General features: G+C 39.7%; 1 protein-coding gene across 13 annotated transcripts; it reads left to right on the forward strand.

Annotated features, from left to right (window-relative positions):
* The first annotated feature begins 16725 nt into the window (after window positions 1-16725).
* On the forward strand, window positions 16726-88313 carry ACTN2 (actinin alpha 2). 13 transcript variants are annotated; one of them, XM_074164658.1, is made up of 22 exons: window positions 16726-17156; window positions 41915-42029; window positions 43268-43387; window positions 51003-51089; window positions 52170-52257; window positions 54295-54373; window positions 57799-57880; window positions 60042-60127; window positions 62834-62926; window positions 63952-64182; window positions 65346-65493; window positions 67025-67175; window positions 72834-72942; window positions 73797-73937; window positions 74331-74513; window positions 75660-75794; window positions 76279-76458; window positions 76817-76963; window positions 83282-83359; window positions 84482-84547; window positions 85438-85596; window positions 86964-88313. In XM_074164658.1, exons 1-22 carry the CDS (start codon window positions 17022-17024, stop codon window positions 87120-87122), a joined length of 2772 nt encoding a protein of 923 aa, XP_074020759.1. In that variant the 5' UTR covers window positions 16726-17021; the 3' UTR covers window positions 87123-88313. The 13 variants fall into 13 exon arrangements, with proteins under 13 accessions (XP_074020759.1, XP_074020672.1, XP_074020679.1 ...); XM_074164571.1 differs by lacking the exon at window positions 54295-54373 and adding an exon at window positions 56038-56116; XM_074164578.1 differs by lacking the exon at window positions 84482-84547.
* The last annotated feature ends 16227 nt before the right edge of the window (window positions 88314-104540 follow it).

Below are 104540 nucleotides of genomic sequence, written 5' to 3' on the forward strand. Positions count from 1 at the left end.
CGGGCGCGGGGGTGCTGGGGCGCGAGGCCTCTCCCGCGAGGGCGGGCGGCCGTTGCGGGTGGTTTCCCGCACCTGTGGGGGTGCTTCTGAGCTCAGTGTCCGTGTGGAGGCCTCGTGCAGGTGTGGGCCGGCCGGGCGGCCTACGTTGGTGAAGCAGCCGGTCCAGGCGACCGGTTGAGGTGCGAAGGCCCACGGCACCGCTGGGTGGGTGGGAGGAGGAGGAGGCTCAGTGAGGTGCCTGTGGCAAGGCGAGGGTGGGTGAGGATCCACTAAACGGCGTCAGCCTGTCTTAACAGTAAGGGCGCACACAGCTGGAGTTGTTCCACCTCAGGATTTTTCCATATCTGATGATATCAGATGATCATACCATCACCATGAGTGATGCGAGGGGAAGTGCAGGACTCCTATGAGCAAAAGGTCTTGAAAGCTACTGTTGTGTGTATGGGCTAGATCCCAATTGCAGAACCACAGAGCTACACAGATCGGAAGAGTCCTCTGGAAGTCATCTGATCTAGCCCCAGAGTGGGGCCAGCTTAGACCAAATTGTTCAAAGTTTTGTCAAGTTGAATTTGGAGTATCATCAAGGATGAACGTTCCACAGCTTTACTGACCCTCTTCTCATCCAAGGTTTGATTACCTTCAGGTTAAAAAGAAATTCCTAATATTAAAAACCATGATGTCTCCCACCACTTGCATTCAAGTGTGCACCTGGAAGTCAGTGCACAAAGCCAGAAAGGGTACATAGCTTGTGACAAGCCAGGAGAAACCTGGGGAAAAAAAAAAAAAGCAGAAATAAAACTAATTTCAGTTGGTGTCAGTGAGTGGACAAAATGATGCCAACTATAACAATTCCAGCACCAGATCTGTAAAATTATTTCTATATATTTTTGAGAAGCTGTATAGCTATGGCAGAAATAACAAATTTGTTTACATAGTAAAGCTGTCTTACTTGGCAATCATTTAGCATACAGTAGAAATGCAAAAAGCTGATAAAAATTTAGGGTTGCAGAGAGCAGCGAATTGTATAACTGCTTAATTTTATCAGTTAGGAGTATCCACTGATTGCAAAAAGACTGTTTTTGTACGAAGTTAAACCTTGTAGGAGCGGGAGCAGAGAGGGGAAATGAAGCTGGATGTCTGACTTATATTTGCTGGTGCCTTGTCAGAGAGCATGTTTTAACTATATATGGTGTTACCTCTGACATGGTATTGTCTGGATATAATGACAGCAGTTGCTGAGCTGCTAAGGGTTGCTACTGCTGCAGTTATAACAGTGTTAAGGTGTTTGGAGGATGTTACTGATTTAATGGGTTTGCTATTATTTTTCTGACTGTTCTAACACTGAGATTCTGATTATCTAGCAAATGAGCTGACTAGGAGTGGTGCAAACCAAGAGGTCAATTTATTGAACTTTTCACATTCCCCATGGCTTCTGTACAGCTTTTTCCTTTATGAAGCTTTCATGTGACCTTATTTTTAGCATAGTTTGAACCCACATAAATATGCATGTTTCCATATGTAAAAATACTAAACATCAAAATATGTGGATTTTGCAAGGGACAAAAAGTTGTTTCTAAAAAAGAAAACTAGTCATTTTTTAGCAATGTTTTTCATTATTTTAATACTCTACCCAGAAAGGTAAACTAGAAGTTGTAAATGCTGAAATGTGTTCAGGTTTTTCAATACTCCTGTCTCACTCTATTCTTTCCCTTGGAGAGCTGCAAGACAGAGTTTTTATACCTTTGTGCTTCCTGCTCCATCCTTGTTTGGTTTCAGAGTAAAGCTGGGATTCCCTTTGGAGGTTAATTGAAGGAACAGGGACACCTTCTGCAGAGGGAAAAATATTTATTCTTGATGTAATCCTAAAAAAGTGTTTCCTGGGAAAAATATAAAAGCAGAAAGTCTATTAGGAAATATGCTCAGTTAGCTTTGTAATTCCCCAGTGGTGAAGCTGAATATCACAGAGGTTTGCTCCTTGCTGGACTACAAAGAGATGCTTTTCTAAACTTAAATCCTGGCTTGTTTCAACCAGTCCCTTTAGCTTCTCAATGCCTGCATCATCATGTAGCTAGTCTGTATGGGTGGGATTCTCGTAGTCATACTACACCTGAGATCACCTCGCCTGATGGCTACTATTAAACTGCATTTGACAGATTAGATTGTCTGTTAAAAAATCTTGACGTCTTAGAATATAAATTGTCATATGCTAATTTTTATTTGGAAAAAAGGTGATCTGTTTCAGGTGTTTTCTGTAAGCCTGTTCATTCAGAAGCATTGGTGTGTTTGGAAAGATTTGATTGAGAAATGCTGTTAAACTTCTAATGTTCTTTATGTCTGGGTAAATTTATGCTACCGCTGGAGCAAATATAATTGATATCTTTATATAGATAAAGATCAAGTCTTTATATTCCTCTCCTTCCAACTCACCTCACTGGCTGTGTATATAGAGAGCTATACCTACCATTTGGTTTTGTGTGTAGGCAACAGATAGGGATGAATTTCATTTAAAGAGGAAAAGGGAATCACTTCTGATAAAAAAAAAATTGAGTGTTTGGTAGCATTCAATTGTAATATATCAAAATGAAGGTAAGGAATTAAGTCCTGCCTATGCGATTCACTGTTTACATACAAAGTTAGACAGTGTTTGTATTAAGTACTCTTAAGTACTCTCAAAAGCTTATTCATTAATTTGCTAAAATGATGCGTCCTTCTTGCACCACCTCCAGTAATCTAGTGAGCCACCATGATTTTGGATTGCTAAAACAGTTCTGAAGGAGATGAGAGAGGCACCTTCTGTGCGCTTCTCCATCGATTGCTAGTAATCTTGGTGTGTTCCCTGACATTTCCCCATGCCATTTCTAATAGGGAATGTGACAGTGCCTGACATCTAAAATATGATCTGATTGCTGCTTAATGAAGTAATAATAAAAACTTTCTAGGATATGAAAGGAGACTGTAACTTCCTTAGAGTGTATCAAATTCTCTTAACTTTTTAAGAAAAGTAGGTGTTAACAGATATGTGTGTTTAATGTGGGTATATATATGCCAACTGACCTGTAAACTGATCTGTGTTGTGGAGCAGTGGCTTGAACATCTTGAAAGCCAAGGTAATCTTATTGTCAAGGGATATATTTTGTTTTGCTATTGGTTGTAGGAGGCGTGCAAAAGTTTTGTAGTTTTGGAGGCTATGCAGTTAAATGTGCTACTCTGAGCTAATGTGTCCTTTGTTCTTAATTGGTGTGCACATCTGCTCCCTATTGGAAGTTTGTAATTTATAAGACCATATCTGAATTTATAGTTATTGTAATTATCAGGAAGAACAGTGCTTTATTGTGTACTTTTATATTGTATTTTTTTCTGTTTTCAGTTCTTACTGCTCACTGTGACAATGCAGCAGTCACCTTTCACCTTTGGGCATTGTAAAGATGAAACTACCCTTCTGCAGTGTATACGTTGATAAGGCCTCAAGGCCATTACTCCTTGGGCTAAGCTTTTGTTAGAAGCAAGGAGATTGGAGCCATTGTGTCATGTAGCAAAGCAAATATGTAAAATGAGAGAGTTAAGATTTTTTTTCCCCATCTACCCTTTCTCCCTTAAGCGCTTGATCTTTTTATGCTTACATCAGTGAAACTCAGGAGTAATTCTGATGAGGTCAGTGAAGTTGTATGAGTGTGCAGCTGATGTAACTGGAGGCAGAAACAATCAAGTATAATTTGATGGTGGTTGAGGTTACAGAGAATTGCAGTTCTCATAGCTGGAACAGGACTGAAGGGAGAATAATTCTTCAGTTGAACTGCAGGGCTGGAAGAAGCTTCCTTGCTAGGCAGCGTATCAAGCACATCATCAACTTACTGACCACTGTGGCAGGCAGTATCATGTTTCCCTGGCTTTTCTTGGAAAATCTATTGCAGCTTCCCCCAGCCGTAAATTCTCATGTGTATCTGCATTCCAGATCTAATAATAAATAGAAACCTTCTGGATGGGGTGGTGGGAAGCTATTTTGGGGATTTTACTGTATTAAAGGGTTTCTGATATGGAACTATAAACGGAGGGCTTTTGAATAAAAACTGTTGTAAAGGAAGCTTTTGAATATTTATTCTAGATAAGGAGAAATAAACCCCAAATAAACAAACTAGCTTCAGCTAGTCACATGCAGAGAGAGCATCAGCTTGAAAAGGTTAGGTCATAGTCATCTTTGTAACTCCATTTGTATTCACTTGGGGTGCTTTTTGTCCCAAAAGCATCAAGGAGAGTAAGGAAGACAAATGGAGATGGTGAAAAATGGAAGAAAAAAGCAGTCCTTTCAGTGCTGAACTACTTGATGAATTGTGATTTTTTTTTTTTGTTTATTGTGTAAAAGGTCAACTAGAAACTTGGATTTTAACAACTGCACAATTGTTGCAGTGAAAAGTAGGACAATGCCTCTCGTGGTTGCTGTGATTGCGATAGTCTTTTTTGTCATGACTTGATATTTATTATGGTGGGAGATATGACACTGTGTGTATATGTTAGCTGTTTATTATTGTGAAAAGATACCTGTGCCAGAAAGAGTAGGTGTCATAGATCTGCTGTGTGATAGTTGTGAGTCACATTGTTTAATACGTTGGGAGAACTTGGTAGTCAGAGTGTAGCAATGTGGCCATTAGAGACTTGGTTGTAATAAGCAATAAGGAGAGTGCTGTGTACTAGACATGTCTCATCTTTCATAGCAGGGCTATAAACAGTAAAAGAGGCAATAAACTGAAGGATGGGGAGAAGGAAAAAGTGATCAATAAGGAACATGTTTAAAACGGCATACTTTTCTTACTGCAGTGTACTGTCTTACTGTTGCCTCCCTCAATCGCCTGTTATTCAAGCAACTGACAGGCATTGGAATAGCAGTAGGTCTCATATGGTACAACTACCCATTCCTGACCTGCAGCTGTTCAAATCTCTATTTGCTTGTCAGTGAGCCGTTTGCTGGTTTTTTTTTTAAATGCTGAGATGAATCACAGCTCTTTCCCTGAAAGAGAAATAGTGTCATTCCTATATGGATGCACTAGGTAGAAATTTCAGCCTTTTCCCAGGCTGGTCATTGAAGCCAGTGCTGCTTTCATTTCTTCATTTGCACCAGTCATTGCCAGTCCACAGGCTTTTTCCATACCTGGTGAATATGTGGTTTGAACTAGAACGAGCTCACAACTTTATATGATAATGCCTGAGAAGAGTATGGTCTACATTCAGTAGCAGAGAGAAGAATATATACCTGCTATTTATTTATCTGCTTTCTAAAGTTTATTTTACATGTTTTTGTGTGGAAATGAGTTATGCGTTCATGTAGTGCCTAGTACAGTGGCAGTGTGAACACTGGGACCAACTGAACATTTTTTAACCTATGTATACATGCATATGTATATGAGAGAGGTATTAAGACTATAATATTTTAAAAATATCAGAAAATCAGAGAGTGCATTTCTGTGATACTGAATTATACAAAGTATCTGTAATCACAAAATTCCCCCAAACTTTTCTCTGCGTTACAGTGCCGTTTTAAAAAATGTTTGGCTTTTGTATTTACTTTCATTGTGCGTTGGAAACTGTTCATGCTGTTACGTATCTTGGGAATGCTTGGGGAAGAAAACCTGTTATTAGAAGAAATAGTGCGTTTGATTTAGATGGTGAGGGCACGCAAATGAGTTTTAGTGATAAGCCTAGATCTCTAGATTTGCTGATTTACTAGAGGTTCCACGTTTTCAGAGTTAAAGTAGTGGCCCTGCTGTCTTGAGATGATGTAAAGGCTCTGGGCTGCCTTTCATAAAATAGTCCTGACAACTGGAAACGTTCTTGAATAATGGCTAATAACTCTTACTGACAAAAGTATATGTCAATGTTTTCTTCAATGCATTTCTTACTCTCTGACATTCTGCATATTTTGTGTATGCCAGTGACTAGAGACTCCTCTGCGGAGAAACTACTTGAGAGAGACTTATAGGCCCAGTGACATCACAGGCAACTCCTTGGGCACACTGGGAGGAGAGTGCTAATTTGTAGGCAGCCAGACAGGCGCTTAGTGCAGTCAGTAGGAAGGCAGCCTGGTCTCTTGAACGTGTAGTGAAGGAGAGCGTGTGGCGCTAAGAATCAGGTGATTCTGCCACCGATGCTGATACACCTCTTTTAAATAAGCCTGGTGGCCAGTTCTTGCTGTGATGCTCTCAAATACTATACAGGGGAGGTTACACTTCAAAATCTTTCTCACTTTACTTGTGGTAGGATCCCTTTTGGTTTGCAATACCTGCTGATTAATAACAGTATGGTGATGTATGTGCCTGGTTTTAGTCTGTAGAGGGGGAACAAAACATTTTAAACAACTTATGACTCAGTTAATCTTAGTATGTGCCTAGTCTGTCTGTGTCACTGTAACACGTTTAAAGACTCTTGTGTTGACTGCAACAGACAGACTGAGATGCAAAACATGATGTTCTTGAGCAGAAGCTGTAGTGGTGACGTAACTGTTAAGCCACACTGGAAACCTTTAGTGCTTTCCTTTACATTTTGTATGAACTGTCTTCCAATTCAGAACTCATTTATGATTACTTAATTTATAAAGTATTTATAATTGGTTGTAGAGCAGATATCTTAAAAGAACATCAAGATCGCAAGTCAATTAATGGTGGACTATACCAGAGTTAAGTTTTCCAAGCAGTTTTACTTGAGCTGCTTTGTATGTATCACAATGCAGACTTAATTGCAAAGTCACAAACTACTTTTTCTCCAGAAATCCTGCTTTGTTCAGTAAGCAGTGCTCTACAGCATTATGATTTCTCTTTTTTATTCAATGGAGGTCTGTTGTGCTCAGTTGAAGCATGTTCCCAAATACATAATTTATGATTTTCATCTCTGGTCATTGCAGTATTTGTACTTGTTTTCAAGTATTCAAAATCTATTGGGTTTTTGATTTTCACATACTTCCTTGTACTTCACAGCATTAGTATTATTCCTGGTCTACAGAAGGAAAACTGAGGCACATGCTCCAAACTGTCCATAGTTTGATTTCCCCATCCAGGGGGTAGTTTCAGGTTAACGAATGCTGGTACTATGGAATTTGTCTTTTCCCTGAAGTGCTTTACAGAGTACAATTACGTACTGCCTTTTTGCCCACTGAGCAGGCTTGGTGGTTTGAACCTTTAGGCACAGCAGAATCCTATATTTGTCTGGTATTTCTGTCATGCATTGTTTTAAATATTCTCTCCTGCAATGCAAAGTGCAGTCTGTGACCCTCCTGACTTCCACCACTGGTACTTTAACAGTGACAAATCAGGTCCTACAAATTTAGGGCCTGATTGGCCTAATTTTCCATAGATCATCTGTGTGCTAAGGTTACCTGTGAAAGAGATGTAAGGGGGATTGCTAAGACATGGGGAACAAATGAAAAAGTGACTTGGTGTTCTAGAACTGCATTTGGTACTGAATAGTCTCCCGTAGAGAAGGCCAAGATATATTTGAATCCACCTATTTGAACTGCAAAATAAGCTTTCTGCTGAATGCTTTTATCATGGGAAAAGAGGCCAGGGGAAGATGTGTTCAGAGACTATCTCAACTGAAAAATGAGTTCCAGAGTTTGCTATAAATACATGTGGATCCTTACAGCCTATTATAAGGGTAGGTTCACCTTTGTCCTAGTTGTTGACTCCACCTCCAGTAACTATTGTCCATGTGAACTGGAAAAATACCTAGAACAGCATCTGGCCTGAAAAAAACCCACCCACCCACCCAACCAACCAAAAGAACCCTTGTGAATTTGGTTATGAAATTCTGGAAGATTACAGCTATTCCATATTTAACTATGGGACACAACAGAGGTCTAAACTGCACATTAGCACAACTCCACTGCATTTATCCTATAGACAAATTGGTTTCAAAGTGAAGAAATGTGCAAATACTCTCCTCTTCTCCTTTGCTTGTGCTAAACTGGACTTAAGCAGGGAGGGAGGTGAGCCAATTAAGAAACAAAGGACTTGTCCACATTCAGAGGGACTGAGAATATACAAGAGCCTTCACCATGAGTAGGTTGTTGCTGGTAGATCTCAAGAGCAACCAGTCTTGTACTGGAAAGTATGTTTTGTAAAACTGATACCCATTGCTCCCGAGATGAGAATACAGCTGAAGTTAGTGAGAGAGATCATAGTTGGACAGGGAACAACTGCTTTCAGAACAGGAATTGGAAAATTCAGGCCTTTCTGCTTTCATGTCAGGCATGGCAGGAACATTGCTCATTTTCTCAGTGCTGATTCTTAATACAGCTGAGTGTCAGAGTAAAGCTTTGTTGGACAAGATGTAAGGACAACAGTTCTGGAAAAGGAGAACTTGCACTGTACATGTTGCAAAAAGAACATGTTATCCCTGTTTGGCAGTAATTCAGGTTGCACCTAATGCTGCCTTGTATAGAGGGATGAATTTGCCCCTTTTACTAATCTTCGTATCACTCCTGTGGAATGAATAATAAGTAGCTAATATTCGTTTTTGCAGTCTCGCAATTTGTTCAACCTGGTTGCCTTCTTGACTGTGTAACTTCAATTTCATTGATGTTAGTGGAATTACATTGGTGTATCTGGCAAGAGAAATGAAGGCACTGAGACTGCAACTTGTCTAAGATAGTTCAGTCAATCTGTACAAATGCTGAGTTTAGAACACAGCAGTGTCTGGTATCCAGTGCCCATATCCTGTGCCCGTAATCTCTGCCTCATACCTCAGTGATTTAAAACCTGCCAGGTCTCATCTGTGCCCCTTAGATAATTACTGTCTGGAAACTCTGACTTAGTTGATGATGTTTGTTTCTAGATAAATAAAAGTATGTTGCCTATGCATTCCTTATCTTACACACACATCTCTGTTCTCTTCTCTCAGTGTACCAAAACTATTGCTGAATAATGTGCTTTTTTAGACAAATAGTCTCAGGTTAAATCAGTTATGGGTCACAGGCTGGCTCACTAAGGGAGTTTTTTAAACTGGTTATATTCATGAAGTACAAATTGTGTAGTCAGTTGCAGGCTTTCACATTGCCCTAGCCCCACAGTTTCTTCCTTGCTTCATATCTTTGAGTGATAAGGCTAAGCCAACATAAAACAGGAACACAGCCAGGATTCTGAAAACACATGATGGTGTGAAGGTTTCTTCAGAAGGGTTGTAATCGGCCATGCTATACCCCTAGGCCTGCCTCTTGCATTCTCATCACTAAACCATTTTTAAAATCCTGGATCTGTCTCATCATTTTTTCCGATCTTATGCCAGCACTATTTGTAGTTTCCCCACCTGTTACTGTGTGTATTACGTTGTAGCTGTCTGCATATTGCTCTACAACTTTAGTGTGCTAGCAGACTGACTGCAGTGTTGTATATAAATTACCATATGCATTTCCCAGTTTTTCCTTTGATTTTACATTTCTAATCTGTGCAAAGCTTCTGATATTGTTTAGTTCATGATCTAATCTGTCTTTGTGAGTTGCATCTACCCAGACAAGAGCTATTAAACAAAAAAGGCACCCTCAAGAGGGTATCTCAAGGGATAAGGGATTTCAGGTTATCATGGTTTCTTCTGAAATATTTAATAGAAACATGTCAGAATGTGAGGTCTGAGGGCTCTCCTCATTCACGAAAGGTATGATCTTGCGTAGTGCTGCCATCACTACCAGGTTTGCCCTCTGCTACATTGCATCTTTCAGCACTCACATTGCAGTTTGTGACTGATTATGTATCACAGTACTGCCTGATGATACTGTGGTGGAGACCAGATGTTGAATGTTTCCTACTAATATCTGCCTTGAAGCCTCTCTGAGAACCAGGACCACCTGGTGTGCAGGCTACAAGGCTGCAAGCGTGGCCCTGCAATCATATATAAGGGACCCTGAATGCCTGAGCAAGCTTGACATACGAGAATAATGCTAGACATTTTTGGATGCAGGTTATGCACAGACCGGAGAGACAAACGTGGAGGTTAAGGGTGTATTGTAGGTAAAGCTGTAATCATAATTGTTCTGTAGGCTCCTCAGGCCTTTTGGGAAGAAAAAGCCTCTGCTCCAGAGAATTTGTATTTTAGGTGGACATTAAGGACCAAAGGAAGCATTGCTGACACTATTTTAGAGACTGGAGAGTGCAGCACAAGCAGCTTGTTTCTCTTTCTCTCAGGGAGAGTAGTCTAATGGGCCAACATGTAGCTTTTGGGGAAAATTTTATCTGAATTGACTTGCTGAAGGTCACATAGGGCATCTTAAGCTGGTATAGATCACCACATGTCTCAGCCCCGTGATTTTCCTTCTGCACAAAGGGTTGGCAAAAGCCAGTGATCTCAGTGCAGTCAACATTTTCTCCATACTCCTGAAGCCCAAGCTATGCTTTGGTAGTATTTGTCTGTCCTATAAATGTTTCTTGCTACACTTCATCCATGGCTGAATTTCAGGGGCAGAGTAAGTCGTCTCTATAAATAGCTGATGAAGCACTTCAGGATCTTCTGACAATGTCAGTTGTTACTACGAAGCCAGCAATGCATTTTTTCAGCTCTTTCTCCATTTTTATTTCCAAACCTGCCATTTGAAATAGTATACTTAAAAAAAACAATTATAATATATAATTAGCTTCTGTATAGTTAATACCATCACACATGAGTAGCATGGGGATTTTCAGAGTCAAAGTTTGTGCCTCTTGGTGCTACATGTGGGAGAGCTAATATGCTTGGTGTCCACAGTGCTTTTCCTTAGCTCAGAGAAAATCAGAATTTTGGTTCCCAGTTGTGTGCTTTTCTGCTGGCTTTCTGCCTTCCTTCTGTATGTTTTCATTTTGGGAATATGAAATGAGTTTAACGTTTACTCATATTATCTTTATGTATTTAATTTAATTCAGAGAATCATAGAATCATCTAGGTTGGAAGGGACCTTCAAGATCATCTAGTCCAACCATCAACCTAACTCTGACAAAAAAACCATCACTAAACCATGTCCCCCAGCACCATGTCAACCCGTCTTTTGAACACCTCCAGGGATGGTGCCTCAACCACTTCCCTGGGCAGCCCATTCCAGTGCTTAATAACCCTTTGAGTGTAAAAATTCTTCCTAATATCCAATCTGAACCTCCCCTGGTGCAACTTGAGGCCGTTTCCTCTAGTCCTGTCACCTGTGACTTGGGAGAAGAGACCGACCCCTGCCTCTCTACAACCTCCTTTGAGGTAGTTGTAGAGAGTGATAAGATCCCCCCTCAGCCTCCTTTTGTCTAGGCTGAACAACCCCAGCTCCCTCAGCCTTTCCTCATAAGACTTGTTCTCCAGACCCCTCACCAGCTTCGTTGCCCTTCTCTGGACCTGCTCCAGCACGTCAACATCTTTTTTGTGGTAAAGGGCCCAAAACTGGACACAGTACTCGAGGTGGGACCTCACCAGTGCCGAGTACAGGGGGACGATCACCTCTCGAGTCCTACTCACCACGCTGTTCCTGATACAGGCCAGGATGCCGTTGGCCTTCTTGGCCACCTGGGCACACTGCTGGCTCATGTTCAGCCGACAGTCGACCAACACCCCCAGGTCTTTTTCTGCCAGGCAGCTCTCCAGCCACTCTTCCCCAAGCCTGTAGCGCTGCCTGGGGTTGTTGTGACCCAAGGACAGGACCTGGCACTTGGCCTTATTGACCCTCATCCCATTGGTCTCAGCCCATTGATCCAGCCTGTCCAGATCCCTCTGCAAAGCCTTTCTACCCTCCAGCAGGTCGACACTCCCACCCAACTTGGTGTCATCTGCGAACTTACTGAGGGCGCACTCGATCCCCTCATCCAGATCATTGATAAAGATGTTAAAGAGAACCGGCCCCAGTACTGAGCCCTGTGGGACACCACTTGTGACCGGCCGCCAACTGGATTTAACTCCATTCACCACCACTCTCTGGGCCCGGCATTCCAGCCAGTTTTTTACCCAGTGGAGAGTACTCCCATCCAAGCCATGGGCAGCCAGTTTCTCCAGGAGGATACTGTGGGAGACTGTATCAAAGGCCTTGCTAAAGTCCAGGTAAACAACATCCACAGTTCAACAATTCCTTGTTTTTTTTCTGAACTTACAAAATAGCGTGTTTCTTACATTGAAGAAGGTCGGTTGTGTTTATTGTATTGGGACAAAAAAAAAAAGCAGGTTATTTCTCCTGAACTCTAATAAAAAATAAATACATTTTATAGCACACACCACTTTCTGCTTATCTTTGTTCAAGAAATTTATGCATAATATTTAACAGTATCCAACATTTTGGCCCAATCTATATTATCAATGTCTTCTTTAAATAATTCAAATTTTTGTTGTTTAAACTTTATACTAGTGGATAACACCTCCAAGGAAGCATAAATTTTAAGTGACAGTTATGACATGCTTTGAAAATAAAAGGGCTTTTTGATCCCTCTTTTAAGATTCTGTTAACAGTTTACACAGGAGAACAATCACTTTGGATTTATTTTCTTTTATCTTTCATTGACTTCTTTCTTGAGAAACCGTCCCTTTTTCACAAAGAAACAGGCTGTGCCTATGGAAAGACAATTGCTTAAAGACTCACTGAGTTATTGAGCTCTCATATGGTTCTTTATCTTCCTGTGGCCTTTCTGAGACATTTTTGGCAGATGTGAACTATTGTATTCCTACAGAGAAATGTTACAGCTGAAAATTGATGGTGATCATTTTCACATCAGTTGATTGTTTCACAGGCGATTATTAAGTAGAGAAATCTGGGTAATTTCTTATTCTAAGTCTCACTAAGTTCAAATAGAAGAATGACCTGGGGAAACATTGTTGCTGTGTTCAGCATTTTTGAAGTTTTATTAAAAAGTTGGGGTTTTATTCTCATTCTAAGATTTTGTGAGAGAGAAGAATAAGAAGCAGGTTGAAGGGATTGAAAGTCTGATGAACAGTGAAAATACAGAGGAGTGGGTTCTTGAGATAATAATAGGACAGCTTTTGGGGAGCAAATGGTTGTTAAATATATACTTCAGGAAACAATTTCCGTTTCATTAAAAAATAGTAAAGGTTGACACAGAAGGTGAAAACTGTGCTTCCTTTAGTTTAAAGAGTCCTTTGATTATCAAGGAGCTTAATGCAAAGCGTGGCAGGAGGCTTTTGCTTCAGTGGTATTAGATTCAAAGTTCTTTCATAAGTTGGAACTGTGATAAGAAATACTGAGTGAGTTCACCTACAGACTTGCTTCTCCTGTTAGGAAAGTTCTGGCCTTCTTGGTGCTCCTTATGCATGGGAAGCGATATCTTCTTGCCACAGTGTTCTTCTGGGGTAAGGCACTCTACTGGGTAGGCCCTTACTAACATCTACGTTAGCATGAACTACAACAGCAGACCTTTTAACAAATAAAATATAAAAATAGTTGACAGTTCAGCTCTGCCATCTCCATTTCTGATCTCCCTCTGCCACCTTATTTCTTCTAATCTGTTTGGCAATCATGAGTATTCTTTTTGTCTTACCACATTGTAAGCAATCTTTGTAATTTCTACCTCAAATATACCTGCTGGCTCTCAGGTATCTTGCTGTGTCGGCTTAAAATTCCGTATCTGTATGGTTCACTGTGTTTCTTCCTCTTTCTCTACTTGAGAGTTTTGTCCTTTCTTTCCTGCTCAGCTTATTTCTGCTTTGGTTTTATTTTCTTTCTCCTTAGGCACACATAGTTTATAGCTGTGCAACTGCCAGCTTTAGAGGGGATAGTCCTAACCTACCTCTAATGTGGGAATAAACCGATTAAAGCACACTCTGCTTTATTCATACTGCTCAGCTGGGCACAGCTTTCCTTTTCTCTAGATGAGCTGGAAGAGGCAGCTCCCTTTCCACTTCAAGTTTGGCATCAGAGTTCCATTTTGGCTCTCTTTCCACTACGGACCTCCATTCATATGCTTCTTGTTACCCTCCACACAGTTCATTTATAAAATTAAATTAAAGTAGTAAACAAAATACCAGATACTCCACCTAAAGCTCCATCTATAAATATCTCCCATGCCTACTCATGCTGTCTGATTAAGGGGCAGTAAGCAGTTATTTAGGGAACGTAAAACAGGTCAGATTCCATCAGGATATGCAGGTTTTTTAAAAAGGGGATATTCTGTTTAGCATCCTGTTTCGTAAGTAAAAAGCCCAACTCTCTTAAAATGCGCACTGACAAAGTTCAGGCCCCCCTATTTTGACATTTTCAGAATTAAAAAATTAGATTTTTCATTCTGAAATATTTTTTTCATCCAAAATGACTTAACATAACCTACACAAATTGGATTTTGAAATACTTGCCTCTTACAGAAAAATGTGGGTTTGTTCCTATTTGGAATTAACTTGAATTTTTTTGATTTCTCAGACTAGCTGAGAGATACTATAGTTGTAGCTGTCGGTTCCTTGGAACAATGATGACATTTTTGGTTTATTTGTTTTGTTATGAAAGTACTAAGTTTACCTATGTACCAAGTAAACATGAAAAAATGATCAGTACCTTTGCAGCAGTGGCTAGCAAAGCAGTAGCTGCTCAGCAAATCCAGTTATTTTATAAAAAAAATTAATAACCTTCTTTCAGAATTCTAGAAAATCTGGGTAGATTTCCCTTTGATTTCCAGAAATCTAGGCACGGATCTGACCCCAGCCCTAATCCACAGTGTGTGTGATTGGATATTCTTTGTCATCATAATGGCTTAGTTTTTATTTCATGATGCAGGCACCTTGGGCCATGTTATAGCATGATGGCCAACAAATAAAATGTGGCTTTTAATGAGTACCTCCCTGTATGAAGCCATCAGTTCCCATAAGGATCACCTGTAGTGTGCAGTGGGGAGTGGTATGGTACCATCTGACTTCATCCTCATAGATCCCCAGAGGAAAGGCATGAAGCTGGTTGCAACGGCTCACCTCTCATGAGGGAGTGCATAAAAGGTCGTGGGTCTTGTCAGCGCAGGAAAGCTCTTTGCCCAGGAGACAGCCCTGGTTCATAGCATTACAGCTTTACATATGTACTTCTGGGACTTTTCTGACTTCCTCCTGCTTTTCTTCTAGAAACACAACCTCCTGTGCTCTGTATGGTGAATAAAAAGAATGGTTTTGCTGACTTCAAAGGCTTCAATAGTCATTGGGTGATTGAAATTGGACATGTATGACAAACCACACATAACTACCCAGCTATAAAAATAAACCACACAAATTACACCAACATACACATAATGTGTACATACATGAAATATTTTGTTTTGTAATTGCTATTTAATGTTGTCTAAGAGTATCCTAAGAGAATGCTTATCTGCACTTGAGTAAAAAAATCTAGGCACTGCATTCATCAACATTTACTTCATGATATATGTTGTAGCAACCTTGAGAATATTTGCATTGAGCAGGTGAAAAGCATGTAGTTCTGATTTTGCTGCTTAGATTTGGAATTTGTTTTTTAGACTGTTTATCTTAGAATATGTACACCAATCTTTGGAAGTTCAGCTTGCTTCAACTGCATGGAACATGTTGCAATCCTCTTCTGAATTCCAATTTGTAACCTTAGTGCTGCATTTATGAAGTTTTTTTGAGCTGATGGGTAGGTATTAGCCGTGCATGTATGCATGTTCCTCTAAATTGCGTAGACTTATGGGATTTCTATTTGCCTTTCTTTCTTATGGGATTCTATTTGCCTTCTGGCGACTTGGCAGAAAGCAGAGCTTTAGTTAGCACTACAAAGTGGAGGACATGTGCTGACCAGCTGTTAATTATTCTTGTTATTCACTCGCATTGGCTTAGAGACCTGTGGTTGCCTTTACTGAGCATAGTTCTCCCTTATATCTGACTTTGGCTTTTATGGCTTCCAAAAGCTAGGCTTTAGTGAGCATTTTCTTTTTGTAAGTAAGGTTTGAAATGTATCCAGCGTAGACACTGCTAGAGAGGATGACCTTGGCTGATGATAGGTGCAGTCGTTAATGACAGGCTAGATGAAGAACATAGTAAACTTGCCAATTCCCAGAAGAAACATTGTCGCCAGGGCAACTGAAATGATATGACAGGGGAGATATGAGACAAGCTTGCCAGGCTGCTTGATCTCAGTGCTGTCTTTTCAGATTTTACCCTGTGGAAAGCACAGGCAAACGCTTCCTGTCACACATTTATAGTTATTGGTTCCACAGACCTTTGTATGTGCTTCTTGGTATCTGCTTTTGGGATGTACTGAGCGTGTTGCCTGGATGAAAAAGAGACATGTTGCTTTTCTAAGTTGTGCTTCCATACTTTCTGGTTTAACTCCAGACCTGATTTCCACTGGAAATTGTTTCATGTCTTGGGTGTCCTTGTCTGCGCTGCCTCTTGTGATCCATAATCTGAAAAGGAAAGTGGGAAGTGACTCAAGGGTCCACACAGACCTCAGACTAATGATAAACAATGTCAAACTACATTAGCGAATCATAGGCGGGTCTTGAGAAGTAGAAATATATGTCAGTAGAAAAACCTAACAGACAGATATTTTACCTAACTGGAGAGAGAGGGAAAGAAACAGACGAGTAGACAGTAACTTTTGGCCAGAGCGCTCATGGGAGGTGCGTTCCCCTGGTCAGCCATCCCCTCTCGCAGGCCGGCTCGTTGCCCTGTACAGAAGCTCTTACCGGCCCCGGCCCCGGCCCCGGCCCGCCCGAGGGCGCCTCCCCGCCGGGAGCGGGGCTGGAGCCGCCGCCGCGCCACGTGACAGCCCGGCGGGGATAATAAGGCGCAGCAATGAGCCGCGCCGGGCTTCTCCGGAGGGTCAGCCGCAGGGACCTACAGCAGCAGAGAGAGAAAGGGAAGGAGGGCAGGAGAGAGAGGGAAGGAAGGTCACCACAGGGCAGCACCTACCTGACAGTTTCAGCCTCTGCTCTCTGCAAGAGTCATCAATATTCACTCCCTGTCACCTTGGAAAAAGAAAAAAAAAAAGGAAAGAAAAAAGGGCACTGCTATATACAACAAACCAGCAAGTAAACTAAGCTTAAATATATATATTTAAACATAGTAGAAGCCACAGCAGCTGAAGCTGATCCCCAGGTAGTATGAATAGCATGAACCAGATAGAAACAAACATGCAGTACACCTACAACTATGAAGAAGATGAGTACATGACCCAAGAAGAAGAATGGGACAGGGACCTGCTCCTGGACCCAGCATGGGAGAAACAGCAAAGGAAGGTCTGGAAATAAAGCAATGTGTGTCTGTATATGTGCTTCTGTGTTGAATGATGTCCTCTCATATTGCTGTGCTGCATCTGGAATTGTCAGGGCTGTGCAGTAAGAGGTTCTAATTTTGTAAAAGAATATATTTTACATTGTATAACGCATGTATATATTAGCTATGCCGTATTTTGAGGATAAAGCATTCACTTTTTGCATTCTTAAGTGCAACCTATGTAAGGTGAAGCTAATTTATGAGACCCAGGAGTTTCTTTTTATATAGCACTAGAAATATTCTGTCAGTACCTCTAGATTTATATATTAGTATTTCAGTAATTTTTAACTTCACTTCCTGGGTCTTCCTTTTGGAAAGCAGACTCTGAATGTGTGTGCCTGATTGTTTTTCAGAAACAGTAAATTGCAGTTATAAACAGGGAAATGAATCAAAATTGGTGTGCAAAGAGTTTGAAATATTTCTGAGAGCAGACTGAGAAATCGCTTTTGAAATTGTGATCTTGTGAGTCAGCTCTTATTAGAATTTACTCTTAATTATGAGTGAACAATCTGACAAGGAAAATATTGTCTAGAACTATATCCAGGATAGATTTGGAAAACCGTGTTTCATGATTAAGTTCCCACATGCCAGTTCACTGTCTAGGAAAAAACAGGTTTGTAAACTTCTGGGAATATACCATTGTAGAGGAAATGCGTCTTGCCTTTTAGATGTAAGAAAACTATTATGCCAGCGAGTACTGCCCATGCTCTTTTTCTGAACATAGGCAGAGATTATAATCCCATCAGCAGTCTTGTGGATGGTTTGGTGCTTTAGTAATATTTGCAATGTCTACGTTCAGAACACTTGAGTGCTTAGCATATGAAAAAGAGAGAGATGAAATATTGTAAAGGATTTTTTACTTCCTAATGTAAAAGGTGATGTTGAAGTCACAGCTGACAGATCTGGGATTAAAAGGTTATCTGCTGGTTACAAGAATGAAAAAAAAAGAGGTGGGGGGAAGAGAAATGGTGCTCTAGACAGTAAGGTTGAATATGCTTTTTGCTATAGGTGAGCAGCTGACTTCAAAAACTTAAATAAAAATTGCCAATTTATATCTGATGACAGAGTCTGGCCCACTGTTATAGTCACAGCTTCTATAAAAGCTATACAATAAAGGTATAGCTATAAAAGTGAGAGCTATTAGAATCATTGGGGCCAATGGGTTTGCTTTTCCATTAAAATTGGTAGAGCCAATATTTTCCTCTCAGTTTTCACTTATAGCCTTCCTCCCTCTGTAAGTTTTAGCTGGTTTTATTAATTTTCCAACATTCACAGTGGTTCGGTTCCTGCTGTATGAGTATAGTGGGAGAAGTTCTGGGCTAGGTTGAAGTTCACTTTTCTTGACTTACCAGCTGCTGCAGCTCCTAACCAATTATTAAGCTGTACTCATCAACACTGACATTTGTTTTAATTTGACGATCTTTAGATGGTGAACTATTCTTTTACGTTTTATGAGAATGGAAATTATCTTAGTGCTTTAGTGATTTGAAACTGCTCAGCTGTAACAGGTCATGGTTACATCTGATTAAGATTCAATTGTCCAGCATTTTAGAGAATGCTGTTTTCAAAATAAAGAAATAATGGGCAGGTTACTAGATAGTCAGTACTCTAATGCAGTTTTCCTACAATACAAATAAAAAAAAAAAAAGACAATTTGGATTCTGCAGGCTTTCTTATGCTTACAGTAGGTCTCTTGACTTTTACAGAAGAGCAGGGAGTAGTTAGTATAAGACCCCATAGCAAATTTTTTGTTTCCATTCCTCTAAACAGACACTGCTTCAGCAGGAAGTCAGGTTTGCACATTTATAAATTAAAGCAGACTCTGCTTTACTTCCATAGAGTAGAGAGATTGTGGCTTTGCTACTCTGTGTTGCCAGTTCCCGGGTCTTAGTTTTAATATTAAAGTGAGACCACATTTAAATAAAATTTTAGGAGAGGGGATCTTCATTCCTTGTCTTGGAAAGGAGTCTGAATTTATTGTTGCATGAAAAATAGGTACTCTTATGCAAAAGAGCCCAATAAACTTTACAAAATTTCAAGGCTTCTATCTTTTTCTAATTGGTGCTAAGACAGTTGCAGAAAGTGTTTTCTGTATTTCCTTATTTATTAGGAGAAGATTGCAGATACACGGGCACAGATCTTTGTTCTAACTGGTAATATAATATTGAAAAGTGATCTCGGTGGAGCCCTGGCAGTTGGCAGCATATATTTTCTATTAGGCAGCCTTGGAACAAACCAAAAATAAATGCCATTGTTTCTATTGTGGGCTGCCCTCTCCAGACTTGCCATTTCAGTGATATGCCTGGTATGAGATCTGTCAACAGATGCTGGTAACACATGATGACGTCCATAGGATTACAATGGATGTGACGCCTAATTATAACCATGGTTCATAGAGTATTATGGTCTGCTGTAATCCGGGCTCCTTGCAGATGTCAGAATAAATATGAAGTACACTATAGGACAGGAAGCTGAGTTGCAGCTTAGTTCTGTCTCTCTGAATGTGAATAACAATTTAAATGCTTTAGTTGGGGTAAAATTTAGCCTCTGTCAAACCAAGAAATCAAGAAAATACGACAGTTTGACCATTTGCTGCATTAGACGCTACTGCTAAAAACTTAAACAGGATCATACGGTTGGAAATTTCAGGCAGCATCTTTAGAGAAAGACTAAGTAACAAAAAAAATTTGTATTTTGGATGGCCATGCTGTCTTCAGTAGGAACTAATTACAGAACTACAGCCTTCATGTCTTTGAACATGTAGGTGGAAACCATAGGAAACTTCTGAAATCTGCTCCTTGATCCAGTACACTTCCACCGGCCATGGGCACTTAAGCAGCAGTTGAGAGATCTGTGAATATGGCCCCTTGTTTGTTCACTACATGGAAGTGGAAAAGTATTGGAAATCAAAAAGTCTGACCAGAGAAGCTGGGATTCTTGTCTTCACTCTGCTCTGTAACCTTAGGCAAGGTCAGCTCACCTCAGACCTTGTTTTTCCCACTAGTGAAAAGAGGACAGCAGTGATATTTGTAACAACTGATAGAAGTGGTTGGTTCTATGGTATGTCAGACTAGTGATTAGCTGTCTTTCAGTCCCTACCCTGCTGAACTGGAGTGGGAGTAAAAATCATACTAGCTTATAGTGGAAGACCTAAAACCTGATTTCTCTTATCTCCATGATAAATTTATTTCTTAAGTTTCCAAAAAACAGTTCAACGAGCTCCACAAACCTTTTAGTTTTCACTAGCTTGTATCTCAATATAACTAAAAGGAACATAGGAAAATGCAGTGTCCCTTAGCTTAGGAAACTGAGCACAACAGTATCACTCAAAATGCAAATGTATTCTTTGCAAGGTGTTTGAACTGCCAACACTACTTGGTGAGCTGTGTGTTAAATGGTGCTTTTTCTTATTTGTAACTTTTGCTATACATACTTTATTATAGGAGTATGCTCTTTTAAACTTTGACATGAAATGTGGCTTGTTAGGTTTTCAAGGAAGTCTTAAGCCTTCAGGATAAAGATCTGAAGGTTGTGAAATTGATGTGATCCCTTCTTCAGGATGGTTGTATTGTAAAGCACTAAATTGGCTCCACGTATTTCATGTGTGTCTTCTCCAGTCATTCAGACTTGTCTCTGACACTTGCACTAACACATGTAAGGAAAGAACTGGAAACATACTCCTTGCCTTATTGCTGTTACTGTAGATGAATGATCTTATTCTAGCTTGCTGTTATGGCCCTGATACCACCACCTCCTTAATGCAGAAAGATTTTAATGTAGGTGTCAACGGAATTTCTGACCATTCTGATGTTTTTTTTTACAGTGGTATAGAATAAACAAAAAGACTCAGAATATTTATTTACCTTGATATTACACTCTTTGTGAATGCAAATCTTGATGACGCTGAATGCTGTGCATGAGAGAGGACTCTGGAAAAGGTTCTTTAGGAAAGAAGCTGTGTCTTTCAGTCTTCAGCAGTACATACCAGATTACATTTCAGTGTGACCTGTAAGGATTTATCTGCATTACCTCCTTTGGCTGGTAATAAAACTTCTGTTGTCCTTGCAAATACAAATAATGCATTTGGAAGACACATGTATGGCAAATTATTTGGAAGAAGCTACAAGGACTATGAATGATGGACAATATCCTTTTTCTAGTGTTGCTGCAACTTCATTAAGTTCAGCAGATTTGAGAGGTTCATTGCAGCCTGAAAGAGAAATTGACCTTATGTTCAGTCTGACTTCAGCGTCTATAAATAGAGTTACAGTCAGTGTCCTGGATTCACTCTGAAGTTAGTGTGGTCTTCTATGGATGGAATCTAAATTGATTTCTTATCAGAAACCTCTTCCTGGACGAAGTCTACTGCTGAGTGAGAAGACGGATGAAATAGTGGAAGGAAACAGCTTCATTCTTCAACACGGAAGAGAAGGAGAGAAATAACCAAGCATGAATGAATGAAAAACAAATGTAAGGCAGAAAAATGTTGGCGGGAGAGGCTGGATGCCACCTGGAAAATTCAGTACTGTAGAACCACTCTTCATGGGTTTACATTCATCTTTTAAAGGTTTTTAAGGAGGTCATACTTTTTACCCATGTGGAATACCAGTGGGATTGTTGAGAAGGCCCAGAGATTCCCCTCTGCAAGTGAGCAACATGAACAGGGTCTGGAAGAGAACCAGCAGTAAATGTAGGAGGTGTGAGGGAGGCAAAAGGTATACTCCTTTCTAAGACAGTATCAGCCTTCTCATACTTATTCCTAGTACTTACCTGTTAGCAGTTGGGTATTTCTTATAAGATGGGGGTCCTGGGTTCAGTAGCTTTAAGGACTAATTTCAGAAGGGGATTTAATTTGTTAGGAGGAAAATCCTCTGGAGTTGAAAGCAGAATGATAGTCAGTGGAAAAATCATGTGCTGTACTGAATCCTACAGTGCAATTCTCTGCCTCCCTTACCTTTTATTCACAGAATCAGGATGACATAGGTGGCTTGAGAATTCTGTAGGTTGAAATGTAGTATTTTCTTTTACTACTAATAGTTAGAAAAGCAAACAATTTCACCTTTTTAGACTTATTTTTCTAGTATTCAGCCAGTACCGTGACTGTCTTCTACAGAAGAACAATGTCTTGCCAAATGATATATGCCACTAGAGATGCGAAGTGTGCCTTATGGTAACATGAAATTTCAGCACTCCAAGGCCAAATCCTTCTTTGCCAGGTACATCAAGAATTTTCTTTTCAAACAGTGGATGCCAAAACCTCTAGTATTAAGAACATACACTTAAAACATCTCTTGTCTATTTTTAAATTCTGGGTGCTCTTTGACCTTCACAGTCATAGATGGCCCTATATAGCATCTGACTCAGAACTTGGTAGTCAATGGATGGACTTCATTTTTTGCTGCCACAGCATGTCTTGATTTCTCAGCATATACTGTAACTATCCTAAGTATTAGACACTGATGCAACAGAAAGACATGGAGTTGCAGTTTATGTAGTCCTATGAAGAGTTGCCAGAAGAGGGTAGAGGGACCCTGTATAGAAATATGGGAGGTGTTTATGGCTTGTTCTGTAGGATTGGCCTCTTAGAGATTAGTGCTTGTTAAAATAGTAACATGTTAAATTCCTCTTGCTGATGTTACTTGCGTGGAATGGTGCTTGAGAAGAGCGTGCCGAAAGGATAGTGGAATGATCATATTTTGTCAGTGTGCTTCATATTCTGTCTTAGAAGCTGTGTCCAGCTGAAGAGGGCCCTAAATACCGTGGTGCTGGTGTATGAAGGAAAATTCAAAGAAAGCTATTATGAAATTCACTTAACTAGAAATATTTACGGAGGTAGTTTTTTCAAATGGGAAGGTTTTCTTTACCAATAGTAAGTGCAAAAAATCAATATATTAGTCAGTATTATATTTTCTATTTAAACTCAAATGGGCCTCTTAATGTTGACCCATTCCATGCTCTCTATGTTAGTGTTGTCAAATGGGTAATTCCTATAGTCCCAATTCAGCTGTTATTTGCCACTCACCCCCAAATATCTGCCAGCAACAGAACTGTATGGTTATGAAAAGAAATTATAAGAAACATTTTATAATGGGAAGCAAAGGCTACCTCCTGCCTGCACTCACAGATACACACCACAGCCTCCCCTGAAATTTGTGTAGTAAAATGTCTGCAGATACACTGATCCAATTAGTAAGACAATAAGGATTGGAAGAAAGTATGGATCTAAGTGGGTTTTCATAAGCTGTAACCAAGGTGCTTAAGAGCTAGAGAAAAGCTGTATGTTAAGTAGTGGACTTGTCTGTAATCTCCTGGGGGGGTGGGTGCGGAGGTCTGCATCTTGCCGTGGGTCCGTGTTTGGGTCATTGGAGAGCTGAAGAGAGAGGCATAGGAAGAGTTTGCTTGGAAGAGCACTGAGGGTCTTCAGCCCTGAGACTGCAGTAAATACGGAATCCACGCACATACAATTTGTAGCCCCGTGCAAGCAAAAGCAAGGTTCAGATATATTCTGTAAACTAATGAATCCCAGTAAGAAAATATCATGATTACGTCACTAATTTCTAAAACAAACTAAGACAGCTCTGCAAGCTGAATTTTGACTGCTTTTTGCCAAGGGGGTAACAGTTCAAAATCTTCCACTAAAGCTCTTCCATCCTCTTACAAGTAAGACAAAAGGGGTTTCACCATTATGATGGAAAAATTGGATACCAAATGTCTAGCATAAATTTAATTGTTGTTGCATAAATTGTGATCCATTTAATGATGTTTAGTTTTGATAGCAATTTCTGTATTGCACTGTACAGTTCTACTGAATTCATTTCATTGAGACTAAGCATTAGGATTTTCTTTAGTTGTGACTGTTCAATACTGTATAGATATTGGTAGTGTTTTAGAAGTTATACTGCAGAGCCTGCTTACAGAAGAACACATTGGATTCATATCTGGAATGCAGGTGGACATGATGCAGGAAGAAGCATGTCAGTGAAATAGAATTAGATGGGATTCTGTGCTGCTTGACTTTGTCCCAAGTCAAAAGACATCCCTCCTGTGTGTTACTTTATATCTTTACAAGCAAACAAATATAAAAGTGCTTACACAGTTGGCAAAGTTGAGTGGTTTTGGAAGGCTTTACTGCCAAGCATAATTTCTTCTGAGCCCTAATTGTTGGGATAAGCAATGTGTAACTGATGTGCTATTCCTCTACTGTGAGCAGTGAAAAGTTGCTGACCCTGAGTAAATATGTCTTCTATGGCTATGCATTCTTTACTCTCAGCTGATACCAGAAGGAGAACATATTCACATCAAGCACTCCATTTCCTCCTAAATTAAATTTTATTCCTCATAGTTTGGGGTGATTTTCAAGTCTTCATTGTTTGAAGACCATCATTTCATGAAACCTGTGTGACATTTGTTCTTATAAAATCATTGGATTTGTTGGTTTTAAATATGCCTTATGTTGAGAGACTTGCTGCATAAAACTGATTATAACTATACAGGTGCTATACAATGCTCTTTTTCTACCTGATAAAATTTGGCATGTATTTAAAGATAGAAGTTACCTCTTTCAACATCATTTAACCAGCAAACACAATGTTATGATCACCTTCTGTGACTGTTTCTGTACATATTCTGCAATAGTTCTTCCTGCTGGTAGTACGAGTAGCTTTTCAATACAGATCAAGATAGCATGGTCCTAGTAATCCTCAAACTACTAATGTGAAAGGATTACAGGGCAGGTGTTACTGCTCTGCAGGAACAGAGCATCTACAGGGTAGAAGACTTTGAAATGCAATGTTCTCCTTTTAGCAAGCTGTCCCACTTGAAATGGTGGCTTGTAGAAATACAATTCATTCTTTAGAAGGCCTGTCCAGAAGGAAGCAGAAACTGACAGTTGTCTGGCTAATGTTTAGTTAGTTTCTATATTTGGACCTTAAATTTCCATATGTGCACACAAGTGAGAAAATTAGTCTTGAATTTATGTGCTGAGTGCAAGAATAGGCACTGCTGCTCTTGTCTGGTCACAGTTTTCCCTGCTTTTGAGTTATAAGGACATACCACTTTGTCCAAGTCTTCATCTCCAAAATTGTGCTTATAATACCTATATGCTGGCTTTACAGATAAAGGTGCTAAGTGTTTACTGTACTTGGTATGAGTAAGATTTTCCATTTACTTCAAATGCCTCCTCCCAACTGCTCTTAACTGTCAGAATCCCTTCAACTTGAAATCTGATGCTTGTTCTTACTTCTCCTCAAAAACCTGTAAGCAAAATCAGTCCAGCCATCCATTACTTTGATAACTAGCAGAACCTAATTTAGAACAGATGGCTTTTACTTGGAACTGCCCCCTAGAAAAGCCTTGCTCACCCCCACTACCATAGCAGGAGTCTGCAGAAAGTGACTACCCTAGTCTAAAATTAGCACTTGTGATTATTGCTTAAGCATGTAAGGAAACGCTCATATTTTTTATAGGTGTTGAACACCCAGGCATTTCCACTGACGTCAGGAGGAACTTCTGTCTGTTTTGCACCTCTGAAAATTAGCCTGCTATTTTGGCAGTCACAGGCTTGACCATCTAGCATTAAGTGATATTTTTTTTTAACTCTGTTTTATGTTTAATCTGGGCACCAGTGTAGCTTTTCACTGCTGCAAGACTTAAGACATCACACTCTTTAATATGAAGAAAGCTGCTACCCAGCTGCACTAAATACAAACAAACAAACAAACAAAAACCCTACATAAATCATTGTATAGCTCTGGGATATTTTTTCACCTAGAGGAGTTTCTTTAGGCTATGGAAAACCCTCTAGTCCAAGTTCATCTCCAGCTGTGCTCTGGAGTATAGTTACACCATGCGTTTTCTTTGGCAGAGCAGCTGGACCACCTTTGAATCTACTCCTATCCGTAGACTTCCAGTCCTCTTCATTTGCTGGTACAATGATCTTCTGCTATATACCAGATCATTGAATAAATTCGAAGCAACCCTCCCTGTTCTTACCACTTCTTAATCCCAAGTCATTTCAGTGATGTAGATTGCAGTGCATCCACGCAAGCCGCTCTGTACATGTACATGTTATGTGCAATACACTTATCATCCATCTGGCATTAATATTAAAAGATAAACAAAACACTGTACATGAGGCTGAAGTTTGTTTGCTTTCTTTTTGTCTATGGCCTTCGCTTCCATGACAGCACTGGTCCCAGCATGGCTCCTGTTAAGAATGGATGTGTGATAAATGAAGAACTGTGTGTTTAATTGACAAAGCAATTTACTTATCACAAACACTCTACTGTCCAAACCACAGGTGTTTATACTTTCAGCAGTTACAGCCATCATTGTTTGTTATTTACCCATCTATTCTTAGCTAAGTGCTTGAGACCAGGTTACTTAGTTAAATTTCATATTCATATATAATTGAGCCATTCAAAGATCTCAAGTAGTGTTTTGCTTTTTATTCTGTTTTTAAGAAAATTCAGTAATTCAGGAACTTGAGCCTCACTAAAAATTATTTAGGAACTCTGTAATTTTTCTGAAAGTCTGCTGGCTTACAGGATATTTTAATATTATAGAAAATGTTACTCTATAGCTACTGCCTCAAAAAGAAACATTAGACCTTTAAAAAATCAACCCAATATGTTTGAGTAGTATTTTTAACAGCAGAACTTACCAAATTCTTTAAAAAATAGATTCTTGAAACAAGGATGAAATCAAAATTGATTTTTTCTTAATCATCAGTTGCAATAGTAAATAAATAACATGGATGGTTTATATGCTTTGTGTACTGATAACTATTGCATTGAGTAACCTGGTGTATATGCCACAGAGAAGCTTTTTGTTGCATAATTGGGAATGAATGCATGAGGTTTTCCTTTCTCTATAAGAATCTCAACTTAGACCTTAGGTTAGATTACAAGTGAAACTAGATTTGGTGGTCTTCAAATGCACTACATAAAAGAGTGCAAAGATGACATTTACTGTGTAAATATCTTGGGGTCTGACTATTGACATACATTTCTCGTCATTTATTGGTGTCAGGGACTTAAATATTTGTGTGTGGAATTGAAAAAACTTTCAAAATCTGTTTCAGCTTCATCAGTCAGAAGATATGCTTTTCTGATTATGGAAGTGTTTTAAAGAATGTTGATAAATTGGATAGGAACATACTTTTATCCCACTGTGATTGATTGTATTGACCAATTTATAATGGATTTACTTACTCACCTGGCAATGTAGTATGTAATTATTGGATAAAGATAGCACGGTGAAGAAAATCAACAGAGAAAGCAAGGGAAAGACATGTGGAAATCCAGTCAACTAAATCCTGGATTAGCCTACTTTAATTAATCCTTCTATTTCCAGAGGACATACCTTTAGTTTCTTCCATACTATAATGTGTGAATGTTTCTTTCATCTCAGCTTAAATGTGTATCTGCTGAAACAAAAACGTCAGCCAGCACTATCTGTGATAGTTCAGGAGCTCTCAGGAAACCAGGAGGAGCACTGTAGGGCACAGCTGGTGGAAGAAGGACCCGAGACTGGAAAGGAGAATAGGAGATATGATCTCTTTATAAGAAGATTCATTTGATAGAGTAGTAATAATGCATGTTCTTTGTTTAATTAAAACTTGAGAGAAAGCCCGAGACAGGATAAAGCACATAGACTTTAAAGCACACCTGCAGATTTTTCCCTTACAGATCCGCCACAGTATTCAAGACCCTGTTTGAATTACCTATACTTCATTTTTAACTCTCTAAAATACAACAAATATAAGGCAAATATAACAGAGATTGTGCATTTGTGCCATAATAGTGAAGAATTGGCTAGTTGGAAAAGAATATAGAGGGAGAGGAAAACCAGAAAAATGGCTCGTATCAAACCTTTTGTCATTGCTGAAACAGTTCCCTTCAAACCTGTTGGCATTTTACTGTGAATCCTCTTCTGAAGATGCCTACTTTGTTGTTACTCTTGTGAAGTAGAAATGCTGAGCGTGGAAGGTGGTGCTCCAGAATTAACTCCTTCTGAGCCACGTAGAAATGAGTGAATTTCTTTTGACCCGGTAACAGTTCAACTTTTCATGGGATATTTTGGTCCCATGACATAATAAATAACCTTTTTCTGTCCTTGGGTTTCCTAGTTTTTTAGTAGTTAGATCCAAAAATTGCACGTTAAATACAGCTCTCTGTCTAATTAATGCTTACAGTGAGACCTCCCAAATATCGCTTTGCTCAAAAGTGATCCAGAAAGCACCAAAATGCTAATAGCTCACTGTTCCATTAATTGAGCATGCCTTCAAAAGTATCAGGAGTTGTCTTCATTTTGGTCACCCAAAATCTGTATCTAGAAACTTATGGAGAACACGAGAGAGTGTGTGAGGGAGAGATGTTTGGGAACGTGCATCAGTACATTGGAGTTTCTAACAGAACTTACACACTTCATGCTCTGCAAGCTCTCTGCTTAGGTCCCTAGTGTCCTGCCTGATTGGCTGGGGAGTGGTATCTTTTGGACAGCACTTCAGGACATATGAAAATATATTTCTATGTAAATGCAAAAATGCAGTCTTTATTGCATGGGTGATAGAGTCCATTAAAGCTTTTCTAAAAATGCGTGCAACAGTTCTTTGCTGCATTCAACTTTGTGCAGTGTAGTGGCAAATCTGTTTTAATGCTCTGACAACTGGGTGTGAATGTGTTGTACAGTTTTGTGGGGTAAAGTGATCAGGAATGCTGTGTAAGATATTAGTTGCTATAGCCACACTATTTCAGGTTGCAAGGCCAGAATGACTTGTTTTTATAGTGTGAATTCAAGCTCTGCAAAGTGCAGTGTATTGGAATGGAGAATATTTGGTTAGTATGCTCTAAAGTTAAGTTAACCTATTAGAGGAAAATACTGTTGTGCCGTGCAAATAGTTGGCAGTCCTCAGAGGTTCACTTTGGATGCTGTACACTCCCAGCCACACTGTGTGGGAGTACTGTGTCTCTATCAAAAAGGCACAGGCCCACATCCTTGTGGGTGATGCTTCTCTATTTCTGCAGATTTCAGTAGGAGACATTTTGAAGGGCAGAATTTGGCAGTGTTGCATGTAAAAAAAAAAAAAAAATGTACAATGATCTGTTGATTGTTATATTATTAAATGCTAGGAACAATATGGCCTATTGAAGGAGATCAGCATGTCCATAAACTTTTCCTTGGAGGGAAATACAAAATCAACATCTGAAAATAAAAAAAAAACCAAAAGCCATTGACCAAAGATAGATTACTCAAAGCTTTGCATTTGTATTGTTCCATTAGTCCCTTTTTGTTTGTTTTTGTTTTTAAAGCTTTGCTTCCATTTAAGAACTGCTTGATTCACAGATACCTTTTTCACCAATATTTGTTTTTTGAGGCTTGTGAAAGAAGAGTTCTTTCGTTACAGCATTTTAAATTTGCAAAATGTACATGAGACTGTAAAATATTGCACAATCACTCCATTTTAGAGGTGAACCAGCAGCCTGCTAATTCTGCATTTAGAACTCTTAGTCCATGGGGCATATCTACATCCCACCTGTACTGTGGGGTAAAGATTTTGGACGGATATGGAAAGAGGTTTTACTACTTAGAAGAAGTTGTACAAAAAGCCACGAAGATGATCAGAGGGATGGAGCACCTCTCCTATGAAGACAGACTGAGAGAGCTGGGGTTGTTCAGCCTGGAGAAGAGAAGGCTCTGGGAAGACCTCATAGCAGCCTTCCAATATCTGAAGGGAGCCTACAGGAGAGCCGGAGAGGGACTCTGTCAGGAAGTGTAGTGACAGGACAAGGGGTAACAGTTTTAAATTGGAAGAGGGGAGATTTAGATTAGATACCAGAAAGAAATTCTCCTACTGTGAGGGTGGTGAAGCACTGGAACAGGTTGCCCAGGGAAGTTGTGGATGCCCCATCCCTGGAAGTGTTTAAGGCCAGGGTGGATGGGGCTTTGAGCAACCTGCTGTAGTGGGAGGTGTCCCTGCCCATGGCAGGGCGGTTGGAACTAGATGGCCTTTCAGGTCCCTTCCAACTCTAACCATTCTATGATTCTATGAAAAAGCTGTGGAAGAGCAAAGACTCAAATGTTGAGTCTTAACTCACTGTCTTTTCATTCTCATTAGAGAAAGAAATTTAATATGGGGGCTATTATAACTTGGAAATTGGTAGTAATTTGAGAACTTTATGTTTACTTCACAGATTATACCATTTATTTATCATTCTGTAGTGCTAATCTTGTACCTTGAGCATTTTAATGCATTGAATAATGGTATGTAATCCAAAAAATTAAGAGGTATTAATTCTGTTATGACAAAGTATTTGTTATTGACGTAGGAGGGAATATGAGGAAGTAAGATCATTGCAAACAGCAAGGCATTGCTTCCCATTATTCCATCAAGCTAGAATGAATTGTCCAGGGCTGGAGTAAGAGCCGGACATTGCCATTTGGAAAAGGGGTTCTCAAAGAGTATTGTCTGTATGTTGTTTGTGACCGTCTTTTTTCAAGGATTCATGCACATGATGTGAATGAACAAACTATACTGCAAAAAGTCATTCACATCCAAGAGAAAGCTGACTTGCAAAACCCTGACCTTTGTCGCCGCTTAACCATGGGGTGACAATAATAATTAAGTCTCAGTATTGCAAAGCCTTCTGAGTGGAATATTCTAATAGCTTCTACACCCCAACTCATGATTAAAGATAACCTTGTACTGAAGATGGAGTTTGAATTTATTGGTTGGGAATGCCTGGCTGGGGGGAACCTTTCACTTTTAGGTCAGTGTTTTGAACCCAGGCCAGGTGAATAAGTGACAAGGTTGCTAACACATGCAGGCTGTTTGGCAATGTCTATGAGGTGAGTTATACTCTCAGTTTAGCTCTCAGGGGGACAGGTGCCCCCATCACTTAAACCACCAGAAATGGCAGCTTCATTGGAGGTGCCCAAACCTGACCTTATTAGTGAGAGGTAGGGACAGTGACTTTTCATCCTAGAGGTGAAAGCTAAAGCAATTTCTGTATGTGAAAATGCTTTCTCAGGTTGCATCTGTGGGGTTATTCACAGTCATTGCTATTCTGAACAGTCCCTGAGCTACTTCTTTCTCCATACCCCAGTGGCTGGCACATTTCAAAATTCACTAAGAGTTAAAGGAGAGAAGGATAACTAGCATGCAACTAGATTTACAGTAGTAGGTAACTGGTTTATGCTAAACAGCTAGCTTTGATTTTTAAATGTAGAATTAACTTTGGATGACTGAGAACAGATGCTGAAGATGTTGGTAATTGTTATGTGTTGTTTTCCATCTGTTCACAGTAGTTTCTGGTTTTGATTAATTTTCAAATTCTTTATTTAGAAGATATTTATAGTTTTGTCAACTTGCTAATCTTTCTTGGTACTGTTTCTTTATTGGGCTTTTTTTCAGGGTAGTGTTTGAGCACCTCAAAAGCAATAGTGAATTTTCATCCACAGTAGTGCTGCGGGATATGGAGGGTTTATTATTCTCATTATCCTTGAATACAGATGTGGGACACTTAAAAGTACTCAGCTATGGCTAACATCTGCTCCCATTGTTGTTAAAGGCTTATAGTCCCATATGAGCAATCACGGATCATAAAATGCTCAGCATTTAGGTCAATAAAAACATTTTTTAAATTCCCATCTTATATGACTTAAAAGCTGTCAAAAAGTTGGGGAGAAAACACAAGCATCAGAATCTTTTCTCCAGGATCATAATACAAACCTTGGGAAATGTATGTATCCATAGAACAGATCATTGAATCCACTTTCATGTTAATTTGATTTATGTTTAACTTTCCTTGAACGCTCTTCTGCCTATTGACTTTGAATCTTCTTTCTCTCTATCCTGTTACATTTCTTCAGCTTTGTTTCTTTATTATTCTCTGTCTTCAGGCTTCTAGTTTCTTTTTCTCCAATATCCCTGACAAATCTCCTCCAATATTATATTTCGTCTTGCTAAGGGAAATTAGGGGGTCATATGAAAGTAGGAGAGGGGAATGAGGATCACCACAAAAAACCTCACCCTGACAGAATCAAAATTTACAGCTATCTGATGCATGCCAAGTGCTTGGATTCCTAGAAGGGAGTTGTTTTCTGTTGAATGACTTCTTATTTGGTATCTTTGGATAACATATATATATAATACACATAGCTAAGTTTTAGGGCTTCTCAGCCACAGAATCTAGAAGGAAAAAGAGTCTGCTTGCCTATTATCCCTTTTCAAGGCTGCATTGTAGATGTCAAATAGGATGGGAATATTCCATTAACATCATAGACAGTATGACTGGGAGAATCTGGGAAAGCATTTCGTCCATTCCCCTACTTTCGGTCAGAAGCAAATATGCTCATGCTGTTCTCAGTGCATTTATCCAACTTGTTCTTGATGCTGTCCAAGAAGAAGGATTTCACATTTACTCAGCCAATGTCTTCCAGTGCTTCACTGCTTCTAGAGATAAAAATTAATCTAAGTCTTCCTTGTTGTTATTTAAGCTCATGAGTATCTTAAGCTCTATCTTAAATAAACACAGCTGATTTATTCTCTTCTCTGTTGTGACTGCCTAAATGGTTGAGACAAGTATTACTCTTTTCAAACTTCTCATGACTGAACCCTTCCAATGGTTCTATATTTTTCATAGATTAAATTTTCTAGAATTTTATTCTTTTCATGGCTGTTTCGTGGATTCTCTCCAAGTGGTCCATAGTCCTCTTGAATTTTGTGCCCAAAAGAGGGGACAATACTACATCTAATCCCTTTCCAGCACAGGGGAGATTGGAAGAAATACTTCAGATATTGATACACTGTTCTTCTGCTTAGACATTCCAGTATTGTATTCACCTTTTATAACAGCACAACATTTTTTAATTTGGTTGGGTTGTGATCCACTGTTATTCCCAGATCCTCTTCTTCAGTGCTGCTGCCCTGCCAGTAATTCTCCATCCTGTGTTTTTGCAGTTATTTATTACTGGAGGAGGCCAGCACTTCAGACTTCTTGCTAATCTGCATCCAGTTTTCTTCAAGTCATCTCCCTGATTTGTCAAGATTAGTTTGAATTGTAGCTGTCATGAAACATGCTTACAGACCCATCATTTTGCTGTCATATTCGAATGTTATAAGCATATGCTCTATTCTGTCATCTAACTGAGTAGTAAAATGTGTTATAGGAAATAGTTTAGGGCAGATTCCTACAGAAGTGCACTTAATAAGCCCTTCTGCTTAATAGTGAGCCATTACTCACCATTAGTAGGAATCAACTCTCTGACTTGCTAAACACTCCCCCCCCCCCCCCCCCCCCGGTTATGTGTTCAGTTTTCTTAAATAAATGGCTCTCTGCTGTTGCAACCAGCTTAGGTATGTGACATAAAAGAGATCTGCTTCTGTAGAGTCCTGGTGGGGGCATCTTTAAAATACTCTAGTTCAACTAGTGGAACTAGGACAAATGGCTAGAGTTGAGGTAGGCAAAATCATGAGGGGAGGACATGCAAGTACGTAAGTGCAAGCTTAGAAAGGTAGCACAACATAAGTATTTGCTTGCTTGTCCTTGGAAGTTTAATTTTTAAAATATGATTGGATTCTGCAAAAGTTGATGCTACTTGCATAGCAAAATTTCCCACTTCTGTGTAAATAAAATATGCCAAACCTTTTATCACCTATAAGACTATATTTCTCCCTTTATTATTAAGTTTACCACATTTAAATTTACACAGACCATTCTGGTCTGCTTAGTGATAGGAATGTGTTAAAAAACATTCAGAACTAAAAGAACATACCAGAAGTAGACAGTAAGTTTCTTTTCTTACAGTTCCTTTGTCTTTCTAATTCCTTCACCTTAATAAATTGAGTAGGTTGCAGTTATATTGTAAAGATAAGAATGGGTAAAGATGTCTTGCAGTGTTTATAATGCAAGGTAAAACCATGCCCATGCTTTTAGTAAAGATTTTCATTGGATTCTTGCTTCTTTTATTTCTGCATTATTTTTCTGAGCAGGGTTCTCTAATTTGAGTGATTCTTGAAATTTCAAAAATGAAAAGTAGATTTAGACCAGAATTTTCCTACAGACCCTGAACACTTTTTAGTTTCAAATGGGATTTTAAACATTGCGTGTGCTCCTACTTCTAAAATATCAATGTTTCTGATTGAAAATACATTTAAAATAGGCAGAATTGTTTTAAACTGATAAAAATACACAAGCAGGCAACCTTACGGCACTGCATGTATTCTGAGAAGTCACACATTTGGATCACACAGATGCCTGTTGCTGTAAAACTTTAATAACTGGGTGTCATCAACAGTGCTGAAAAAGGAAGGAGCTTCCTTCATGGAGTAGAGCTGTTGTAGCATTATACCAATGATCCATCAAAGTCCTGGGTTGTCTGAAGACTTATCTAAATTTTCATGCTTCAGAATGACTGATGCTTCTTTCTCACATGTAAAGATGGGCTTATGGGCATGGAAACTTCTCTGTCTTTCCCAGCTGTCTCAGGTGATCCAGTAAACACATTATCTGCCTGCTCCTAATAAACCTTGCAATATCTTAACTGTTTTAGCCCCTCCAAAGACCTTGTGAAACCTCTTATCTTCCTTCTTTTCCTTCCTGTTCTTCCCTTCAGAAAAAAAAGGCTGAGGTGAGGATAGTGCATGCAGTTACCCATACTGAATTTTCCATACATCTTGCTGCCTCCTAAGTTTTCTTCCATTTTAGACCAATTGGACAACATAACCTTTCTCTGTTCGCCTCCTCTGAAAGAAAGAGCTAATGTCACGCACTTTGTAACAAAAGGCTCAGTAATCTTCCTGATATTTCTCATAGTTCAGCCTTGCCAAATTACTCTTGAAGGGATATTTACATGCTCTGGGGTGGTTTTTTTTGTTAATAGTGAGCACTGTAAAACACGTGCGATCATTCAGTGCTGGAAGAGGGGGTTACATGTTTTACAGGAAACCCTAGACTCGCATAGGATTAGGCCACCTGCTTTGTAAGGACTGAGGTCTCCCCTTGCTCTTCAATGCAAGCAAAATGCAGAATGCTAGCAAGACGTGATGTCCTGTGTGATGAATGTATCCCTTTGACAACATCTCCTGTGAATGACACAGTTAAGGAACTGGGGTGAAGTTCCCTTAGTTACTAGAGCAAATCTGCTGACAGTGCAGAGTATGCTAGTGTGTCATCTCTGACACCTTCTGTTCAGCTATATGGATGGATGTGCTGGAGCAGGGAGAGCTTTCCACAGCTTTGGATATGGGGATCTAGTGATGGAGCTCCTACTAACTTCCTTTGTGAGACTGTTCTATGCTATCCTTTCTGTTGTTCCCAGGAATTTGGCTTTGACATATTATCTATGATTTGAGGGTTTCCTTTTAATGACCTTTTGGAACACACTAAACGTTTCCCTCTACCTTAGCCTTCATGGCATCCTCACTATGCTTTCACTGAGCTTCATTTGACTTGTTGCTGTGCTCTGGTGTGTTCAGTGTTAAAATCCCACTTTGCCTACCAGGTGTTTTGTCATGATTGAGTTGTATTGGTGAACCACCTCTCCTGTTACAGTTACTCTAGTTATTTTACTAACATGTACCAATGCATTTAGGCTTCCACTGCAAGGGGAAACAAGAGCAAGGGAACAGTTCACAGAATCACAGAATCTTTTTGGTTGGAAGGGACCTTTGAGATCATTGAGTCCAACCACAAAAAAAAACCCCAAAAAAACCCAACAAAACCAAACCAAAACCCACACAAAACAAACACCCACAACCACACACCACACCCACCCACATACAGACACAAACCAACAGTCTCAGGCACTAGAGCATGCCCTGAAGTGCCATGTCTACACGTTTCTTAAATACCTCCAGGGATGGTGACTCCACCACCTCCCTGGGCAGGCTGTTCCAGTGCCTGACCACTCTCTCAGTAAAGTAATTCTTCCTAATGTCTGATCTAAACCTCCCCTGCCACAACTTTAGACCAGCTAAGAGTAATTCAAACCAACGAGTAAGGTGGAAGATTTTTATGTATTTTCAATTCATAAAAATATACTCATGCACCTAATATACTAAAAATATAGCTGACTTAGAAGTTCCAAGAACATCTAAAAAGACGCCAGGTGTAGTTATTGGTTCACATCAAGTTAGTTTTAAAGGCTGTGCAATTTTCTGCTGTTTAACCTTCATGGCCCTTCTTTTGGGAGCAGAATCAAATAGTTAAGAGAACGAGGGCCAACGCAGACTGTATCTCAAGCCCAGAGAAAAGCCCTGATCGCGCAGTCATTAGAACACTGTGTGGACCCAGGAGCTAGGAGATCATGTTGCAGGTTCACAACTTATATTTTAAAACATGGATAACAGACAGATGGGCAATTCTTCAAGGGGAAACCTCAGTCTGGCCTAGTGGGAATGTTCTGGCAGAGCTCTTTCTGTAACACCCTTGCCATGCGCTCAGAGCCCAGTAATGTTCTGTATAACTACAGAATGAATCACTGCATCCTATTTAGCCTAGGAGTAATGAAGACCCTCAGCTAGCACAAGTAGAGAGGAAAAATACTTTAGAAGAAGGGCTATAAAGCGGAGTTATAAGAAACAACTCTATGAAAGTGAGATGATTAGGGATAAAACATATGTTTATAAACAAATGTGTCGAATGTTTATATTTGAAGTTAATTTTCTTCAGGTGTGTTCTCCTGCTCCGGGTATTAGAATTTAAGGTCCACTGAAAATGACTTGTGCTTCTGCCTTACTTAACAGACATGGGAAATATTACATTTTCTGTAAATGCAATATTTTTCATAACTTACAGGTTAAAATCTGATTTTGTCTACTTTTTCTTATGTAAATGTTACAGAGAGGCTAGAAACTCAAAAAACAAATGACTCGTAGGCCAGCAGCGTTTCTGGTAGGGGTACAGACAAGCAGACACATACCTTTTAAAATAAATATTATTTTTTAAAACTTGTAAATGTTATAGGAGACAGAAAATTAATTTAAGTTGGAGAGAGCAAAAGGCAGTGTTAACTTTGTTATGAAAAATATATACTAAATAGGATACCAGTCTCCAGTCCGTTATTGGGCTGGATCCACTTCTCAATTTCAATTCTGAGTGCAAATAAATAAATCCTCCTGAACTTGTGAAGTGTATCCCCTGTACATGTCCCCATGCAAGTTATGCTGCTGTTTTGGTGATGTACATTTTGGACTCACTGTCAGTTGCAAACTAGAAATTTACCCTCTATCTTCAGCAGGTAGAACAAGTTGTCTTGTGACCTACCGGTGGGTAACAGTATTGGAGAGGGAAGTAACTGGTGCTTTCTCAATTCTCTTTATCCCTATTATTAAGTGCACATATGAAACTTGTTACTATAGCATCTTGTTTTCTGGCTTTGAAGCACTATCAAAAGTAAGATGTCATTACATTCACATAAAGAGGACGTGGGCTTTCTCGGGAGTGTAGGACAACTCAGCTTTCAAGAGATACCACTTTTTCCATCAAAGTATGTCCTTCACATGTAAAAATATTTTCACAGAGTGGGCATATCCTATTATTTTTTGGCATTACCTGCAGTTGATTGGTAATTGATTAGGGATATGTCCTTTTCCTGCCCCTTTGTGGCAATTCTACTTGTCAAGGGCTTGTAAAATTAAGTGGCCTGAGTAAATTACCAGGTAAGGTCTTTTTTTCTTGGGTATGCATTTTGCCATCACAGATCTATGAATCCAAATTAAGGAGAATATGCTATTGGCAGTCTTCACAATGAGGCTAAGAGGGCATAGAACATAAACTGCGTTTCCTTTTCTGGAGTTAGCTTTTCCAAAATAGACCTGTGACAGTAGACAATTAATAGTGCATTATGAGAACATTTACCTGTGGGACTGCATGTTGTTTGGCTTCCTGCCCTGCATCCCCTCTTCTGTGGTCTCTCATCTAAGAATGAGTTGTAGTAACAACTTTGCAAAAGGAGAGATGTTTGTTTATTAATTTTTAAAATTTGTAAAGCCACCTATGGTAAATAAATTCTAAAAAGAAATGTCTAGCTTTCTAGACACATAACTTGTATCCCTCCTGGTATTCAACTTGGTGCCTTCAGTCCTGCCTTGTTTCTCTGGGCAATCTGATACTCTGAAATGTACTGTACAGCTCAGCAGAAAAAGGAATTTGCTTTGTCTAAGTCATTTAATAGCTTTTAAATCCCAGTGGATTACAAATTTGCAGGGTACTTTATGCTGGCTGTATTTTGATCTCCAGGACTTAAACATGCTTTGAATTGTTTCTTAATAACTATGAATAGAACTGTTAGTTAAAGCCAAAGCAGTGAGAACAAGTGTTATCACAATAAGAACAGAAGGATGGGGGTTAAATAAAATGTGGATCGTGGAAACTTAACATTTGCAGGTTAATTTTTGCAGTAGTTTTAATGCAGTCGCTTACGGATTGCATCACTGAAAGATAGTAAACACTTCATTAAGTAACATTCCTATAATGGTGTTTAGTCCTAGGGAAAGTAAGTCACTTCAGAAGGCACCAGGCTATGAAGCCACATGCCGAGAGTCTGCTGTAATGTACTGCAGCCACACTTTCCATGAGGCACAAGACAACTGTCATAAGGGGATAGCACGATTTCATGACGTGGTGCGCTGGTAAAACAGAAAGCTCTGAGAAACTGTAGTTCAGATAAAAGATCTAAATTTCTTATTCTAGGTACAGAAGATAATCTAAACTGTCTAGATACAGACAGTCTAAATAAAGAATCTGTGCACAGTAGAGTGCTTCAGCAGAACTTGTTATCTTGTGAATGGGGGCTTCATAGGTAATTTCAACTTTATCCTTCAGAATACTACAGTCAATGACAAACCCTAATAATATTGGAAAGAATCTTAAATAACCTACAGATATAAAAAGGCACCCCAAAACCAGTGACTGTCATCAAACTATTTATTGAAAACAGCTTGACTCAGCAGTAGGAGCATCTTTTCCTTGTTTATATCACAGCAACATTGGCTACTTAGTGTCTTCATATAGTGAACATGATCGAGAAGAGAGTTTGTCTCTCAGCAAACTCAGTCCTGTAAAAGCATCTGTTTTCAAGAGAAACTATATAAATTACTTGAAAATTTTGGGATCTTTGAACAAAACTTTTACTTTTGTCTATGTGCAGCATCCAGTAAGTTGAATCAGCTGTTGAAGAGGCGAAGTAGAGGACCACAGTGAGATTAGAGGTGGACAAAATTCTAATTTGCTTTTGTATTTATATATGCATATATGAGCTAAGAAGTGCCAGGTTCCATTTTCTCTTAAGAAACTGCGTGAGAAGTAGCTTTCTTCACAGCAGGAATCAGATTAGTCTTTCAAGACTGCTTAACTGGTGCAGTTGTTGCCATTAAACTCTTCATTAAATGAAAAATGGGGAAAACTCATTTACTTGAGTGGTACAAGGTCAGAATGTTCACTGTAAAGTGTCTAAAAGAAGAGGTGGAAATGGCTGAGGTTCTTTTTTCCAAATTCCTCTTTGAGTTTAGCGTGCTGTGCTTGGAACAATTCTATGAACTGCAATAGCATCTGCAGCTAAGCACGTCCATCACAAGCTCAATTCATGAAAGGCTTATTCATTTACTGGTTCAGCTTTCCAATATTTATTGCCAAATTGCCATGCAAGGTTCATGTGCATTTACCCTTGAGTGCTCTCAGCTGTTTTTTCTATATTACTTTAATATTGTTCCTTCCAAGAATGCTTGTTGCAGTTTTTGGTGTTTGCAAATGGCTTAATGTGGTGCTAAGCCTTTTTAGATACACATCACTAGAACAAGATATTGCTTGAGGCAGACAAATTAGTCTTATAAAATAGATCCTAACCCTATAATAATCCAAACAAAATACCATCCTAAGACTCCATCATGTGGAGCCCTGAGGGTAGAGGTGCCTAGTATCTCTGTTGTGAATCTTGATGCACTCTGGTTTCATGTCTCCCATGAGCTCAGTAAAGCTAGTTACCTTAAAATGAGGGAAGTTGTACCTTCCTGAATGACTGCTTTTCAAGCTAACGTCCCTTTATTAAAATAGATGCATTTGCAGAGACGCTTCAGCTGCAGCCATACTTACCTCTACCTGCACACAGAATGACTTTCTTATGCCTCTGCCTGCAACTCATCCTCTGCATGTCAACAGGACCCCTGCCCAGAAACCACTTCCAGTACTGTCTTCTCTCCTCCTTCCTCTGGGTATCTAGAATTAGGGATTTCACTGCACAGCTCCCCCATATGCGTAGCGCTTCTTGCTTCTTCCTTTCAATTGGAGAGAAGCTGATAAAACTAAAGTTTAGCAAGCTGGCCCTTGTCACTGTAGGAGCACTGAGAAAAGAGCCCAGCAAGCTGCTCATAAATTCTTCACATAAATGGACTCAAACCCAACAACAATCAAAATGTTATTCTTTAAGAGAAAGTTCCATTTTTAAGAACAGACCATTTTTGAAAATTCAAATTCAAATTCATTTAAGATATGAAATCTGTCTAGAATTTACAAGATTCAGTTCCAGGGAAGGTTTTTGCCTTCATCTACTGGCCTTTCTTATTCTGTTTCTGAGAGATCAGAAATTAAATAATCTTAAAAAACAGGCAAGAAAAAAAGAAGGCCAAAGGAAATTTCATATTGACAATGGGGATTTAGGATATATTTTATTTTTTAAACTATATACATTAAATGTTTTTAAAACTATGGTAATTTGAAATTTGTAATTTGAAAATTATTGAAATTTGAAATTTGAAATTCTGTGCTTGAATTATTGTAAACTTTCAAAAACCATCCAATTGTCCATGTTTTCAAAAAGCATGCTGTTTCTCACTGTAGTTACAAGTAGGAGCAGCTGCAATTTTGCTGGTATCCTTGCTGTATAAAGTCTCTGTTCAGTTTACTTCATCCTGAAGAGTATTCTCATAACTTTTTGCCTCTGAGAAATGCTTGTTACTTCTCTCTGGCATAGATAATCTATATAAGAACTGTTTATTGTAACATGAATTCAAGTAGTAGAAATTCTTGCTTCTGTGTTTGCTATTGCCTACAATTTACTATCACGCAGCTTCCTTTATACCATATAGATTCATAGATTGGTCCAGGCCGGAAGGGACCTCCAAAGGTCATCTAGTCCGACCTCCCCGCAGTCAGCAGGGACACCCCCAACTAGACCAGGTTGCCCAGGGCCTCGTCGAGCTTCACCTTGAATATCTCAAGGGAAGGGGCCTCAACCACCTCCCTGGGCAACCTGTTCCAGTGTTCCACCACCCTCATGGTAAAGAACTTTTTCCTAATATCCAATCTAAATCTCCCCTTAAAAACTGGGGAGTTAAAACTCCCCTAAAAACTTATCAATCTTTCCTTTGAGGAAGAATGTGTAACAGGTTAAGTGCCAACATAAAATTTTGTGCTCATAAAATGGTAAGCGTAATAATCACTATTTGACAAATTTTGCCTTTATGTGTAGATCTTTTTTTGGGATGCATTTACAAGCAGAATCTAGCACAATTTTGCTTCTAATCAAGCAGTTCTTTGCATCTTCATGAACATCTGGGGTAAGAATTTTGAACTCAGCGACATGTATAAAATGAATGGAAGTTGGACATCCAAATTTCTAAGGCAGTAGTGAAAATCTCAGATGCAGTGTTTACTCAGATGGTGTAGCAGTTGTTCTGGAAAATGCCGTGTTGATAAATATGTATTTTTAATTACTATTACAGACGTTTACAGCCTGGTGCAATTCCCACCTCAGGAAAGCAGGCACGCAAATTGAGAACATTGAAGAGGACTTCAGAAATGGCCTTAAACTGATGCTCCTCTTGGAAGTTATCTCAGGTTGGCTAAAATGAATTTTGCTATGTGTTTACAGCATGCTAACTGAAACATTCTTAAAAGAACAAAAATTGTTAATTCAGAGCAATGAACACAAACTTCAAGTAGGCTGAAAAGTGAGAGAAGAAACACTCTGTAAAACATAAGGGAGGAAAAAGCCCTCTGTTTTTACCTTGTGCTTGTGTTCCAGAATATCACAGGGTATCAAGGTATCACTGACATCACAGTGTTGTTGGACAAACCACAAACATTGAGGACCCGATCTTACCCCCAAACAATTAAAAAGCCTTTACTCTTTGATGACAAATTCATTTTATTCCACTTCTAGTATAAAAGTTTTGCTTTGCTTTTAAGAACTCTATTGGATGTAACAATGCTTTCAAAAGTGAGTGTAAAACTAGATCAATATTTAGTCACAAGTAAAAAGTCTCATTTTTCAGAAGGGTGGAGCATCCAAGAACTACTTTTGACTAACTGATGTAAACTCACGATGTCACTCATTTGATGTGTTATTCAGAGAGGCAGTCCCCAAGGTACACTCAGAATGCCCCTGAAGAGCTCAAGTTACAGACACACAACAAAGATGAAAAAGGGCAAGAAGATTTTTAAGATATCTTTATGGAAAAGACAGTTTATGTTTTTGCTGGAGATTTCAGTGGGGAAATAAGATCTTCAAATGATCACTGTTCATGAAATGGAGAGTCACATTTTCAGAAATTATTCTTCTTTGTGATCCTTTGAAAAGAGAAGTTCATTCAAACACATCAGCCTATGCTCTGAAATTAGCTGCTCTACTGTACTGGATGAGGTTGTTAAAAGCCATTGTTCTTGGTCAGATGTGGAAGGATGCCATGGCTAATCTGCCACATAGAATCCAGCCTCTCTTTACAATCAGGCAGGTGAGAGTGATGAGATCTGAGAACATCCTGCCTTCTTAATATTCAGCTACTCTAATGCAGACAGTAGGAAGGAACCAGAAGTTGAGGATCAGGAAGCACTCACATATCTTTAGGGCAAAGATAAAAACTTTATTCTGATTTTACTAGTATATCAGATAGATCTAAGTCAGATTTGAATTTTCAGGGTTTTGTTCAAAGCCATTTTACATTCTTTCAGAAAAATACCTGTTAAAATAACTTTTAGACAGCGTTCAGGGCACGTTCACTCTTGATTTCTAATCAGTTGTATGTCTGTAGCCAGGTGTATATAACAATAAACACATGAAATTTGTTATTTTGCAGGGGAAAGACTACCGAAACCAGACAGAGGGAAGATGCGCTTCCATAAAATTGCTAATGTCAACAAGGCTCTGGATTATATTGCCAGCAAAGGAGTGAAACTTGTGTCAATCGGTGCAGAAGGTATGTGACAGAGCTTGACAATGCATTTAACTTACTTCCTAAGCATTCATATTGCAAAGAATCACAGAATCACACAATCACAGAATCTTAGTGGTTGGAAGGGACCTTTGAGATCATCGAGTCCAACCACATTAAAAAAAACAAACAAACAACAAAAAAAACCACAACACACAAAAACAAACAAACAAGCAAACAAAACAAAACAAAAAAACCAACAACAACAACAAAAAAAACCACACACACAAAAAAAAAAGCACCCACCAACTAAACCCCACACCCACAACCTCACACACAACACCCCACCACAAACCAACAATCCCGGGCACGAGAGCATGCCCTGAAGAGCCATGTCTACACGTTTCTTAAATACCTCCAGGGATGGTGACTCCACCACCTCCCTGGGCAGGCTGTTCCAGTGCTTGACCAGTCTTTCAGTAAAGTAATTCTTCCTAATATCTAATCTAAACCTCCCGTGACGCAACTTTACACCATTTCCTCTGGTCCTGTCGTTATTCCCTTGGGAGAAGAGGCCAACACCCTCCTCTCTACAGTTTCCTTTCAGGTAGTTGTAGAGGGCAATGAGGTCCCCCCTCAGCCTCCTCTTCTCCAAACTAAACATGCCCAGTTCCCTCAGCCTCTCCTCATATGACTTGTTCTCCAGACCCCTCACCAGCTTGGTGGCTCTCCTCTGGACACGCTCCAGCACTTCAATGTCTTTCCTGTAGTGAGGGGCCCAAAACTGAACACAGCACTCGAGGTGAGGCCTCACCAGTGCCGAGTACAGAGGCACAATGACTTCCCTGCTCCTGCTGGCCACGCTATTCCTGATACAAGCCAGGATGCTATTGGCCTTCTTGGCCACCTGGGCACACTGCTGGCTCATGTTAAGCTGGCTGTCCACTAACACTCCCAGGTCCTTTTCTGCCGGGCAGCTTTCCAGCCACTCAGCCCCAAGCTGAAGTCTGATGGAGACCCTTGACCAAACTGTGCAGGCTTTTCTCTATATATGGGTGCCTCGAAATTCTCTTAATATTGATTGCTGACCTATATCTCTGAAAGGATGAGAGGTGGAAATCTGTGGACACCTGGAGAAGGGTAGGGCTATAAATGAGCTCTAAGATTAGTTTATCTCTAAGGTAAAATTGAATTGTCTGTCATTCAGTGTGTGTTCAGATAATGATTTCTTCTTTCAGAGCATTATGTTTTTCCTATACATTAGTAAAAATAAGGAACTCCTTTAGAAACCAGGTTGGATTCTAGGGTGTGCTTTATCCAATCTGGGATCTTTTTTTATCTTTAGGAGATATTATTCAGACAAGACAAAGGCTGACATCACTACCAGGTGACTGGGACCTACTCCCATTTTATTATGAGACTGACTGGATGCCAGCTGTGTTTCTAAAATTCAGATGCAGAGTCAAGGGAGTAATCAAAAGAAATTATGGTAGCTGGGGAGAGACTGAACATATGAAGAAAGTTGGGTGGGATGTTATTACTAAATTTACTTTATTATTGTTCTGTTGTTCAGGTAGTTAAATAAAAGCATGCAGTTGGCTAGCTAAATGCTGATAGATGTAAACTCTGAGCAAAAGAAGGCAGGCTCTCACTGCAAGTGAACCTGTGCCTCCTATGAGATCTAATTAATTGCTTAAAAAGGACAAAGATCTCTCTAGAACTAGCTGCTCCATAGACATATTTGCATAATTTACCATACAAAGGAGTGATGTGGCTAGCATGACATCCAACTACTTTCAATTTCATTGCACATTAATGATGTGCTGTCAATTCTGGGGGCAGTCTCTAACATGTCCTTAGACCAAAACTCTGGCTGTAACTGCAGTATCATGGTGAGAGAGGAGCACTAGCTATATTCTATTCACATTGCTAGGCCTTTTTAGATTGATTTATGAGCCTTCTCTTCCTGTTTTCTGATTTCTCCAAGCTTATATATATCCTTATTCTGGCTTCCAGACCTTGATCTCAGGGAGCTTACTGTAATTGTGGCTGGAGCAGGAAGATTCATTAGGTGGAATAAGGGCTGTAGAAGTAATGGAGAGATCTATCAGCATTCATTGATTCTACAACAGTTTGACCTAGCCTGCTTGATTCCTCAAGTATCATTCACCAAATGTTTGGTGAATGACCTTTGGTTTCTAGGTCTAGAAGTACAGAATACCAAGAAACGGGTGTTCTCTGGGTAGAGCATTTGTTTGAACTCACCCTTTGTTCATTCAAGACTGAACTGGGTGGGCCGAGTCCAAATCCATACCATCTATCTATCTTTAGGTGCCTAACAGAGACCTTTATTGAGGCACATATCACCAGTGGGGAGAAACAGGCAATTCCCAAAGGCACTTCAGATCTCAGAAGAGCTCTACTGCATTTCAGAGGTGCCTGGCTCCCTACGCCAGTTTTACAGGCAGTCAGAGGCAGCTGGGCCCTTTGCTCAATTAAATGAAGTGGGATGGAAAAATATGCCACTACCCTAAACCTCTGCAGTTGTTATTCTGAGACTGACATGGCATTAAATGGACAGCAGAGGGTACTGAAGAGGCAATTTATCTGTGGAAATGAAAATTAAGAATATGGAAGCCTGTTTGATAGCTGGTGCAGAAATACTGAGAGTGCGGAGCAAATGAATGGTAGTTTCTGTCATGTCACGCTGGGACTCTGAGGCTTCCTGACTGCAAACAAGAGTGTAACAGAAGCAGTATCTTGTGGGACAGTGCTTGTTCTCTCTGATGACACTTTTTGTACACAGTTTGCACAGTGTACTAATGTTTTCACACCTAGGTTCTTCAAGCAAGGCTGGAGTGTTTAAACTGAGATACGTCAGCTCATATCTGCTCCTGAAAGGAGCAGGGCAGCCTTCTGCACTCCCATCTCCTTCATTTTGCGCTGCTTACTGCTACTCACTGCTACCAGGGTGCTCAGACTGGGGAGCAGAGCTGGAGCACCTTATCTATCACCTGAAGGCAAAGCATCTGGGATAGCTCAGATCAGTTACTAAAACCATTTAAGCTAACCCTGCTTTTCTCCTTGGCAGCAACTGGCATGAGCTGGGATGCTCTGTAGTAATAGGTAATTCCCTCTGGGAAGGAGGCAGGAACAAGAGGCCTCTTCCAGCTTCTCAGCCAGTTGCTGCAAGGTGATGTCTGTCCGCGCACTCAATACTTCTTCCTGCATGTAATGGCAGGCCATAGTTAGTAAGCCAGGAGATTAACATGATGTTCTTGACTACGCCACATGCTTTTATTGCCTGTTTCTGGAATTCTTAATCTGTAAAATGGAGGGATTAGAAGTAAAAATTCATTCATTAGCATTGGAAAAAAAACATTTTAAATTCTTGGATTGAAGCATGGGAGAAAAATCCACTGCTACTGTCACATCTTAGATGCAGAGAGGAACCTGTCATTGTAAGACATTGCACTATGTCAAGTATGGCTACAAACACACATTAGATTACATCCATGTGGGCGGGAGCAGATAGATTCGTGTGCCTTCCACTCCTACTCTAAGCAGGCTGAACACAAAGCCAGCTCTGGCCCAGACATGCTTAGTGCCCTGTTAAGTTTACCACATCCCCTCTACTAAATTTGTTATCTAAGGCACGGTGCCGTGCTGATGCAGCAATGCAGTATCACATCTGACTGGGTATAGTTTCACAGTGTGGGACCTCTGGCACCAGTATGTGTTTAGAGAGTCCCCGTGCCCTGTTGTTCTGCATACTTGCTCCCACACTTCACAGCCCTACCCTATCACTTGGGCTGACAACTGTTTCTGTAGCTATGCTGGAGACTGGATCAGCAATCTGATCTGGTTTTAAAACACACTTTACCTCTTTTTTCTCTTTTGCCGCATTTTTCAGCATTGTTGACTGGGCAGTCATTATAGTATGAAGATGGAATGAATGCCAGCTGGGAGGCAGAGCACAGGCTCCTTAAGCTTTTATTGTTGTCAAAGTCCTTAAACCCTTAACTCAGTGCCTCTATGTGTGAGCATGGGGCATATGTGCCTGTCTGCACCCATCTGTTTTGGCATTCTCTGAGTTACACGGATGCTTGGAATACTTTTTAATTTCCAAAACATTAAACTTTTATATCTAAATCTGCTGAGGATCATGTTTTATTATCTGACATGCTGAGTGGTGAAAAGCATGTAGGCCCAAGGGGACCAACTGGCATTTTAAATGGGGCCTCAAAGTAAAGATTAAACTGCGATTCCTGTGGGTCATCAGTACAAAATTCAATTTAGTATTTTTAAGGGGCCAGGGATATTCTTTAAAGCCATTGACTGCTGTTCTGAGGCTGACTTCCTTGGGCTGTCTGTGTAGTGGAAAGAGAGAGGTGATCACCTTTAGCTGTGATGCTGAGCAGAAGCCAAATTTAGCTACTCTGATCTGTCCTGTGAAAAAATTTTTCTATCCATTAGTGATGAAATGAGACTGGAGAGTCAAGAAGCTAACGCAAAAGCTGTGAAAGTAGTCCTTATGAGCCATTCACAGACCAGGAGTTAGTTTTCCCTTGTTTTAAAAAAGTGCAATAACTCCATTCGCAAGGTAATTGCATCCTGAATGAAATGAACTGAGATATGTAGAGCCACAAAAGATAAGTATCCTGTTAATAGGAAACACTTCTGTATTGCTTTTCTGGGGAGCAGGAGAAATATTAAAGACCAAATGATCTGTGAATCTGCTACAAGAAGGTTAAAATAAAAAAAGTTAATAAATAAAGCCAAAGCAGAAACCTTTGAAAATTTGCCACGCTGCTTTGCTTAGCTTTTTCCCTAGGCAGTTTTTGTTTCCCCTTCCATTTCCCTTCTGTCCTTTCCTGTCCTGATAGGTTGGCAAGACCTTTTTCCCCAGAAAGCTGTAGCTTTGCATATGTGAGGGGGTAGGAACTATCTTCCTCCCAGGACAAACAGGCAGTGTGAATTAAATAATGAAGTCTTCTGTTGACCTGTAAAGAAAAATGATAGGAATGAATAATTTTTTCATCACTGGCACTTTTCAACATTTAACAACTTTGTTTTCCATCTGTTTAGATATTTTTTCCTTGTCTTTTATACATGACTTTTTTGTGTTTTATGCTAGCCGTAGATAATGAGAAACCAAAGCTGGCAAATCGCTTGAAAATTCTCCTGAGGCACAACATAGAAAATTCCCTCTCTTGCACTTTCATTCTGTCTGTGTGTACATACAGATATGTAAATCAAAACAACGATGCAGTGATTATGCAAATACATGATTTGATTGCCTGACAATCAGCAATGCCTCCTGAGTATTTAAATTCATTTATTTTACATTTGAAGAAATTCTTCTTTATTGTATATACGTATCGGACATCTGATCAAAATACAATGAAATACTTGACCAAGGAAGAGGGAGGAGAGAGAAGTAGCTACATACTCTAATTGCCATTTGGTCTTTTTTGGCTGAAGGAGTTTATTTCTGAGATTTGAAGAGGCTTGAGGTCTTTCAAGGCCAATAAGATAGTAATAAGGCACAGAAGACAGGCAAAGTGAGGTAAGAATTCTGGAAAATTAGTGTAGAACCCAAAGGGGAAAGTGGAAAAATAGCCATTCATATATAAGCTTGGATTATCACACTAACAAAGTAAATATAGATGAGTGATGGGTGCCATATCTCCTACTACATTTGTTAATTCCATAGGTTCAAATGACAGCTTGTGCCACATACTACTGCAATTTAACATGTACCTCAAGTCTCGGAGCTAGCAGCTGCTTTGTTCTGTAAAAGTTGCTCCTGGATTCAGGCAACTTTTACGTAGTAGATCGACTGCATTTTCTGCTGGCACCTCTACTGGCATTTGACATTAAATTGAGGAAATTCCTCCTGCTTCTTCCCCAGAACACCAGTGGGCCCACTGGCAGCCACAGCTGCTCCGCTTTTTGAGGAAGGATGGAGGTGACTTTCAAGTAGGAGAGCAGCTGGTGCTTTCCCTGCTCCACTGCTCTCTTAGTGTGAGGTGACTGGAAATGCAGTCTGCAGTTCCCCTCTCTCATTGTCCCACCTCCTCCCTGTCCTGTGCTGGACCCTCCTTACAGTCTCACTATGTTCTTCTGAGTCTCTCACCATACTTTTCAGATTGGTTTGACATTATTATCACCACACTTAAGTGGTCTGGCAGTACATGTTTTGGAGTTGAGAAATTTAAGCGGTACCACTGTTCATATTACAGTGTAGGAGCACTGGATTCTGACTTGGTTTGTGGAAGGGGCTCCTGTGTCTGTGTAAGAAGGGTTGGAGAAAGCATCTTCCTAGTGCTCTGTGTTGTAGATAGACTCAAGCGGTCTTGAAACAAATTGAAACCTCAGCAGTAATATTAAAGATACATAAATGTGCATAAGCATCAGAGCTGTAAGACATTACAACCTCAAAGCCATATTTCTGAACTGTTTGGCAGGAAGCTATGTAGCAGTCTCAGGAGGTACTGTGTCTCTTGAGCTGTTGTTCATAACTAGTCTGTGCTGGCACTATAAAATTCTCAAAAATGTCTAAATAGTATAAGGGGATTTCTGAGTACCATTTTATTAAAAAATAATATTGTTAATGTCCTGTAGTTTCTTAAAATTTGGGGTAAGACCATGTTCTTTTCAGTTCCTTTGTATTTGAAAACAAGAAGGCTGATACTGTTCAAACTTTAAAGAAGTATTTCCCTTCAGGCGCTCTCTAAAAAAAAGTCATCCTAAAAGGTAAAGATCTCAGACGGTTACAACTGCCTGGAGAGAAGCCTTTTAGCATGAAAGGGCTGAAGTGACCTTAACTTCAGTAATCTTCAGTCCTACTGCCAGGGTAGCACAAGCATGAGTTTGTTGAAAAATGAACCCAGGTTCATTTGATGAATCCAGATGATATAATGAATTTATTAAATACAGTATATTATTTATAGAAATATATTCTATATAAATTCCACAACTATATTTTTCTTATTATTTTAGTATTTCTTTTCTTTTTCTTTTTTATTGTTTTATAATTATATTCTATAATATATTGATATTTGTTCTATTAATATATGTAAAACTGTGATCACTTTTGAGCCTCTCACTGCAAGACAGACATTGAAGTTCTGGAGCATGTCCAGAGAAGGACAACAAAGCTGGTGAGGGGTCTGGAGCACAAGACTAATGAAGAGCAGCTGAGGGAACCTTGGTTGTGTAGCTTGGAGAAAAGGAGGCTGAGGGGAGACCTTACCGCTCTCTACGACTACCTGAAAGGAGGTTGTAGGAAGGTGGACATTGGTCTCTTCTCCCAAATAACGAGTGATAGGACAAGAGGAAATGGCCTCAACTTGCACCAAGGGACGTGTAGATTGGTTATTAGGAAAAATTTCTTCACCAAAAGCGTTATCAAACACTTGAAAAGGCTGCCCAGGGAAGTGGGAATCACCATCCCTGGAGGTATTTACAAGACAGGTAGATGTGGTGCTGAGGGACATGATTTAGTGGTGGTTTTGGCAGTGTTGGGTTAATGATTGGACTTGATGATCTTAAAGGTCCCTTCCAACCTAGATGATTCTATGATTCTATATGATTAAAATAAGAGAAAATAGAAAACACATTCTAAATATTACTACTATCTCTTTTTTCACCTCAGAAATTGTTGACGGCAATGTGAAAATGACTCTGGGTATGATCTGGACTATCATCCTTCGCTTTGCTATTCAGGATATTTCAGTGGAAGGTAACATGCAGCTATGTTAAATAATTAGGAAATTTGTTTAAAGATATTTTAATATGAATTATGAACAAGTGAGATGCATGTTTTAAAAATGAATTATTTTTTCACAGAATATGATACTGCAAGTTCCCTACCTGGTGACAAAATCAATTTCTGGAGGGCAAAAGTAATTACTCTGCTTATCCTAAGAGAGACCTCGACCCAGCTTTCTAAATGCAGAAGTTCTGGGCATGCTTCTCAGTTGTAGAGATAGAAACATGCCTGTGTTTCTGAGCTTCAGTGGCCTGAAACTATGCTATACCCTATTGGTCGTCCTATTTCCAAAATACTTTTTTAGTCCTGTCCATTTCTCACATTCTTTGCAAATATTTTCTGATTATATCCCTCTTCTTTCTATCACTTTTTTTTCCCCCTAATGCTTCAGAATTTTTTTTTCTTAACTTTCACTTGGCTTCTTAACTGGCTCCAAAAAGTGTGTTGTAGTTACAATGCTCTTTAAATCAAGTCTATGCTGTGAAAAGTCTAGAATTCTAGAAACTAATCTCAATTTTCAACAAAAGTAGAGTCAATTCAAGGTCTGCATACTGTCCTGCCTGTAATTTGTGGCACATTAAATGTGGACCTAACGGTCTATTTGATCTTTTCCATCCTTTACTAATGCATTCAGATGCCCACAGGATTCAGATAATGAAGGTATTTCTTCAGCACTTATACCTCCCCATAAGCAGATGGCCTGAGACAAGAAGCATACTTCATGTAGGCACCAACACAATCTTTTATGTCTAGTTCTATTATATCTGTATTGGGTATTTTTCTCCAAATATAAATTCTGCTGTCCAACCAATATAATTTCTTAAACTCCTGATATCCCAGAATTATTGTGCCTGCTGAGACTCTAGGCTGAGTTGTTCCAGTTGAGCTGACTTCCGTGTCCTAATGGAGCCCCGTTAGTCCATTTGTATAAGTATCTTTGAGGATTAAATGTTGGCTTATGCCAACCACTTTCAAGTGGCTGACCACATTTAAGATGACAATAAATTAATTACTTGAGCACTTTTTTTATTCCCCTGATGTCTTTTACAGAGACCTCTGCCAAAGAAGGGCTGCTGCTGTGGTGTCAAAGGAAAACTGCTCCTTACAGAAATGTGAACATTCAGAACTTCCATCTTAGGTAAACTGCCATTATTTCAAGGGGTAGAAGCAGTCTAAAATATTTTAGGTCAAATTTTCCCCACAGTTGTGTAGGTATATATTTGACAGGAGAATTTCACTCTTCACCATTAACTAGACTTTTTTCAAATTCTCATGCCCTATCTCCAGAGTCCTATTTTGGTTAGCCTTTGGCATTATTTACCATGGCATCCACAGTTACTATTTAAAAGCAAAAAAAAATCCCTACTACTTACAGAATGACCATATTACATTATTAGAGGTTCTTGGTATGTAGGAATACCTGAATACCACAGCATAGTGACTTGACAAATGACTGCTTTCAAATGAGAGCCACTGTAGGTATGGACTGTTCTTGGCAAAAATACCAATGTGTTGAGCATGCAAATATCTCATGGTGAATCAGTCTTTCTTATTTTGTGACATAACTATAAATAAGCAGCCAAAAATGCACTCAGTACACAACAGCAGCACTTCAAAAACATGGCTGTTTTCAGAATCAGAATCATTACCTAAGTTGGAAAATTTAGTGAAGCTCCAGCGTTGGTTCTGTGTTTTCATTAAGGGCTAGAAAGGGAGTTCCAGGCCATATGCAGGCTGCCTGGCTTGGGGATTTCACCGGGCTAGTTCCTGTAGCTCTGCCGGTGACCCACTTCATTAAGCTATTTGACTTGCCATTTGCACTGTTTAACTGTGTGTTCTTGCCTTCCGTGAAACCCTTTATAGTACTTATAACAAGAGTATTCTGGTGTTTTGAATTAATTCTTAATATGCACGTGTAGTGACAGAGAAGATACAGTTCACACATGTATCTACATTTGTTTGATTTACAGTCCCTGTATTGCCTTTCGGAGATCTGAAATGTGTTATGTGTTATTTTCCTTGAATATATAGAGGTATATTTCAGTAGAGCTTTATATGAATGTAAATTACATGATCAGAATCTTAGTGTTTATAGATGCTGGTCTGATACCTGGTATGGGGAAAACATCTTGAATGGAAGTACCTTGATTCATGTCTAGGTTGATCGGCTCTTACAGAACTACTTCACAATGGGCTGTCCAGATCATTTTAGTCTATACCTTTTGGAAAAAAGCTTTTTGTTAGTTTTCATTTTTATTCAGTTTTACCTTCTGGATGATTTTATATTATACAATATATGTATATTCTGATTTATTGTATTACGTTTTTGTTAGGGATGGTGCTGTTATTTGAAGGACCTATCCAGAGAGCTCAGTGTAAGGGATTCTAACATTTTTAACATGTTTAGTATCATACAGTTACTGCACAGGATAAGACCTCAAACCCACAGTCCCAGTGATTGCATAAAGTGTTTACATAAAGCATCTTTCAGAATAATTGCTGCTGGCTGAAAGGAATCTCTCATAATCTTTCCAAATGGATGTTATTTGTAGCTCCGGTCATTGCCTATTCTTGCCTTGAAAGGTAGTGTCACACTGAAAGGATGTCACATTGAAGTTTCAGAGCTCAGATCAAAGCTGCCATATGTGTGAAGTGTTTTAAATAAACTAAGCTGTTTTATGACTTCATACATCTATGAGCACAACATGATTGTGCCATTAAAATTGACTGAAATAACTGACAGAAAAATCCAGTTGCTTCAGCAAATTCAAGTAATTGCAGGTTTGCTCTCCTTTCATTTTTTCGCAAACATTGTAAATGTAATAGGAGATTATGTACTTTCATTGATGAATGTGTACTCTGAGCTATCCAGGAACACTGCACAAATTAAGCAATTGAAATCAGGGACTGTTGGGACTGTTGCACATAACGTACACTGCCTAGAAAGTATTATGGAGTCCTTAAGTGTTTATGGACTGCAGAGTAAGATACGTACTACAGGAAAAAGAGTACAGTAACAGAAAAGCTCAGAGGGATGAGAATTGACAGAACATAAGTGTCAGGATTTGACAGGAGAGTTCCTGCTTGATTTTAAGCCTTGAGCAAGGATCAAACTGTAAAATGCCGTGAATTTATTAACTATTTTTTTTTCCATTCTATTTTTTCTGTTGTAAAGCTGGAAAGATGGCCTTGGATTATGTGCACTTATCCACAGACACCGACCTGATCTTATTGACTACTCCAAGCTAAATAAGGTCATCAGTCTGGGTGGTACAGCATGCTGTCCTGCAGTGATTTGGCTCACTTCTGGTTTGCTTAGCATGTTTTTTAAAACACAAGTTGAGGAGTGCATACTAATTCTGACTGGCTTTCTAAGCTCCCTCCAAAAGAATGAGTCACATGGAGGAAAGGACCTCATGACTGTCCTGTGTCCCTCTTTCCTTTCTATTGCAATGAATTCAGCATTGAATTGCTGAATCTGGTCCTCAGCTGCTAGGCAGTTGATGAAGTCTTTTACACTGCCTGATATGGATGTTAAATCAAATACATTGGAATTCTCCATTCACCACTGATAGTATTATACAGTCCATCTTCTTTTGTATCTGGTGTAAATGACTGTACGCTGCAGAGCAGTAAACAATGAAATGCTGATTAATCCTAAGATTCCTGAGAACAAACACTACCCTTGGTAATCAGGAGTATGCAATAAGTTACTAGTCTTACATAGAAAATATTCACCACTTCTTAGATTATACTTCTACCTATACTTTCAGACAAGTGGTAACAAAACTGATATCCTAATTTCCTTAGGCAGTACCTCAGGGGGATTACAAAACTACTTTATTACAATGTGCTACTTCTGGCAAAATGCACATATTCTAAAAGATACCAGCCACTTTGATTTGAGAGGGAGGAAGGAGGAGCAAGTAATAATGTCAGAATTTCTGGGTACCATTACTGAAGAATAAAACCTAGAAAGAAAGTGGAATATTGTCTTTTCATATTAGCTCTCAATACATACGTACCATTTTCTGCTCTCTGGGATGAATGTATCTTGAGGTCTCACATAAACACCAGTAAAGCAGAAAACTTAATCACGGTTTTAATTCGATGAATGCAACTTTTCATTGATGAGGGAGACTGATAAATCGTAGGCTATATTTTCCATTCCATGCCCTTCCATTACAAATTGATTTTACTAGTGGAATGGACTGTTATCAGAAAGCTTTTGATGAGGGAAAAGATGAATGAATGAGATTAAATTATTTGAAAACCTTAGTCTGCTTTATATATATGATAAATTCTTGCTGGGGTCCCCAAGGAGTGCAGTGATGAAAATTAAATGAACTTTTTCCTAAACACATAAGACTTAAATTTAGCAGTTGTTAAGACACCTGCAGATCTGAACCCAAGGGTAAAATATTAGCCATCAACACCAGCTTGTTCTCTAATTCTCTTTACAATCATTATATGGATAAACAGGTTCGTGGAATGACTAAACTACCTGCCTCTGCGTATGTGTGCTCAAGCATGGCACAAACAGAAGTTAGTTTGATTGAGTTTGTGCTTTGAAAAAGTGGTAGACAGTACTAAAAAACTCCGCAGTATAACTATCCTATATATGAGTGCTGAGAAAAGGGAATAGAACATAAGCAGACCTGCTTCAACATTAATATTTTCCTCTTAGAGGTTCCCAAAATAAGAACAGGTCAGGTTTCAAACTGAGGCTGAGCTGCGGCACGTAAAGCACATGCAGAAAAATCCTAAAATAGATCTGGCTTTTCTGACTTGGCTGTGTTTGATTGACTGCTCATTTTGGCTACATTAACAGCTGTCTTGGTGTCTTGTTTCTTGGTTTCTTATCTCCTGCATGCTGTCCTTTCCTTTTCTCACCAATGTGTTTTGTGTGAACTTGTAGCTGGAAAGATGGCCTTGCTTTCAACGCCCTTATCCATAGACACAGGCCTGATCTTCTTGACTATGACAAGTTAGATGAGGTATTTCTTTAGCTGTAGCAGAGATCTTTAGTTACTGTGGCTTGTAGTTTTGTTTAAAAAGATGGGTGATGGAGATCTCTTACAACTCTTCAGAAGTTGCTGTGATTTTAAACAAATCTGTTACCAGTGGAGCATAATTTACTCAGGGACTTAGTACCAAGCACACAAATAGGAGGTGCTCATCACTCATCCATCTGCAAAGTGTTTTAACCTAGTCAATAGGTCTCACTTAGATTTACTGTATTTTTGTCCCATTTAATTTCAGTAAGTTTTTGTATACACAGTTAGTAAATGTTGTATTATATATGGTGTCTTGTCTAATAGCAAAAATAAGGTCATGGGTTTTAAATATTGTCTACATTTTAAGTTCCTCTTAATGTCAACGATACACAAAACTGCTAAATGATGATAGAGTGAGAACTTATGATTAGAGACTTTGTATTCTAGTATAACCAAATTTTTAGGTTTCACAATGTAAACTCTTCTTTATAACACATTTTATTGAACATGCAATGCTTGTAGAAAGATGTGTCATGGGCTTTACTTCTGATGAGGGCATATGTATGTGCATGAGGAACAGACTTCTGTGAAACTTAAATAATTGCTGTGATTCTATAGCAAATAATCTTACTCATTTCAAAGTTACAAAAGAAGCATGCCTGAGACTAGATCCCTTTATAGGAAGTGTTTGTATTCAAATGGAAGCCCTGGAAATTCCCTACAGAAAACCTATTAACATTTTTTCAGTGCGCTCCAGCATCTTTAACTTTGCTCTTCCGTGTCCTGTTTCCCCACCCTCTCTTTGTAGACATTGGCATTGTTCAGAGTGGCTATGATCATTTAGCAGTTTGTGAATACATGAAAATATTACTAGCATTAATGGCATGAACTGCAATTCATGGGGTTTTCACTTCATGGGGTGTTTTCACTTCAAGGTGATACAGGAAGGCTGCCTTAAGAGGAGCCCTCATCTGACATGCTCTTCAGTTGTCAGCAATATCTGTCTGTAGTGCAAGACATGAAATGTGTGCTGCTTATCTGAACTGTGCTCACTGCTTCCTTTCTCTTTCCTTCAAAAACCAAAATCAAAATCTCAAAAACAGAGGAAGCCCTTGAATGTCCACAGCTCTAAAATTCCATTTATAGAGGTGTTACAGATTTCTCTGTCCAAGTCAAAACTGGGAAGTTTTGCTTTTCTGGAGTAGTGTTCTTCTCTCTGTGCTTGCTTCTTCTCATGCATGCACCTGACCAACCAAGAATTCAGTAGAATTTTTATCACTATAATATAAGGTATAGTAGGTATAAAATATGTAGGATTAACTTTTTGATGAACTGTCCAGTATAACCTACTGGACCAATGGCCTTGACTGTATGTGTTACTGCTGTACTTCATTCAGAATTAGGAGTGTACACTGTGTATGTTATCTGTGTTCCCCTCCAGAATATAATTGCAGCAGAGTCCTAGTGGTAGCTAGGTCCTAGCTTATGAATGTTTTCTTTTGAAAGTATAGCAATAGATAGACCAAAAGTTGATATACCTATACTCTGGTTTTCAAAGAACAATAGTTGTGACTGCAGTTTACAGTTTGGAAAAACAGAGTAAGCTTTTATGTACTTCCTGTAGTCTTGCTTCAAGAAAAAACTTCTATCTTTGACTAGTTGTGTTTTCTTCTTTAATGCAGGATGACCCCATAGGAAATATCAACCTTGCCATGGAAATTGCTGAAAAGCATTTGGATATCCCTAAGATGTTGGATGCAGAAGGTGAGAATTACAGATCACTGAAGTTTGTGTTACTCACAAGCAGGAGACAGGAAAACTTCTTTTGTTTTGTACCTAGCAAATGTTCAACATTCCTTCCCCATGAATCATAATGGAGCGACCTGCTTTGTCTTCAAACGTTTTTCTTCTTATTCCCCATGTATTGGATAATTTCACTCACTTTTTGCTTTATTCCTTATTGTATTTTTTGTATCTATTATAGTACTTTGGACCCTAACCTCAGCACACGGCCCTGCTGTGATAACTGAGGTAAAATGCAGGATCAAAAGATAATCCTTGCCTTTAAGAAGTTAAAATCTAAATCTAATAAAGAAAACACAACTGTTAGCAGCTTAAAGCAGATTCACTTTTTAAATATTTAAGTGAGAGGGCCAGAAATAGAAATAGAAGTACAAAACTTTCAAAATACTCTAACAACATGCCTTCTGTGAAGAACAGCTAGGTTAAGGGAAGCATTTTTTTGGGCTTATTTAAATTGTTAACCTTGTGTAGCGATAGTTTTAACAAATATTTTCATGTTTGGTTTCTCCAATAAAAGTTGACAGAGTTTGTTGACAAACAACAAAGAAATATTTGTTAAAGTTTTGTGAATTTCTTCAAGATAACCAAACTTCTGTACTCCAGGCAAAAAATAGTACCAAAATACTGGAATTTGCCTACACTAGTTCAAAGCATTCTTCTCCAAGCATGCAGACTCTGCTCTGGTGGCTTGTCAGTACAGCAGTGATAACACGGGAATTATCCAAAGCAGTCAAACTCACTGTGTCTGCTCCTCTTGAAGTCTCTAGTAGGAAAGTTAGGCCAATAGAGGATGATTTGGAAAATCCAGGTTGTAACATCTTCATGGAAGAGGTTTCTTCATTTCACTTTCATGCTTCAAAACAAATTGTTTTCATTTTTTTGAATTGCAATTCCCCTTTCAAGCACCACTTAATTATTTTGCTCTGAAATACTGTGAAAGGAATAAGCAGAAGTGCTACCTCCTTACCATTGAACACCTCCTACTATCATTCTCCTTTCCTCATTTTTTTCTTTTCAGATACAATGTAAGAAACCTTTTTTTTTGACCTCCAGATTTTCTGCACATTCTAGCCCTTATCTTCCCATTTGTCTTCTTGGTGGAGGAGGCAGGGAAATGAAATCATGTTGCTTCTAACACCCTCAAAGTATTCACTATCACTTTTCACTCTCTTTACTTCCTCTGTGCTCTCAGTAGAAACTTTGCAAAGTTCTATTCACAACTATGTGAAGTAGATGCAAAATCAGTAAATACATTGGTCCTCAACTTAGAAATCTCATTGTTAATATTAGAAAATTTCACCTCGTTCGTGTGTCTTTTCACACCAGTATTTTCCCACTCCTTACACTGGCAGGAAACCTTGCAGCTTGTACTAGCATTATTCATCACTCAGCCATAAATGGTGTAAAACCACTTTTTTCTGCCTTTCTCTGTTAAGCATTGAAAAGGTCCATTTTTACCAATGTATGTATACCTTGATTGCACCCTTTCTATACTTTTACTCTTTCCTGCCATAATAGGGACAAAGCTATCAGCCAGCCAAGTCAAACTCTTCTGTGATTTATGCTATTAACTAAAAAGACAGGCTGAGGCAGGAATGGCAAAACTATTACTCCCCAAGCTTTTCTTAGAACAAAATGTATTTCTGGACTGCACATTTCTACAGGTTTCCAATACATGTCAATACCCTGTCAGTCACGGGCACCCTGTGCTAATATGCACTCTACTCACTCCTATTTTGTGACTGTCAGTGGCTGTGTTTAATTCTGGAATAATTCTAGTGATTTAGATGAAGTTACTTTGGAGTGACAGTGAAGCTGAACCCAGTAGATCTGCCAGCCATGCCATCTGCTTGGAAGTTTCCACAAACCAGAAGGTAGCAATACCCTTCTGGTACAGTCTCAGCCTTCAGATGTTTTGCCGTTTCAGGGAGAGTTATATCTTTTCCATTTACTGATTCCTAAAGCTTAGGTAGCTTTGCATTGATGTCAGTAAACAGATGCAAGCTGAATAATGCTGTATTTATTTTGAATCCTTATAGCACTGAGGTGGCATCATTAGCATAATCTGATGGAAGTACCTTGTGAGAATTTCTGAGAAATAAACGCTATTTTCTCCACACAGATGTAGTAAACAGTGCCAGACCTGATGAAAGAGCCATTATGACTTATGTTTCCTGTTACTACCATGCATTTGCTGGTGCTCAGAAGGTGAGGTTGTAGAAGATGGATCAGATCTCATCCTTCACCTTCTGTCTTGTTTCTTTCAGCAGTTTTTCCTCTTCTGATCTTTTCCTCACTAGTTACTAGGACAACATCTTAGAGCTGAGCTCATTTCCTGTTGCCTGATTTTCTTTGTGAGCCACTGTCTTGGTAGAGACAGTAGTAGTCTATCCATTTGTTCCATAGAAGCAAACCTTCCTGTCTCATCTTTCTGTATATTTGCTAATAATATCCAGTAGTTTTTTGACAGCTGGTTACTGAATGGGATAGAGGACAATATTCCTTTTAATTGAACTTGTGTTCATTCATTTGAAGCACCTTTAAAAATGCAAGCTGAAAATAAGCCCATAGTGGAAAAAAAACATTTCAATAGCAGAATGCCATCTTTTTTCTCCCTGCTGGATATTATTCCTGCTACAGATGTCAAAACTGTCAAAAGCAGATGCTCAGAAAATAAACCCGTCTCTTATGCTTTCAGGATTGTTTTTAAAGTGTTAAATGCTTAATGGTAAGTACAAACAGCAACATAAAGTGTTGCTACTATGAAAAATAGACATAAAAACGTACGCGGGCATCTCAGAAGAGCTCTGGAATCATGTCCTAATGAAAAAAAGGAAAATTTTAAAAAGCAAGGCGGTTCAGAGTTGGACATACTTCAGGTATTAGTTTATAAAGAATACTGATATATACTGTTAAGGTTATAACTAATCCACATGCAACTTCCAGAGAACATCTCCCCACATCAAAATATAGTCTGTCTTTCCTGTGTCTTAGTCAAAAAACCCCCACATTCTAAGTCACCAGACATATGCGTGGCAGTTCTTAAACAGATAGTCCTGGTAAAATTAAGGTCACTCCTCCTGTGACAATACTGCAGGATCAAGTTTATTTAAAAAAATCCACCTCTTGTAAGAGCTTATGTTGAATTTCTAGTGTACATTGTATTCTGTCAGCACTCATCAATCTAACGCTAAATTCATTACAACTTTGTAGAGTTTCTAGAGTACAGAGCTATGGACAAGAAAACAATCAAAATGACACTATGTTGTGCTTTTATTTACCATCCTATTTTCTACTCCTCGATTCTTTTTTTGTTTTGTTTTGTTTTCATTTCTCCCCCCACCTTGTAGATATTGTGAACACTCCCAAACCCGATGAGAGAGCTATCATGACATATGTGTCCTGCTTCTACCATGCTTTTGCTGGAGCAGAGCAGGTATTAATCAACTGTCCCTTCAGGTTGCTGTGTTCTTGATTGTCTCACATTTACACTAGTTTATTAAAAAGACCCTAATTTAGTACTTTGTGGTTTTAATTAACAATTGCAAGTATTACATGAGCACTAATACTTGTTTTTAACCAACACTTGAATCTGTTTTAGTTGAATGTTGTGTAGCAAGTTGAACTTCTTTAATTCCAATGGACATTCCTGTTTCTAATTTTGAGTCTTTATTTGGTGATTTATAAGGACTATTTCAGGAAAACTGTATGTGAGGATACTGTGAAATGCAGTTGTTGTTTGCTGCTACATCAACATCTTAGGCGTCTTCTGCATAAAAGAATGTTTGACTTTTGGAGATTGAGACTATTCTAGACTTACTCATGCTGATTAGTACCTTAGGGCTAGATTTTCAAAGATGCCTAAAGATGCAAAATGGCACAGAAGACATCCAACACAGTATTTGTGCCTGGTTCCCACATAATTATTTGTGGATTAAAGTACTAGTTTAAAAGCCGGAACATCTTCATCAGATCTGTCATACAGGATGGGATTCTTTCTTACAAATGTGGCATTTCCCACTGTTCTGCTTCATACATTTCTAGCTTACAAATGGGCATAACCCAGTTTATGTGAAAAAAATAATAATAAAGAAACCTTGAAGTAGTTGATTTTTTTCCTTCATCCTCAGGACTTAATTTCCCTTCCTGTCTGGTAGGCCCCCTACACCTTATCAGACCACAGCTATGCTGTTCACCCTCTTGCTTCTGGGTATGAAGGCTTTGCTATTCATGCAAAAGGGGGATTCCAAATACTCTGTAACATAGGAGTCTACACAGACATTTATTTGGTTAGATATACTTCAGACTCACATTTGTATGAAAGTATAGATCTGTGATGTCAAACTACTGATGTAAATTTTAAATATGGCAGAACTACACAGTGCCATCACAAATAAATTTGGCAGGAGGTATGAAAAGATTTGCTGTCAGTGATTGAGCTGCATATATTCTCAAGGGTATATGTACATATGATGTGCAGATATAGAGTGGTCTGGGACTCCTGAATCACATGCAGTGTCTTTCCAGTGTGACTAACAAATCTAATACTTTTCTGGTGTGATTTAAAAAAAAATAACCTTATAGGATAACTTTAAGAATGGCCTAAGTTATCTTTGAAAATAAAAGATTTATTAGACAACTATAATGGCAGTGTGAAATTCTCCCTTGTATAATAAGGTTTCATTGTACAACAAGGTAACTTCTGTGCTGATCTGTGCCTTATTCAGGCTGTTGGAATCTGTGACTACAGAAGGAGGGTAAATATATATTTAAGTAACCTAGGAACACAAATTAACAACTATAAAACAGTGTGATTTTTATTTGCAGCAGCCACATTCTTTCTCTTTCTCCAAGCCTGTACCTTTCTCAGAATGTGTTTATGAATATGTCCTGTTTATTTGCTGTGTTTTACAGGCAGAGACTGCAGCTAACCGGATCTGTAAGGTGCTTGCTGTGAATCAGGAAAATGAGAGGTTGATGGAAGAGTATGAGAGACTAGCAAGTGAGGTAAAGGCAGCTGCATCTGTAATGTGGTGACAATTTTGCTCATGAAATACTGAAAGTTGAGAGATTCATGCAAGACAGCAAAGTGAAGGCACTATGAGGGTAAATCTCACAGCAGTAGGGTACAAATCTCAGTTACCCAAGATGTTAAGGTTCAGATGACTCCTTGGCCACAGATATCCCGTGTGACCTCCAGCAGGTCACTCAGCCTCATTAATGTGCCAAAAAGGGTGTTTTGAGGACTGTCGTCAGTTTAGCCCAAGACCAAGCTTGCTGTCTCTGTAATCTCCGAAGATAGCCATTCTTGACCACATGTGGTACATACAGGATCCTGTCACTCCAAGAAAGCCTGTTGGCTCTGTGTACTGCAAGTACACCTGGACAGGGTCTCTCAGGGTGTTCACAGTGCACCTATGAACACAAGGCAGCAAATGAATGAAGAAGGGAGCACATTGTGCTCCTCCTGTCCTTTCTTGGTCAATGGCAAATTTGTTGAGTCAGGACATCAACTACAGGTGTGTAGTGCACAAATGAGAGCTCCCTTGTCTTTAGTGAGTCACCTGCAAAAACGTACTGAGATCATACATTCAAAGGGAATAGTGCTACATTGGCACTAATGGACTTCTGAGTGAAGATTTTTATATGACCTAAGTTACTTGGCTGGTGTCTGTCCTGATCCCACAAATATGATTACTTAAGACATCAAGACCATTATTTTTGAAAGTGGCAAGTGATTTGGAGTAACTCAGGCTTTGAGTAATTAGCTAGAGACACCTTACATGTGTGTTCATCTTTCCGAGAATCAGGGTATTTCTAGAAATACCTAGAGTATCTGGGCAAATTAGATGAAAAATTATTCTTCAGCTTTGAAAATCTTGTGTTTACTTGCCATTAAGGCACTGATAAAAACTGAAGTAAATTATATTAAAATGGAGCCAACTTGATTAGGATTTGTGCATTCCATATGATCTCTTTTTTTGGTTGCTTTTCCATTGCTTTTATTTCAATTGTTTGTGTTGGTTTGAAAGCTTTTAGAATGGATTCGCCGGACAATTCCTTGGCTGGAAAACAGGACCCCAGAAAAAACAATGCAGGCTATGCAGAAGAAATTAGAGGATTTCCGGGACTACCGCCGCAAACACAAACCTCCCAAAGTCCAAGAGAAATGTCAACTGGAGATCAATTTCAACACCCTGCAGACAAAACTGAGAATCAGCAATCGGCCAGCTTTCATGCCATCAGAGGGAAAAATGGTTTCAGTAAGTAAAGGAGGCATCAGTATTCTGTTCTCCTTTTTATCAATGTGCTCACAAAAATTTCAACATGAGAGATGGAAGTGCCATTTTAAGTCATCCTCAGAAACGTCAGTTTGTGGCACTATTATATCAATATCAAACCACTCTTTTTACACATTCCCTTTTATTCTAGAATCTTGCTTTCTCTTAAGCATGCTTCTGCCTCTTTGAAGGCTTTCCCCAAGACCAAATTATTTTGAGATGTGAGACGTTACAGAGCTTCCTTTGGGAGTGTTATCAATACCTCTCTATCAGCAAGGCCAAATATTGTTTATTGAAGCAAAACTCACAGTGGTTTCACTGTGGTTGTGACATTTTGGTCATCAGACTTGCAGAAACAGATATTGCTCAATATATGTTTCTGCTTTCTTCTACTTTTAAAAATTAAGTTTTGTTTTTTCTTCTGTCTGCAAAGATAAGAATAGTCAGTACCAAGAATTCTCATCTGCTGATAAATTGACTGTGGGTCAAAACATTTCCTGTGGAATGTAGCAAACCTGTTTCTGTACTCTCTTCTATCATTGTGTTTTGGTTGCTCAGATTTGAAAAACAGGTGATTGCACTATCTGAAAATGGCCATTGTCCACTCCCCATATGCAGAAAATAAGGGCCCTGTTACTTCAGTTTCCTACTTACGCCTTTGAGTTTCTAACGAAGCTCACAAAACTTTGTGCACCGCAGAAAGTGAAATGGGCTTGTGTTCCAGATAAGATACGCACCAAATCCTCTTCATACTAATTATTTTGCTATTGTCAACTTCCAAGAGCAAAGCGCTTTTGTTTTGATAACAGATAGGTATGTCATAAAAGAGCATGCACATTGTAAAATAGGAGGTAAAAGCAATGTATCGTCAAGACACTGAATGAGTAGCTATGGTTGGAAGCCATTTGTATAGGGGTTCCTTTCATGAACCCACCTGAACAGAACACACTATTAGGAGCAGATGTTTAGACTACAAGACTTCCTGAGCTGCCTGACAACATTTTCTATGATTCTATGATTTTACAAAATCTGGACATAAAAATTTCTCTTTTTGGAGCAAAATTGTGAATGAATCAGAAATCCACAAATTTTGATAAAAAGAGATTATAGTTTCATCCCCTCTCTCCCATGTGTTCTCTTCAAAGGATATTGCTGGTGCTTGGCAGAGACTTGAACAAGCTGAGAAAGGCTATGAAGAGTGGCTGCTGAATGAAATACGAAGACTGGAAAGACTGGAACACTTGGCTGAGAAATTTAGGCAGAAGGCTTCCACTCATGAACAGTGGGCATATGGTGAGCAGAGACGGCTTTTAACATTGTTAATGTTTTAATCTTCGAAGTTGAACTGTCAGTGCTGAATATTTGCCAGGCGGAAGCTCACTCAGAAGTAGTTTGGATAGTTTTAGAAACCTAAAATAATAACAGATAAAATTGCAGGTTTTGTTGACTGTTAGTCATGACCTAACTTGTAGGCATGTAGCTAATGAAATGTAACTGTAAAAATCATACTCTTGTAGTGAGTCAAACTTAATGGGACTATTCAGCACTTGAATCCATTACTGCTAATGGATTCATATGTATTTGTACAGTAGCAATCCAACCAGGAACACAATAACACCACTGGTTAAGTGTGAAATTATTAACAGTTACTCTGAGGTGATTATCATTTGGTCATCATGATGTTTTGAATAGTCAACATAAACTACATGGTAACGGACTCATTTCTGCTTTGTTCCGTACCTTGGATTACACCCTATTTCTAGTTTTTCTGTTTTTTAATGGTTACCTAACCTTACGTGTAGTTGTAGCAGCTATGGGACCATACAATGGCATACAGTTTCGTTGGGGATCATTAAACGTAGATGTGCTCTGTCATCCTATTGTTTACTCTTCCTGCTTCTGCCACGCTTCTGGCTTTTTCCAGCTAGAATCTTTTCACGCTGTGAAAGTAAACCAGAGTCCATCCTGTAACACAGTTGCTGGAAGCATACAAGGCTGTAAATGGCTGCCAAGCAGATACTAGAAGGGAAACTACAGTGTTTATCAGCCCTCAGAGCCTATTTTCTGAGCATAAACTACTCATGGTGACATGTTATGGCTGTTATGCAGGGAAAACTTCACATAAGCTGGTACACAGCAAGTGAAACAATAGTCCCTTCTGGCTCTAGAATTCGCAGAGCTGTGTAACGCCATGTGGTGAGCTGCAGTTGTAGGCGCTGTCTGTATAGATTCAGAGATTTGGTTGTCCAACACAGGAGCTACCGAGGACTAATATTTCAGTTTCTGATTTCCTTTTTGCTTCTCTAGCCTTTTATAAATAGGTTGACATTTTCCACTTAAAATTCAGTGTTTGCCACACATCTCAATCTTTTTTTTTTTTTGGAAGTGCTGAAATGAATAATGAATTGAAGGCAGAACATGAAAAAGAATAACAGATCATTAGTAAAAGTGAAGCTAAGCATAGCAGTGTGATTTCTGGTTTTGTAAGTCAACACTACAAACGACTTGCCACAATAGTTTAAAGCCCCAGTTTTTGCCATCATACCATTTTTATGCCAGTTTCTCAAGCAATTAGTACTTGCTATTTTAGACCAGTATAAACAGCCCATACAAGAATCAAGGAATTTTTGAGAGATCTGTAAAAATATGTATTTCTAATTAACACTTCTGTGCTGATAATATGCCACTGATTTCAGTGGGGGTGGGACTTCATCTCATATATGTAATTTTCACTATGCCTCAGTTTAAAAAGTTGACTGAATTTGCAATTATTCTAACCCAAAAAGTAGTGAAAAAGGACTTATATTATAATTTTCTCTTTCAGGCAAAGAGCAGACCTTACTTCAGAAGGATTATGAATCTGCTTCTCTGACAGAAGTCCGCGCCATGTTAAGGAAACATGAAGCTTTTGAGAGCGATTTGGCTGCTCACCAGGACAGGGTGGAACAGATCGCTGCCATTGCCCAGGAGCTGAAGTATGTTCCATTTAAAGGCTTGCAGCTGCTGACATTTAACTTTGCGATAAACTCTTTCCAATGAATTTGATAGTGTCATAGGTACCAATGTAAGAATTCCAGAGATAGCTTTATAAGTATATTATCTGAGCTGGCCACTGAGACCTTTCGCTCATCTCCCCCTTACCCCAAACCAAATATAGATATTCAACTGACCAAAATTATTTGAAAACAAACATTTTAAAATTGATTTAACAGTAAGCTTTTAGCTTAGCTCTACTGATGAGTCCGTTGTGTGTTGATGGGAGTAGTGGAGGTGTTTATTTCTCAGTTCATATGATCTGCTGAGAGGTACTGGCTATGAGATGTTTAACTTTGAAAATTATTTTACTTACACAAATTACAGATCAAGCATCTTCACTTTAAAATCAAGTATTTTCCCACAAGTATATTGGTCCTTTCAAAAGGCTTCACATCCTTAAATTATGTCCATAGTAGTGGGTCATCGCTGACTTTTCCGAAGATTTAATTACCTCTAGTATACTTATTTTCACAATCTCTTCATATTATATTTGGAAGTGTCATTGTCTCCATTTTACAGAAAGGTCAGTGCGGCATATGGAAACTAAATAATATGCTCAAGGTCACACAAGCAATTAAGCACACAAGCTCTCCTATAGGAGAACAGGAGTTTTCACCCACAGTTCCATCAGCTTAGCCACAGGACCAACACTTGCTCACTCAGCATACTATGCCCAGAGAAAACACAAGCAAAGCTGAGAACAATTCTACAACACATTTAGGCTACATCTGTATTGTTGACATCAGGGTAGAGCTCAGGGATGTGAAAAGTCAAGGCCCCTGACTGACAGACACCCTTATTGTAGCAGAAGTCCTGAGTGTTGATGCAGTTACTCTGGCTAAACTCTCAGTGGAGCCCACTGGAGTTTACTTTTGTTTGTGGGAAGGTTGTTAATTCACCTGTGTGAAGCACAGTTTTGTCAGCAAAGCTCTGCCCACACTGACAGGACTGTATTGTTACATACTGATGTCCCTATGCCAGGAAAGTCATCCTGGTGTGTAAACCAAGCTAAGCACGTTTGATTTTATAATCTTATGCAGTTCATTGCAGTGGTTTTGTAGTGTAAATCAGTGGCGCTACTCCTGATCTTAGCAATTTGGCACATACTTAAATTCATTGCTCACCCGCAGTATAAATCTGTAAAGTCAACAGGAACAAATGTGTGGTAGTGGTCGAAACAGGAGCCAACATCAAAATTCTCAAATTCACACCCTTGGCTTCAACTCTCCAAGTTTCAATTTCTCACCTTCTTGAATAGGCAGAACAGTTCTGCCTACTATTCAAAAATCAAGTGTTAAAATCATGCCCTATGCCCTCTTTTCACTTTGCGAAGGACCATGACTCATAAATAGGTCCACATTCATTAACGATTTAAAAATTAGAGTTGTCTAAAAATGTAGTTCATACCTGATAGCAGCTGCAGCACTTAGAGTAATTGTATGATTCAAATGGACTTAGAAGAAAAATCCTATTTTTCAAGATTATTTAAAGGGGGAAAAGTAAGCACAGTGGACAAAATAAGTATTAGTTTTTAGATAGTGTGAAAGACATCTGAAAAACACAGAGGATGAAGATTTCACTGAGTACGTGAGTTTATGAAACAGCTTCTGTCATGCCTTGATCTCTGTTGTGGAGTTATTTGTTCCTCTTTATACTGAAGAACGTTTCTGGAATACCTAATCATTGTTAATTCAGCTTCAGCTTTACAAGTGATGTGAAACTTTGGGAACATAGTATACATAGCACAGCATCTGCTTACCAGTGTTTTGAACCCTGTGTCCTTTACCTCTGGTGAGGCCAGCGAACACTGTATCCTGTCTATTTTAAGATTGTCTCTTCTCAGTTGTTTCAGTAATTTGCTGTGTGAAGTTAAACAAGTTATTTGTGGCTTGGGCTGCAAAGGTGCTGAAAACCTATTGCTTTTAGAGATGCTCTTCTTTGACTTCTCTGCTTCTCCATACGATGGAGCTATCGGTGCCTAATTTTTCACTGAGAGTCAGTAGCTCAGTTGAGCTTAATGCCCTTGGAGAACACTAAATGAAAGGTCATAAAGGTCAAGTTTTATTATTAGCTGCAAGCAAATTAGCAGCTTCTGTTTAAATAGCGATTTTAATTATTTATACATAATTCCTCACATAATGAAATTATGGAGGAAAACACTAATTTCTTTCTCCATCCATATTTTTAAAGAAGCAATGACTAATATCTGAATGCTAAGAAATGCACACTAGCACCTGATCCAAAGCCCATTGAAGTAAATTTTTTTCTTGGTTTATTTCTGTCACTGGATCAGGCCCTTACAGAAATCATAATCTTTGTCTAAATTCCAAGTCAGTACACCTCCACCTTTTTATTTTAGTCAATCTCTTGGCTGCCCAATGTTGCTATTTCAAAGGAGGACAATTGCTGTGTGACCTTGAACTCTACCAGTTAGTTTCCTGTCTGTTCTGGTATTTTCTGCTGCAGCAGCTCAGTCCACGGTGTGCTTAACGTTAAAGTTACTGCAAACTTGTTGGTTGTTGCTGTTTAGATAAAGGGTTTGTGTGTGTGTGTGTGTGCAAGCAGGTGATTCCAGCCAGGATGCTGCTATAAGATTGTTTGTGTTTCAGCCTGTGTAGACTTAGAAATCCTTGGCAATGAGGCATGGCAAGGCTTGGATAGGGCTATATACAAAGCTGGGAAAAGTCGGGCATTTCTAAAATGGGATTTGCCATTTATGACATAGCAAATACTAAATAGAACTTGATCGAGCTGTGCTAGGAAGTGCCATATTCATTTATGGCCTTGTGTGATTTCAATGTTTTCAGTCATCAAGATAAAATTTTTGGGATGTAGTTTCTTGCATATCCATCACATAGTACAGCAACTTATTTTCAGCCAAGACCACTATCTGTAACACTGATTTGGAGGGTCTTTTTGCTTCTGGAAACCTGGGCTCAAATTGTGCTTACGTACATGGTGAACATGAGCCTGGTTCTGAAGCAGTGCTAAAGCATGTTGCTGAGCAAGTTATTTTTGTGACACTAGCACTGTTCCTAAGGTGAGCTCATACTTAAGTGCTTCTCTGGACCAGGACAAAATTTGACTGAATTTTTAATTCTTTACAGATAAAATTGAATTACTTGTAAGATGAATAGGAATAGCTTAATGATTTCTAAAGTCCAAAGACTGCAGATTTCAAATAACCAAACAAATAGAAATTACTGGAATTGGAAACTCTGTGACACATCTGCAGAAGTACTTTGTGTATGCATGATAAAACTTCTTTCTACAAGATGTGAAATCTAGTCTCTTCACAGCTTCATGTTGAGAGAGAATAATTAATAGGATAAGGAATGTAAACCTGTATTTTAAGTAAATAATCTCCTACAAGTTCTTATTTCTTCCTCTATTCCTGCTTTGAGCAGAAAAATGTTTTTTGACACATAAAATAAACTTAGTTGAAGTGAACTACAGTAGGCCCAGAAGGACAGTGGAGTTACACTGCTTAATGCCACTTGGTGATCCAATTTATGATTTTTGACCCACGGGTGTCCTTTTTAAAAGTTATGTTGATAATATTATTCTCCTACGTATTTGTCCACAGCACATATCCCTGGAAGAAATAGGATAGCAGAGATCTTATGGGGAATGACTGAACATCCCTGGCAGAGCTGATGGAGTAACGTTGCATGTTACCTTCCAGGACTTTGACCAGAGCTGGTACCATTAGTCCCTCACTTTCATGGAAGGACACCTGCCCTTATCCTAATTGACAAAAGGAGATAAGTGAAGCAAAAATAAAATTTGCAGTGCTCTCAGGGATGTGACCTGAAGTATCTGGAAAAATACCCTGACCATATGTCCATATTCTGGTATACTGGATTTGATATGTGAAAAGAGACCAGAATACAAATCTCCACATCCCATCCACTTAGTGAGCTCACAGCTCACACAGGAACATCATCTAATAAGCTCAATGTGCTTATTTCTTCTTCAACTTCTAGCCAAAAATGGCAGCAAAATATATTTTAGCCTGTTTCATTCAAAACTTCATGCTTCTGACTTAAAGTTTCTTAGCAGGTGGCTTTTGTCGCATCCCTTTGAAGGCTAACAAGGCTTTCTCTAAAGGAGGAAGCAAGTTTTTGAGTTAAGGAGCCCTTGTGTAATATGACTTACTGACAGCTTTCTCCTTACATGTAACAGTTCTACTTTCACAATTTTGGGTTGGTTTTGTTGTTTTTAAAAATTGTTAAGGCATTTTATTTTTTCTTGTTTCATCATTCTTCCCTTTCAACAGTTGCCTGATTGCAGCACATCTGAAGCTTCTTTTAAACAGAATGGTTCACATACTTGTCAACTTTATCCTGAACCAGATTGCTCTGACTGAGCTTAGAGGAGGAAGCGTGAACATTGCCCCTGGCCTACAGTGTAGCTTCACAGAGGAAAGCTACCTCTGTTCTCATTTTTTCCTCTGTGATTCTCTAAGTTACTGATGGAAGAATTCTTGCCAGTTGCCTAGACAAGAATGTTCAAAAGAAGGGAACAAATTCTATCTGCATTTAATGTCTTGTTCAAGCCTTAAAGTAAATCTTAGCTTCATATTGTCATGCTGTCACATAATCACAATATCTGCAATGTTTAGTACTGGGCAAAGTGTCCTCAAGGAGCAGCCAAGAGCTAAATTCAGTGGATGATGATACACCAATAAAAGTGAACTTCCAAAGTGCCAAACGCGTATTTTATTATGGTCATGATGGCTGCAGCAGAAACAAGGGGATTATCTGCCAGTGAGATCAAAAATTCAATTTGAGACAGACTGAGTGGAGAATCTCAGGACAGAGCCTTAAAAAGTTATTCCAGTCTGAGGGAGGAAAGTAAGTTGCTTTCTGTCAGGGTAGTATGAACAGGTGAAAAAGCAATGCTAACTGCTATGTCCTTTGTGGGTGCACTGATTCATGCTGGTGGCATACGTGGATCAGGAGATTCCTGTTCTCCAAACCAGCCAGTTCTAGGATGTAGCTCTGTGAGAAGTTCCTGGAGAGGAAGATGAGAATTGTACTCTATGCCCCAGATCTGGGCAGCCCCTGTTAGTATTGCCAGGCCTGTGAGAGAGAGATTATGCTTTGAATGCAGCTTGAGGTCTGTTTCTCAGTTAAATAATTTCAGAGTGTATGAGGCTGGAAAGGATCATTGGATTATTTAAAACAAAATCTATGTTTCAGGACAATTAATTAAAAACTGTACCAATCTTCAGAAACTTGATAAAGCCCCAGACTGAAGCATTGTGGTCTTCAGGAGATCAAATTGCTGGTGCTACAGAAATAGCTGATACAAAGATGGTCAGACACCTTAATTGTCTTTAATATCTGGATGTCATAGATGGTTACTTGATTTTTCTCATAACAGAGAAGGTTGATCCTTTTCCTGTGCTGTGCTTCTTGAAATGCTGAATGCCTAGATCACACGTGTCTGTACTGCAAGACTTGCTTACCTGGAGGAGAAATATTGCAAAAAAGAGGGGAGGAATTACTGGGGGTCAGTGGAAGAGTGTGGACAATGCAACTGCTCCTGTCTTTCAGAAAGTCACACATATTTTTGTCTTCGTTCTTTCTTAGTGAACTGGACTACCATGATGCTGCAAGTGTCAATGATAGATGCCAAAAGATATGTGACCAATGGGACAGCCTGGGAACACTTACTCAGAAAAGGAGAGAAGCGCTGGAGGTAAACCACATAATGATCAGCAGCTCAGCTGAGGCAGGGAGGGGAGAATGAACCATTTGTTTCAGATCTGGAAACAGTGTAATTGAGCATCCACTTTGGCATCCAAACAGCAATAAGCCCTTTCCTCAGATCTCCATTTCATTTTGGTGTGGTTTCATTTGCAAATAGATTGAATTGCTCAGAGCAGACTTGACAGTGCTCAGCTGCCAAGGACAGTCCTAAAGCGGCAACAAACGGCATGCGGTTTATAGCACCACGCTTTGGGAATTTGATGTCCTGCAAGGATAAGAAAGGCCATTAGGTGCTTACCTTTTCATGCTTATCTGAGCTTAATCAGGTGACATACAGGATAACAGCTGGCACTGGTAATTTCTTGGTAGTGAGTATTTCAAAGCACTGAGATACTTTCCAATACCTTTTTCCTTAAGAAAAGAGGAAGTCACACTCATGGATGCCAAGGTGGAAAACATATGTCTAACTTTTCCTTTTTATACTTACAAGAAATTACTAAAGCAAGATTAGCAGATTTTAATTGATTTGCAGATAGATTACAATAATAAAAATACTTAAAATATCAGTAGTGAAAAATTCATTTCACTACTACATTTCACATTTCACATGTTATCCTTCAAAGGCATACACCTCTTTTAACATATTGGATATGACAGTATCTTTACTGCAATTAGTCCTATTGCCTTGACTGAGAATCCTTAAAGCAGGTGGTGAAAACAGTCAACAATACAATCAATTGCTTTTGGAAAGACGAGGCATGACTTTGTGCATGGGGTGGGTATGTGTGTGGAGTTAGCTCTTGCCCTAGTAATGCAGGAATGTACCTTTCCCAACCTGTACAGAGGACGGAGAAATTGCTCGAAACAATTGATCAGCTTCACCTGGAGTTTGCCAAAAGAGCTGCTCCTTTCAATAACTGGATGGAAGGTGCTATGGAAGACCTACAGGACATGTTTATTGTTCATAGTATAGAGGAAATTCAGGTAAATGGTTATCTGTTTTTTTGTCTTACAGTCATAGGGAAGACAAGAAAGGAAGTTTTTCCTTCTTGGAGAGTAGAACATGTGTAAGAAAAAACCCAGATTCTGTCTTGACATTTTCTTTGTGATAGGCATTGTCTGCTCTATTATAAGTAGGGTTCTTCATTGCTATGAAAGCATATTCCAGAGATCACAGAAGAAGCAATGGTGCTGATAAGTCAACGAGGGCTGTTTCATGAATATATCTACTCTCCATGTATTATTTCCTGTATCTACAGATACATGTAGACAGGGTGTGTGGGAGGCTGAGAGAGGAGTTGTTATTTACAGCAAGTCTTCCAGATGTACAAAGGAGCATTAAAGTTTTCATGCTTCCCTCTCTGTTTCCGATTTTAGAGTTTAATCTCTGCACATGATCAATTTAAAGCTACTTTGCCAGAGGCAGATGGTGAAAGACAGGCCATACTGTCAATCCAGAATGAAGTTGAAAAAGTTATTCAGAGTTACAGCATGAGAATAAGCGCAAGCAATCCTTACAGCACTGTTACTGTGGATGAGATTCGTAGCAAGTGGGAAAAGGTAACGTATGCTAAATACATAAAGGACATTGTAACATGGTATTCTAGTTTAGGAATACTGAGGATATTCAGAGAACTTTAGAATAAATCTGTAAACTATTCCAGATCATCAGATGTCAGAATGAACTTCCTAAAGTATCTTATGTTCTCCCTTATGTTTGCTAGGCTTGTTTCACAATATCCTTTGCTGAGTATTACCTATGGTCCTTTTTGGTGGGGCAAGAGAAGCACTGGTTGGGGCTAGTGCAGAGCTGGTGGCTGGCCAGCAGATGGGGCAGTGCGGTGCTGTCAAAGGAACAAAATTGTTTTCTTTCTCGCAAGTATAAACAGTAGTTGGTGTGTCTCTTCTACCCAGCTGCTGCTTTTCACAAATGTTGTCAAAAATCAGCATCTTTGGGACCGTTAATATCCTGTCCAATTAGACTGAAATTGGCAACTACCTTAAAAAAAGTCACTGAGGATGTATTAAAAAGAGGCTCCTAGAGCGATCACATAAATTTTATTTCATTAGGAACCAAGACAGATAACATGCTGGAGGTAAATGATTGTGTAGAATGCATGATATTACCAAATATATAAACTTACAAAGACAGTAACCCACCCTCAACGGGTTATAAAAACCAAGCAAAAAGGACTAAGTTCAGAATCTCCCAGGGCAATCCAGAAGGGTAAGCCAAAAAAACCATTTGCAATGTATTAGAGACCTTCAGATATACATGATGGATGGAATGTATCTCGTTATCCTGTCATAATGGCTGTGCTCAAATAAAATGTTTTGCACTGACTATTCTTAGAACAATTACTTAGAGATTGAAGACTCATCCGTGTTTCAAAAGAACTACAAAGTAACTGCTCTAATAAGAGTTCAAGTTAAATAATTGTCTTGAACTTGAATCCAGTCAGAGGTGAAAATTTCTCCTCTCTCCATGTCAGTCTCTCTGGTTAGGCTGCCCCAAGACCATGTTAGCAATTTCTTGTGTTAGCACAGAACTGGTAAATAAAATAGCGATCATGTTTCTGGCTTGTCCTTTTGATATCAAGCTTCAGACCAATATGAAAAATAACTAACTGTAGACTTATTTATTCCATTTGTTTTTAAATTATTCAGTTGTGCCTACTCACACTCAGTGCATTCCCACCGTAACAGGTGAAGCAGCTGGTGCCTCAGAGGGATCAATCCTTGCAGGAGGAACTAGCCCGCCAGCACGCCAACGAGCGCCTGCGTCGCCAGTTTGCTGCTCAGGCCAATGTCATAGGGCCCTGGATCCAGACCAAGATGGAGGTGAGTGTCAGACCCTCAAGCAGAAGCTGACAGTGTTTTATATTTTTTTTATCTCTCTGCTTTATATACAGGACAACAGCAATTTCCATGATAGTTCACCAGCTGTTTGATCCTGAAGTGTTTAGCACTTGTTAAGATGATTTTTAAAACTGTGGAAGCTTGAACAAGTGGTACCTTGATGGTGAGCAGGACGTGTAGCTTTGAAAAATCAATCACTAAACAATTACCCTTTAGCTTCTGCTTTCTGTAAAGGAAAGATACCGGGATCACTGGGATCTCAATAATGGTTCCAGAAATAAACGTGCCACATTCCTTTTGAAATGTGTTTTCCACAGTAAAATTTATTGTCTCCACTGTATGAAAATGTAATTACTATTGCTTCGTAGTATGAAAATATAAAATATTTATGTCAAAGTTGGTCAAATTAGCAAATCTGCAGTTTAAATTTTGTGGGGTGGGGGTGTGTCTCTGTTTCTTTTGACAGGAAATTGCCCGCAGCTCTATTGAAATGACAGGGCCTTTGGAGGACCAGATGAATCAGCTTAAGCAATATGAGCACAATATCATTAACTATAAACACAACATTGACAAACTGGAAGGAGATCATCAGCTTATACAAGAAGCCCTGGTGTTTGACAACAAGCACACCAACTATACTATGGAGGTAGCCAGTTACTCCCTTTTGTACTTGTTAGTTTATTCTGCCCTCTTCTGCCATATAACTACCTTCCCCAACCTGAAGAGACTGCAACAGAGGATGGAATTTAGCAAACTTTCTGGTATCTTATAAGCCTTGGTTTATTTTCATTTATTTTTACCTTTAGTGAAGAAGTACCCATTTAGAAACCAGTTCCATATTTTCTGAAGAGCATTTTTATTTTTAATGATCCTTAGTCATTAGTTAGTGGTGTGGAAAAGACATCACATAAATACTTAGAGCTGATTTTTTGCTTACTCTGCTTTTTATACTCTTAGAAGAATATATTTGGTTCTTTAATAATTCCATATTTTCTCTCTCATAGCACATCCGTGTTGGGTGGGAGCTCCTACTTACCACCATTGCTCGAACTATCAATGAGGTTGAGACTCAGATCCTCACAAGAGATGCCAAGGGTATCACCCAGGAACAAATGAATGACTTCAGAGCATCATTCAATCATTTTGACAGGGTACAGTACTCCTGTTTTTATTCAACTAGCAACATTTATTGTTCCCAAAAGCAAGTTTCTTTCCATCCCAAATGTAAGCCTTTTAAAAAACTGCAAAGGCAGTAGTAATGGGCTCTTTTTAAAACAGAAAAAAAGATCAGTTAACAAAGAATTTATAGCCTTATGAAATCATAGCATTTTACAGATACATTAAAGATTAATTTGTACTCTTTAAATGTAATGCAAAATTATAGTTCTGTTAATATGGTTGAGTATTTGTTCAAATAACAGGCAGAACAGGATAAATCTGTGTTTTGGAAAATAATGTGCCCCTTTATTTTAAGGCAGTGCAGGACATTCTGCTTGCCAGCAGCTTCCATCTCATTAAATTTTGCTGTAATCTGGATTAGTTTTGTTTTTTTTTTTTCCTTTGAATCACAATTTGTCCCCCCTAGAAATAGATTTGTAGGAAATATAGTTGGGGCACTGATGGCTGTCAAGGAAAATCCTTCATTTTTCTGGCTGTATGTGGGAAATAAGAGGCTGGGTTTTTTTTCAGTTACTTAATTACGGATAAATAAAAAAGTAGGACTGAAAACACTGTTGTGAGTGAAAACACTCCTTCAGTGAGTTACGTAGTATTCATGGATAGAGGGTTAGAAACATAGCTATTATTAGACACAATAGCAAAATACATGCAGACAGGGATCTGATGTTCCCAGTTGGAGAGATATCTGAACATGAGTTAGCTCTGCTGGCTCTGTGCTCACATGAACCCACCTTCCAAACTAAGTTCACATTTCAAATACAGAAAAGATTACCATAATGTAGCACCAGGCTATTGTTTCTTTCCCAGTACAGATTCCTGTAGTTAGCAGACTGTGCTTAACCTCCAACATATATTCTGTTATGACATGAGTCAGGTCCTTCAAATCAATTCAGGCGATAGCAAAATGCCACTTTCTTTCACCGGCATCCTGTTTGTCCAGCTCTATCTAAAATGGTTACCCATACCTGGACTTAATATTTCGTGTGTATTGGATTCTGACAGTCATAGTTTGATAAATATTCTTTAGAATTCCTTAATTGTTTAGAAAGAAAAGCAGAATTGCCAAACCTCTGGTTTTTGAAGAAACACGCAAGTATAGGAAAGATTAGCTACAAAGGAACCAGGAACAGATTTTATGGAAAATCTTAATGTGATTCTAGTGTAGCATAATTCCTTGTTCTATTTTCTAAGGAAGCAGAAGATAACATCACAGAAGCAGAGATAAATTTCCTGGGGTGGAAGGAAGTAGCATACTAAATGGCTTTTCCAAGGCACTGGAGCAGATAACTGAGTAATTAGAGCTATTAAAAGCAGACAGAGTACCAGGCCTGGATAAATTACACACCAGTATTTGAGAGACCCTATTAAGGGAAACCAAGGACTTTGCACAGAGATTTGACAGCTCCCTAAAGATAAGGAAGCAAGGTGACTGAACCCTAGTGTATCTTACACTAGATGGCCATTTCTAGCATCCTTGTATCTCTGTAGTTCATAGATGAGTTCCCTGCCACGCTCACAGCAAGGCTGGTTCAGTGGCTGAGGGAGATACTGTGGGCATCTCTTGGTGCCTCAGAAAGTCTTGAAAGGAGAAGCTAATTCCTACACCAACCAGCCCTATGGATCTTTAGGCTTTGCAGATTTAGTAAGATTTTGAGATTGCAAGGATACAATAGAGCAAGGCCTTAGTAAAGGCTGTATGGCCTGGAAGAGGGCACTCATGTCACATGGCTGCGGGCAGGCCAGAGATGGGCTATGACAATGTGCCACACAGAAGTGCTTACCAGCTCCTAGATCCTTGCCTGTCCCTGGCTGTCTCCTTTCTTCAGGCTATAATGAGTCATGGCTTCAGGCAGTGTCCCTTCTGCCCTTACTTCTATTGCGGGAAGCCTGAGTGGCTGCGTTAGAAGCAGAAGGAGATAGATGCTTCATCGGTTTCTATGGCCTCAACAACCTTGGCCTGGGTTGCAAGTTAAGCTGCAGACCTTACCTTCCCCCATGACAGATATAATCCAAAGGCCTTAAAAAGAGGTCTGGAAGGATCACATTAAGGGAAGGACCATTTTGCATATGCCTGCTTTAGTGTACTCCTTCCCTTAGCATCAGACGTGGGAAATTGATCGAGGAGGACTTCTGCACTGACACAGTGCAACAATTATGTTTCTAGCAGCATAAAGCAAGTTAAAGAAAGGAAGAAGGTAAGATCTAAAACCACTCAGCCATCAATCCAGGCTTTCTGCAGGGGACAGACAGTAGAAATACTGATAAAAGGGAAGCTTATACTGATTAAATTACACTGTAATTTAACGGGCAGATGCGACTCAGTCTACACAGGCTAGAAGGACAAATTGAGCAAACATGTTTGAGAGAGGCAGGCTTGTTTTTCATTTTTATATCCTTTCTATGTGCTTGAACACTCAAATATTTAGTGTTGGTGAATAAAGGAAACCCAAGGTGCTTCAGAGTTGCTTCAGAGTACACAAAGTAATGAAGACTCTAAACTTGAAATTTAGAAAGAGAAGGCAGTAATGGATTCTTCTATGGTCTTGATTACCTTAAATAGAACTGAAGATGAAACCAGATCATCTGAACATAAGCACTAACATGAAAAATACTGGCTTCTCCACATCAGATAGAATTAGCAATATATATAGTAATTTTGTTGTGCTTAGCAGCGTTTCTGAATGCCTGACATAGTTTAGAAAATACACTGAAAGAACCGAACTGCTATTCACAATGATGAATAGCCAGAAAAGATTCCAAAAATTAATACTGTCCCTGACAAGTAGACTTTAAATACCTAAGCATAACAGAATAATTTATGCATGCAATAGCTCTCACTTCTGTGACATTTCTCCAAATTAAGACATATCTTTTTAATGTTTGACTCTTAGTGTGCATTAAGGATGTCAGTAAAGTACTAATATGAAGAGTACCTCCCTTCCCTATTTTAAAGAATGTATTTTGGTACACATAAAGCTAACAACGTTTTATAGAGTGCTTCTAGAAACAACTTAATTTGCTTATAAATCTTAGGAAGGAACCCCTATCTTCCTCCCCAGGAAGAATATATAAAAAAATAAAATCTTACAGTTCATAATCCATTATGGGGCTTAATTCTGCAGTTGTTAATCCTTTGAAAGAGAGCTAAATAATGGGTGAATTTTTTTAAATGGCTTCGATATCTTGAATGTTTGAAAGAAAACTATTCGGTATTTTACAAGGGTTTTTTTGGGGACCTACGTGCCCCTGATTCTGAAACTGCAGTAAATAAGTGGGCACCATGCATATAAGAATTACAAGGGGAGGAAGAGCTGTGTTTCTTTCAGTGTATCCACCAGCCGAGATGTGCTAGCACAGAAAGTTTTACCAGTCATCCTTGTTGAAGGCAAGTGGTAAATACATTATCTCCCTTGGGGCAAGGAGGCAGCCTCTAGGCTCTTGTGTTTCCAATAGGCATGTGCGCACACTGGTACCCCGGAGCTTATTCCTGAGGATGCTGCTGCTTGCCCACTACTCCTTGCTGGAGGCTGTGCCTGAAGGCACAGTCTAGTTGTAGGTATAAATATAAATCTTTAGCAAAGCTGGTATATTTCCTTCCTTAATGTGACTGCATAGAGAGAAAAAAAGAGAAAGTGGGACACAACGTCTGAATCACAGAAGCAGTTTAGAGGTGTTCAAAATGGTGCATAGCTGCATTATGGTATGCAGACAGATTGGGACACCAACACAGATATGTTGCCAGTCACTGGTTTTGAAGTCTTTTTATGCAGAGATTCCTTTTTCAGATTCAGCATATTTAGTAAATTCTAAATAAGATTGCGAAGTATGTGATAAAATATCTGCAGCTGCTCTGCATGTAATATCCTAATGACTGTTAACATATTCTAGTATTGATTTTTGTGCAGACTACAGATTTTAAGTAGGAGCTCTGCATGCAGAACAATAGCATCATGCCACCCTATATTTTACTAACAGAAAAACAACAGCTCCCTATTAAAAGAAAGAACCGCATGATCAGGCTTATGCAGATCAGTTAGCATCCAGGGAACCGAAGGACATATTTAAGAATGTATTACTATGACTCAGAAGCTCATTTGTTTTATAAGGCCACATACAAATTGCAAAGTGAAAGGAAAAGATTTCTGGGGAATACTTTACTCTTAGTGTGACCTGCTGTAGCCATGCAGTAGGATGGTTTTGGAGTTTCAAGCCAGCTTATATTAACATTTTCAGAATGATAAGATAAACTATTTTGGATGCTTCATAGCAGAAATTATCTTATAAAATAGAAAAGTTAAAGGAAAAAACCTTCACTGTGATTATGGCCTTTACTAAATGCTGCTCCAGATTTGCAGCTTTGCTTTATCTCTCATCGACTTCCCACTGTTATTTTTTGCCTTCCCTTTATGGAGCTGGTGGAGGTTGATGCAGAGGGAGTCAATATAATAACAGCATGATATGCCAAAAATGCATGGCATTATGAACTTAATAAAGTGCCACTTTATCTATCCTATTGGTATATGTCGTGGTTTCGGCCAAATTTACCAAAACCAGACTGACAGATGGCCCTTCCCCCCCCCTTCTTCCCCCCGCAAAAGGGGAGAGAGGAGGAGAAAGAGATAAGGAGATTCAGAAGTTTAGAATGAACTAAACTACTTTAATGAAGAATTAATATTAAAATAAAAATAAAGAAGAAAATAATGAAATAGATACAATATATACAAAACCGTATTAAGCTCCCAGGACGACAGTCACGTCACCGGCAGGCAGTGGGGAAGTCCCAGACTGGACTCAGTGACGAATGGGAACTGGATTCCAGCTCTGGAGTCAGGAACACACGGATCGGGACCAAAGGCAGATGAACAGACAGAGTCCTCTCTGGACGTCGGCCATCACAGGAAGGGGTTAACCCTTTGATCCCTCAGCTTTTATACTGAGCATGGGGCAGATGGGATGGAATACCCCAGTTGGTCAGGTTTGGGTCACCTGTCCTGTCCACTCCTCCCCACCGATGTGACCCCTCTACGTTTTTTCCGTTTCCGACCCCCTAAGGGGGCAAATAACGAAATTGCCTGACCTTGGTTGTTATAGCAATAAGTATAAGCAAGGGCCTCCCTGCGTACCATTCCTTGGCCTGGAGCACAAACGTTGGTCTTATCATTCTGAGAACGAGCAGTTTTCTCCACAATATGCCATTAATTTCAGAGAGTTAGAGGAGGCCTAGCTAGGATGTAAAGTTACAGAACAGAAAATTGGTTCAGTTTTACTTCAAACCGGGACAGTATATTAAACCCAGTGCATTTGTTAAAACTCCTATCATTTTAGTTATGCATAACTATGTAGAAATTTTCAAAAATAAATTATTCATCCAGCAGACAGATATGTAGCAGACAGAAAACCTTGGATCTTCTCCAAACTGTCAGTCTGTAAAATCATTCAAGATAATAATTTTTTATCTTAGAACATCTCTTTAATTGTATACATGTATGCATTGTATGCACTCGATCTGAAGTACGTCTCTGATAGGACACATTTTGTATGAACAGGAAGAAAAAGATGAGCCAGTCTGTTTTTAAGAAGGTAGTGTGAATTTCTTGACTTGCAAAATGGAAAAAAATACTGGATCAAAACAATGGTCCCGGTTGATGTGTTACTAGGAGCGGTTTAACCTGGAATTCAATGTGGCTTTTTTAAAGTTAGTTTTCAAAGCAAAACCTTGCTATATAGATTATTAAAGAAGACAGATAACTGAAAATAAGTTACGTCAGTTATAAATTTATTTTGGATCTAGACAAGAAATCAATATTTTTGTACTTCTACTCTCTTTTGAGATATGAGGTTGTTAAGTAATATTATCAGATCAAGAGTGAAGTAACAGTAACTGAGTTGGGAAAATATGTTTTGCCCAGGTTCAGTGATCTTTATACTGCATCTTACATACACTGCATAACTAGAAAATGAAAGAAGCAAATGGCAGTTCAATAGAATAAAAAACTGCCTTACCAGCAAAGAAGTTTAAAAAGCACCTGTAGAGGAAGCACAGTTTTAACTCTGTAGTTGAAGTAAGGACCTTCCACTTAGAAAAAATCCAGAAGCATTAAACTGCAAAAGCTGTACACTTTTTAGGAAATTAATTGCAATATGTTGACATTATGTTTCCGTGAAGTTTTGTAAAAACATGGTTATTAATATAGAAGGAGAATGTTCTTCACTTACCAACTAACCTGATCTGTGATTTGTCTTTCTTTCCTTTCACCTCCCCAAATGCATGACCTGTGATGGGATGCTAGGATGAATCTGACAATCTACATTCTGATGAATTTAAAGCCTGCCTCATCAGTCTAGGACAGGTTGGAAATGACCTGCAGGTAGAGGAAGCTGATATTGTTCAGTTTTTAAGATAGGCCAATACAATAATAGCCAAAGAGATTGTGGGTTTGAACTTCAATGTATTGGTCATAATGCTTTGAAAAGATCCTGCCTCTAGGAAGACAATTGGATTAGATGAACTGTCAGCATCACTTGGAGCCATATTCTTCTATGCAATTTTCAAATATTTTGCAAGTTTTTTCTTTTACTTGCTTTGCTTGGACTCTACTAGATAACTGTGAGGAGCTCCTATGCTTCTTGCACTCAGACTTTTGCTAATTTTCCTTTCCTCAGACTCAAGACAAGCTCTCTACTGCTCTCTCCTGATTCAGGATGACACAATTCTCTCCAAACTGCTACACTGTATCACAACATAGCAGAAATGTTTATTTACCTTCTTACTATCACGCCATTTAATGTTTACTCAGCTCTGAGCCAGGAATGCCACAGATAGGTTATTGCCTGGAAAATAAGCAACCTTCAGCTGACCGTCTTCTAAGTCTCATCCTCTAAGCCAGTATGAGCATCTCTCTGCTGTAGTCCAGGTCTTGCCAGCCTGCCCTCCGAAGGAAAATCCCTGCACTTATTTCCCATATGTCAGCAGACAGCTCTCATGGTGTACCTACCTTAGCCTTGGAGTGGACTATTTGAAATAGTCAGTGATACACTATTTTCAGACTGTTTTTAACTATACTTTTAGTCATTACAGCATCCCCTGCGGAACCTTTCAAAGACATTTCATATCAGGGAGGCAGCTTGAGCATCTCCTGTGTTTGACTAGTTTAGTAACAAACTTTTCTCCTTGCCCTTCTCTTTGTCCTCTCTGGTTGTGTTCTCTGTATTCTTGTCTTATTCACCTCCTCTTTTCCCTTATCTCTGCCCTGACCTTTCCTGATGTTAATTGTGGTGAAAATGTCTGTTTCCTGTGTGTAATATGTTAGTTACTTCTTCCTCCTTTAAAACTGGTGATGATTCTGGTGACCTGCTTGGGCAATATCAATCAATACTATTCATACACTGGATCCAATATGCCAATGGTCTAAACTCATCATCTCTCTGGAAATTACCTTGGATTCTTCAAACCTTCCCTTCTATATTTCTTACGTTGTTTTGGTCAATAGAGGAAGAACGGATTGATGGACCACGATGATTTCAGAGCTTGCTTGATTTCAATGGGTTATGATTTGGTATGAATTTTAAGAAACAATGGCAGCTGGTTCTGCTTACAGCTTCTAACATTAACCACAGCAACACTAAAGCTTATTTAAATTGACAGAATACTAACAATTTACCCTAGAGATGCTAGTTTCTTGTTTCTATACTTTTTCTCTATTTTCAAATGGTTAAAAAGGAAGTTAAAAGTACTTGACGCTTGAAAACCATATTCTATGGTCTGCTGCATTGCTCTTTGAATTAAGGAAACTTTAAAAGTTGAAATTAACAGTTATTAAGTGATTTTTTTCTTTATTTTATTATTTCTCCTTTATTATGTGCATGGGGAAGAATGATTTTGATGCTGTTTAATTCTCATAAACCAGCTTTGGGGGTTGCCTTTGCTTTCCTTCACTTATTTATTCTAAAATTTTCCCCCAAAATTCACCCTTTTTAGTGGAAAAAAACTCTCCTATATTCAGCATGAAATGTTCAGAATTGTTTCCCTTACTTACTAGTTCAGTGGGTCTTCAAGTAAACTGTTTCTTGGGCTATTGTTCCACCTCCCTCTGCAGTACCGACGTTACAATGGTTTTAGAATTGGGTGGAAAATGAAGTGTTAAGTTAAAACAAGTTAAACAGGCACTGAGTGAGCGTGGGAGGGGGAGAAGATGCAGAAAGTCAATTGAAAGATACATACTATGTATTTAGGACAAAAGCACTGAGACCTTTTTACAGAAGAGGGGTGGGCGTTTACGATTCCAAATTTCACTGACTCTGAAATTTATATTTCTAAATCAGGGAGATGCTTTAAAGACTTTGTAACCACTGGTCCCTGCTGGTTCATGAGAGACATGGGGCTGTTGGCGGTTGATATTACGGTGACCTTTTTTTGTTTGTTTATTTGTTTTGGATTCTGTGAAAGGGTGAAGCTGAGTTTGCCCGAATCATGTCTCTGGTTGACCCCAATGGGCAAGGAACTGTCACTTTCCAGTCCTTCATTGACTTCATGACCAGAGAAACAGCAGACACAGACACGGCTGAGCAAGTGATAGCTTCCTTCAGAATCCTGGCTTCAGATAAGGTCAGTCATCGTGCTGCTGGCTGCAAGGATTCAATAGGTCTCCTATTTAGCCCTTCTTTGCTGAAAGTCTTATACAAGCCTTTTAGTAATAGTGAAGCTTTTTTCAGTTTGTAAGACTTCAGAGAAAGCACTTGCCTTTTCTTCTTGTTTGGAACCAAGACTCTTAGCTGAAATGGGTGCAGAATTCAAGGCGTTGTCTCTATACCCGTATACCCTCATATACAAAGAGCCAACATAAAATTAGACATCTTAGACAAGACCTAGACAGTTTGTCTGTATAATGGATATATTGTGCATCAGATCATGTCCACAAAACAGCCTTGATTAGAGGGGAACTCATTCTCCCTTTCATGCTGTTGTCTGGATGTTTCAATGCAGAGTTTGGCCCTCTAGAAGACAGCCTGGGTCAGCTGCACAAGACTATACCTAATTGTGAGCCATGTTGTGACGTGACAGCTCATTCAACAGGGTGATGCAATGGGGTGTACCCCTGTCCTGGGGGGAGGAGGCCTCCTCTAGTTACTGGGTACACGGAGGAAGCTCCTGAATTTGGCACACTTTCCTCCCCACAGCCAGATCCACTGGCGACTTGAGCAGTGTATGGAGATGAAAGGGACGATAATGGCAACACAAGAGCTTCTGGAGGAGTCAGGGCCATAAACAGTGCTGCCAGGAAACCAATCCTGTGCTGTGGAGAAAGGAGACATCACAGCAGTACAGGTCTATTTGCCCAAGCTCGCTCTATTGATTTTCTCATTCTGGCTGTTTGTATTGATTTTGTGATCTCAGTTGCTGTGCACCACATTTTGAATTCCAGACATGTTCTCAGTAGGAATCTGTGTGGAAGATGAAAGCCAAAGTCCCAAGAAAAAATGGTTTTCATTATATTGCTATTTTAAATAATGTCAAGTCTGTTAACAGAGGGTATCATTCATATCATAAATGCAAACCACTAAGAGCAATAATGCATCTTTCATTACAAATATGTTGGGACCATGAAACCGACTGGATCTAACTGAAAATGTGCCCATCCCGTCACTGCAGAAGGGCCAGTAGTGCACTTTAGAGATACTCACTACCTACCCATGGATGAGTTGTATCAGTAGCAGTCTACCCATAGCTGCACAGCGCTCGGTAGCTAACACACACAGTCACGTATCCTGAGACTGGATTTTGACCTAGTCAGTTTGTTGGTAGGACTGTTCCCTTCAAGTCATCATTAGGGATAGGATTTACCGAGGAAAATATTTGGTCTCAGGAAAATAGGCAGGATGTCAGAGTTTATTAGTCACAGCTACAGAAAAGAAATATATTTTGTGTCTTTGAAGAATACATACTGAATTTTTCAATCCTTTCCCCCCTCCCAGCCTTATATCCTGGCAGATGAGTTACGTCGAGAGCTGCCTCCTGAGCAGGCTCAGTACTGCATCAAGAGAATGCCTCCGTACACTGGCCCAGGTTCTGTGCCTGGGGCTTTGGATTACACCTCTTTTTCGTCAGCACTGTATGGAGAGAGCGACCTCTGATTCTGTAATTGGCCATATTCATGGTAAACACTAAAAATACCCACCTTATTGCCCAGATTGCTTCTCAAAAGCTTTGACAAGCTGATTTAAAAAGGAGATTTACAAATACAGTAGGTACCGTCAGTGTAAAGTGCTAGTAACTAAAGGAACTAGTGTATATTAAAGTGTGCAGCACGCTAGATATCTGCATTGTTGGTTTTAGGTTGTCTGTCCTATACAGTCCTAGAAAATATACTAAAAAAACCTGCAAGTTATTAACTTTGGAAATATCCATTCAGAAAAGAGAATGTAAAACTTAAGAACATTGAAACTCACTAAATATTTCTCCATTTTCAAAATGTTTCAATGCCATATGTGCTTCTTTTACCATGTTCATAAAACTATGTTAGAAGTCATGCTTTTTTCTTTCGTAGAGCAATATTATTTTCCTCTAATGATTTCTGATTTTGTATGCTTCTACTGGTGGAATTTAATAAAATATTAAATGCAGTTTTTCAGGGAAGAAATATATCAACGAAGTAAGCTACTTAATTGCAGAAATAACGCAGAATACTATGTTTTTGTCTCCTAAAGATGGTTTTCTTTTGTCACAAAGAATTGTAATATAGGGGGGAAAAGCTGAAAAGCTGATTAAATTGCAGGTTTAGAGTTCTGTAAGTAGTACTTTTCTTTTAAGCCTTTAACTTTTACAGCTGAGGGAGTACAACTTTTATAATCAGAAATAATAAGCGAGCTAATTTCATGTGAGCTGTTTTGTTTTGAAACCCTCATTCTTGTCTGTGTTGGGCAGTCTTTGTTTCTCAGTACAAGAAAGCCAGTCCCTTGTATCAGTGGGCAACGTTCATCTCTATCCTGTGCAATGCAAAATCCCATCTGAGCAAATGTCGCGTGGTTGTCTTGCAGCTTTAACTGTTCAGTGCTCAAATGAGAATTTGTCTTGGCTTCTACTGGATCGCAGGCATTTCTGTCTGTATTATGCTCCTGTGCGCTAGTTGTTGTACTGTTTTTTTTCCATCTTGAGAAATGATAGAGAAGTAAAAGCAGTAACTTTTTTACTTGAATCCTACCGACACGGAGGAAATGCAATGTAATCAAACAAAACCATTTACAAATGGTGAAGTGAGCTGTGCAGCCCAGTGCTATTAAAGCAATTATGTGCCTATTAAATAAAGTCTGCTTTTCAAAACCTTATGAGACTCTGTCGTTGGCAATCACTTAGTGGTTCTCTTTAAGAACTGGAAATATTTCTGAACTTTAAAGGAGGTTTCGGTCTGCTAATGTAAAAGTTCAGAAATTATGTCATGCATTTCTATACACTGTGTTTGTGTGAACAACAGTCGCTACATGCTGGAGGGACAGATACAGCCTCGTGAAGTGAGATGGAGCTCAGAATGAGTGGGACAGTTTCCATTTAAGAGCACAGACGTCCATAGCTTGTCAGACTCCCAGCTTCGATTGATTTCACTGAGACCTGGGCAGTAATGCTTTTGAAGATGTTGGCCTTAACTTCTTTGTATTTCTATTTTCCCTCCTGTGCAGATGTTAAGTCTGTAACGATGCTTACACTAGCCTTTGCTTTGAAGTCTATGGAAGATTCATATTCAGTCCTAAAGCAGGCACCCTGCAGGTATGGTGCATGTGGTGGGAGCAATTTCAAAACAATCCCAGAGGAGATAGGCAATGACCAAATACCTCTTCCTCCTCCACCTTGTGTACAAAAGCCGGCAAAGGACTTAGAGAAATATTAGAGCTACAATCACATCTGCTGCTGCCACTGCTGATACTGAGATGGTGCAGTGCCATCTCCTTTTGTGATGACAGTGCCCACACAAATTAAGGTGGGAATCTCTGCCTTAAAGCAATGGCATTTCCAGCTAAATGGCTGCTGGGCAGGATGAATCCTATTGAAAAATAAATCTGTATATCTCTCATCACAGTTTAATGCAACTGGAAGAATAAAACATATGAGCTTTCAAACATGGCACAAAAGCAAAATCTCAGTGCTACAGGCAGGATTATGCTAAAAATCGGCACAGAGACAGTTTATATCTGATGCTTCTATTGGTTGTCATTCATGTTCTACCTGCTAATTTTTATATTGTGATATTCTTATTTTCGATAGTATGGAAGAAACTTCTAAACTCCTCCTTTAGCTAGATGTTCTGTTGATCAAAGCATGTGAGAGATAATGTTATCAGTAGCAAGAAAAAAGATTTTTGCAAAGGAATTTTTTCATTCTCATACCATGTTTCTAATTTCTAAAGTAGGGTGAACAGAACCAGTGGCAGAGAGCTGCAGGGATAAATTACCCAGCCATACTTGGCGAAAAATGTTATACAATATTTATTACTTTAATGTCTTTCATGTAAAAAAAAGACTGTTTCCCCCAGCATCAATTATTTTTAGGATAACTAGATTAAAAAAGCAAGCTGTGTTATTTTAGCCTGAAGTGGGTGAAATTCAAGGTCTTCTAAAATATTCTGTGGTCAAGTTCTAGGGCAATGGTTTTAACAGAGAGATTTCCTTTTCCTCTAAGGCCCCATTTTTATTAGGTGGCATTTGTATTTTTCTGTAGAATCCCTCTGTTTACACTGGAAATCAATGGCTTCAGTGGCATTTTCTGTCTACGCAATTCTGGCAGCAAACTAGTTTTACTATATAGAAGTATAACTGAGCCCAAGGTAAGGAACGTACCAAGCACAGGGGCCAAATCAAGGTTCCACAGGTGAAGGCACAGCATTATTTTGATGATCATGTGAATGAGGGTTACAGAATAAAGTAAAATTCAAAAACGTCAGTATACATGTGGAATTAGGGACCCAACCACGCACTTTCACTAGAACTCCTTTATTATTCAAAATAAAAGAACGTTTATGTGTAGACAACAAACCTTGAGCCAGTACTAGGAGTGCCACTCATTTCCCTCATAAAGTTAAGTGCTACATTAAAGGACAAGCCCAGTCTTTTCCGTATATGAGCTTGACTAGGGTTTCATATTCTAAGCTTCAAAAGAAATTCCTCTGCCAATTTGCTAAGGTTTAGGAAATTTCATTAGCATTTGTAATATTGCTTTACACAAATTTGATTATCAACATATTGCCTTAATTACTTGGAAACCAAATATACCGGATGAGTATCCTGAGGGGGTTAAATGTCCTGAGGCTATTTTAACACCCATCCATCCCTCATCTACTTGCTCCTGGCCATTCTTTTTCAAAACCTGGCTGGTTTACTTGGCCCCAATTCATGGAAACTTTCTTCCCTTCGAGATATCTGTTCATGCTTTAAATGAAAAATGCCCTGGAGCGCTGCCCTCAGGAGGAGCGGTTATCACATGTGCTCTCCTCAGCTGGAGCCTTCCAACTGCGCAATGGCTGCTTGTGCGAGAAGCTCAGGTACAGAAGAGCTCTAGTGGCACACCACAAGCACCCAGTGTCGTCTTCCAGGCTCAGCGAGTCTGCTGTCAAGAGTGAAGAAAAAGAAATGTTTGCATAAGTTGCCAGCGAGGTGTGCCTTGATTGGGACTGAACAGCAATATAGGCACACCAAATTAATATAATTGAAAAAAAAAAAGCCACAGAAAACCTCAGAATGGCTGTATCAAACATCTTGCTCAGGCTTGTATCCTGGCTCTGACAGTTACCAGTGGTGGGAAAGTGTAAAAGCGAGGCAGCATGTGGGCATGTGTGCCCAGAAAAGTCTCCAAGCCGCCAGTAATTTGTACATCAGGAACTTATGGAACACTGTGCACTGATGCCAAAAATTTAGATTTAGTCTGTTTTTCTGCTAAAGCATGATCTTCTCTGAGAGCTCTTTTTGTATGCCTCTCAGTGGGACCTACTGTTTCTATAAATTCTCCAGCAGGCTATTGGATACGCTTGAAAAAAGGTTTACTGCTTGTTCTTTTATCTTTTGCAAACTGTTCCTCAAAGCCTTTTTGGTTTCACTTATTATCTGTTTACACTTAACCTGCCAGAATTTATAATCCTATTTTCCTCTTATGGACACGATGCCAGCTTTCTGAAGGATGCTTGCAAAATGCAGGCAATCCAAGAGAGAGGAAATCCTACCTCCCGTGATACAAAAACTTAAAAAAACCCCAAACCCCAGTCACAGTTTAACAAACTCTTTAGCAAACCTGATTGTTCAAATGAAAATCAGACACCCAACAATGTTTGGTGGATGCCTGGGTGAGCATGATGAATGTGTGTGGCAGACACAATGCCGTCGGACACTACATCCCTCAGGTCCTGTCTTCTGGCATTGTGATTAAAGCAAAGGCACAGAATTTAATATGGTGCAGCATGTTGAGTAACAGCCTTGCTGTTACCTGTGCATCATCCAGGGACAACGCTCTATGGCAGTGCTAACTTTTAGCTTTGTTATTTGTTAAGCAAAGGTGACAGAGCCTGATTTGGCACAGCAAGCTGGCAAGAGGCCGTAGTGTCCAGCAAACATTTCTGCTACTCAGAAATAATAATTGTGCCATTATCTGAAGTTACTTGTGGAAGAAGGGGCTGAAATGTTAATATTTTGAAAGGTAAATAAAAATGTAAAAATATCATTATGGTCTTTAGCCATTGTATTATGTTTCATTTTTTCCCATTTTTCATTTGAAAAGAGTTGCATATAGAATTGTAAGCAGCTGAAATTATGCTTGTGGCAAAAAAACAAATGCAAACTTTATAAAAAGAAAAAAGATAATCCATTTTAAAATACTTTTTATTCTTCTCCTTAACAATCAATATATTTCTATCAGCCACCTAAACTTAAGAAGACTGGCCCCAATGTGGTCCAAATTAAATATTTTGATTATGCATGTGCCAAACCCTTCCTTCCATCAAAAATGAATCACTGGGTTTTTAATTTTATTTCAGTGAGAAAAACTGAAAACATTAATTTATGATTGCCCCCAGCTAACTGCCCTGCCCCTCTCCCTCTTCTGGGGGCTTGGGAAGATTTTTTGTAAGACTCATTGTTTCTTCAAGCCAGACCAAGAACCCAATGTTATGGCACCACCTAGCTCAAAGTCATTGCCCTTTTTACAGTGGTGGCATTTAATTGAAGTGTTACTCTGCAGACAGGACTGTCTTTAGCAGCGGCCACTCATTTGCCTTTTCTGAGGAGGCATCTCCCTTCCTGTGAGCATGACTGTCCCTTCTAATGCAGGCACCAACCTCTCTCTGCGACTGCCCTTTTCCCACTTGGAACAGCTGTCCCTTAGAGCTTAACTGTTCCTGACTGCACATGTTAACTTAAATCTAGTTTAATGATCTCAAGGCTCCCTTCAATTGGATTTTGAAGGGAGACACTTTATTTCTACTCGATCAGAATGCAGCTATTCTTTATTTGTACTAAGGCAATAAATAAAGTATTACTCCCTTTGGTTTCATTTAATATCTTTAGCTTTACCTGCTACTCCTCGAGTACTAATTAGACCCTTCAATAGACAGGAATGATAACATGCCTCTCCAGCCACCACCTGTACGTGGAAAGACATTTGTGTACCACATGGAAAATGAAGATAAAAACCACAGATTATTCAACCAGCGCTCTCTGGCATCAAAATCCAGATGCTTGCAGCGAGTCTAGCTGTACACAGCAAAGAGAGGAGAGATTAACCTGCCCTGCAGCTTGCACCATCTTCATACCCTCCTGGTGGCTTTGCCAGCTCCCAGTGTACCTGCCCTGCATGCACATCCAGGTGCAAATAGGAGAAAAGAAAAGGGGAGGGTGATACAGAGTATTTTCATGTGCCAGAATATACAGGGAGACTCAGATCTACTTTCTCTTGCAGCCCTCTAACAGCACCTACAAGCTCAAGTCATTGACAGAGACTATTACGTGAGGGGCTGTACAGCATATAAAGACTAATCCTGACCTAAACAACAGTTGGGAAATCTGCTTGGAAAATGCTGAATGGGATGTAGCACTGCTAGTAGAGGCTTCTGAGGACTTGTCAGCAGATCTTAGACTGCTTAATACGCTTTAGGCTTTACAAGTGTTATGGCCCAAAAGTATGTCTTTTAGTTTGACAAGACAAGAAGAGATGTCAAGAAGGAAGAAAAATCAAAGGGAATTATTGTAGACCATGGACTACAGAAGAAACTTTTCACTTCCATGTTAAAAACTAGCTAAAGAATAAGACCTGACTGCTCTAAGTAACCACAGAGTGGAAACATTAGGCCTTTAGGGTGACAAAGCATCCTCTGGGCATGTTTGCTTTAATGTAAATTTATACTACTGACAATAAAAGAAAGGCTCTGCCCTAAAGCAGCATTCCCTGTCAGCATCTCCTGTTCATGCTGTGGTTAATGCTTGCAGATGCAAGAGGCTTCTTCTTCCTCACAATTTAATTTCTGAAGCTTTGGCAGGATTTAGGACCACCACCACATGTGAGTATTGCTTCATATTTTAAGAGATACAAGACTTTCAGCATGAAGATTTTTTTCTGGTAAGTTTATATCATTATACTAATTGCATACTTCTTTCATTTAATATTTTGATTTGAAAAAAAATGTCTTTATTCACATTTAATATTTCCAGCAAAAGCAGTTTTCTAGAATGGTTCATATTTCTGGAACTGGTTCCTTAAACTTGTTTTCTAGCTCATGTCTGGGACTCAGAGTCTCCTTACTCCTGACCTCATCAGCTGCCTGCTCCCCTCTCTGTTCCTGCTTTTCTACCAGGAATGAATGGAACATGAGAGGGCATAGCATTGTTCAGACCACTTTGAAGAAAGAGGAGATTGCAACTGTCTGTAGAAAGGGTAGAGAAAATGTCACAGTTACATCTGTGATCACAGGCAGTTTTCACAAAGGATTGAAATCTAGTGGGTTAGACTTTAAAACAAATTGAATGAACCATGTGGTTTCAAAGTCCTTTGAAGGACAGAGAATTGCCTATAAAACGTTTTTCTAACAGGCAGTTTATACCATACAGGATTGTTTGTATGTGTAAGTCAGAGAAAGGCAAGTAGGGCACTGGTCTTTCACAGTATCTTACACAGAAGGATTCCCTCTGCCCTTGCAAAAAATCTTAAAAGGTTCTATGTTCATGACAGAAAGCGATACTAATAGAGGCTGGTCGCTTGCTGGAATGGAGTCATGACTGACAGCCAGGAGCACTGCTGGAAGCTCTCCAGTGTCACTCGCATGTTGTATGACCAGCGCATGTCCCTTTTCTCTGCCCCGTTGTGCTAAATCTGCACTACCAAGATGCAGATGGCTGCATTTCTTGGCTACGTCTGTACTTCTCATGTTGTCCACCTTTCCAAGTTGGCCAAACAACTCCTACAAACTACAATCCTCCTTATTAGACACACTTTCATAGATCTCGAGCTGTGTTAACACAAACTGCTGTGCTTGCCAGGTGGACTGTGATCGCACTATCAGCAGCAAAAGTATGCCTAGGGCTTGTGCGCTGATAGTCCCCTCAACTTCTTGCATCTGTGTCCCCGCGCTAGTCTATCTATTGGTAAGGCCCTAAGAACATCAGCAGGCTCCAACTGCCCTCGACATATCAGACTTCCACCCCTTTACCTCCCACCCATTAGCCACAGACACACATTTTTAACTCAGGCCCTCATCCTTGCTCTTGCTTGAGCTATGTTCTATGTATACTATCTCTTGCCTTGTCTATGAGACTTTCTGGCTTGACCGTGGCCCTCTCTCACGGCTATGGATTGCCTAATGATCACTGGACTGTGGGCTGAATCTGGTAGCAATTGCTGGACCTGCTCTTCTTGTTCGGGAACTGCAAGATCGCCTCCTTGCCTGTGAGGATACTGCTACTGCCTGCCCTGCTGTCACCTTCACACCTACTCCGTCACCAAGACCTTCCAGTTTTTCACAAGGTGAGCCAGGCAGCCTCGACTGAAGCCCCTCAGCTTGTGGATGTCTGGCAACATGGGCAGGAAGCTCTGCCAGCAAGTGAGAGACCAGAAGGTACCTTCAGAAACCTGTTTCCATAACCAGTCTGGACTGATCCAAGGTAGATACTGTCCTGTCCTGGGCAGGAGCAATGCAGCTCAGACTTCACCAGGCCATGCTAACAGGGAGAAAGGAGCTGAGAATCTCATCCACATCCGAGGCAAAATGTTTTCTAACTCTCTGAGCTCAATATTGAGCAGGTTTTCCTTGATGCACACATTTAGGTGTATGTGTTCCTGGCCCTTCTTCCCCATTTCCCCACACTGTCATGGGGCAGCTGGCAAGACTGCGGTGGTTCTTCATCTCTCTTCTATGGATTTGATGTGGATGCCTGAAAGGTGCATACTGAAGGTTTTAAAAATGCTGCAAAATTTCAAAATCCTATGAAACTTGTAATAAATTGAAAGCAGTTGACACAGTTTGCCTTGCACAGCAGTATAGATGAGCTGCAGGACGACACCCCCTATTGAGTTCCCAGTCCTCCTCCTCACATCTGCATCTCAGCCCTCCTAGGCATTTATACACTTTTTGATCAACACAGATTCTCTAAAAAAGTGCAAAAGGTTATATTCAGTTCACTTAAGTGTGTTTGTCCTTGCCGTGATGGAGACCTTGGGCTTTTTTTAAAGTAGTGAAGTCCAAAATCTGTTCTATGGTAAGTAGAATAAATTTATTGATACTCCTCTAAGCTGCGTATGTTTAATAGGCTATTTTGGCATTTGGAGTGTGCTTAGAAATGATCTTGAAACGAACTTCTTTCTTTTGGTTTCTGGTAATATTTTGATCCTGGAAGAAATGTTAACATCATTATCTGACTTAAATGGAACAAATAATTTGTACCTGAATTGCAAAAAATCATCTTCTAAGTTGTGGGGCTAGAAAATTAATTATTAAATAGAAACTGTAACTCTTAAGGAATTTCTGAAAATAAAACACAAGTAACATAATTTAGTAATCCGAAAAAGCCAAGAATCCAGCTGCAGCAAAATAGCAGAAGCGGTAAGTAACCTGAGAGAACAGAGTGCCAAGAGCTGCGCTCTGAAATCAGATTAATCTGTTTTCTCTTTCAGATTTCTCCATGGTGCTGTGAATGCCTCACTCGGATATAAGCCTCTGAAATACAACTGTTCTTTAGTAACGTGAATAATCCCACTGTTCTTGTTTAAGTAAGGATTAATTATGTGAATAGTCCATTGGGAACCGCTTCCTCAGGAATAAAGGCAGATAATATGGAAATGAAAGGCATATTTTTGTAATGAGTATTATGGAGGTATCTAAAAGACATACCCAAAAGCTAAGAGAGTGTGCTCAAACCCTTTGTTTGATCTTACCCAGGTGTAAGGTGAGTGTACCATTTGAATACACGGGTGTGCAAGCAGAGTAACAAACTAGTGAATCAGACCCTTAGCACTGGGAAAAAAAGAAAAAAAAAAAGAAAATATGAAGATGGCTTGCTTTGCTTCAAACACCACCTGGTTTTAAAAGATCTATGAGATCTAGCTGTGTGTGGGAGGAGCTGGAGAAAACAGGAATTTGAAAATACCTTGAAACATACTTGAAATACCAGAACTCGGTCTGATTTAAAGATTATTATTGGGTTTTGTGCTAAGTACATTAATTTGGATTTATAGTGTAGTCCTCTTGCAATTAGGAAGATGTTAACTTCACTGAAGCATCACTTACAACCACCTTCAGAAACCAGGATTCTCAGCATGATGACAGATGTTTGCATGCATGATACTGTCTGCAACTAATGTTCAAATAGGACTCATTCCCAACAGTGTTAAGGGCAGGTTTCCCAGACACGGGACTGATGGCACCTTTGCATTCTGCCTTCTTTTACTCCATTGCTCCGGCAACTCTAAGCTGCTCCTGGTGTTATTCTAAATGTATGAGAAGAAACAGCATTTTTGACAGCCTAATTTAGTAAAATAAGAGCAACATTCCATAAAACAAAGAAAAAGCACTTTTCAAGCTTTTGGGCATGCTCAGTGCAAATTCTGGAAGGTTTCCTGTGAACACACTGTGCATTAGAGCTTCTTAAAGAAATAGTTAAAAAATTCTGGTAAGTGCAGGTGTGCAGCAGCCTCGGGGTAGTGACAGGTACCGGCACTCAGCACTGCGTGTTACTGTCATCACTGAAACTAGACCAAGAAAAGGGAACTGGGATCCTCAAACACTGCAGAACACATTGAGGCTGAAGTTCTGTGTTGATATTCCTTTGGTGGATGATCAGGTTCAATAATCACTACCCTTGACCACTCATTCCTCTTCCCTTCAGCCTCTGGAGTGTATCTTGCCTTGGTTGCGCTCATTCAGTTTGTAAAATTCCAGTTTCTCAAACAGATTAAACACAGTCTGAGGCTGGGCGGCTGCTGCCCTTTCTTCCTGCTGCTGCTCCTACGTCAGCCCTGGAGACCTTTCAGCTGCAGACGAACTGGATCAGAGACCCGTTCTCACTGCAAACTGACCTTTAAGGAAGAATTGTGCTCGAGGGCTAGCACCCACACAAGGAAAAGCGAGGAAATACAAGGATGACACAGGGTGGAATTTGGAGCTGACTTTTCACAGCACCACGCAAACTATCTCAAACTGGTTCTGAAACTGCAGAGTAAAAGGGTCATGTGAAATGATCCTGTTCAAAAGCACCTTCAAATTTTCAGCTTTTTTTTTTTTTCCCCACTGACCTACTTTGCAGCAGTTACACAAACAACTGCATCAGCACGCGCAAGGACGTGCTGAGCTGTGGTACAAAGATCTGTCGCCACAGAGCAACTGTGGAGACTGTGAGCTTTTTACCTAGAATTGCTGCTAGAGAAAATTTTCAGTGTGTTATGTATCATGACAAAAAGGCTGGAAAGTCAAGCAAGGAAATACACACCGTAAAATCCCTTAATGAATGGTTCTCAAAGAACTGCCCATCTCTACAATACATGTAAATTCTGTGGAAAAGTGATAAAGTTAAGCAGTCTTTAGGAGTACCTGACTTTTGCTTCTGTCTAGTGTATCCCACTTCTGTCGTTAGGCTTTTAAAGTTTAGGGGTTTCCAGACCACTGCATCCTACACTGGAATTTTGGGGCACATTTTTGTAGTGGGAGCTTGGGCTGACCACTGCAGTGGTTTTTCCGAGAGACAAGGTCTGCTCTCCAGCGATGTCCTCCTGGCATTCAAAACTGGAACATGGGCTCTACAACTGAAGTTGGACTACTACATAGTTGATTTGCAAGCTGCCTGTATTTTTCTGAAGCTGAATTAGACATATATATTATCTAAACATAAAGCTATATATGTATTTTATATATATACACATATATATTTACATATATATGTGTGTATATATATGTAAAGCCATTTATATGTACTTGGATCACCATTGACCAACGTGACAGTTGATTGTAAAACTTTCTAGATCGCATTGGACTAAAAGGGTTTGTAACCGACTGGGTTTGTGTCTCAAAAGAAAATTCAAGAGTAAATATTTAGCCTCCAGGAATCATCTACATTAATGGCTTTTAACTCATTTTCAGTCTCCTAATAATTTTCCAGGGAAAATGCAGAAGCCATTATTAAGTACGGTACATGTAGCAACACATACTCTTAGCTGACAAAAGGCTTACTGTTTCAGCCCAGAGCTGAGGCCCTGGCGCCTGAAGGAGGGAAGCAAACTCAGTTCATTCCTGTTAGCACAGAAGCAGTGGCCTCTGCATCTTGCTTTGCTTGCTTAAGTTACTGAACGAGCCAAGGGAAACAGGAAAGGCTAGTCAATAATCCATTTTACAGACTTCCTTTTCTTATTTTGAACATTGAACTGATTTAAATGACAATGCTGTTCTTGTTTACTAGTGGTGTTTGAATTACTAGCACTTTAAATGAGTGCAGACGTTATTCCCCTGAGCTATTCTGACTCTTGGCAAGGAGGCATGCACTGTCACGTTGGCAGGTATTCCTGTCTTTTCAAACGTGAGTCCTCAGATAAGAAATTGCAAGGACCTATCATTACGTACTATGGAAAAGAAATTAAACTCTTATGACAAAATAAAACACGTATTATTTGTTTGGTTTGACTGCCAAGGAAACTGTACCTTCATTTGCTCGACTCCTTTAGTATAAACTTGTTTCCAGGTGTACACGCCAGTAACATGCATCCACATAGCACTGGGAAGCCTGATTTCCAGTTTATGTAAGGCATATTTGCACGTTTCCTCTCAATACTAAGTTAAGTCTTTAACTGCAATACCAGCGTTGTTGGCATTTTAAAGACTTACATGCCCCCTCATCTTCCCACAATGATGGGACAACTCGTTTTGTTCAGCCCTAACCAGCGGCAAAAGTACCCGACAGTAGCTACAGGGGCACCAAAAGCTACCGGCATTTCCCGTCAGACGGTCAGACAGAAAACTAGGCTTTGCTTTCCCCGTCCAGCCCTACGTTTCGCAGCCGCCATCCTCGGGCCGCGGAAGGAAAATGAACCGGGCCGTCGGGGTAGCTTCCAGCCTACGGAGGGGCGGCTCCCCGAGCCCCGCAGCTATCCCCTCAACCCCGCAACTTTCCCCTCAGCCCCCCAGCTTTCCCCTCAGCCCCCCAGCTTTCCCCTCAGCCAGCGACTCCGTGTCTGTCAGAGGCGGGGGCACCCACAGCCCTCCCCGCCAACGGCCGCAGCGGCCGCCGCCCCGCACTTCCTCTCCACGCTCTGGGCGGAGCTCGCGCGTCAGTGTCTGACGACAGAGCCCTGCCGGGCCGCGCGCGCCGCGCGGGCTCCCCGCCTCCCCCGCCCCGGGGGAGCCCCCTCGCCCCGCGGCGCAGCGGTGACGTCTGGGCAGCATGGCGCCCGCGGGTAACGGGCGCGAACGCTGAGGGGTGCGGGCAGTGGTGGCGTGGGCGGGGGGGTGGTAGTGTCGGCTATTCGCAGCGTTTAAAAGTTCTGCGAGAGGAGCGCCTGGCGGCTCGGCGTGTCGCGGCCCCGGCCCGGTGTTGGTACAGAGTACGGCCGCTCCGGGGATGAGGCGGTGCCTTGGCGTAGGCTTCGGTCTACCTAGGAGGGAGCTGGGGCACCCGCGCCGCCCCGTCGGACAGAGTTGAGCTGGAAAAAATAAAATTTAAAACAAAAACCCACCCAAGTGCGTGAGAGGCTACGGCTCGGTGGTGGGGACTGGGTATGCTCCAGCTGCTCCGGGGCTCCAAGCCAAAACTGCCATTTCGCGGGTTAAACAGAAGTTGTTGGGAGGGGAAGTAAAACTCGCTGCTAATTGACATCGTGTTTTCAAATGGACAGTCCCGTCAGTGGCTGTTTTCAGCGGTGCTGCTGCCTGCAGAGATCCCAAGTGCATTCCCTCTTAATACTTCTGAGGGAATGCCTGCTGCTGAGCCTGTACTTCAGCCCAGCCTTGTGTCCCTCAGCTTGTCAGACAGACCTGTGCTCCTCCTGGCTGCAGAGCTGTGTGTGGCACCGACTCTGTCATTAGCTTTTGTGGTCTGAGGTTTTTCCAGATTCTTCTGCTGATGATGTTGACCTGCCCTGCCCTTGTTCGTGTGCCATTTGGGGTCAAGCCATGGCTAGTGACTGCCCTGCTGCTGCAGAACCGAAGGAGTTTGGCTGAGATGGGTAACATGGGAGAGTGTTTCAGCAGCAGCTTGAGAAGTGGTAGCAGCTGAAGAAAAGTTCTTCGTAGATGACAGCAAAAGTTGCATGCCAGGGCTGTTTATGGAGCCCTACTGAAGGCAGTGGAGGCTGATGTGTACATCTGGCAGTGATGCAAAGGACCTGTGTTTGGGAGCACGCCGTGGGGAAGCTGAGTGGTGTGCTTCTCTCTAGCCTTTCAGCACAGGGCATGCCACAAAGCAAGACCATGCTGGTCTGGAGGCTGGTTTGTTTCCCCATGGTTCCTGCCTGTAATGAATAATAATCTGTTGTGGGTAGTTTAATGTTGGGACAGTTGTTATAAGACAGGAAGCTTTCTGAGCCTGAGATTTGCATGTTTAACTACAGACAGTGGACACAACTAACTAGCCTCCACCATTATTCTGGGACTTCAGTGACTTTTGTGGTTGTTTGGTTGCCTTTCAAGCTAACTTTGTAAATGCATCAGCTACACAGGTGTCTGTCTGTTATGGGAGTCCTGAACGATTCTTAAGATAAGTGCCGGTGTGGAAAACATCAGCAAGGTGCACATATGTGCCCAAGGTGAAGTGGTAAGATACAGTGCTTCTCTCTTTGGATAGGCAGGGCAGCAAAATACATTAGCAATAGGGTGCTGCTGCCCACTGTTGCTGGACCTGCCTGCCATCTGTTGCTACAGTTCACAAAACTCTTAATATTGCCAGAGGGCATCCAGTTGATGAAGATTTAATGAATTGAACACCAAGTAACGCTAAGGTTGTCGTGAGCTGTGAGTGGCAGGCTGATAGCAGGAGCATCCTTTCTAGCTACTGGTAGAATTTCTGCACGCTACATAATAATTTTTTGAATGATGGGGAAACGTGCTTGAAGCTGGTGTGGGGCAATACTGGTTTGCTAAATTAGGATGTGCAAGTGTTGATTGGCCCTGGTGCCTGTTAGGACAGGACCTGGTCAACTTAGGAAATGGGGGTACTGTAAGTGCCTATAGCTCCTTTCCTGAAGTTGTTCTTCAGTTTGTGTTCTTTTACATTAATGCGATGAAAATACTTTAATACTGTCATAGCTACATTGATCCTTTATTAAAGCTTTGCAAGCAACTTGAAATCCTTTATTCCTTTCCAAGAATGCCAGCCTATTTTATATTAAGAATAAATTTTTAATAGAAGTGCATAAATAATAAAGCCCCACCTTTTGAGAATCATTGCAGGCATCAGAAAAACGTGTTTTTAAGCAAATTGCAAGCTTTGAAGTCTTGTTTCTTGTGGAGAACATGTGCTTAATATGGCCTGTATGTGGGTTGGGATAAGGAGGTGAAGGAACATCATCTTGCTTTATCTCATGAGTTGTTTAGTTGCTGTGTTGTGAAAAAGGTCAGTTACAGCTGGGCAAAGTTTATAATTGTTAGCAATAGACTGACTAGGGGTAAACAGCTGTGCCAGAGGGACACCTTGTGTGCTATGCAAATTTACTTGGAAACATCTACAAGGGGTAAAAGTTGCAGCTGATTTCATTTCTCCTTTCCAGACTAGTAATTCCCTTGTTAAGCAATCTCAAGCCAGAATGTTTACCTTGGGGAAGTAAAGTAGGATATTGGGTTTTTTTATTCTGCATTCTGTATCCCATTGGCTTTTAAGCCAATACTGTTGGGTCACTTTTGTTCTGTCTTGGTATCGCCTGCTAAACTAGTTCCAGCCCTAGAACACTGTGGTAATGCACTTTACATTTTAAGTTTCAGTAGAGTGTAAAATCAAGGTAATTGGTCCTGAGTCTTGTTAGCACCACTGGTTTGCTACTATTTCTGTTATAGCTATGGAGGCAGTTTTTCCCCTGGACACTTCCAAATGGAAGAGGAAATCCATTTCCCAAAGCTTGCCAGTGATCTTTATAAAACAAATTTTCATCAGCTTCTGGCTGAGCAGAGGTAGGAGCAGGGTTTGTAAACAACAAAAAAAAGTGGGGAGGGGAAAGGCTGACCTGATTTTTCTCTGCGTAGGAATTTCTCCAAAAATTTTTTTTTACTTATTCTGTAACAAACTCTTGTGCCCTGTCTGTGCAGGAGGGGGGAATTACGTGAGTTGAATGCTGAATTAAGGTGATGGTACTTGTTTAGCAGAGCTGACTCCCGGCCTCCTCCCTGCTTTTCTCCCAAGGGCAGAGTTCAGCACTTCTAGTGTGCCTTTATGAATTGATCCTCTCTGATTTCTGGGGTCTTTTTGGACCTGTCTTCAGATTTTGTTTCCAACTTGAAAATTGCAGCATCAGTGTGCCAGAGCACGGCTTCAAGTAGCACAGGCTCATAATGGAAGAAGAGTCAAGCATTATCCATAGCAAGGACAGGTAAATTGGGTTTTGGTGGGCTTGGAGCTATGCCATGCATTTGTAAAATGTAGAGTCTGTGCACCTCCGGCGCTGACGGCCACCTTCATGATTCTCATCGTATTTCCTGCAGCTTTTTGAGATGCTGCTGAAGAAGTACAGATTTGGAAAGCTTCTTCAGAATAAGGCTCTGCATAGAGCTAGGGGCAGAGATGAGGCAGAAATCTGTGCTCCTGTGAGCAGAAAACTGTACACTGAAGCGGCATCTGTTCAGCAAGGCACACTGTATAGGAAGCAAAACAGACTAGATAAGGTGCAGGATTTAAAACCATACAGGTAACTTTGTTTGCTTCCCAGTGTGTATGAGACGGTAGTCGGGAAGCACGTAGGTAAAAGGGACAGAAACCTATAGAAAAGAGGACTGGTTCTGGGAAGGCTCCAATGGCCCAGCTCAGCTGTTTGGGCTGCAGCTCTTGGTGTCAAGGAGTTCACTTAGAGGCTACATTAAGGCAAAGGCAAGCTTATCGGTATGTTGCATTGGGTTGTAGCTCTTGCAAAGCACATGAGTTACGCTCCATGGGAGTCTGCATTGCAGTTGTACTTTCAGATATAATTTTTTGGGTCTTGCTTCTGAAAGCCGCTAGCTGAAGGACTGATTTTATTTTCATGAATAATTTGATGGTTTAACATGAGTAGGTTTAAGCCTCTTGCATAAGAACCTGCTGAGCTTGCCTGCATGGTGTTAAAACTTTCAACTTGAAATGAGGGTGGCTTGCTTTTTGGTATTTTAATCTCCCTTCAAATGCTTCATACTTGTGATAGGGCAAATTTTCTTAGGTTTCTCTGAGACTACATCTAATTTAGAACCATTTTTTCAAAGTGTTGGTGTAAATGTAGCCTTGTAACACTTTTGTTCAGAAAATCCCATTGCCAGAGGTTGATGTTCACAAAGGAGACAGAGGAGTCCTGCAAAGACTTTATTCGAGTAGAGGGAGAGTCCACTGGGGCATTCCCCTGTGGGGTCTCTCAAATTGCTGGAGGATGCAGCCTCCATTTTATCCTAATTCCCCAGCCGCATGTAACCCTCTTCCTTTCCCATTGGCTGAGGTGCTTGGAAGGTACAGACTTCTCGATCTGCCTATTACATAAAAGTAGTTGCAGTTTTTCAATTGTCTAACTTTTGCATTTTCAGTTATCTCACTCCTGCAGTTTCAATTAACTCTCCTTTTGGTTATCTCACTCCTGCAATTTCAGTTAACTTCCCATGTTAGTGGAGACACACTTATCCCTATCTTATCACTTTACTCTTGGCCTCATCTTCTCTCCAGCATATTCTTTTTTAACAGTACTGTTGTCAAAACAGAGTTGCGTTGCAAGACTGCAGAAGGAAAAAAAGTCAAATCAGGTAGCAGTTGCCAGTGATTTTTAAGTACTACTGTGTGTAAGTTGTAATGAGGTGTAAGGATGTTTTTGTGCTGCAGGAATCATCCTTTATTACAAGTGTTTTGATGATAGTGCATGATCAAAATGCAAAACAGGTGTTTACTCAAATT

Source organism: Numenius arquata, chromosome 2, assembly GCF_964106895.1.
Source record: "Numenius arquata chromosome 2, bNumArq3.hap1.1, whole genome shotgun sequence".
Lineage (NCBI taxonomy): Eukaryota > Metazoa > Chordata > Aves > Charadriiformes > Scolopacidae > Numenius > Numenius arquata.

Coding starts and splice junctions, on each gene's coding strand:
- ACTN2 (XM_074164658.1), top strand. CDS start 17,022: ATGAATAGCATGAACCAGATAGAAACAAACATGCAGTACACCTACAAC. Junction 43,388..51,002: donor TGTGTCAATCGGTGCAGAAG/GTATGTGACAGA, acceptor TTTTCACCTCAG/AAATTGTTGACGGCAATGTG. Junction 60,128..62,833: donor CATTTGCTGGTGCTCAGAAG/GTGAGGTTGTAG, acceptor TGTGTTTTACAG/GCAGAGACTGCAGCTAACCG.